The 144,179-nt window shown below is 36.2% G+C and overlaps 7 protein-coding genes, 1 long non-coding RNA gene and 1 pseudogene across 14 annotated transcripts; 3 read left to right on the top strand and 6 right to left on the bottom strand.

Annotated features, from left to right (window-relative positions):
• Window positions 1-28,102: 28,102 nt before the first annotated feature.
• LOC110725426 (putative protein TPRXL) lies at window positions 28,103-29,137 on the top strand. Its single transcript, XM_021904906.1, has one exon. The coding sequence runs from the start codon at window positions 28,103-28,105 to the stop codon at window positions 29,135-29,137; it is 1,035 nt and encodes a 344-aa protein (XP_021760598.1).
• A 31,774-nt stretch (window positions 29,138-60,911) lies between these two features.
• Window positions 60,912-62,706, bottom strand: LOC110725754. The gene is made up of 3 exons (XR_002512219.1): window positions 62,337-62,706; window positions 61,765-61,839; window positions 60,912-61,171 (listed from the first exon to the last, which is right to left on the bottom strand). It is a non-coding gene; the product is annotated as an uncharacterized LOC110725754 (long non-coding RNA).
• A 6,946-nt stretch (window positions 62,707-69,652) lies between these two features.
• Window positions 69,653-72,851, top strand: LOC110725468 (gibberellin 20 oxidase 1-like). The gene is made up of 3 exons (XM_021904941.1): window positions 69,653-70,321; window positions 71,242-71,563; window positions 72,456-72,851. The coding sequence occupies exons 1-3, from the start codon at window positions 69,792-69,794 to the stop codon at window positions 72,753-72,755; spliced, it is 1,152 nt and encodes a 383-aa protein (XP_021760633.1). The 5' UTR covers window positions 69,653-69,791; the 3' UTR covers window positions 72,756-72,851.
• Window positions 72,852-92,713: 19,862 nt separating this feature from the next.
• Window positions 92,714-94,868, bottom strand: LOC110725755 (annotated as a pseudogene).
• Window positions 94,869-99,073: 4,205 nt separating this feature from the next.
• Window positions 99,074-105,892, bottom strand: LOC110725756 (pentatricopeptide repeat-containing protein At4g20770-like). Of its 4 annotated transcripts, none has more exons than XM_021905223.1 (6): window positions 103,079-105,892; window positions 102,835-102,911; window positions 102,582-102,722; window positions 101,653-101,835; window positions 101,267-101,545; window positions 99,074-100,597 (listed from the first exon to the last, which is right to left on the bottom strand). In XM_021905223.1, the coding sequence occupies exon 1, from the start codon at window positions 105,688-105,690 to the stop codon at window positions 103,351-103,353; it is 2,340 nt and encodes a 779-aa protein (XP_021760915.1). In that variant the 5' UTR covers window positions 105,691-105,892; the 3' UTR covers window positions 99,074-100,597; window positions 101,267-101,545; window positions 101,653-101,835; window positions 102,582-102,722; window positions 102,835-102,911; window positions 103,079-103,350. The 4 variants fall into 4 exon arrangements, with proteins under 4 accessions (XP_021760915.1, XP_021760916.1, XP_021760917.1 ...); XM_021905224.1 differs by having other exon boundaries at window positions 101,653-101,711; window positions 101,793-101,835; window positions 102,582-102,911; XM_021905225.1 differs by having other exon boundaries at window positions 101,793-101,835; window positions 102,582-102,911.
• A 1,601-nt stretch (window positions 105,893-107,493) lies between these two features.
• LOC110725757 (probable methyltransferase PMT24) lies at window positions 107,494-113,545 on the bottom strand. Its single transcript, XM_021905226.1, has 9 exons — window positions 113,402-113,545; window positions 111,780-112,905; window positions 111,537-111,686; window positions 110,248-110,518; window positions 110,059-110,169; window positions 109,791-109,965; window positions 108,741-109,013; window positions 108,144-108,338; window positions 107,494-108,044 (listed from the first exon to the last, which is right to left on the bottom strand). Exons 2-9 carry the CDS (start codon window positions 112,857-112,859, stop codon window positions 107,816-107,818), a joined length of 2,484 nt encoding a protein of 827 aa, XP_021760918.1. The 5' UTR covers window positions 112,860-112,905; window positions 113,402-113,545; the 3' UTR covers window positions 107,494-107,815.
• Window positions 113,546-115,262: 1,717 nt separating this feature from the next.
• On the bottom strand, window positions 115,263-121,336 carry LOC110725759 (probable methyltransferase PMT24). Of its 4 annotated transcripts, none has more exons than XM_021905228.1 (10): window positions 121,278-121,336; window positions 121,089-121,144; window positions 119,098-120,150; window positions 118,851-119,000; window positions 118,062-118,332; window positions 117,872-117,982; window positions 117,608-117,782; window positions 116,573-116,833; window positions 115,855-116,049; window positions 115,263-115,764 (listed from the first exon to the last, which is right to left on the bottom strand). In XM_021905228.1, exons 3-10 carry the CDS (start codon window positions 120,121-120,123, stop codon window positions 115,542-115,544), a joined length of 2,412 nt encoding a protein of 803 aa, XP_021760920.1. In that variant the 5' UTR covers window positions 120,124-120,150; window positions 121,089-121,144; window positions 121,278-121,336; the 3' UTR covers window positions 115,263-115,541. The 4 variants fall into 4 exon arrangements, with proteins under 4 accessions (XP_021760920.1, XP_021760922.1, XP_021760921.1 ...); XM_021905230.1 differs by having other exon boundaries at window positions 119,098-120,146; window positions 121,278-121,293; XM_021905229.1 differs by having other exon boundaries at window positions 119,098-120,146; window positions 121,089-121,336.
• Window positions 121,337-123,003: 1,667 nt separating this feature from the next.
• On the top strand, window positions 123,004-126,187 carry LOC110725760 (protein STAY-GREEN LIKE, chloroplastic-like). The gene is made up of 5 exons (XM_021905231.1): window positions 123,004-123,365; window positions 124,451-124,627; window positions 124,977-125,138; window positions 125,233-125,379; window positions 125,724-126,187. The coding sequence occupies exons 1-5, from the start codon at window positions 123,198-123,200 to the stop codon at window positions 125,835-125,837; spliced, it is 768 nt and encodes a 255-aa protein (XP_021760923.1). The 5' UTR covers window positions 123,004-123,197; the 3' UTR covers window positions 125,838-126,187.
• A 2,872-nt stretch (window positions 126,188-129,059) lies between these two features.
• Window positions 129,060-139,339, bottom strand: LOC110725761 (TOM1-like protein 4). The gene is made up of 10 exons (XM_021905232.1): window positions 139,209-139,339; window positions 138,336-138,487; window positions 137,823-137,901; window positions 133,725-133,823; window positions 133,520-133,633; window positions 132,391-132,536; window positions 131,436-131,517; window positions 130,933-131,018; window positions 130,654-130,851; window positions 129,060-130,070 (listed from the first exon to the last, which is right to left on the bottom strand). Exons 2-10 carry the CDS (start codon window positions 138,443-138,445, stop codon window positions 129,380-129,382), a joined length of 1,605 nt encoding a protein of 534 aa, XP_021760924.1. The 5' UTR covers window positions 138,446-138,487; window positions 139,209-139,339; the 3' UTR covers window positions 129,060-129,379.
• Between the last annotated feature and the right edge of the window lie 4,840 nt (window positions 139,340-144,179).

Genomic DNA, 144,179 nt, shown 5'->3' on the forward strand with positions numbered 1-144,179 from the left:
TTTGAATTGGGGGTTCTTATTGTGGCATAATTGGGGTTATTTGTTATTGACATTCTGTCATTGAATTGCTGCTAATATTGGGGAAACTTTGTTTGCAATTTGCCATGCTAGTATTGACTGAAGCATGTTTTAAGCTTTTATGTTTATTTGTTGTTGTAATTATTGTGGCAGAAATGGAAGAGAATAAGAAGGTTCTCAGATTTAAGTATATGAGTATTGTTATTGACCTTGAGTATGAGATTGGCAAAAATAACTTACAAGATACAACAATAGCATTTGGAGATCAACTTCATGATATGGATGATCCTATAGAAGGATCAATTGACCTTCTGTACCCCATATTCCTATAAAGGAAAGTATAGGACTTTAGAAGATGATGGAGATTTGTTCAAGATGTTTAGGAGGTTGCCTAATCAGGAATTTTACACCATACATGTTGGAAGCACAGATGACCCTGGCTTCTTGGTTGACTGTATCATTGAGTACAGTATGAAGCAAAATGGGACTTGGCCACCACCTGGTTATCCTGATTATGGTGGTCAACCACCACAGTGAATAGGTGTGATTAAGTAGTTGTTGTATACTTGGTTGTTTGTTCTTATTGTTGTTTTATCTGACTTGTTTTATACTAATTTCAGGTCTAATCATGTCTTGGAATAACATATCTCCCACAAACCATAAGAAATGCAAGTGTGGCTTACCTTTTGCAAAGTTGACATCTTGGACTACTTCTAACCCAGGAAGGAAATTCAAGGCTTGCAAGTTTTATGACCCTAACATTGAAACTAGGGGATGTAAGTGTATTGAATGGGTTGACAGTGAAGGGACTGAGTGGCAGAAAGATGTGATTAACTAGCTGTTGCTTGACAAAAAATTGATGAAGGGTGAAGTGAACACACTCAAAGTTCAGGTTGATGATTTAACTGCCTAAAGAAGATGTTTGCTTAATGAGGTTGAAATGCAAGGCTCTGAATGGTGACAAGAAGAAGATGATCAACAACAATGGTGGTTCTGACAGCAGGATTTTGGTTGTTGTAGTTGTTATGTGTTTAGTCTTTTTAGTTCTAGGTTGTGTTGTACTTAATAAGCTGGTTTAAGTGGGAGGTGTAGTGAATGCCTAAATGATTTGTACTTTGATTATTGTATATAGTAATGAATGAAACAAGCTATTTTGGTATGCAACTTATTTTGGCTTCAATTTTATAATTGGCATGAGTTGTGCGTGGATCTTGGATAAAACAAGTGTTATTGACTTAAAGGATATAATTAACAAAAAGTGAGACAGAAAATTTACATAAATCATTATCTTGCCAATGCATTCAACAATTAGTCATTCAGTTATGCAAAACATTGACACAAAGGCATTCATCTTTGTTGGAGTTCAAAAAAAAGTACTTAACATTGTTCAACTACCTAAAACAAGACTTGACATTGTTCAACTAAGATTGTGTTCAAAGTAATCTAATCTGTAGTCATCCTAATAACATGCAACTTGCTTCTTGGTGCCTCAAATTCCCTTGCATAGGTTATGGCAACTGTTGTAGTTGAAGCCTAGGTCTACTGAGTCTGCTGCTGACTCTGCTGTTGTCTCTGCTGCTGACTGTACTGCTGACTCTGCTAACTGTGCTGCTGACTATGCTGCAGACTCTGGTGACTCTGCTGCTGCTTCTTCCTTTGCTCTTCCTGGGGAAACTTCTTGCTGCCTATACTATGTGGTCCAGGTGTACCACCAAGAGCAGTCTGCAAGACAAGATTAAATAAATTTAGGGATTGGGTAAAACACTTTGAACTTCACCAAAATTTACATAAAACAGTCTTATTTACCTTTCTTGAGGCCCTTTCTGCTTTCTTCTTTCTTTGGTCATTCACCCACTCAGTGTTCAAATGTGGTCTGCCACCTTCTTTCTTAGGGGATGATACCACTGGTGTCACAGATGGATTTTTGTAAGTCTTAGCATAGTGTCCTAGATGGCCACAGTTCTTACATGTTGCCCTTCTCTTCAATGGTTTTTCTTCTTGCTGGCTCTGCCCCACCACTTCTCCCTGCTCCAGCTTCCTTTTCTTACTCTTAGGCTTCCCATGTTGTACTTTGATGGTTGGTGGTAGTGGCTCCCTTAGCTTCACTTTCTCCCAATGCTTTGGACCAGGCATAGGTGCCACCTCATACTTATATGCTAACATGTATGTGGACACAAAGTAAGCACTGTCCACATACTCTTCAAGGTCTTCCCTTTTGTCCATGATGCATGCATATGCATGGACACAAGGGATGTCAATTAGCTCCCAATGGTAGCAAGTGCATGTTCCTTTGCTTAGGTCCACTTTGACTATGTCAGAATTCAACTCAACTTCATAGGTGTCACCTTTAGAAACTTGCACAATGCAATGCCTAGCTGCAGGTTCTATCCTTTGAATGCCTTTTTCACATATGGAACTACTTTTCCCTCCATTTTTTGATAACTTTCCCATTTATCATTGTTTCTTTTCATCATATACCTCCTAAGCCATTCCATCTGAGTCAAAATGGGCTTATCCCTAGCTTCTTTGATCACAGCATTAAAAGTCTCACAAACATTGTTTAGCAACATGTTTGACTTTGGATATGAACTAAAAGCATGTCTAGACCAATTCTCAACAGGGATATCAGCTAGGTATTCAAATGCATCCTCAGACAAGAACCTTATTGACTCCATTGCCACTTTAAAATCAAACTACATAAATGGACAGGAACACATAAAAAGACATATTCAACAACACATTTCCAACCTTATCCACACACACACTCAGTTGACCGAATGATTACAAACACACCAAATTTGACAGATTCAGCAGCACAGAACAGTGACACTTACTCACACACAGTCACACACATTATAACACACTTACTCACACACAATCACACACATTATAACACACTTACTCACACACAGTCACACACATTATAACACACTCACACACAGTCAAACAGATTCACATACAGTCACATCTAGTTAAACAAATTCAGATTTAGGTACTGTCAGTTTTTTTTTTTTTTTTTTTTTGAATAGAGGCACTGTGAGTTAAGTATGCATAGCATACCTATGTTGTAGCTCTTGCTGCTGCCCAGAACAACTCTTTGAATGTTGCTCCACTGAATTGCAACTTGAAGTTGGCCCAAATGTGTTTGACACAGTATCTTGTGTCAGCATTTGGGACAACCTGCTTGAAAGCTTCTAACAACCCCTGTTACCAAATCAAAAGTAATGCATTAGAGAAAAAAAAAAATTGTCAAGGAAGAAACAAAATGAAAATAAATAATGCATCACCTTTTGCCTGTCTGACATAAAGGTAAATCCAAGCCCTTCATTTTCATCTTTCAATAACTTCATCAAGCTTTCTAGGAACCACACCCATGTCTCAGTGTTCTCTACTTCACAAGTAGCTCATGCAATGGGAAAAATGTTGTTGTTGTCATCTTTCCCTGCTGCAACAAGTATATGCCCTGGCACTACAGGAAAATGGGAAATTAGCAATTGATTTTGCGACTACCATAATAATCGGTCGCAAAAATAATTTTTGCGACTGAAAAAGACGAGTAGTCGCAAATTTTGCAACTGATTTTGCAGTAGTTGCTATGCGGTCGCTAATTTGCAACTAATTTTTGCGACTACCATAATAATCAGTTGCAAAAATAATTTTTGCGACGGAAAAAGACGAAAAGTCGCAAATTTTGCAACCGATCTTGTAAAAGTTGCTTTGCGGTTGCTAATTTGCGACGCTCTTATAATTTTTTGTGACTAAATTGTAGTTGCTAGGGTTAATAATTTTGAAACCATTTTTTTTAAAATAAATTTGCGACAATTAATGCAACTAATATGGTAGTCGCTACCATTGTTTTTAAAATTTATTTAAAAAGAAATAAAAAAAACCCTTAGTATAATAAGCTGTTGCCGCAAAAAAAAAAAAAAAAAAAAAAAAAAAAAAAAAAAAAAAAAATTGCACTAACATGGTAGTCTTTTCTTATTCTCTCAATCTCTCTCCTCTAATTGGTAAACCATACTTTCCTCTCTTTTCTCTCTCTCTCTCATTACCGCCTCTTTCCCCCCTGCTCTCTCATTCTGCACTCAACCGTCGTCCCTTCACCCGCCGTTGACCCATTCTACCTCTCTGTTTCTTCTATCTGGCCTTATTCACTAGTGGTCGTGATGGTGACGGTTTTCGTGACCACCGTGATTAACTTAACCGGAGTTGGATCTTTGCCAAGCGGCGGAAACCGCCACTCCTCCTCAGTTTGCCTCTTTCTCTCTCTTTTGGGATAGGGTTTTGATTTTGGATTCGTGATTTGGCTGTTGAGCCAGATTGACATTAGATAAAGGATTTTGAATGATGTCGTTAAATTTAAAGTCTTTGCATACTCAATTGTATATTCGCATCCCTTCTTTCATTTCTCTAGGGCTTGACAAAATTTAAAGCTTTTACTTCTGCATTTCTCACTTTCTCTTTCCTCTAGCTTGGTATTCAAGGACTTGACAAAATTTGTGGTTAATTTTGGAAAATTCTCCTAATTTGTAAAATTTGGGATTTGATTTTCAGTTAGATCAATGGAAATTTCTCAACGCTTCAATTAAATCGGAGAAAAAGCTGCAAAAGACGAGACGATTTCTAGGTCTGGTTTGTTTTCTGCTTAAATCGTTCAATTTTCGAGCTGTATCTATAATTTCTAGAATTTTTGAATTTTTGGCTTCATTTTTATTTTGATTGCAACCTATTATGTTTGAATGAATTCCATTCTATCAAGCTGTTTGATGTCAACATTATAATTTCTTTATTTGCTGTTTTTGTTAATTAAATTGAATTCTACAATTATGCGTCAGAGTTTCTTAATAGGCCTCATCACTCTCATAATTCAGAGTGTTTATATTGTTCAATCAATTATCTAATTATTGTTTAATTTTGATTTCTCAGTAGTTTCAAATAACTTTGTTAGGTTATGTGGTCTTTTGATCGAACACCAACATTTATCAGTGCTGCAATTCACTAATTTGGTGATTTTAAATGTGTTAATGATTAATTGTGTATGTTGTCAGATTCACTTGTATCTTTTTAAGGAGTAATTTTTTTTTTTTTTTATTACATACAATGTTCAGGCACATATCAAAACTGATATCAAAATGCGTCTAGCTTGTGGTGGTCACATCTCAGGTTGGAGTTCACTCAAGCAAAGGTCAACAGAGTTTTGAGCTAGTTTAGGCATTTAGATTAATTAAGGTAATAATTTAAATTTGCAGATAAAGAATGACTTTCCTAAGTGTATGTGATGTTATGTGATGTTACCTGAGTAGTCACCCTGTATTTCACGCATCTAGAATATTGTTTTTTTATACATTGATACAAAATTTATGATATTTTTGATATATATGAATAAAATTGACATTTTGGTTATTTTAATTTATGCTTGATAACCCTTTTTTCTGTGACTGATATTGGTCGTTGCAAAATTTAGTGACTGCAGAGTTGTTTTAGAGATTGAAGGGTTAGTTGCAAAAAAATTAGTCTCAGTATTCTCTAATCCGTCGCAAAAAAAAAATTGTCTCGTAGTCACTAATCCGTCGCAAAAAAAATTAGTCTCGTAGTCGCTAATCCGTCACAAAATAAATTAGCCTCCGTAGTAGCAAAAGTTTGTTCCGGTAGTTGCAAAATTTTCGTATGGTAGTTGCTAATCCGTCACAAAACATTGGTCTCCATAGTCTTAAAACATTCGTCTCCGTAGTCGCTAATCCGTTGCAAATATTTTACAACGGACAAAAGTTTAGTTGCTAAAATTCTAAAGGTAGTTGCTAAATGGTAGTTGCAAAGTCGTTGCAAGTCCGTCGCTAAATTTGCGACTATCCAAAAATTAGTCGCAAAAATGGATTTGCGGCGAGGTCTTCAAAGACTAACCAAAGTAGTTGCAAATCTGTCGCAAATCCATTTTTGCGACGGATTTGCGACTACTTTGACCGTCGCTAATTCGCCTTTTTATTGTAGTGTGGGTATGGACCCTTAAGATGACAACCATCAACCCCTATTAATGGTCTACAGCAAAACAGGAACCCCTTTGCCATAGGTGCTAGGCAAACAAACATCCTAAGGAACAATGGGGGCTCAGGTTGCCCAATCCCATCAACTACAACATTGCATTGTGTCCCAGGGTATACTTCATGAGAGCATTGCCATAGTCCCAAACTCTGGCATATTGTTGTGCTGCTGAGCCATAAATCAGTAGCTTAGCTCTTGCCCTTGCCATCCAAGCTTTGCTATAAGTGATTTCTATGCCAAGATCAACTAACACCCTCCTAATGAAACCCTTTAGCTTCCAACCTGGGTCAGTTCTCCAATCCTCAAGGTACTTTTCTGCTAGAAACTCAGCATTTAGGTTCAGATTACTTCTTACCCTCACACACCTATGCTTCAGATTCACACTCTTAATTTGCCAAAAATCTTGGTTGACAAATCTCCTTGCAACCATCTTAAAATGGCATCTCCTCCCACCAACACAAGTACACTGTGGCAGCCTACACTTTTTTACATTCCATTTGCACTGACATCTCCTCCTACACTGGATGGTTATCTTGTTGCTGTCATTGTGCAAATACCAATATTCATATCTATTCTCCACTGCATGAATCCTCAATGCTCTCCTAAGCAGTTTACTATTGATAAACTTCTGTCCTTTCAGCAAGTCAATAGGTTTCTTGAAGTCTGTTGAGGCATGAAACCATGGATATTTGTCTTCTTCATCATCAGAACACTTAGGGCTATCCAACTCCTTAGAATCAGAACTAAACTCTCTCTGCAGATTTACTTCTTTGGTCAACAATTCACTTTCAATGAAGTAATCATTGTTCTGCACCTCATCCTCTCTCTTATCTTGTACACACTCCAAATCAGCATTGACTTCATTAATTATGTTCTGAATAGTGTTGTCCAGATCTTCTTCAAGATCAGCATCCTCATCTAACCCCTTCTCTTCCCCTATATCCCAATCAGGGTCAGTGTCATAGCTGTCAGAGCTGGAGGAGCCAGATCCAGCTTCTGGTTCCAACTCAACCTCCCTCCCTGTCTTCTTCTTTCTCCTACCCTTTGCTGCACACTTTCCCTTTCCCTTGAATGTATCTATCCCAGAACTACCTTCCTATACCCCTTTCTTCTTCTTCCCTTTGACACTCTAAGAGAACAATCTCTTCCTTGTTGATTTAATTTCTTCCCTTTCACACTCTCAGATGCACCTCCCTCTTCAGTCTGCCCTCCAACCTTATCTGTATTTTCCACATTGACCTTAAACCTAGGGCTTCTCCTGAGTTCAGTGGGCTTATCAGCTTTGGTTTTTCTGTTTTGGGTGGGTTGAAAAGTGCTGGGTTCTTGAGTAGTACAGTAAATTACAACAAACCCATTCTTGTTTTTGTCTCCAAAAAGCCCTTTACATCATCTTCACTCAGAATTTCTTTTTTGCCATTCGACCAAGTCTTCCCCTTTTGTTTGTACCAAATGTTCCATGAGTTTGGCACATGCAGATCTCGCTTCACAAACCCCCAACTACAAGATTCCCTAAGCAAGTCCACTGACATGTCATTGACTTTGCACTTATACCTCTAATATTCCCAGCCACCCTCATAGCCACACAAAGTCTTCCCCCTTATTTTTTTGTTCACAAACTCTCCCCCTAACCTAACCTTAACATCAACTAATTGAGCAGCAACCTGTGCATGTAATAGCAAAATTAAGACAAGTAACCAAAAATGAATTCTTTACTAAACCCAATACACATAGCAGCAATAAACAAATTCCCTAATTCACATCTATACTTAAACAATTAACCAACATTTAAACAATAATTGACCTCCATTAAAGAATTCAACAAAAAGTACAAAAGAAATTGAACCCTTAATTTCAACAAAATTGCAATTCTACCATCACCAACCAACAACTTACAAAATTAAAGGAAGGGAACTAAATTGCTTACCTTTGATGTCGCCATTGATAGCAAGCAATGTCAGGTGATGAACTCAGCACGTGGTCCCCAGTAAAACGCCCTAAAGATGGCCACTTTCGCAAAGAACCTTCACGCAAAACCCCAATTACAAAGTGCAAGTTTTATATGAACTGAAACTAATTTAGGGTTTAATCTCCAATTTTGGATCCTAATCTGTGGGTGAGAATTTATGGAGATGGGCGAATTTGCAGAGAGAATGGATTGAGAGAATTGACAGAGGAGAAGTCTTCAGTAGCATGTAATAGTGAAGTCGACAAAAAAGAAAAAAAAATAAGGAGGGAAGTAACGACTGTGGGCCCCACACACCTGAAATCAAACGGAAAATTGAAAAAGGTGGTAATCTGCGTAATAAAATATTTTAGTGGGTGGTAATTTAAATAAAATTTTTAAAGGGTGGTTATTTAGAAAATGGACCTATTTTTGGGTGGTAATTTGCAAATTTTCCAATAATTAATGAAGATGAAAATTGAAAAGAATATGGAAAGATCTTACAAATAAAAAAAAGGTTGATCTAATGTAATGTCACTATATTCTTTATTCTATACAGACTTTCGTTAAATCTTAATATTTGTTCCAAATATGTACTCCCACTAACCAATTGGATTGGATGTATTGTACAACTTTAATCAATAATATATGCAATTATCATTTGAGATGATTCCAAAAATTATCCATATAATTATAATTTTTTCTTATGTGCAAATCACTAATATTAGTCAAAATGGATTATGTGAATAGTGTAAAAGTCAATATGAGACACTTAAATAAAAAACGGAAAAAATATTCAGTTTACTTTTAATTAATTGTCTTATTTTAAATCTCCACACTTCTCCAATGCAATTTTGTGATTAAAATATGACAAGCCCCTATTGTAAATATACACGGAGTATATGAAATGTGTCATCTAAAATGGAACATAGAAGTATGTGTTTAAAAATTGAATAATTATGATAAATTGATCAATCTTCGAATAAAAAAATTTGTACATATATTTTTGTTCAAGAAATAAGTAAAACTAAATATATGGATGCATAAATGTAAATTTTTTATTTTTTATTTTTAACTCTCCACATATGTGTACGACATTACAATTTACGTGGATTGAGTCTAAATAAATTTTCAATGCGGATTTGAGTTATAGTTGTCTCCAATTCTCCTAATTGATTATCGAAGTGCTTCAAATCTTGCTCCATCTAATCAATATTCGATTGTTCTTTGAAGGTGTTCCCTTCATAACCCTATCCTATGAAGGTGTTCCTTTCATCGCCCTATCCCTCTTTTTGACAATTTTATATCGTATTTGGTAGTCTACATGAGTGAAGATGGCTAGTTCCCAACACTATCATTCCGTCACTTCTTTGGCCTCCACGCATTGTGTGCACTTCCTTGAACTACCCTTGAATTAGTTTCCACGAAAAACTTAGCATTGGCTCTTAGACAGTTAAACTTCTCGTCTTTCTTTTCATTTCTCTATTTATCTTTAATTTCTTGCAATTTAGTTCAATCTACTCATACTGGTTTATCCACAATAATTAAATTTATCCATTGTCAAACATGATAAAAAAATACGGAGTACATATCAATTAAAAAATAACAAAAGAAATAAACCATTAATTAATTGGAAAATTTAATTTTAATAATCCGATCTTTGACTGATTTATTTTTAATAATCCAAGCTTTATCCCCTATTCTTTTTTATTAGGCCAAAGTGACCAATTACCTAATGAACAGATTTTATTTTATTTTTTTTAAAATTTAACAAAAAATTTTATACTCAATTCACCACCAGGCACCAGGCACCAGCCACCCCCGCCAGCTAGTCGACCATCGCCTCATCCCCTTCTGTTTTCCGATCATTAAACTTCCACCTCATTTCTCTTTCTTCTTCATTCCGCCATTTTCTCTCTCCTCTATTCCCCAATGCCGGTTCTCAGGTCCAACCGTCCAACAAATTCCCCCATTTCCTAACCTTCAATTTTGTTTCCAAAACCCTAGAAATTAACAATTAGTATTATATACTCCCGGAGTATTATGGATCATGGTACTCCTTACACAATATATTTGAGTTATTTTACGTATACTTTATGTTATTTTGTTTAAATGTTGTGTTATTTTGTTACAACAATATGTTATTTATTTATTTATTACTTTTACCCCAACTCATGCTATTTTTAATTTACATTAAATAACATGTACTTATTTAAAAATAACATATACTTCCTCCGTTTTTCTTTTATTACACCATAAGGACTTTTACACTATTCACTTAATCTTCTTTGACCATCTTTTGTGATTTATCCATTAGGAAAAACATAGTCATGTGGGATCTGGTTACATTCGTCTTATAATCTACTTTTCAAATATTAATTTTTTAAATTTTTTACTAAAGTATAATTAAATATATTAATAGCCAAAGTAATGCATTGGCAAGCGTGAAACCCCTTATAGTGCAATAAAAAAAGAACGGAGGAAGTATATAAATTGAAATAATAATAAATTCACATCAAAATAATATTAGTAGTGTTGAGTTTTAAGGCATCTTGAAGAAAAATCAAACACTTTAAAATATACTAAATTTCTGGACATAAACACATTTACACCCTTAAATTACCTTCAAATCAATTGATTTCTAAGAAACACATAAAATTAGAAGAAGAAAAGGGGAGAGAGAAAGTATGTTAGATTTAGAGTTGGAGTAGTGAGAGAAGAGAGTGAGAGTGACGTTGATTCCTAGGAAACCCATAAAATTGGAAGAAGAAAGGAGAGAGAAAGTGTATGATTTTGAGTTGGAGTAACTGAGAGGAAGAGAGAGTGAGTGCGGGAGGAACATGAATGAGAAAAATGGCGAAATAACATACATGTATTTAAAAATTAACATATATATAATTTTGAAGTAACAAAAAGTTAACATCAAAATAACATGAGTTTTATAGAACCTGGAGTACCGTGTGCATGTTAAATTAGGAGTATGCTAGAAATTGCGGAAATTAACGGGTTGAGCCCATCACTCCTTCCAAAACTATTGAATCGTTAGCAAATTCAACCAATTGTAGCCTAATTTTGACGATTTTGAGTTAAATTTAATGTCGATCTCGGCCTCGGTCATCGTCTCGCTTCGAAGCTGAAATCCGAGAAGAATTCACGGTATTTGCCTTTTGGTTACACTAGTAAGCGTCAGAGAAAGGAGAGTGCTCGTAAGACGATGTAATTTCAATTGCAGGATGATAAAGTTGAAGAAGAAAGTGAGAATGACGGTTGTGGGGGTCGTATTGGTGGTGTAGGGGTGCTGGTTTTGAAGATAGTATTGGTGGTGTGTCGTTGAGGGGGAGGATGGTTGCTGTTGGTGGGTTGAGGGGGTCGTATTGGTGGTGGGTTGAGGGGATCGGTGGTAGTGGGTTGAAGGGGTGGCTGCTATGGTGTATTTGGTAGCTAGAAGTTGTGGAGGCAATAGCCTAAGAAGGGAAAGGGAAAATGGTTTTTTTTTTTTTAAGCTTTTATATTCTTATTACTACCTCCGTTCAAAATTACTCACAACTTTGGGATATTATTTGTGAGATATAGAATATTTCAAAGTTGCGAGTAATTTGGACCGGAGGTAGTATAATTTTTTTTTAAAAAATTGAAATCAAAATGCAGCAACTTTTTGGTACAATAGGCCACACGTACAAAAATAAAAGCCTTTTAGCAACTAAGTTTGGCAACAGTTTTTTTAAACGTTGCTAAATAGCAACGAATATAATTTTTTTCATTGCCTAATCAAAGCGAAATTTTATGCTTTAGTTTTTTTAACAATTAATGGCTACATGTTTTTGATTTGTTGCTATTTAAACTAAATTGTCTTAATAGTTGTTACTAGATGGCATCATATTTTTCTCTTATTGCCATGTAGTAACAAACTATGACAACAAATATTTTATTTGTATTGATTTAGAAACAAAAAAAGGCAATGAATTTTTGAATTGTTGCCAATAGAAACAAGTCGTCTAAACTTTTGTTGCTAGATGATAATGTATTTTATTTATTGCCATTGGAAACAAGTTGTGTTACATTTTGTTGTTAATTTATATGTAGGTCAGTTTTTGCTATTATGTATAAAATTATTTAAAAACACTCTTCTTATTATTTGTTGCTATAATGACATCAAATAGAGACGAATTTTAATTTCGTCTCTAATTTAGAGACAGAATTTTTATTTTGTCCCTAATTTAGAGACAAATTTTTCAATTTCGTCTCTAATATTTCGTTCACTTATTATAAATTATATGTATAGAAGTAAACAAATATTACTTTGTATAGTTGGTAAGAGATTCACCATGTGACTTTGAGGTCACAAGTTCGACTCCTACCAACTGCGATTCCTGAGACAGGAAATACAAAGAGCCTTACATGCAAAGTCGAGCCAAGTTGACCTAACCTGAGTGAGATTTCAGATTAGGTTTTTGTCTCGTAGTGTTGATAGCAGCCAATATTTATGATTTGTTGTTATTTTTATGAACCAACTTTAATAATTTGTTGCTATTTTTAGGAACCAACATTAATAATTTGTTGCTATTTTAGGAACTAATATTAATAATTTGTTGCTAATTTTAGCAACGACCAATGGTAATATGTTGGCAACGGATGCACCAAAAATAGCAACCATCATGGAAACAGTATTTAAATGGATGCAATATTGTAACAAAATTGTTTTGCAACTGGTAGCCAAAATCCCATGGCAACAAGCCTTTTAGCAACAACAAATTTTGTTTCCAACCCGTTGCTAAATAGAGTTGGCAACAAATTTTCGATGAATAGCAACAAATTTTAGTTGATGCTATATTGACTTAATTTTGTAGTTGCGATAGGGATTACCCGAGTTTTTTTGTTAGGGTTACCTGTGTTTTTCAATTTGGGGTTACTTGAGTTACTCAGTCAGGAGTTACCGAAAGGGGTTCAGACATGGGTTACTCGAGGGGTTCACTCAGTTAAGAATTACTTGAGTTTTTCAGTCATGGGTTATTTGAGTTTCTTGGTCAGGCCGCATACAAAAAACTGCGACTCAAGTAACCCTTGATCGAGAAACTCGAGTAACCCCGACAACTCAAGTAACCCCTAACCGAAAAACTCGAGTGATCCCTGACCGAGAAACGTAATCCCGGAAACTCGAGTAACCTCTGACCGAGAAACTCAGGTAACTCCGAAAAACTCAAGTAACCCCTGACCGAGAAACTCAAGTAACCTTTGTCGCACGGTACAACAGGCCATACATAAAAACTTGTGATAAAAATGTGACACATGACAAGGCAATCTGCTGATGTAGATTGTTTACCGGTTTGGCCTGATAGAAATAAATAGAGGGTAAAGCTTGGATTATTGTGAAATAATCAAAAAGTTGGATAATTAAAAATAAATAGGTCAAAAATTAGATTATTAAAATCAAAATTTCCTAATTAATTTTTCTATTACTAAAAAAAATAACTTTTTTTTTTTTGGATAAAGCTTGCACTGTCACTTAAACTCATGACTTCTTGATTCACCTCCACCTGTCCCCTCCTTGAGTCCTCGGTTCCTACAGTACCATTTTCTTGCTCTCCAAGCACTTGAATTTCTTCTGTTATTTTCCTTTCTTAATTTTTAGCGCCTTCACACTTTTTCCCTTCATCCTATATAATCCCCTTTATCCTCTCTCAAAATCTCATCACTCAAACAAGAATTCAAGTCACACTTTCAAAAATCTCTTAACATTTCTCAATTTCAAGTTTTCAACCCTCTTTGTCCCCCCCCCCCCCCCCCCCCCCAAAAAAAAAAAAAAAAAAAAAAAATAGTGAAAAAATGGATCAGATGAAAGTGAAAATGCAGAATGAACATGAAATGGAGGAAAATCAATCAACCTCAAAAACTTGCTACTACTTCAAACCCAAAAGTGGAAGTGTTTTTCCTGCTAAAAGGAAACTCATCAAGAATATGATTTTCCAACAATTGCTTCATTTCTTCTCCTCTTCATCTAACCAAAAAAAGAACCATCAAGTTTTTCCTGCAGATTTTTAGGATCAAGTTTCAATTTTTTTGACCCCAATTCACGATTTTTTTTTTTTTAATCTTAACTTAAATCTTGCTGTAGATTTTTGAGAATCTTAATTTTTCTGGGGTTGTGAAAAATTCATTTCATGGAATAATTTTTTGATCAGTAATTTGTTTTTTAGTTGAAAATTAGGATTACCCAATTGGATTTTTGGTTTAATATTCAATTTGAAGGTGAAGATTGATATTGAATTACTTTAGTTGGATTGTATTACTTTATTTTGTATATCATATGCCTAATTAGGCTTACCATTTTTTTAGGCATTTTGATGTATGAAGTTGATTTTTGATGAATGTTTACGACTTTTACTGAAATAAATGAATATGCCGTATATGATTATTTTGACCATGTGTTCTTATCATTAGCTTTACATTTGACTAATCTACTTTAGCTTTTTGAGTTGCCATAACCCTTACTTGACTAAATCCGAAATTATCCAAATCCAAATTTAACTTAATCCAAAATGACCCGAATCCAAACTTAACTCGATGAGTCCAAATAAAGATACTTGATTTTGATATTTAGCCGAATTCGGATAATTTTATTAGTTTGAAGTCAAATTCTTGGAATTGGTCAATAGAAGCTTCGAAAAATTCGAACTAAGAACACACTTGATAAAATAATGTTGAATAATCAAGTTTACAAAATAAGAAAAAGGTTGAATGGATATTAAACCGAATTTGCAAAACAACAATTTTAGGATGGGATTGGAATTCATTCCATAAGTGAATATGGTTGCAATTTTAGATAAAATAAAGTACGAGTAGTTAAAATAGTACAAGTATTGGTCTAACAAGCAGTCAAGTAGCAGGGCATTTGCTTTTGAACAAGATTGAATGTGCAACTTATTGACTTTTTTTTCATTGATTTGGACGAATGAGGTAGCGTATATAAGAACAAGTCTTTCTGGCTTATATCTACCTTTCGTCCTTTTACTCATACTCCGTAATAGATTTGAATTAGTGCTCGATCAATAATTGGCTAATTGTGCTGTGCTCAAACTTAAATTAGTTTAGGCTTTGCTTATCACAAACATTATTTTTCATATTAAAGAGCATAAGTTTTTAAAAAAAATTTTGTAGTATTTTTTGACAAGTTAATTACTTATTTTAAAAACAAAAATTATAAAGGTTAGCTATGTTGTATATCGTTAACCCTCAATCAATCCTTATAAGAACTTATCTTATCTAACTAATAAAATATCAATGTGAAAAAAAACAGGGCCTTAGACCCACTTTACAAGAGTTCCAAGTTACAACCAATTACAAGAATTGTTCCACTAATTAGCCCAAGACAAAAGACTCAGCCCACTGTATCACTAACATTGTGGACTAGTTACATAGTAAGTTTGTTTCGATTTACTGATAACAACTAAACTGATTGGGGCTGGATTGAACTAAACTAAACTGAAATGAATTATTTATGAGAAAAGGGAAATAGAAACTTAAATGAATTGAACTAAACTGAAATTAAACTGAACAGAACATGTCCTAAGTCTATAAAATTTGTAACACAAACTCTTTTCTTTGGGGAATAGCTCTGTTCTCTATATGTTGTATTTTTGCAAATTGAAATTTATCTTTGCTGAAATCTATTTACTTTATATCATATGTTAAGCTTTCTAGAATAACGAGGAAAGTTGTATAAATAATCATCACTGTATTAGCTTTTTGGCAAAGCCATGCTTTAGTAGGGATAAAGGTTACACATATAATTGTTGTATTTGATCTCTACATACAATTTTAATTTGTCAATTTTTACTGAGAAAATACCTATTAATATGCCATATTAACAAAAAAAAAATGTTAATATAAGCGTATTTTTGTATTTTCTTAGCTTTACCCCTTTTCTCTCTCCTCAACCTACACCTTCAGCCCACCTTTGTCACCACCTACAACCATACGAACCACCCACTGCACGACCACCGACATCACTACACAATCACCGCACGACCACCGTAATTATGTTAACACCATCGCGCGACCATTGTACTTCGGTTAACATGTTGCACGACCACCGCAAGACCATTAGAACCACCATTACGACCATTAGCGCCACCGTCACAACCATTAACACCGCCGCACGAGCAAATTCCTTCTCCTAAAGGGTTAGTATGGCCCAATTTACATGGTTTGCAACTATGGTATCTTTGACTGGGCGACCGGATTATACCTTCGAAGGTGGTTGTGCAACTATGGCTGAGCAAATGAGTGAGTCTGAAATGCTTTGGGAGGGAAGGAGAGAGAGGAAATTGCTTTTGGAGGGGAGGAAAGAGAGCCAACAAACAAGTTTGTCAATATGGCACATTAACTGGGCACAACTCGATTTACTGGCTAGAATTATGTGCCCAAGTTTCATTTGAATTCAATTTATAATTGACTCCTAGTTTTCTCTTTTTTTTATTTTTTTTTTATGATGTTCAAATTTCTAATTATGATGCTTTAGGGTAACCCAATTAGCGCAAAATTTTTGGTTTTGTCTATTATGAGTAACGATTTTTTAAAATAATTTACTCCCTCCATTTCAAAATACTTGTTCCACTTTTCTTTTTCGGTCGTTTTTAAATACTTGATCCATTTCCTTATTTATAAAGGTTTTACAATATTTAATTTATTTATCTCACATAGTGAACCTAACATAAATTATATTTTATTAATTTCATATTCACTCTCCTCTAATTATCTCCACTACTTTTGCTTTTTATTATTTTTTATTCTTCCACCAACCCCACTACTTCCATATTTTATTATTTTCTCCAATTCTTCCTAAAACTCCGCCCATAAACAAATAGAACAAGTACTAAAAAAACGGAGGGAGTACTTATTAGTTATACCTTATAATTTACTTATATTTTTGGAACATAAATCCAACAATCAAAACACAAATAAAATAGATTTATGCTTATAGTCAGCCTCGTAGACTTGATGCAGTCAACTAAGAGACCCTTTCTACACAATGGAAACACCTAATGCATTGATTTTTTGTTTTCAAGAATGTAAGGTATCGGCAAATTCATATTTATCACCGTGAGAGACAAAATATGTTTCTCACGGGACAAATTCGTCTTTTTACGTGTTAAATTGAAGGCTATTATTGGAATTTGATGTGTCTGACTCATTTGGAACGGCCAAAACGAAACCCTTGGAGTGAGAAAATTCTCAAACACCAAGGCTTTGCTGAGGGAGTGCACTTCAAATCGTGAAGTTCTTCGAAGTGTGCTAGATGGTAAGTATATATTAGAGCTTTAATTTTCATGACTTGCTTGAATTTCAATTTGTCGGTGATGTTTGATTTTCAATTCGAACTTGTTAGATTAATTCCAATTTTTGTGTTTGAACTTGAATTTCAAATTGTTCGTGACTTTTGATGTATACTTTAATTCCTTGGTGAGTTGCTTATATGTATTTTAAGGCTCCCCTATCATAGTTAATTAAGTATAGATCAATTTAATCTATATCGCTCCATATCCCAAGGTCCGAGGATAGGTTAATTAGATTGAACCAGATACAAGTAAAAGAATATTAAGAAAATGGAAAACTATAATTGCAAGCTTCTTATGGGAGGAAAAAATTAAGCTAAGTTGATACAAGGATTACAGTAAACAAAATCAACACCATATGACCATATCACTACTTATCAATCAAGTGTTGGCTCCCTTGCTAAAACTCTTACCATAAATTTTAAAGGTGTTGGATTCGAATTCTACCAATTGGGGGTAGGGATTCCTTTTCTTCTCTATATATTCTCAAGTGTCTAACCAGCAAATATTAGACTAAAAAACTGTAAGGCTTGAGATCTAATCAGGGTTCTCTTTGTCAAAAGAAAAAAAAAAAGACCGTACCATTACTTGGATTAAGGGTCTGTTCACATTTATCGAACTGAACTGATTAGAGCTAAACAGAACTGATTGAAGCTGAACTGAATTGAGTTGAACTAAACTAAACTAAATAAAGCTGAAATAAATATTTTATGAGAGAAGGAAATTAAGAGATGAACTAAATCGAGTTGAATTGAACTGAGCTGAAATTAAGTTGAAGTGCACAGGCCCTAGATGCCTTGTTAACAAAGAATAAGGTCGTGAGCACCCAAAACACCAACACAAATTTAAGGGTTGGAGAGGCAATAGCCAGCCTATATAAATTGGCATATAAACAAAGTGGGCCCCAAGTATTTCCCATATTTTTAATCCTAACATTGAAAATAAGAAATAATTCTAAATTTTTTACCAAGCTAAGCTTGGTCTATTGGAAAAGATTGCACCTTTTAACTTTGAGGCTAGAGGTTAGGGGTCCAATCTCCACTAAAGACACTTGAAAAGTAGAAATCCCTTATCTACCCCTTCACTCTTAAAGTGTTTGACTAGCAAATGCCAGACTTAAAAATCGTAATGGTTGAGGATTTGAGGTATGATTAGACTTATGGTCTATTCTCATTGACTGAACTGAGCTGAATTGAACTGAACTGAATTTCAACGTAAGAAAACAGACCCTTACTCTATACTCTCCTTATTTAAAAACCTTAAAAACGAGGAAAAAGCTCTATAAAATCACCAACTTTCCACACTTCTTCAGCACACTTCCTCAACATGAAGGGACTATTAAATATTTGCTCCCCTAGTTGATTCATTCCATATATACTCCATAAATGTAGCATTTGTTTTCACTAATTTGACAAAATGACCCTTGAAAATAAGCACATGTCAAATCTTTTACTTGGCTTCCACTCCAAGCTATGGAATTTTCTCCCTTACTATTTTCGTCTTGTCACATGACTCACATGTCACATCAACTTCCACCTATAAATACCCACACCACTTCTAACCCTTTGCACTCAAACTAGAATTCAAGTCATACTTCAAAAGTCACCCACACCTTCCTCAATTAGAAAACCTTCCCAAAAAATTACAAAAATTTTCTTCCACCAAAAACCCAAACAAAAAAACAGAGAAAAAGAAATGGAACAAAAACAAATTAAAGAAGCAAAGTCAACCTCAACAACCAGCTACTACCTCAAACCCCAAATTAAAACTGTAATTCCTGCTAAAAGGAAACTTGTCAAACGTTTGATTTTTGAACAATTTTTTCAATTTCTTACATCTTGCTTTTCTCCTTCCACAAACCAAAAGAACAAAAATCAAATCTTTCCTGATGAATTTTGATATAGCATCAAATTTCATCAAATTTTGACCCCATTTCAACCATTTTTCCTTTTTTTATGGTTGGAATTGTAAATATTTGTTGATAAGACCCCCAAATTTTTTCTGGGTGGTATTCAATTTGTAATTTAATGGTTTAATTTGTAAATTTTGTTGTTGTTATAGAAAGAGTTGAAACCATGAAAGAATTCAATTGGGTTTCGATTGTGTAAATTTTGCTACTCAATTTGAAAGATTTGTCCTGATGATTATGAAGCAGGGGATGTAAATTATATGATGTTTGGTTTAGAAAAGCAGGGTTAAATCACTCATTTTGGAGTGATTCAAGGAGAATATCTCTGGATATTTCGAATTAGTGAAAAATATGTGTTTAGCTATTTGATGTTGAAGATGATGTAAAGATTAAGATTTAGATTTTATGGGAAATAATTTGATTATTTGGACTATTTGTTGGCATCTATCTTATTAATACTAATCAGTTTTTTTTACTTTTATTCATCTAATTTCTGACTAATATAGCTATTTACACTATCCTTGGTCTCCAAGGCATGAAAACCCTTGGGTTATAATACTTGCTCTTCAAGGTCAAGGCTAACATTTGTAGTATAAAATCACCATACTCTTATACAATTCGGGATTGTACTTCTCATAACCTTTTTCATATATTGGATAATTAGTACTCGTTGTCGGTGGGTTGTTTACCTCATTTGAGGAGTTTTCCCACATTAAATTTGTGTGTCTCTTATTACTCTTCTTGTCAAGGCCTTTAAATTTCATTAAAATGATTTATAGTTTAGTTTATTGTAGCTACAATCTACAAATAGAATTGAATGGTATGCTCAAGGTTAGGGGATCTAAGCCACGTCTATATTGGAAAATTGCAACATAACATGAAACCGTGTGTGAAACTCATTAAATTTTGCGATAACATGAAATGGGCCAAGACGACTCAAATGAAAAGGAGGAGAATTTGGTCTACTAACAAGGCCAAAGGAGGTTGCATACTAAAATCAATTGGTATAAACTATAAAGTGAAAATATCTCTTAGATTTCTCAAATGTGGGACACTCATAAGTGGATTTATGGGTAATATACCACAAAATGGCTGAACTAAGATTATATTTTGCTTATCTTATAAATCATACTACGCATTATACAGTTAAACAAAATCTCATATTATATGTTCAAATAAGAGTGATGAATAGTACAAAAATTCCATTATTACAATATTATTAGAAAGAAGTATATCACTTTTTTACATCGTCATATTGGTCACTAAACTATAATCCAGTCCGAGTACAAGTTTCAGCTCACTAATAACTTAATAAGCCCAAACTGATGACTCAGCCCACTAACTACGTTGGTTAGTCAATTGTAAGACTTATAACAAACCAGCTCACTCTTCCAGAAGGAGATACTTCATGCTGTGTACGGAATATTTTCTGCAAGGCTTTACATGAAGTCATGAAGACTTGAAGAGTACCTGTAGGCTGTAGCCAAGCTAATCCCCGCTAAAAGTAATTTGGGATGGAGATTCTCTTACCTTTTCCCCCCACTTTTAAATTGTATACCCCGCTAATCTGGGTTGAAAGGACCTGTTAGAGGTTTTGGTCCGCTAGGATCCTTCTCTTTGTTACCAAAAAAATAAAAAAAAAAGAAGAGTACGTGTAAAAATTCTTGGTTGGAAAAAAAAACCATAAAAATTTTAAGGAAAAAGATATAAGGGTTGTATATAAGGAGCTAAAAGTAGAAAGAAGAAACAACCATTAACATTTATTACATCGATTTACTCGTGAATTTTCAACAAATTTCCAATCTTTTATTAAACCTATACTAAAGGCGAAACCTGGAATGACACTTGTCATTTCCTGGTTAAAAATTTTCCCGCCTTTTTTTCTTTCCTTTTTTTTTGCGATATTTTAATGACATTCATTTTATAACCTACAATAATAGTTATTTCCATTTTAACAACATATTTAATCTCATTATAATCAATTTTTTGTACATATATTTTATATACTAGGAAACTTTTAGTTACATAAATACTAAGATAGATTAAAAATAAGGTACTGTAATATATTATTTTCCAAGATTGTTACTTCCTCTGTTCTTTTTTACTTGACCTGTTTCTTTTATCACGCTTGCCAATGCAAAACTTTAACGGTTAATAACTTTAATTCTCTATAATTAAAAAATATAAAAGTTATATATTATGATAGTACTTATTGAGACGAATTCAAAATGATCCAACATAAATATGTTTTTCCTTATATATTATTCACAAAATACGGTCAAAGGAAGGGTGGTGAATAGTGTAAAAGTCAAAGCGGGTCAAGTAAAAAAGAACGGAGGAAGTATAATATTATCAATATCAATTTTTTTCTCCAACTTTCATCATTTGACAATAAAATTTATTTTAATTAAAAAAATATCATTTGGTAGCATACTTTATATAAATTTTAAAATTATATAACGTTTATAAGAACAAGATCATTCTATTATAGTATACATAACATATATTGAAAAATTTAATCTAATTACTCTAATATTTATATGATTATTAAAAAAATATAAACTCCTACTACTCACTAAAAATATATTAAAAAAATTGATTACGAAATATTGATTATTCTAAAGTAAAATGAAATCAAATACTACCTCCGGTCCAAATTACTCGCAACTTTGGTGTATTATTTGTGAGATAAAATATTCTAAAGTTGCGAGTAATTTGGACCGGGGGTAGTAAATTTTTATATTTATGTGAAAATGTGTTAATAAGTTAAGGATAGATGTATATTAATTCGCATATGGGTACAAATCTAAGCTAATATTTTAATTTTATTATATAAAATCTCATAGCTTCTAAATTTCTATTATTATACTTCGTATTATTTTTTTTATACAATACAATTCAATAACCTTTACGTATTTCAGTATTTGGTATTGGTATAAACTAAAATTCACGTTATTTTTTTACAAATAATTTTTTTTAGATAAATTAATGTTGAATTTACACCATTATTTGTAATTTATTTGTTGTAAAATTTAATTATGACCGTGCATGACACGGGACTTAACTTAGTTTATTGACTAAAACTAAAACAGAAGATGCTAACGTCACCCCTGTCCACGTGTCGTTCTCTTAATAAAAAAAATTCCGTCTAAATGCAATGATGATGTCATCTTTTTTTTTTTTTTTTTTGGGGGGGGGGGGAACTATCATATTTAACATTTTTGAAATTTAAATATTAGAAGATTCTATTTTACAACTAAAACCTATCAATTTATCATTGAAAATTGAACCAATTTTAAATAGCACACTAATAAATGGCTACATTGAATTATGAATTACACGACGTTGAACAAATACCATATCATAATTTTGATGAAAATAAAAGATTTTAAATTACAAAATGTACATAATTCTTATTTATATTCATGCATAATAGCGATTTATTTTTATAATGTACGAATTAAAAATAGGTTCTATATAAACCGTGCATCGTCACTACAGGAAATTAGCAATTTTGCGACAGCCAAATTCTGTCGCAAAAATGATTAAAACCGTCACTAAAAATAGTTACAACAACCAACTGTCGTAATGGGTTTGTCGCAATCTGAGTTGTCGTAAAATTTTATTTTTACGACAGTTTAATTTGAATGTCGTAAAACAAAAATTACGACGGCTTTTTTGATTTCAACGACAGCTTTAAATTTAGTCGCAAAAATTAGCTTACGACATCATATAACTGTTGCAAATTTACGACGGTTTACAAAACTGTCTCAAAATACCTTTTAGCGGCAGTCAAAAGCCGTCGCAAAATAAATAAAAAAATTAAAAAAAAAAAAGGAAAACCCCCACCAACCCAGCCCCGCCCCCTTCACCCACTGTATACATAATTAACCACCCTCCTCTCCCTTACGAACCATCACCCACCGCCCCCACAATCCACCTAACGCCACCCAAAACCACCAAAGAAAACAAAAAAACACATAAATACCCACAAGCAAACTTTAGATCTGGAATTAAACCAAAAAAAACAAAAGCTACGACATTAAAACCAAGAAAAATCAAAAATAAACCAAACCTATCAAGATTCAAAATAAAGATGAAACCTAACAAGATCTAAAAAAATATCTAAAAATAACAACACATAAAAAAAAACAAATAAAAATATATATCAAATAATATAAAAAAAAAACCGCACAAAAAACAAACAAAAAATGAATGAAACTACGGGAATTATCGAAAACACTACAAAATTAAAAAAAAAAAGCAACAAAAAAAATCAAACGAAAAAAAAAACAATACATCTACCAAATTGAATAAAGTACATGAAATTAAACACATAAACAATAATAACCTTTAAATAAAGGAAATTCACCCCCAAAAATCAAAGTTAACTTAAATTATGAATTTAGACCAAAATAATCAGAGAACAAACAAAAACCACAATAATAAAAACGAAAAAATACAAAAAAAAAAAAAAAGTGCATACCTTCGAAAATTTCTTCTTTGGATTTTCATGGTCAAATTCGACCATAAAAACTCCAAATCTGGAATTTTTATGGTCGAAATTGACCAAATGAACTCCAACATTATGGTGAATAGGGGAGGGGTTGTTATGGTCGAATTTTTATGGTGAATAGGGGAGGGGTTGTTTCTAGGAGGGAGGGGACCGATGAATAGGGGAGGGGGGGCGTTCCGTCGAACGGTGGTTGTTTTGGAGGGGCGGTTGCATGTGATGTGAGGTACAAGGATGTGGTGGTTGCTTAGTGTGCACCGGTGTCAGGCTGGGATGGTGGAGGTTTTTAAAAATCTTTTTAAAATAATTTTATAAAGTTAATTAATTGCATAATTAATTAAGTAATATTAATAAGAACCAATTACACACTGCCACGTGGCCCAATTAATGTTAATGACTAATAAGAATCACAAAAATGACATGTTGTGGCATTTTCGAAAAATTAAATGGTATGTTGTGAATTTAAAAATTTTGTGATATGTGGTGGATAAAGTTAAAATTCAGGGGTATTTGATAAAAACACAATACATTATATACTTTAACAATAGCTTCTTGGATCATAAAGTTGATGACTTACAATAAGTGTGCATCAGCGTCACATCATTAATTGATGGTGTGGTGCAACAAAATACCACATACATAACTCATTATACTTGAGTGAAAGTTGTGCTGGATGAAGCCATAATTTCAACTAATAGATTATTTGGTTGACAAAATAAAATGGGGGAAAGTGAAAATTCATAGGAATTTATAATTTGGGTATTGGTTTGGTTTACACAAAGAAATAAAAATGAGGAAAGTTGAAATTCTTGGGAATTCTACTTCCCACCCCTAGATCAATAAAAATTCATGGGAATTTCTGCTTTTCATTGTCACAAGACTCCTAACCAAACAAATTAAACAAATTCCAAGGATTTTCATTGGGAAATAATTTCCTGTGAAATACAACTTTCTACAAGAATTTATTTCTCAAGTCAACCAAATGAGGCCTAAGTTGGAGTATATCGTTTTAGACTTGCTATTTTGTTAGTTGAGACGAACGCTACAAGAGGGGAGGTGAATTGTAGTGAGTTCATGTAGCTACTTTTTGCGAAATATAAAAAAACTGTAAAGGAACTTGCAAAGCACACAGATTTTTACGAGAAAACCTTCCAGGGCCCAACTGGAAGTAAAACCTCGACCCTTCTAAGGGATTTCCAAAACCAAATCACTTCACTATAATAGGGCAATACCAAATTACAACCTATTATAAACAGACATTTAATTTACTCATAAGCTCCACACTGAACTTGCTACACAGTAGGACCCTTTCCTACCCAATCTAAGTCCCACACTTAGATTCACTCGTACTCCCAAAGTACTATCTCTCAGCTTCACACTAGAAGCTTACACATGGTATGCAAAATATAATTCATACACTCACCCAATAACCCAACTAATAATACAAAATATAAGACACTAGTATATGATAGGCAAGCTACGCATGAAACCCGAAACTAATATGACAAAGTTTTAAGCTTGGAAAAACTTACACAATTAAAGCACAAATGAATTCTTCACGCATAAACTCACAAAAAATATGAAATGAGATTTCTACTATTTATACAAGTCTAGCTCGTATAGCAAGTAGGGATTTCAAAAAGATAATTATGTTAATTTGACTAAATCTCAAAACACGGTTTTAAGTAAATCAAGTTTAAAGAAAATCTTTTGGAAAACTAGATAAAGATAGATTATCAAATAGAATAATATCTTTTGATAAGTAGTTTTTAAGAAACAGAGTTTTTTTGGTGCAGCAGGCCACACGGTGTGGCCTGCTGCCAAGTCAGTAAAAATAACAGATTACGGAGTATGACGCGCGCATAACGGGGTTAGTATTCACGCGCATAACGGGTTTACTGGTTTTGTCAGGGTTACTTGTATTTTTCAGGGGTTACTTGTATTTTTTTTTTTCAGGAGTTACTTGTATTTTTTGTTTTCAGGGGTTACTTGTATTTTTTTTTCAGGAGTTACTTGTATTTTTTTCTCCAAAGGTTACTTGTATGGATTACTTATTCAAAGGTCACTTGTATTTTCAGGGGTTACTTTTTTTTTTTTTTTTTTTTCAGGAGTTACTTGTATTTTTTTTTTCCAAGTTTTTTTTTTTTTTTTTTTTTTTTCAGGGGTTACTTGTATGGGTTAATTCAAGGGTTACTTGCATGAGTTACTTATTCAAGGGTTACTTATTCAAGGGTTACTTATATGAGTTACTTCAAAGGTTACTTGTATGAATTATTTATTCAATGGTTACTTGTTACTTATTCAAGGGTTGCTTGTAGGCCCCATACCAAACCAGTAACACCCTACAATTAACCCTTGACCAAAACCGGTAACACCCTACAAGTAACCCATGACCAAACCAGTACCCTACAAGTAACCCCTGACCAAAACCAATAACACCCTACAAGTAACCCCCAACCAAACCAGTAACACCCTACAAGTAACCCCCGACCAAAATCAGTAACACCCTACAAGTAACCCCCGACCAAACCAGTAACACCCTACAAGTAACCCCCGCCCAAAACCAATAACACCCTACAAGTAACCCCTGACAAAAACCTGTAACACCCTACATATAACCCCTGACCAAACCAGTATCACCCTACAAGTAACCCCTGAACAAACTAGTAACACCCTACAATTTTTGACGTAGAATGTTCGATCTAAGATTCCACAAAGAAAACGAGCTAAAATTTCTTTGGTTCTCATCGATTTCGCTACTTCAAATGTTGTTGATGATATTAAGGATAATTAATCACAATTTTTCACAACAATTTACACCCAATTTCTACAATTTCGGGCTTTAATTGTAGCAGTTTAGCAAAGAGGAGGGAGAAAATGGGTAGAGTAGAGATATGGTTGTTGGTGATGTGTGGTTTGGCTTAAAGAAGAAGCTAAGATAAGAAGAGAGAGAAAATGGGTGGAGTAGAGATATGGTTGTTGGTGATGTGTGGTTTGGCTTGGAGAAGAAGCTAAGAAAAAAAAGGAGATAGAAGAGTTGTGGTATTTTTTAAAAATAAATAAATAAATAAAAATTGTGGTTGCCACACCGTGTGGCCAGCCACATACAAAAATTTGTGTTTAAGAAATAAATTGTTTTGAAAATCTTTTCCTAAAAACTTATCTTTTTATCTTTTCGATTTTAATTATATTTGCCAAGCATCATTGTCATGTTTCTAATAAGATTCACGCGTAACCTACTTAACATATTTACAACAAATCTAGAAGATAAAATCTTAGCTAAATTAAGTTGTTGCGTCGTTATTCTGTAATTAAAGATTACTTGGGCTTCACGTAGACCAGAACCAAGTTCCTGCTGTCTTCAAGTTCCTGTTAGAGAACTTAGATTGTTCTTCTTAGAGAACTAAGTTCCTGTTAAGAAACTCTTCTTTTATCTTGTTTAACCTTCTTAAGATATTCTCTTCATGTCTTCTTAGACAAGGTTACTCTTCCACCACCAAGGTCCACTTCACCTGTTCTAATCATACACTTATAGAAATCGTTATTAGTTGAGTTCGCTTAAGTTTAAGTCTATCATAATTAAAACCTTTAAGCTTCAACATATTTATTTATAACTTAGATTTTCATTTGGGAAATAACTTCCTATGAAATACAACTATCTACGAGAATTTATTTCTCATATCAACCAAATGAGGCCTAAGTTGGAGCATATCGTTTTAGACTTGCTATTTGAACCAAATAATGGTCTAGTCTTGCTTGAAGACTTTGTTCGAGCGCTGTAATAAACTCAATCACGAGTCACAAGTAACAATTTAAATCTTACCAACAGAATAAGTTGAGATCCATAGTAGTATTTGTTTTCGATTTGAGACAAGATAAACCCCACTTTTGCAATTTCATTGAGAATAGTTGTTGTACAATCTTGTCACTCCAACATAGACAAACAACTGCTCAAGAAATAGTATTAGGTGAGAACATTGGGGGCTCAGTTAATAAATACCACTAACAAAGGGACATTCCTTTTTATAATTTATTTATTTTGTTAATGGAACAATTAAACCCCACATTTCAACTAATCACACCACTAATGTCTCAAAAGGTAAACGAAAATGATTACAAAATCTTCTATGGTAAACCATGCCTCTAATAACCGTTGCTCAACGGAATTCTACCCGGCAAATTCATTTCAAATAATCTGAAAAAAAAAAGATAAAGAAGATTAAAAAAGCTATCACCTTTCTTTTTACCTTTTTGCCTTTTATATATATATACTTGTAATATCACCCAACATTTTGATAATTCACTCAAATTCAAATCCCAATTTATCATTATTATTTGTTATTTCGAAAATGGGTTCTTGCATTAGCAAATGCAAATCCAAGAAAAATTCTAAGAAAAAACAATCACAACAACATCAAGAAGAATGCAAATGTCAATGCATTGAGAAAAATAACAACAATAACACTTGTACTAATATTACTCCTTTAGTACAAGATAAACTTGTGATCTCACAAGCAACAATTTCCCCTTCTTCTCCTCCTAAAACCTCTTCATCTTCGGCTAAGTCATCTTGTGCCAACTCCTACTATCCTGCCACTACTACTACGAGCTCGTGCTCAAGCACGAGCACGAGCTCGTGTTCTATGCTCTCCTCGGCTTCCTCCATTACCTCAGCCTCCTCGTCGGTCATAAGCTCAAAGCTAGACCAATCTTTTAGTAATGACTTTCTTTGGTCATGTGTTAAGGAAAATCCTCAAATTCTTAATGGTGATTATCATCCAATCAAGGTTGTAAATCCAAGAAGAAACTCTCTACCTAACAAAAAGCCCAATAGGCCCAAGGAGTTTCATGGGGCGACGCCAAGCCCACAAAGGGTAGTAGTAAGACCGGCCCCACAAAAGAGGCCTCGTTGTAACTCACCAAGTAACTTGACCCGGCAAAAGAGTTTTCGCCGCGAGCCCGAGGTTGAGCTCAATCGGCCCGTTTTGAGAAGTGCTAGGGACTTGAGGCCCATATCACCTTCACCAAGTAGAAGGTTCAATGGAGAAGGAAATAGTCAAGGGAAAAATTTGACATCATCTATGAGAAGGGAACATTGTTATGTTAGGCCTCCTAGTCCAATAAGTAAAGGGTATAATGGTAAAACGAGGCGAAACGGCCAGTCCAATATGACCAACAATTTGTTGGTAAAGAAAGAAAATGAAGATATGATTAATGGTGTTAATACAAAAATTAAGGAAAGTGAAGAAATGATTAATAGTGTTAATACAAAAATTAAGGAAATGGCGATGGGAGGATTAGTTTCTAGTCAAGATATGGATTTGACGCCTATTGAAGATGTTGAAAATCCGCATATTGCTTTGGATTGCTTTATATTTCTGTAAAGATTGATAGTTTAATTTGAAATTTTTTCTTTTCTTTTTAAGGATTTAAAAAAAAAAAAAAAATTTTTTTTTATGGTTTTCGGGTTTGTAATTAGGGATGTTTGTATTTTTTTTTTTTTTTTTTTTTTGTACGTGTGTATGTAATATCATTTTTTGTTTAGATGAAAAGGCCAGATAAGATGTTTTGGGGGTAATGTATTCGTCTTGTACTCGTGTGAATTACGTTGATAGATGTAGTGTTTTTAAGAGTGCATATTTATAATTCAAGATTACAAATATATTTTGATAGGTGTATTATTTTGTTATAAATTTTTTTTTAAGTATATTAATAACACAAAATTTAAATTGATGTAAATTAATCTTAAGTAGAGGTAGTAATGTTTAGATAGATGTAGTTTTCTTCAAATTAAAAATGAAGGAAATCTGACTAATTAAATCCCACCTGATAACCACAAAATCGAAGTAGGTTTCCTCCAAAAAAAAAAAAAAAAAAGTAGATTTATAGAGTGCTTAATCAATCCTACCTCTATCTTTATCAATGTAGACACTCTAAAAAACTATATTTAGGAAGGATGTGTTTTAATAGGAGGAAAAAAAACTTATTGTACCTTTAACCACATTCTTGTACAGTTGTACGAGTAATTCATAAGCAATAAATTATATCGGCGTTTTCATTTTTATTCTTTTCATAATATTCTTAACATCATTTATAGATATATCTCTCAAACTATATGCAATGTATACCGAGGCATCAATTCAATAAACTAACATCCATTTTATAATGGTTTAACACATATTTTCTTTTATCTGTTTTATAGTGTTCTTAACATAGTATATATATATACATACATACATATATATACATACATACATATATATATATATATATATATATATATATATATATATATATATATATATATATATATATTTTGACAAACCCCTTTTACTACTGATCTCTTTATCCTTTTATACTCCATAACATTTAAATCTTTTCACTTTCTTTTACTTATACTATGTTTGGATAAGAAATTAGAAGGGAAATGGAAGGGAGGGAAATAGGAGGAAGGGGAAGGAAGGGAAAGTGGAGAAAATGATGAGCTCCATTTTCCCTCCAAATCTCTCCAATTTTGAAGGGATGGTCTTTATTAAAGGAGGAGGGAAAATGAATCTCTTCACCCCCCCTCCCCTTCCCTCCCCCAACCTATTATCCAAACAAGGAAGTTTGTCTCCCTCCCTTTCCCTTCCCTTCCTTTCCTTCCATTTTTTGTTATCCAAACATAGCATTAATTAATCTTTTTCTTATAAGAGCATCTCCAATGGTGTTTTTTAAGGACTTGCTTACAAATATGAAAAATAATAAAAGTGTTGCTTAACCATTGGAGCACTATTGAAATACATGCTCTCTTGAGCAATACTGCTGAGTTCAGCTACATTGCTTGAAAATTTTAAATAGTTGAGCATCTCCGATGGTAACCTACAATACTTTGTAGCTTACCTTGCCACATCAAATATTCAACCTAATATATTTTGTAGCTACAAAGTGCTCAAATGGTTAATTGTAGCATATTGTAGCTTGGAAAAAAATATAGATAATTAAAATAGTTTTTATTATACACATGTCATATGTTTAATTGGTGATATTATCTTTAAAAAATCAAGCAACGTAACTTGTTTGAGCAACGTTGCCTAATCTAGCCACAACAATTTCCACTCCAATGGTAAACTACATGCTTGTAATTTTAATTAATTTGCAAGCAAGTCCCTATTTATATACCATTGGTATAAATTAAATTAAAAATATCATTTTTTTTTATCTTTTTCTAAAAAAATAAATATTAAAATATTATTTTCAGTATTGGTAGCAGGTGATATTGAGTAATCTTAATCCTGTGATAAAGCTAGATAGACTTTATTTTTTTTAAAAATGACTATAATTCAAAGGTTTTTTTTTTTTTTTTTGAATAGTAGTTTACAGATAATAGGTTTACACATAACACATTCATTCATTTGTAAATTTGTAATGTAGTATGTTTCACTTTTCTTTTTCTTTTTTTTTTAAATTTTTTTTTAAAATTTAAAATTTTTGATTAATTTATAATGTAATAAATAAAGAATTACATGTAAGCTACAAAATTTTATAGCCAACCATTGGAGTACTTTATGCTTGAAATATTAATGTGACAAATCAAGTTACAACTTCTTGTAGCTTACCATTGGTTACTTTATAACTTAAAAAGGTTGTAGCTTTAAAAGTTGACATGGCAAAGCAAGTTATAAGTCTTTATAGCTTACCATTGGAGATGCTCTAAGCACTCACCATTTTACACAACCTCTCTTACCTTATTTTCCTTTTAAAATTTTAACATCTACCAACTTTTTTTTTTAGGGAAACATCTACCAACCTTTTTACATTATATTATAAATGTAAAAACATAATACTCTAAATTTTGTGTAAACAATAGATGTTAAATCATGATGAAGGTAAACATTTTTTTGTTGATATTTGATAACTTGTTATTTGGTATGGTTTTAGGGTACTTTTGAACCTTGTTTTTGTGATTATTCGACATCAAAGTTCATTATTTATCCTATTTTTATACAAATTTTGTACCATCCATGCCACTACAAGAATCAGGTCGAATACCGACGGAATGGTTCCGACGGACCTAAAAATCCGTCGGAAAAATCAATATTTCCGACGGATTTTATTTCCGTCGTATATTTCCGACGAATTCGAAAATTCCGTCGGAAATCCGTCGGAAATTTCCGACGAAAAATCATCCGTCGGAAAATATGTCCTTTCCGACAGATTTTTCCGTCGGAAATTTAATTTTCCGACGGAATTTATATCCGTCGGAATTTTCCGACGGAAAATTCCGTCGGAAACTAATTTCAAAAAAAAAATCGGAACCCTAAACAACTAACCCCCCCTCCCCCTCATTTCAACAAGCCGCCACTTCTCTTCCCCTTTCCCCTTCACTTTCTCTCTCCTCTCCTCTCCTCTCCTCTTCTCTTCTTTTCTGTCTTCTCTTTCATCCTCTCCTCTTCTCGTTCTCCCTTTGTTCTCCCTCTTCTCCTTCCCTCTTCTCCTTCTCTTTCCTTTCTTCTTCTCTCTCCTTCAACCAACAACGGCGCAACTCCAACAACCACCAACAAAGACTGCAACAACCAACAGCAACAACAACCTCAGCAACAAGTTCCAATCCGTCAACCACCACCAACAACAACCGCAACAGCGGCGCAACACCAACAACAACCGTGCATCACAAGCTTCCCACCCTCCACCCTCAAGGTTTTTTTTGTAGATCTTATTATAATTGTAATGATAGATTGTAAATTTTAATGGATAATTGTATATTTATATATTTGATTTAATTTTTGTTGGTTAATTATTGTTTTACTTAATGAAATTCTGATTAAATATGTAGATCTACTGGTTTTGAGCGTTTGTGTGGTATTTTTTGATTTTGTTGTGTAAATTTTCGCATTTTTGGGCAAATTTTCGTATTTTTGGGCTAATTTTCGTTTTTTGTGGTTAATTTACAATTTTTTGGGGGGATTTTTGTTTTTTTGGGATTAGTTGTGGTGTCGGTGGTGGTGTAATTTACAATTTTTTTGGGGCCTTTTCGTTTTTCTGGGATTAGTTTTGGTTGTGTTGGTGTCGGTGGTGGTATATGGTGGTGGGATAGGGTCGTTGGTGGTGTCGATGGTGGTGTATGGTTGTGGGATAGGGTTGGTGGTGCTGTGTGGTTCTGGTTGGGTCGGTGTGCAGTGGGCTGGTGGTGTGGGGTGGTGGGAGTTTTTTTTTTGTTTTTTATAAAGGATTTTTCGACGGAATTTCCGTCGGGAATTTTTTACGGACTCATTTTCCGTCGGAAATTTCCGACGGACTTTTTCAGACCCCGAAAACCTTTTCCGATGCATGCAATCCGTCGGAAAAGTAGTTCCGACGGAAATTTCGTCGGAAAAGGTCGATTTTCCTACGAACTATATTACGACGACACTTTCCGACGGAATTCCGTCGGAAACACGATTTCCGACGGAAACCAAGGTGTTTCCGACGAAAAATCCGTCGGAATTAAGCTGTTTTCTTGTAGTATGCTTCACGGGTTGTTTGTGTTTTTGATGTAATGTAGCTATTTTTAGCACTATATATGGACGTTATCAAGCATGAGTGAACAAGGAGAAGGGAAAGCTTAGTTGATAGAGCAATTAAGGAAGAAAGATGAGTGCCTTAAAGAGAAATGAAAAGCTTTTGGAAAGTTTGGAAGGATTTTTGCACTAAGGTCAACTTTAAATGACCATAACTTTTGTTATACTCAACATTTTGAAGTGATTCAAATTGGAAATTAAAGTTAATCTCAAGAGATTTCCAACGACTGGTCACATGCCTTATTCCAAAGAGTAACGAAGAAGTTATGACCTTCCGAAAATAAGCTATTTCGCCAGAAAAGGGCTGCACGTCCGTGCCAATAAGTGGCACGCCCGTGCAAGTCACTGCACGTCCATGCCAAATGAAGCACGTCCGTGCAAGGTCAGGCAGTAGCTACTGGTCGTATTTTAACAGGTCTACACGTCCGTGAAACCTTTGGCACGTCCGTGCCGACCTGTAGACGGGTCATTTCCTCGTGTTCTCCGTCCTTTTACTTCGGGGTTATATAAAACCATTTGGCTTCATTTGTAAAGGGGAGATCTTCTTAGAGTAGTTTTATCTTAGGTTAGGATTTTTAGAGAGAGAAACTCTCATTTTCTAGAGAGAGAAAGTGTGAAAAACTTGTTAAAAGCTTGGAATATGAAGAATTGAAGGAAGGAGACTTGAAGATTTGATTATTTCTTGCATTATCAATGAGAATTTCTTACTCTCTCTCTCTCTTATTTTATTGCTTTAATTACTTATTTTTTGTATCTTTTCTAATTTTATTACTTGTTTATGTTAAATTAGTGTTTGGATTCATGTTCTTAGTAGTTTACTACTTTAGTTTTGCAATTTATAATGATGTGTGAGTAGTTCTTTTACTTGGGATGGTTGAAACCATTGATGAATTCACAAATACTTGTTTGCATGTGTTGATTTAGCTAATGTGGGATGTTAATTAGTTGAGCTTAAGTGGTTTCATTGTTAGTTCTTGTAAGTGGCCATTGCTAGAACTATTTATCTAAGCTTTCTCAACGAAGGATCGAGAGATGAACTTGAGTTAGCTCCCTTGTGCTTAATTGACTTGAAATTCCATGAGAATAGGAATTTCCAGTCAAGGGAATGTTTATGTCATCGTGATAATGCTTTAAAACTTGTTTTATGCTTTGTAACCACGAGAGTAGGTTGTATTCATGACTCAAGTAATCCCACTAGCTTGAGAGAGTAGTTGGGTGCCTTAGATGACTTCCCCTAATTTATCCCCAAATTGCTATGTTTTGTATGTTAAATTGTAGTTTGTGAATGACTTAATTGGTGGATACCTTCCCAAGATTCTTTTTATTATTGTTTGTAGTGTTTCATTATAACTCAAAACCCAAAAAGACTTGACTTAGCTTATCACAAATCGATACTTGTTAGTGCTCCCCTTAGTCCTTGTGGAATCGACCCTTACTTGCCCTTTCTACCCATTAGAGAGACCAAGTTAGGTTTTTATCTTTGGTAGGCTCGACGACGGCCTATAATATTAAGACATTATCAATAAATTAATTAACGAATTACAACGTTCAATTAATTTTGGTTGTTCTTCCCCTTTTGACGTCCTATATATGCATGAAATTATATTTCAACCATTTCTATCATTTTAATGTTTTTTAAATTATCTATATTTAACTATTAAGGCGATAAATAAGAATATCATTCTTTACTGGCGTTTTTATATGTGTCGCATGAATCTTGAATATTTAATAATAATAAAGATTTTATCTTTCAACACTGTAAAAAAAAAATCTACATTCAATTTGAATTTTAATGGAGACAACAAACAAATTAATGAGGGAAATATGAAATGAAAGACAATATTTTACTGTACTAATTAAGAAAAAAAAAATCAAATTAACCTTCAATATATATAATGTATATAATTAATTGTCCACATATGTAAAAAAGTCAATTTGTTTTTTGGAATAGGAAAAATACACTTTAATAATCCCAACTATGGGCGATTTAATTTAGATAATCCCAACTAAGATTTATTATCTAATAATCCTAACTATGCTATGTGTTTGTCTCCAATAGTCCCAATGACCGGTAACCTGTTGAAGAGGTAATTTTTTTTTTTTATAAAACCCATGTGGCAGCATACGGTTGGTTTAAAATCAAAATGAAATATAAGAAAATTAAAAAAAATTAAAAATTAAAAAAAAAAAAAACCAGAAACCCAACCCCTAAAACCACCCGCCACTATCTTCCCCACCAGCCCACCACCCATGCAACTTCTCTCCAACACTTTAGCCAGCCACCGTAACCCCTCTCCACCACCGCAACCCCTCACTTACCTCAACCATAAGCCGCGAACTCACCACACCCAGATGCAACCCCGCACCTACCGCACCACCCAAGCAACCCCTCAATACACCAACCGCAAAAACCTCCAATTCCGCCACCAACAACCCAAATTTCAGTATCAATCAAACAACAGACGATGGTAATTAACCCCTGCTTGCGATCGTCAATTTGAAACGCCAACCCAAATTTCAGCAGGAATCGCGATCATTGGCAGACCCGTCAATCTTCCTTCTCATTGCAGGCAATCGTGATTTGCTCTGTTCTTGCGGGTTGTTGTTCATTGCTGAGGCTGACGTTAAAGAGAATGGTAGGCTGATTTAGTTGGTGGGTTCCTTTGCAATTGTGGCGAGAAGGTAGGTTGTGGAGCGGTTGTATTTAATGGTTAGGGGATTAAGGGGCTTCGGAGTAGAGCGCTGGTGGTTGGAGGAGTGGAGCGTTGGTGGTGTTGGGATTTCGAAAGGTGGTTCAGAGGAAGGGGCGGGGCTGGGTGGTCCGGCTCTAGATCTGGATGGTACCACCGGTGACGGTGGTAATGGGTGGCGGTGGAGTTGCTGCCAGCAAGGGGGGAGGGGCTCTAGGGATGGCAATGGGGCGGGTCGGATGCGGATGATGGTATGTACCTCCATACCCATACCCGCTTAAAAATCTTATACCCATCCCCGCCCCATCACTCGTGGCGGGTACAATCACCACAAGAAAAAGGTTAAATACCGACGGAAATTTTCCCTTGCAAAAGGCCAATTTCCGTCGCAAAAAGCATTTCCGACGGAATTCCGTCGTAACGTTCCATCGCAAAACGTTTCGTAGGAAAAAAAAGAATTTTCGAGTTAAATTCCGTCGGAAATGTCTTTTACGACGGAATACCGACGGAATATCTTCCGTTGCTAGAAAATCTGACTTTCAGGTATCATCCGTCGCAGATTTACGACGGAAAATTCCGTCGCTGAAGAATCACTTATGACGGAAAAATCCCTCGCAAAAGTTCAGAATTTGCGACGGAATTGTATTTCGTCGGAAGTTTGCGACGGAAAGATCCCTTGCTAAAAGATTATTTGCGACGAAAAAATCCCTTGCAAAAAGATTATTTGCGACGGAAAAATCCCTCGCAATATTCCGACGGAATTTAATTCCCTCGCAAACTTTCAACTTTTGCGAGGGAAGTTTCCGTCGTTAAGGGTTCTGTCAACGACGGACTGTTCGTCATTTTTCAGTCGCAAATAAATTCCGACAAACTAAATATTAATTATTTCCGTCGCATAATATAATTCACAAAGCCAAAATTCTAGTTGTCCAGCATTAATAACCTATGTTCCTGCACCTAATACCTGTGAAAATTAAAATCATTAACCAATTTTGGAAATATAAATATATATATTTCCACAAAAGCTATTCTGAAGTTAAACATATCCAAAATCTACATAATATATAGTAATACTACAAAAGCAGGAAAATCATCAAACGCTACATAAATTCTAATTAACTACTTGTCCGTACTACATAAACCTAAGCTAGGCTAAAAAACTGCAGGGGTACCCTGGCTTGCTCCTCCACTACCCGGGTCATCCGTAGGGTCTCGTCGCTGAGGCTGAATGGTGGAACATGTGTCATTGTTGCCAAATCATCTCATGAAGTCATTCCACCTCTCCTCGGTTCTCCTTTCCATTAGGGCCACTTCAGCTTGAAATTGAGCTTGCATCTCAACTTCCATTTCACTCCGAAGTTCACTTCGTATTTCACTCCGGAGTTCATTGCGGATCTCACTACGAAGAGCCTCCACCCTATGGTCCATCTGGTCCTGCATCTGACAAACACTAGTAGAATAAACATAATGAGAAGCGGTTCAAATCCCCCAATGGCAAGCGGATTTGAACCGCTCGCGTTTGGGGGGCTTGCCATTGTCAATTTAAATGGCAAGCGGTTCAAACCGCTTGCCATTTGAAGAAAAAGGGCAGCGGTTTTGGCGCCAAACCGATGCCCATTAGGGCTATAAAAAATAAAAAAAAATTATTTTTTTTTTTGGTTTTTTCCAACTGAAATTGATACAAAAACAAAACAAATATAAAAACAACAATATTTTTATTAATTAATTGATGTAAGTATTACATTTTCATAAAAAAAATATACATAAATATATTTTAAAAAATTAATACAACTAATTAAATTATTACAACAAGTTATCTAAAAAAAAGAAAGCTTGTTCCACCACCAGCACCACCATCGTCCACAAGCAACACCACCACTATCAACGCGTACCACCACCACCACCCACTCGCACCACGCACTAGCACCAGACCACGCACCAGCACGACCACCATCCACCAAATCCCAGCCTACTTCGCCCACCACGACCCCCATCACGACCCCCACCAACACCAAATCGGCGGCCTAAAAAAAACCAATTCAACTACCAAATCACCATAAAATTAAAAAAAAAAACTTTAAAAAAACAAAAAAAATTAAAAAAAAGGGAACATACCATGAATTCCACCAAAACCTTGATAATTGGCTTGAAATTTGGGTTTTAAGGGTCAAATTCGACCATGAAAACTCTAGATCTAGAGTTTTTATGGTCGAATTTGACCTAAAAAACTCGAAAAACCACACGCATACCAACGGACTTCAAGGGTCGTCGTGGTCCGTCGTGCACCACCACCGGACGACTTCAAAGAGAAAGAATAGAGGGATGAGAGGAGAGTGAGCGTGAGAAAAATTGAGGTAAGGGAGATTGAGAGATAAGGGGAGGAGAGAGAGAGTGCCGTGAGAGTAAGGGGAGGAGGGGAGGAGAGAGAGAGTGCCGTGAGAGTAAGTGGAGGAGAGAGAGCGTGAAACTTAAGGGGTAAGGGGAGGAGAGAGAATATATAGCTGGGCTTTTTTTAGGGTTTCTCTAACAAATGGCAAGCGGTTCACGGTTTAAACCGCTTGTCATTTACATTTTGGCAAGCGGTTCACCCCAAACCGCTTGCCATTTATTTATATCAGGTTTTTATTATAAAATCAGGTAAATGGAAAGCGGATTTATCAAACCGCTTGCCATTTGGGGCTTCTAATTACGTTTATTCTACTAGTGAAACAACAGACGGTGTGTACTGTTGTGAAGACCTAGAACCTCGACCCGTCCGGTTGCCAAAGTACAACTCTGCACTTTGGCCAAGTCCCCTCACTTGACCCTTCTTGTTGCGACCACCCACACTCTCCCAATACCACTCATTAGGACTCTTTTTAATCCCTTGAGTGGTGGCTTCTTCAACATTCTTCTGGTAGTTCTCCTACAAGAAAGACATTATACAATAATATATAGTTTAAACAATTAACCAACAACATAAGTTACAAGTAAAGCAAATAAACATATAAGTGAAGACTTGAAATCACATAAAAGAAGCAAATTTATAAGTTTATGGGTCCATATTCTCAAAATAAAGCCATTTCAAGCCAAAATGGATTCTTACATGCCTATTTTCTTCATTTCTTAACTTATGAACTCATTATTTCTCAAACCATCCCATATTTACATATTTATAAAATTTTATGACTTGAAATCACGTAAAAGAAGCAAATTACTAAGTTTATGGGTCCATATCCTCAAAATGAAGACAGTTTAAGCCAAAATGGGTTCTTACATGCCTATTATCTTTATTTCTTAACTTTTCAACTCATTATTTCTCAAACCATCCCATATTTACATATTTATAAGATTTTATGACTTGAAATCACGTAAAAGAAGCAATTTTCTAAGTTTTTGGGTCCATATCCACAAAATAAAGCCATTTCAAGCCAAAATGGGTTCTTACATGCCTATTTTCTTTATTTCTTAACTTTTGAACTCATTATTTCTCAAAACATCCCATATTTAAATATTTATAAGAGTTTATGACTTGAAATCACGTAAAAGAAGCAATTTACTAAGTTAATTTATGAGTCCATATTCTCAAAATGAAGCCATTTCAAGCCAAAATGGGTTCTTACATGCCTATTATCTTTATTTCTTAATTTTTGAACTCATTCTTTCTCAAACTATCCCATATTTACATATTTGTAAGAGTTTATGACTTGAAATCACGTAAAAGAAGCAATTTTCTAAGTTTATGGGTCCATATTCTCAAAATGAAGCCATTTCAAGCCAAAATGGGTTCTTACATGCCTATTTTCTTTATTTCTTAACTTTTGAACTCATTATTTCTCAAACCATCCCATATTTACATATTTATAAGATTTTATGACTTGAAATCACGTAAAAGAAGCAATTTTCTAAGTTTTTGGGTCCATATCCACAAAATAAAGCCATTTCAAGCCAAAATGGGTTCTTACATGCCTATTTTCTTTATTTCTTAACTTTTGAACTCATTCTTTCTCAAAACATCCCATATTTAAATATTTATAAGAGTTTATGACTTGAAATCACGTAAAAGAAGCAATTTACTAAGTTAATTTATGAGTCCATATTCTCAAAATGAAGCCATTTCAAGCCAAAATGGGTTCTTACATGCCTATTATCTTTATTTCTTAATTTTTGAACTCATTCTTTCTCAAACTATCCCATATTTACATATTTGTAAGAGTTTATGACTTGAAATCACGTAAAAGAAGCAATTTTCTAAGTTTATGGGTCCATATTCTCAAAATGAAGCCATTTCAAGCCAAAATGGGTTCTTACATGCCTATTTTCTTTATTTCTTAACTTTTGAACTCATTATTTCTCAAACCATCCCATATTTACATATTTATAAGATTTTATGACTTGAAATCACGTAAAAGAAGCAATTTTCTAAGTTTTTGGGTCCATATCCACAAAATAAAGCCATTTCAAGCCAAAATGGGTTCTTACATGCCTATTTTCTTTATTTCTTAACTTTTGAACTCATTCTTTCTCAAAACATCCCATATTTAAATATTTATAAGAGTTTATGACTTGAAATCACGTAAAAGAAGCAATTTACTAAGTTAATTTATGAGTCCATATTCTCAAAATGAAGCCATTTCAAGCCAAAATGGGTTCTTACATGCCTATTATCTTTATTTCTTAATTTTTGAACTCATTCTTTCTCAAACTATCCCATATTTACATATTTGTAAGAGTTTATGACTTGAAATCACGTAAAAGAAGCAATTTTCTAAGTTTATGGGTCTATATTCTCAAAATGAAGCCATTTCAAGCCAAAATGGGTTCTTACATGCCTATTTTCTTTATTTCTTAACTTTTGAACTCATTATTTCTCAAACCATCCCATATTTACATATTTATAAGAGTTTATGACTTGAAATCACGTAAAAGAAGCAATTTTCTAAGTTTATGGGTCCATATTCTCAAAATGAAGCCATTTCAAGCCAAAATGGGTTCTTACATGCCTATTTTCTTTATTTCTTAACTTTTGAACTCATTATTTCTCAAACCATCCCATATTTACATATTTATAAGAGTTTATGACTTGAAATCACGTAAAAGAAGCAATTTACTAAGTTAATTTATGAGTCCATATTCTCAAAATGAAGCCATTTCAAGCCAAAATGGGTTCTTACATGCCTATTATCTTTATTTCTTAATTTTTGAACTCATTCTTTCTCAAAATATCCCATATTTACATATTTGTAAGATTTTATGACTTGAAATCACGTAAAAGAAGCAATTTTCTAAGTTTATGGGTCCATATTCTCAAAATGAAGCCATTTCAAGCCAAAATGGGTTCTTACATGCCTATTTTCTTTATTTCTTAACTTTTGAACTCATTATTTCTCAAACATCCCATATTTACATATTTATAAGAGTTTATGACTTGAAATCACGTAAAAGAAGCAATTTTCTAAGTTTATGGGTCCATATTCTCAAAATGAAGCCATTTCAAGCCAAAATGGGTTCTTACATGCCTATTTTCTTTATTTCTTAACTTTTGAACTCATTATTTCTCAAACCATCCTATATTTACATATTTATAAGAGTTTATGACTTGAAATCACGTAAAAGAAGCAATTTTCTAAGTTTATGGGTCCATATTCTCAAAATGAAGCCATTTCAAGCCAAAATGGGTTCTTACATGCCTATTATCTTTATTTCTTAACTTTTGAACTCATTATTTCTCAAACTATCCCATATTTACATATTTGTAAGAGTTTATGACTTGAAATCATGTAAAAGAAGCAATTTTCTAAGTTTATGGGTCCATATTCTCAAAATGAAGCCATTTCAAGCCAAAATGGGTTCTTACATGCCTATTTTCTTTATTTCTTAACTTTTGAACTCATTCTTTCTCAAATCATCCCATATTTACATATTTATAAGAGTTTATGACTTGAAATCACGTAAAAGAAGCAATTTCTAAGTTTATGGGTCCATATTCTCAAAATGAAGCCATTTCAAGCCAAAATGGGTTCTTACATGCCTATTTTCTATATTTCTTAACTTTTGAACTCATTCTTTCTCAAACCATCCCATATTTACATATTTATAAGAGTTTATGACTTGAAATCACGTAAAAGAAGCAATTTTCTAAGTTTATGGGTCCATATTCTCAAAATGAAGCCATTTCAAGCCAAAAAGCCTTCTTATATGTCTATTTTCTATATTTTTTTAATTTTTGGACTCATTCTTTCTCAAACTATCCCATATTTACATAGTTATAAGAATATTTGACTTGAAATCATATAAGCAAGAAAATGTACTAAGTTTAATGGTCCATATCCTTAAAGTGAAGCCATTTCAAGCCGAATTAATATGTTTAAAGCCAAAATTATATTAAAGTTGTTACCGCAATGTTCTTGACTTTGGCATTTGCTAGCACCTTTCCTTTCCCAGGGATCTCCTTGAAGTGTGTCTTCATGAAAAGATCATGTGCAGTTGGTAACTGGCCATTGTTTTTCGCCGCCTTTGAACTTACATGCACCAAACCAAATTAAGCTTATCATTTCAATGTAACCATAATTGTTGTCTTTTTCAATTTCCTAAAAAAAAAACTCACCATCCTTTTAGCATGTTGTAAAGATGAAATTAAACCCTGGTAATGGGTTGGCTCAACCACATTGTCCATCGATCCGCCTCTTCTGTTCTTCTTGTTTTGTTCGGACCTCTTCTTGTACGTATCATCATTTTCCAAAACGTCCATCATATCCTTGTGGACTTCATCGATCATCCATTTCGGCTTCTTACCGTTCATCCTGTGTGTGACTGCGTGAAACATGTCCCTCAGTCGATCTGCGAACTTGACTTCGAAGGTTCGCTTCACATGGTCGTTTAACTCAGGTGCCCATGTGCATTGTTTCTGCATATGACAAACATTTAAAATTATCAAACACAACTCCATCAATACATTTATTAATACATAGTTATAAGTATAAAATGTCATACGCAAAACAAGTTCCACCAATGATCCTTCGTCTTCTTATCAACCTCTCCGTAATTCCTCCAAGCAGATCGATAGTAGCATGTTAGGGTGTTAGAGACGTCATTTCTCACAAGCTTATCGTTAAACCTATTTTAATGTGAATCATGAACAAATAATAAATAAATAGTTTATGTTAGAGTAATACATAGGTCAGTGATAAGAAATATGGGTAGAAAGGGAATGAAATTACAACTACATACATACCAGCAAGTGGCACGGTCTAATACCACCAACTTAGAAGACTGTGAGGCTTGTTGCCCCTGAAGCTGTTGCTCATGATGATGTATCTGCATCTGCGTTTCAGGATCCTCATTGTCACCCAAATCTGCCGCGTCCTCCACGTCCACCATTTCCTCGTCGTCGTCATAAATGAGAACTTGCCTTTTCTCCTTTCCCTTATTTTTCTTTGATGATTCTCCTTTTTTCCCTCCCACCATTTCCACCTGAAAAAGATGTTAGTCACATGCCATGATATTATTAACATTATAAAAATTACAAGTATAATGAGATGTAACAAGATTAACAATAAAACGACAAACTCTTTAATTGATTTTACAGTGACAATCAAATTCAGCCGACAATTACACAACTACAAGCAAATTTAACTATTCATTTTACAGTAACAAATAATAAATTCGATCTCCTAGTCATGACTTTCATCGCTACTATCACTACTGGTATCATCACTACTATCATCTAAAACCACATCGATCTCATCATCCTCGTCACTATCACTAGAGTCGACGCTTGATTCATCATCTTCATCGCTTGAGATTATTAAGCCGCCATCATCATCTTCGTCATCATCCTCAACTAGGTCATAGTCAGGAATGTCATTTGGTGGACAAAGCGTTGCATGGACTTGTGGCGACGGTGCCTGCATAAAATCAAGGTCCACTGGAGCATCAACCACTAACCTTGCTTGTGTTTTAAACACAACCCACCATTGAACTCGATCCCTTTTTAGGCTTGGGTAGGATGTGTAGTACACTTGGCTCACTTGATAAGATAATACGAAGGGATCATACTTGGGGTATTTCTTAGTATGATTCACTTCGACTATCTTGTATTGTTCATGTATGTTCATACCCCTACCACAATCCATCCAACTACACTTAAACAAAATAGTCTTGTACTCTTTTTTTGGACCAGTGTAGACAAGTTCAATTATATCATCTAGAATGCCAAAGTACTCTCCACTGTCCTCACTAGACACACACACACCATAATACATCGTGGACTTGTGTTTTCCATGGGAATGTGTATGGAAATTAAATCCACCAATAAAAATCTGCCTTCAAGTTTGAACACGCTTGAAAGGACGCATGCACAATGCTTGCAGGACATCTTAATTTGGTTTCTCTTCAACCACCTATTTACGTCACAATTCAATAATTAATTAAAGTGAATTGCAAGATCTAAAAAGCATATTTAAAGAGCTAGAACATTTCTATCATCTTATGGTGAAACCAATCAGAGAATTCGGTGTCACATTTCTCCATAACTTCTTCTCTACGCAAAAACGGTCGGGAACTAAGAACGTAGTCCTCAAACTTCCTATTAGGTCAATGATACAAGAGAAATTAGTAATTCAACCATTTTAATTCTTCAGAACTATGAATAAAATTCATTCCTTAACACGTATACCTTTCGTATTCACCAAGAATGTCGCAGTTTCGTAAAACGAACAAATGAGCACACTCGAGTTCTTTTTCATCTAAATACCGAGTTTTACCCTCAGTTGAGACACGATCGGTATCCACTAGTAGAAAAATGGTAATTGGCACCGAGCCATGGCCACCGGTTTTAGAAAACCGGTGGGGAAGAAAAGGGGAAAAATGGGTGCGGTTTTGAGGGTAGAGTATTGCCACCGGTTCGGTTCGAACCGGTGGGAAAATATTAATACCACCGGTTTTGAACCGGTGGCTTTGTTACAAAAAAAAAAAAAAACGCGCTCATATGAATAGGCCAAAACCCTAGCCTCTTATGCATCGCCTCCCTCCTCCTCTCTTTTCTCTCTCTCTTCTTTCTCCTTTGCTTCTCTCTTCTCAACTAGCTAGATCTCTCTGCTTCTCTCTCATTATCAACAACCATCATCGCCGCCGCCCTTCTCTCATCTTCTTCTCTCTCGTTCTCTCATTAAAGCTCAGTTGCAAAATCGAAAATCTCCCCTAAAAACATAAAACTCCGGCGAAAGCTCAACAATGGCGGACGGAGGCGACATGGAAATATCTCTTGACAAACTCCCTATCAAACGCCTCGAAATCATCGAAGAATCCGGCGCCGAACGCTTCTCATCGTACATTATCTCTCCTCCATCTTTACAATAGCTTAATTTGACCTAATTTTTCTGTAATTTTTGTTGATTTTGATTTGAAATTGTGGAATATTTTCAGCGACATCGAATATGAAGAGTAAACGGTGAACTTGATTCGGACTTCGCTTGGGCGTTGGAAAGAGATGCGAAGAAGCAGAAGAAGACGAAGGAATCATCAGCGCCCTCCACATTGCAAGGGTTGATTGAGAATTTGAGATTGGCTCATCAAGAGCTCTCTGTTATCATTGATCTAATTAACACTGTAAGCTCCTTTTTCTACGAATTACACTGATTTTATTTAATTATTTACTTTTTTTTTCTGGTTGTTATGTTTTATAATCATGCCTAGAAGTAGTATATATATATATAGCTTTAGTACCATTAATTATTGTTGCATTTTGTGGTGGTTTTCAAGAATTAATTGTACTATAATGTTCACAAATTTGCTGCTCTAATTGCTGTAGTTGTTCAGTGGGTTTACAGCCTCATTTGGTCTTGATTTAGTTTGTTTTTGTGCCTAATATGGTATAGCATCATGTTAGACATATCTCTAAGTTAAAATATCATGTTTTGGGTAAGTTTCGATATGATTATGAGCCTAAACCTAAGCAAAAGTGTTGCTGTCAGGTTAATTAGTGAACTGTGTGAATTGAATGGTTTTAACTGATTTATTTCATAATTTTTATGCCTAATCTTGTGCCTATCATGACCTATTATGTTTTTAGAGTATGTATGTTAATGGGTTAAGGTTGATTATGGATTTAAGGTTGGTTGTAAGCAATTTTGTTATGCAATATGCTGTTGTAATCTTACTAGGGGCTGCTAGTTTTTAGCATGTTAAAGACATGAATTTAAGCCATAATTCTAATCACTAGGTGTTCACAACCCATAATTTGGTTTTATTTTTGAATTATAATCATTCAATTTTTAATTGCAAGTGTTCAAGATGCACGATGAAAGTATTGTAGAATGAGGATCCAATTTGAGCTTGAATATCAGTTTTTTTAAAGCCTAAAAGTAAATTTCCCTGCTTTCCTCAAGCCTTTTCATTGTCATTGCATGTTATTCACAGTTGAGTTCTTGGACATGAAGTTGGCCCTTCTCTTTGGAGAGAATTAATAATTGGATGATCATTTGAGCTTTACTTATTGAACATGGTGTTAATTTACTGGAAAATTTTTTGTAGCTTTATTAATGAAATTTGCTATCTAACATCGTGGCTGTTATCAATGTTGCTCACCCCAAAGATGGGTGACCACCAGCTCATATTAGGTTGAGCAATTTTATACGATTATAATTGGAGCTAGTTTGCTAATATTTTTTGAGGGACTATGCCATCTCTTTTGCATTATTACCCCAAAATTGACATTTTTAGTTCTTGATAAGCTGCTGAGTATTATTTCATTGACTTAAGGGCTCTACATGGTACCAAGGGCTGTAGAATATGCTCTGCCATTTTCCACTTTTGAGGATGCATGTGTAAGTATTTGAGGTATTAAATTGATTGCTTTATTTGTTAGGTGTTTGTACAAATTATCCAGATTATTGCATTTCAGTGCTTATCTGTCTTCTTTCTGATATAAGTTCCCATCTCTTAATAAGGGCTTATAATACTAGTTATGTTATTTTCTTCTAAATGGTTCAGGTTCCTCCGGCATCTGCTAGTGTTGTGGCTTTTTCAATGGGGCTGTTCAGTGAGAGAGGAAGCCTTGGGCCAGGAAAACATCGGGCTTTTGCTGTTAGCACCGAAAGTCGTGCAAGTGACTTATTGCTGAGGTTCTTTGATACCTACCAAAGCTTGAAGCATAATTGATTGGTTGTTATGTATAAATTCTTTCTTTGGAAGATGTTATTTTGTGTTGAACATACATGGATTTTTTTTTAGTAATCTCATATAAGGAATTCCTCAAATTGGTTTGATTTCCTTGTCTTAGCATGTCACTTAAATATTTGTCCATGTCACCTAATGATTTAGCATGATAACCATCTTGAATATACTAAATATGCAATCCTTGTAAATAGAAGCCATATTTTATTTGTTTTATAATCAATCTGCATAAGTTTGTTTGTTTCTTGAGGTTGGGTTGTCTCACAAGGTTCTATATGGAATGCATGTATGTTTTTCCTGTGCTGGTAAATTTTTCACCATGTATATTTTCAATTCTATTATGTTGCTCTTATAAAGTTCCCATAACACTCATATTGATGGTACTTGGCCTGTGGAAATTTTAAAATCATGTAATATGATCACTTCTGGTTTGTGTGCTTAAAGTTGTGCGTTTTCACCTTGCTCCACTTTCTTGCTCTCTACATGTTATAGAACTACAGGAAAAATGAGGAGACTGCTGTTGAGAAGTTAAAGGAGCTTATTTTTGATGAGATCACTCATGCCTTAATCGGACGCTATAGGTTGAATTTCACCAGACAAGATATATCTTCTCTCTGGTTTTAATGCAAGCAGGTGTGTGTTCATGTGAAATCATAATTTATTAGATGTCTAGTAGATATCTCTTCTTCTTCTTCTTCTTCTTCTTCTTCTTCTTCTATTTTTCTTTACTTTTTCTTTTTTTTTTTTTTTTTTTTTTTTTTTTGCCTCTATTTGTGTGACAACTTGCTTTTGCTATGGCTGGAAGCATCATTGCTAGACATAACTAATCAAGCTTGTGGTCTTTTTAACCCGACTGAGGTACATGGACTTGTATTTCTCCCTTTGTTGCATTTATCCTTATATTTTTTCATTTTCTATGGTTGTTTTCTTGTGAATGATGCATTGAATATTAGAACTATAAGTGGCATTAGATGTAGGTGGCCTGGCAAGGCTGCAGCTACTGCTGCCTTGCAGAGGCTGCTGCTGCAGGGTGCCATGGCAAGGCTGCAGTTGCTGCTGCCCTGCCGAGGCTGCTGCTGCAGGTGGCCTAGCAAGGCTGCTGCTGCCCTGCCGAGGTTACTGCTGCAGGTGGCCTAGCAAGGAACTTTGATCCTCTTGTATTAAAAAATTGTCTTATTCTATTTGTTAAGATTCGCGTTTTTAAATTATATAAGCTTCATTAACTAATCTCAATTTCTATTGCTTTCTTGATTTGCAGGTTCCAGAATTTCATCTAAGAAGTTCAGTTTTACTAAGATATGGGACTGCTTCTGTGCTGGTGTTCTGCTTCTGTGCTGCTCCTTATGTGTTGTTGTTCTGCACTTTTGCTACTGTGTAGCTGCATATGTTTGTAACCTTGTAATTTATTTTAATTTTTTAGACAAAAATTGTAATATTACAGCATTTTTTTTTAATGAAAATATGTAAGTTTATATATGTTAGTGTTTATTTATCAATTTAAGTGAAAAAAATACAAAAAAAAAAAAAAAAAAATTATTTTTTTAGCCATTATTGGCACCGGTTTTGAACAGGAACCGGTGCCAATAACCCCTTTAAAAAAACCCCAGAATGGTTATTGCCACCGGTTAACCAGTGGCAATACTTGTTTTTGCCACCGGTTTAGAACCGGTGGCTTTTTAGCGGAGTGTTGCCACCCCCCAAATACCCAACGGTTCAAAACCGGTGGCATAGGGGGGTTTTGAACCGGTGGCCTTTTGGGTTTTTCTACTAGTGATCCACCGAGAACAACTCTGGTAAGTCAACGTTGTCCACTGTTGATTCCAAGTCTACATTTACATTTCGACCGAGATCCCGAGTTTCTATGTCAACTGACGGCTGAAAGTTATCTGAGCAAAAGTTTGCTATCTCTTCGGTGAGATAAGCATTACATATGGAACCTTCAACTCGAGCCTTGTTCCCAATTTTATGTTTCAAGTGATTAAGGAACCTGTAATTAAATTAGTATAAATAATTGTGTAAATAGGTCATGACTATGAAGGTTTTGTATGAAAGAGGAAGTGAAGGGGACTTTGATTTACCTTTCGAAGGGATACATCCATCTATATTAAACATGACCATATAACTTGCCCTCATATGGCAAATGAATAGGTAAATGCTCCATGGAGTTGAAGAATGCCGGAGGGAACACCTTCTCAAGCTTGCAAAGGATTTCAGCTATGTTTTTCTCTAATCGCTCCATGTCACTAACGGTGATTGTGTAACAACACAAATCACGGAAGAATTGACTGATCTCTGTAACCGCATTCCAAATATGGGTAGGGAGCAATTCCCTCAAAGCAGTAGGCAACAACCTCTCCATGAACACATGACAGTCGTGGCTTTTCATACCATGAAGCTTACAACCTTGTAAATCTACGCATCTGCTCAAATTAGAGGCATATCCATCAAGAAAACGCAACTGTTTAACCCAGTCACACAACACTTTTCTTTTAGCCTTATCAAGAGCAAATGGGGCTTTTGGCATGTACTCTTTTCCCCTACCGTCCTCCCGCAGATGAAGTTGTGGCCTTTTATAATATTTAGCTATGTCATTTCGAGCCGATGACGTGTCACATGTCTGTTTTTTCACATCCATAATGGTGTGGATTAATTGATCAAAGAAGTTCTTTTCAATGTGCATGACATCCAAGTTGTGACGATGAGCAAATGCTTCCAATAAGGAAGCTCCCACAACGAGGTTTGCTTGAACCACCCTTTTTTTGCTCTTTTGAGGTGTTTCAATGCCTCCGGCCCATCAGTTGCCTTTGGAAGGTGTCTCACACATTCCCACAATTCCTCACATGACATGATGTGTGGCGGTGAACCTTTTTCGACTTTGTTTTTACAAAATGCAGTTTTACAATTTCAAAAAGGGTGATTTGTTGGAAGGAATTGGCGATGGCAATCAAACCAAGAAACTTTGCCACCGTGTTCAATCCAGAATGCTTTGCTTTTATCCATACAATAAGGACAAGCCTTCTTACCCGCTGTGGTCCAACCAGACAACATACCGTAAGATGGGAAGTCACTAACAGTCCAAAGGATGGCTGCTCGAAGATTGAAATTTTGTTTCCTCGAAATGTCATAAGTATTTGCGCCTACTTCCCATAATTGTTTCAACTCTTGTACCAACGGTTGCATATACACATCCAAATTGCCCTTAGGGTTCTTAGGACCAGGAAAAGCAACGAAAGGAACATGAGTTGTCTTTTCATACACATTGAAGGAGGCAAGTTATAAGGGGTCAAAATGACAGGCCAACAGGAATATTGTCCCCCAAACTTACCATGAGGAGAAAAACCATCTGTACACAAGTCAAGTCGAACATTACGAGGCTCATTGGAAAATTCTGGAAAACATCTATCGAGGTGTTTCCAAGCTTCACTATCACTAGGGTGCGCCATTGTGCCTTGAAGTCGAGGATTTTTCGAATGCCATGTCATTTCCTCCGATATGTTCTTGGTTGCATAGAGCCTTTGCAATCTCGGTGTGATCGGAAAATAAATTAAAACATTCAAAGGCACTAAACTACCTTTAGAAGTCTTTTTGTATCGGTCGCTACCACACACCCTACATGTAGATAGCTGAACATCACCCTTCCAAAACAGCATACATCCTTTCGGGCATGCATGAATTTTTTCATGAGGCAACTCCAAACCCTTCACAATCTTCTTCACCTCATAGAATGTGTCGGCCATATTGTTATTGTTAGGAATCGCCTCATTGACCAAAGAAGCAAACCCATCAACACATCTATCGGGCAAATTGTACTCACACTTAAGACTAGTAATTCGGGCAGCCATCTCTAACACAGACAATGAACTTCCTTCGTATAATGGTCTTTTGGAAGCCTTTAACAAATCTAGTAAATTCTTAGCTTGTGCATTAGGCTCCTCCTCTGCCTCTTCTGAATGCCCTTGATCTTCATTATGACCAAAAGAATCAAAAACCATTTCACGGTATTCATTTGACGGTCCTTCAGGAGCTCCCGGAAAGCCTTCCCCATGACACATCCACTCATAGTAATTAGGTATGAAACCCTTGCGGTACAAATGAATTTTAATAGTTTCCGCATCCCAAAGTCGTTTGTTCTTACATTTAAAACATGGACACCTAACTTCATTCGGGTTGCTACTCTCGGGATGGTCTTCCACGTATTTAAGGAATTCATCTACCCCTTTCACAAATTCCGGATTAATGGAATGCCCAACCTTCCTTTCATACATCCAGCTACGTTCTGTTCGTTTCATGATTACAACTTCTACATAAACTCACGAATATGTATAATCACATTAGTCACAACGTGTGAGGAATAAATTCAAGCGTTAACCCCAAGCTTGAACCCCACTGTGATCATACACTTAAGTACGGTGGCGTCCAAAAGGGAAGAAGATAGAGCAAAAGAGTCGCCAACAAGTTTTAGGAACTTGTAAACCGTTCACAGGGTGAAGGTTACACCCCTTAACAATCCAAGAGATCGTCAACTCCATAAGGTCTAGAACCAAATAAGGGTTCGGGGATGAAGGCACAAATCCAACCTAAAAGAGATTGAACCTGCCCTAATAATAGGCCTCTACTTTATTCTGATCGTATTCATGTGCGCTTTCTGACTAACATGCAATCAATAGGATTAACCCTAAACCTGTTTATCTATGTTGGTTGAATTTAATGCACAAATAAACTATTATTGGCGATCACTTGAAATTATAATCAAATTAACCCTAAACAAGATCATTAATTATCTTATTATGCGTGATTACAAGTACAAATTCCCTTTAAACATGCATAAAAGGTGTGATCAATCAATAACAATAAATATAATATGTATCAAGCAACATAATAAATAAATAAATATCATGACAATAAAATTATAATAACAATCATTATAATAATCATAATAATAATAATATCATCATAAATAAAATAATCATCATCAAAATAATAATAATAATAATATTCATAATCATCATAAATTATAACAATTATAATCATAATCATGTTCATGTTAATATTAAAGCATAATAATAGCAAGATCCTAGGCATGATACTAACAAGATTAATAACAAGCCCTAACATGTCACTAAGCAATAAAAATCAAATCTTTAACCCTAACATGATACTAACAATCATAAATATTAGGAAGAATATAGGAAGCATCATAACAATCATATTTAGTATTAAAATTACCCTAGACATGATACTAGGAATTAATAATTATAATCTAAACATGATTTCTACATCAAAACATCAATAAAAACCATTAAAGTACTTACTTCGATGCCTCGTACCTCTTTCTAATAACAAAATACACACGTTAGTAACTTCAAGGAAAATAATAATCAAACACTTAAATTAAATAATTGAAAGAGAGATTTGGGACCAAACCCTCAGAAATTAAACCTTTCACGTCTAGGGCGAAGGCAACTTCGAATATGGCTAGGTGTTTCTAGATCTAATGAATGCGGAATTTTGTATGAAAAAGCAAGGTTAGAAAAAGAAAGAGAAAGATGAATTAATGAATTAAAGAAGAAAACTTGATGAGAATTGGTGAATGATTAAAGAGAGAATTAGAGAACTAATGATTGTGAATGAAAACTGATTGTAGGTGAATATTAATTAAAACTGATTGTTGATGGATCAAAACGGAGTTTTTAATACGCTATTTATAGAGAAATCAGCCAAAAAGATAAAATTATAAAACAGAGCACTTGGCGCACGCAAAACAGAGCTGGCGCCAGCACCAGCTGATTGGCGCCAGGCGCCAATGGCTAGCACCAGGCGCCAATGGCTGGCGCCAATGCCTGGAGACAGGCGCTAGGCCTATTTTTGACGTGTTTTCGAAAATCAGATAAGTTTGTCGTACTGGAGGATAAAATCGTATATTTTCCTCGAAAATGCTTTTTGATTTTAATTAAAACTCTGAAAAGTCAACAAAAGTCAATTTATCAATGCTAATTGAATTAGGAGTGAAAAGAACATTCTAGAAGAATCTAGAAGACTAAAACCATTCCTAATTGCATTAGGAATGATAAATCATATTAGGCCTTCCCTTAGATCATTGGGCCGCATAAAAGGCTCAAACCGGGCCCAGTTTAGTAAATTGACCATAACTTCCTCAATATTCATTGGAATTGGGCTTATAATATATCGTTGGAAAGATTTTGTCAAGCCCTATCCAACTACACTACTATTGGACCCATATCATGGACCAAACAAACTTGATTGGCTGTTTTCTTAAAATAAGTTTTCAAAAACAGAGAGAAGAGAAAAGAAATTAAAACTATCCGCAACACTAAACTTTCCACACTTTCGCTTTATTCGATTATGATTCGACGTGAAAGGTACTCATCACCGGGTTTGGTTTTGGGGAGACACAAATGGGTGTCTACACAACGCGTATTGAATATTCATTAACCATCTAAATGTTAAAAATATGATAATAAGATTGTACATGATGTCCAAAGGTCCTTATCACTCCAACCTAACCCATCCTTGGACATTTAATCTGACTAGCGAATGTATGCCAGGTTATCAATTATATGGAAAATCCGGCAGCATTTCCCTTATGTTCTCCAAGTACACGATGTAGGCTATTTGATAACCCGTCATATGTACCTAGAGAACATTGTAGAGAAATGATAAGCCAGGATATTCCCTAGAATCAATAACAAGGCATACATTCACCACCTAAGTGAGAATAAACGTCCAAGGACAGTCCCAACCGGGGACTATCCAAGACATACTCCTAATGAGTATGCCTTGAACGGGCATCTAGGCAAATGATGATGCAAATGATTCATTCAAAAATATATCAAGTAAATATAACACGCTCATTTAAAAATATGCCAATCAAATTACATAACACAATCATTATAAGTAAACCAAATATATCATAATCATAATTAAATTGATATAAACAAGGAAAATTTGATTTTTGCTACCTATCAAACACATCGAATTGAATTTTGCTACCTATCAAAACTTTAATTTTATTTCACAACCTAACATATGCCCTCTGTTTAAAAATTGCTACCAGTTAACGTTTTCTGTTACTGTTGACGTTAAGGGGGCCCACTCAACTAACTAACCTTCCTTGCCATCTTCTCTCTCCACGAATCTACCCCCTGCCACCCTAATTACTTCATTTCTCTCTCCATTGAATTCCCTCAACGCTCAAAATTAACTTCATTGAAGTTTTTTTTTACCTTGAATCTTTCTCTCTCATCTGTCACCTTCCCACCTTTCTTTATCAGGTCTTATCTGCAACTTGGGGGTTGAACTAGCTTGCGTGGAAGCTTTTGTGTGATACAGCGAAGCAGGGGAGGACGCCCAGGTGGAAGGAAACATCACCATTGTCGGAAGAATCTGCTGACAAGGCTTGAGGACAAGGTATGAAACCCTAATTACTTAAAGTGGTCCGAAAATGGTGGTAATTTAGCAATTTTATATGTAATTTGGGGTATTTTTGATTAATTTATGCAATTACACTAAACCCTAGGTTAGTGCGAATTTGATTAATTTATACAATTACACTAAATTAAAATTGATGCAATTCTCCTTTTTTAATTAATTGAATTGTTTATGTGTTTCTTTATGAATTAAATAGTTTTTGATTTGTTTATTTCTAACTTACTATAGATTAAACACATGGCTACTGTTGATGATATTGTGTTTGATGTGGTTGATATAAAGCTTAGAATACATGGGGGTTTTGTGTTTAAAAATCGTAGTGGAGTCCCGTACCAAGTGTATGAGGCAGGGTTCACTTATTGGAGAAGGGATGTCCCTAGGAAATGGTTAATAGTAGGGTACTTAAGGTATTTATGCGCTGAAGGGTTTAGGGACATGAGATATGTTGTACCTAACATCTATGTATTGTGGTTCAAAGAGAAAGGTAAGACTTGGATGACTGGTAAAAGAAAGATAGAAACGAATGAGGATGTACAAGGGTTAAAAGAATCTGAGTATAGGGATGGGTATTTAGAGGTCTATTGCACAGTGTCTGATGACCCTCCCCCTAGTCAGGACCCCCAAAGCACTTTTGTTGAAGACAATAACCCAACCTCAAACCCCACTTCTAGCCAGCTGCATTCCACTTCAAACCCCACTTCCCAGTCATCTACATTTGTGTAAGGCCACACTGCATATACATGTAACCCAACCCAAACAAAGCCCACCTCAAAGCAAAGACAAAAGAAGGCAATTGTAGTGAAAAATAGCCCACCTGAAAGCCAAAAAAACTCAAACACACATGCTGAAATGGGACTGAGAAGGAGTCCAAGACTGTCTGTAATACCTGAAACAAAAGAGATAGTGAAAGAGAAGGTTGTGAGGAGAACCCCTAGATTTTCTAGATCTGTTTATAAGGGGAAGGGTAAGGTAACAGAAGAAGATGGCAGTTCTGGTGTGAGTCCTGGTAAAGGGACAAGGAAAGGTAAAGGGAGGGTAAGTAAAGCAAGAAGGGCTCTGAATTCGGATGATGAGGATGAGGATGCTTCAGGGTCTGGTTCATCCAGCTCATATGAGTCTGATCTAGATATAGGCTGGTTGCCTGGAGAAGAAGAGGCATATAGTGATGATGATGAGGTTAACAAACAAGGTTCTCATACTATTTTAGGTGAGGTAAATAGGAGTTTGCAGATTGTGAAATATGGGGATGAAGGGACAAAGGATTTAGCTGTGCAAAGGGAGGAGAAACTGAAGCAACTAGTTAAGGATTTCTGTTGTAAGGAACCAGATTTGGAGGATGAGGGGTCTGAGTCAGATGAGCTTAGAAGCTTGAATGGGTCAGATGAAGATGAGGATCAAAGTCCATGGTTTCATGAAGAAACTGATTTCAAAAAACCAGTTGTGCTTGTGAACAAGCTGCAGTTCACTAACAGTAGGGTACTTAGGAAAGCCTTGAGGACACATGCAATAAAGAACAGATATGAGTATTACTATCTGCATAATGGGGGTGAAAGGGTAACAACATATTGCAAAAAAAGGTGTAATTGTGAGTGGAATGCCAAGAGAAGCAATCTGCCAGGAAATTGCAAGTGTGGTGAGGAGGTGAAAAGGTGCCCCTTTAAGGTGATAGCTAGAAGACTGCATAACAGCAGTGCTTGGAAAATCAAGGAATTGATTCTGAAGCATAGGTGTATGAGGAGTAAGATGAACTCCAAGGTAAATGCTGAGTACATTGCTGAAAGGTATGTTGAGGAATGGAGGCACAATCCTAGCTGGAAAATCAAATCTTTACAGGCTAGGGTGCTTAGTGACTTAGGTATTAACATCACTTATTCAAAGGGGTGGCTTGCTAGGGCTAGAGCTAAGCTGAAGATTTATGGGTCAGCTGCAGAGCAATATGCCAGAGTGTATGATTATGGAAAGGCTGTAATCAAGTACAACCCTGCTTCTGGGGTGAACATAGTTGTTGATGGTGATCACAGCAGCCCTGAGAGACCATTGTTTTTGAGGATGTACATTTGTCTCCAGCCACTAAGAAGTGGGTTTATTAAAGGCTGCAGACCTCTGATAGGAGTTGATGGCTACCATCTGAAGGGAGCATACCCAGGTCAAATTCTAGTGGTAGTGGGCAAAGATGGAAATAACAACATCTACCCATTGGCATGGGCTACAGTTGAAGTGGAGAATAAAAAGACTTGGTGTTGGTTCTTAGAGTGTCTGAAAAAGGACCTTGGTGATGTATGTGAAGGTGGTGGTTGGACATTCATGTCTGACAGACAAAAGGTGATTGCTAACTACAATATTTCCTTTTTTTTATTTGAATTCTAACTATGTTTAATCTAATAAGTGTAAGTGGTTTATTGGAAAACAGGGCCTACTTGAAGCATTTGAGTTGGCAGTACCTTTAGCTGAGAAGAGGTACTGTGTGAGGCATATCTGGGCCAACTTTAAGCTTCAATTCACAGGCTCAACCTTCAAAGAGTTGTTCTGGAGTGAGCAAGGGCTACCACAGCTGTGAGTTTGGTTCCTTTTTGTTTTCTTTCTTTTTTGATGTTACTGTTTTAAATAGATGACTATGATTGAGCTTTGCATTGTTTGTCTTTGTGGTTTTCTTTGTTATGTGACTGTTTTCAGTTAGTTTGATGTGAGAGTAGTTAGTTCAGTCAGTCATTCATTCCTGCTAGTTTTGTGTGTTTGTTTTGCTAGATTGACTTTGAAATAGCAATGGAATCAATTAGGTTCCTATCTGAAGATGCCTTTGTGTACTTAGATAACATTGAACCTAACACTAGACGAAAATATGAATTGGCCACCGGTTCAAAACCCCCCTATGCCACCAGTTTTGAATCGGTGGCCATTTGGGGGGTGGCAATAATCTTATTAAAAAGCCACCGGTTCAAAACCGGTGGCAAAAACAAATATTGCCACCGGTTAACCGGTGGCAATAATGCTTCCCGCAATTTTTTTTTAATGGTATTAACAAGTATTGCCACCGGTTAACCGGTGGCAATAATGCCAATAAAAAAACAAAAAAAAAAATTTGCATTTATTTCACATAAATTGTAGTAGAAACTATATATATATATATATATATATATATATATATATATATATATATATATATATATATATATATATATATATATATATATATATATTCATCAGTATCTAGTAATTGTACACTTTTTAAGAGTGAAAAAACTAAATTAATAACTACAACTAAATTACTCATACAACAAGTCCAATTTAAAAGAACTAAATTAATCAAATTACACAAGACTAAAATTCCAACATTAAAATAAAAAAAAAATTACAATAAAAAACCAAAAAAAAATTACAACATTAAAATTAAAAAATAACCCATATAACACCTAAATCAATAATGCAGCATCTTTATTCTTCGATTTAACATCTACATCTAAATAATATACCTGCATCAAACAAAAATCGATTAAATAAAATAAATAAGCTGCGAAATAAAAATAAAAACCAGAACAGTATGCATGGTACCCATAAATCGATTTAAATCGGTTAAATAAACCCAGAAAAAACACACAAAAATATAAACAAAACCCAAAAATTAAAAAAAAACCCAGAAAAATAACCCAGAAAACTAAAACCCAGAAAAAAAAAGAAAAAAAAAAACCCAGAAAAAAATGTTCCTCATGTTCCTCATTATTCTTGGAATACACCAAAATGTCATCAATAAAAACAACAACAAACTTATCGAGGTATGGTTTAAAAATATGGTTCATCAAATCCATAAACACCGCTGGTGCATTAGTTAACCCAAATGGCATTATAACAAACTCATAATGACCATATCGCGTTCTAAAGGCAGTTTTTGGAACATCTTCAGATTTAATGCGGAGTTGGTGATATCCAGACCTCAAATCAATCTTTGAGAATACTTTTGCACCTCGAAGTTGGTTAAATAAATCATCAATACGAGGTAAAGGGTATTTGTTCTTGATTGTGATCTTGTTTAGCTCCCTATAATCGACACATAACCTCAAACTTCCATCCTTTTTCTTCACAAACAAGACTGGGGCTCCCCAAGGTGACACACTCGGTCGAATGTATCCTTTCTCAAGCAACTCATCTAATTGTTTCTTTAATTCTTGTAATTCAGTTGGTGCCATCCTATATGGTGCTTTAGAAATAGGAGTCGATCCTGGAATTAACTTGATGGTAAAGTCTAATTCTCTTGGTGGTGGCATGCCAGGTATCTCTTCTAGAAAGACTTCTGGGTACTCACAAACTATAGGAATGTTAGTTACTAATGATTCAGATGGGTTTAAGTCAACCACACTACAAAGATAACCACATATCCTCTTATCAATCCGGTGAGCTTTCAAAGCAGAGACTATTTGGATCTTTGGTTTTCTTTCAAACTTTTGATAGGATATCCTTTCTCCATTTGGAGCCTTAAGGGTTAAACTTTGCTCAACACAATCAATTTTGGCCTCATGCTTAGTTAACCAATCCATACCCAAAATTATGTCAAACTCAGATAAGTCAAAAGCTATCAAATTAGCTGGGAATTCGACTCCCTCTAAAATAATTGGACAGTCTCTATACATGGTTCCACATTTTACGGTTTCTCCAGTAGGGAGGGAAACACTTATGCCAAGAAAGTCATAATATGGTTTCAATTGCAAACTATTGGCGAATATTGGGGAAATAAAAGAATGTGATGCTCCAGAGTCAAAGAGAACATGAGCATGTGAAGAATGGATAGAGAAAGTACCAGTGATCACCGTGTCATAATTATCTGCCTCATCCTGTCTCATCACATAAACTCTTCCATTTGTGGGTGGTCGAGGTAGATTTCGGTTTGTGCCTCCTGTGTTGTTCCTTCCTCGATCTGCACCAGATGGAGCAGGTCCCTTTGAAATTGGTGTAAATGTTATGAACTTAGGACAATCCTTAATATAATGACTAGGACTCTCACATCGGTAGCAAGTATTGGTACCGACACGACATTCATTCTCAGTATGGCTTCTCCTTCCACATTTAGCACACACTACTTGAGATCTATTATTCTGATTTTTGTTCCCTCCTTGCTGACCTTGTCCTCTATTACCAGAGTAACCCCCTTGTTGACTTTGGTTTTGCCTCTTTGTTCCTCCTTGGTTTTGGTTATCATTCCTCCTTTTATAGCCAACATTTTGTGCCTCTCGAAGTAATACAACCCTTTCCACATTAACTGCTACATCAACCATATCTTGATAAGAAGTAAATTGTTGAGATGATAGTCTGTCCTGATATTTCAAATGGAGACCTCGTTCGAAACGATTCATCCTAGATTGTTCCGTTGATACTAATTCTGGTGCAAACCTTGATAACTCCATGAATTTGTTTGCGTAATCCAACACACTCATGGTTCCTTGTTGCAAGTGGAGGAATTTATCTTCTTTTTGTCTCCTCAAAGACAATGGATAAAACCTATCTCGCATCAACTCTTGGTGTTTGGTCCAACTAAATCCAGACTCATTCTTACTTTCCTTGTTGACCTTCCACCATAAACTTGCTTGACTGGTGAGATAAAATGTAGCAAAATCAACTTTCATTCTTTCAGGACATCGCAAGGTCTCGAACAACTGATCCATCCGGTTAATCCAATCTTCAAACTCGACTGGATCAGGCTTACCATCATATGATGGTGGGTTAAGGGATGAAAACTTTTTAAACATTGACGCACTATCTTCCTCATTTGTATATTTCTTTTTCCTAGAATCTTGAACTAGTTCAGCTAACAACGTACTCACATTCTCGAGTCGTCCCATTCTTTCTTCGTACTCCTCCAAGGGTTGCTCCTTGTTGTTTTCCTCATGGACGTTTTCTTCGTGGACCATTTCATTTCTTATAAAAACATCGTTATGGGTTTCTTTGGAGGCATCGGTAGTTCCCTTGTAACTTGCCATTCTGCACATCAAATGTGATAAAGAAAACTAAGAATGGAAAAATAAACCCCTTTATCCCGTTCCTACACTCACACTCAATTCTCTCTCTCTCTCTCTCTCTCTCTCTCTATATATATATATATATATATATATATATATATATATATATATATATATATATATATATATATATATATATTTAAAACATATTTTATTAGCTAGTGATCTTATTCTAAAAATCTAATCAACTTTATATATAAATGTAAAACCAGTAGGGTTTCACAGGAACCGTTGCTCTGATACCACATTGTAACACCCCAACCTCTAATTCAATTATTAAGATAATCTTAGCAGCGGAATTAACCTAACACGGTCGGGACGTCACTGCCGTAAATCCCTCACGAGATTTACAAGGCAACAAACATACTTAATTAACAAACTTGATTTATAAAACATAGTAATCTATTTATAACAAACATTATTCTTAATTTTTATAATAGAAAATCCTATCTTATCTCAAACTTTACTAAGTAGCTTAGTCTTACTATTCAAATTAAACAAATTAAAACTATAACTACTATTAAGTGATAACTGAAAGTAAAATCCTCGCTACTACTCGTCTCCATCATCCCCAGCAGTACCTAAAACATAAAAACATAAAAAACGGGTGAGCCGAAGACTCAGTAACGAACTACTCTAGTAGTGTAACATCATTTCAATTCATTTTAGTTAACAAAACAGGGAGAATAGAGTATCTTAAAACATTTAATAAAATTCATATAATGATATATATATAACGTTCATATTAACATGCTAGTCGCTGGCAAGTATGACATGGCGGAACGTCTTCCGCGATGGGCCGGTGCCCATAACATAGAGCAGATGCTCGACATAGCTGGGCTAATGCCCCATGGGTACATGCATGACCGAAAAGTAACCTGTAAACATATACTGCCAGACGGACTAGGTTTTTCACTGTTATTTATCATGTTGTGTAACTTTTACATAAGTCATTCATAGATTCATGACATACTTTCGTAAGATCCAAAGATCAATAAAACAACGTTTATCAATAAAATCATTCATATAAATCATTAGACTGGAGTACATTAATAAACACATTCATCATCCCGCAAGTCAATAAATCCAGAGATATAATTAACTTTCAAAATTGACATCATGCTTTTATAAACACATTTTGAAGGGAATTGCGGTTACTAGCAATAGCCGTTACCTCGATTTACAGTCTGATAACCTTCCTGTTAGCCTTTATTCTATCGTTCTCACTGAGCTCTGAGGTTCGATTCTTCTTTTATATAACAAAAGTTAAAATTATAGTATTAGTAGGGAAATTGATAGATATATAATAATTCACTCATTTTAAAGCTCTTTTTTTTTAAAAAAGGTTTACTATCTTGTTTGAAAATACATAGCATTGTAGGATTTATAAACAAATGATCAACAAAAATTCATTTTAAGAAATGACAAGGTATAACCTTTTTACGTAATATGCTTATACAACTACTTAGAAAACTATAGGTACTACGTTACTACTCTTATTCTTTTTAATAACAAGAAATGAATACTTATCTATATCTCATGAATATACCAGTACATAGCAGTAGTAAAAACAAAGCTATTATATCTATGTTAAGCAAAATAAGTTTTCCATCATAATACTATATACACTATCAATATCTAATCACCAAAATGTATACATAATCATTTTCAAAGAAAGTGAGAATAAATCTAAATAAAAGTTAAACTTATACTCAAAATTATATTGGGGAAGAGTAAAATACTCACTTTGACTTGCACAAATGGAGTAGTGGGTTTTTCTATGGAACAAGCTATAAATGGAGGAGGAAGAAGAAGGGCGTGAACCAGGTGGTTGCGCGAGCTGGGTCGGTGCATGAGAGTAGCAACTTAGAGCAGGGGAAGGGTACGGTGGAGATGATTGAATTGTGGTAGTGGTGGTGGCGTTGCCTTGCCCAAATAGGAGATCATGGAGTATAACTTGTTTGTTGTTATACACTTAAAAGAGAACAAGTGAACTGATAGGATAAGATTTAAGTAGTATGTGATTAACACAATATTGAGAAGCAAAATTTTGACTTCACCTCTTCAATACTTAACCGTGAAGGAAGAAGGGAGTTAAGAGGTGCCTTTTTGTCTTTTGTTCCATGGGGATAAGCTCTTAATTGGGCTCAAATTAATAAATTAACTTTGATTGATTTGGGCATATAAAATTAACAGCAAGTATAAGGCCTTCAATACTTAATTGTGAAGAAAAAGGGGCGGAAAGAGGTGGGTTTTGTCCTTTTGTATGAATAAGGGTATTTTGGTCATTTTATTTTCTCGGATAAAAATACATATTTTGATACAAATCTTTAAACATTTTACTGATCGGAAATAAGCTGTAAAATAATAATTTACTTTCCTTAAAATTAGCATCTGAAATAATATAATATTAAAATAAAATTCAAGATTAAAACATTCGTTCTTGTTAAAACAGAGACAAAACTTTAATTAAGCTAATAAAATAAATATTAGCGTATAATAAATCAGGTTTTAAAATCTCGGGTATTACATTCAATGCTGTCATTAGAGATGCTAGGGACAAGCCAATACTCACTCAAATGGAGTGGTTAAGAAGGTATATGATGAAGAGACATAATGAGAAATGGGAGGCTGTACAAAAAATGGATGGGAAATTGGTTCCTTATGTGAATAAATTTTTTGAAAGGATTGAGAGGATTGCAAGGCACTGTATAGTGCAAGTCTCAAGAGGAGACTCATATGAGGTTGAGCTAACTGACTGCAAACAAGGTCTCAAGATCATGCAGCCTGCACCCAAGCATCACAGGCATCAACAACAACAACAGTACCACAGCAACAGACACTGAAGAAAGGAAAGGGGAAGAAACAGAAGACTTAGGCTCCAATTTTTATTTATTTTTTTTTTTTTTTTTGGTGGGGTTAATCATAGTGCCAAAACAATTATTAACTCTTAACTCTTTCAACTGTACTGTAATATTTAGCAACTAAGGAACAATTAGTTTGTTAGACTTTTGTGCAATGTGGAAACTTGGTATTTTGGATGCACTGTTGTGTGCTTATTTTGCTAGCTATGAAATATAGTATTTGGCTAACTCTTTTCTGTGCTTATTATGCAATGGGCAAAGAAAGCCTATTTTATTAGTTCATATTTTGCTAGCCATGAAATATAATAGCATTTCAGCTTTATTTCATTCAAATTCATTACATTACATTCACAAGTTCATACATTCCTTCATACATACTAATGCATACCCACTCTAACACTTCACTACCCTAGTCTCATTTCAATACAACTAAAACAACAACAATCAGTAACAAAAGACACATCAAACTTGCTACTACATTTCTACAACCACCAAGACAAATATGCTGCCCTTCCTTGTTGTAATTCCTTCTTTCAGAACTTAGAGCTTTGCACTTCAATGACAGGTTGTCATTCTCATTTAGCAAACACCTCCTTTGGCATTTTAAATTTTCAAGTTCTGATTGCAGTGTGTTGATCTCTCCCTTCATTAGTTTTTTATCCAAAAGGAGTTGATTGATTACGTCGCGTTGCCACTCAGTTCCATCTTCCTCATCAACCCACTCAAAGCACTTGCATCCCCTTGTTTCAGTCTTAGGATCATAAAATTTGCAAGCTTTAAACTTCCTACCAGGATTATCTCTTGTCCATGATGTCAGCTTGCCCATAGGGATTCCACAGTCACATTTCCTCTGTTTTGATGGAGAGAACCTAACCATTGCCATTATAGCCTGCAATTACGTCAGGTATATCAATAATTACAGTCATACATAGGTTTTGAATGAAAATAAAACATCAATTTAAACATTCAACTCACAATTAAAAACCCCCAATTTCAAAATACATGAACCCTAATTAATTCCCAGAAACATAAATGCAATTAACAACCAATTAAACCATTTCCAAATCAAATTAAGCTTTAATATCATTCCCAAACACTAACAAAAACAATTCACAGGTACAAATTTTAAAATAAATCGCAATTCAAACTTCCCCTAAGTGTCGCATAAACTAATTAATTGCAAAAATTTAAGCTACTAACCTTAAATTTCAGAGCACAGCAACCACTACTGATCAACATCCCTCACCAATTTAATCTTTTAAAAAAAAATTGCTTCAGATTTTAATTATTAATCCCTCAACAAATCGCTATGAAGATAATGAAGTTTGGAGCAATTACGTTGGTACAATTCAACTAAATAGAAGGGGAAGGGGAAATAGACGTTGGAGTGGGCCCCCTTAACGTCAACAGTAACAGAATTTAGCTAGTGGTAGCAATTTTTAAACAGAGGGCATATGTTAGGTAGTAAAATAAAATTAAAGTTTTGATAGGTAGAAAAATTCAATTCGATGTGTTTGATAGGTAGAAAAAATCAAATTTTCCTATAAACAATCATATATAAACAACTAGTATTCGTAATTAAATTGATATAAACAATTATATAGTAATCATTACATTTAAAATTATATAAAATAAATATTTTTTACTAAATTAACTAACATACATTAAATTAAACTAACATACATTATATTAAACTAAACAAAACTAACATACATTATTAAATAATAATAAATTAAACTAAACTAACATACATTATTATAATAAACTAAATCAATGTAAACTAACATGTCATGCGGTACATTATTATAATAAAATATCAACCTATACTAACATATCATGTCATACATTATTATTATAATAAACCAAACAAAATTAACATGTCATGTCTTACATTATTATAAAAAAACAAACCAAATTAAACTTAACTAACATATCAACCATTATTATTTATTATAATAAAACCAAAGCAAACTAAACTAACATTTATCTAAGTCACTAACATGCCAGGTATAAACTAAAATAAAAATTTTAGAAATTAGAATGTCACGAACCTATAGATCTGCACTTTTTATTGAGATTCAAAGCAAGGAAAAGATACAAATCCTACAAATAATAACAATTAAACATTATTTAAGGTGTAAAATGTCAATTTTTATTTTAAAAAAATGAAAAAAGGTAAAATTATGTTTGATAATTTATCGGCGGGAGGATGAAGGTGGTGGTGGTTCTGGTAGGAGGCGGAACGGTGGAGGAACCTGAAAAAAGGGGTGTTGGTGGTAGTAAGGGTTAAATCAAAAAAATAAAAATTAAAACATAAAAATAAAAAAAATTATACAAAAATTATCCTCTTCCTCTTTCTCTCTTTCTCCCTTTCTTTCTTTCTTTCCCTCTCTTCCCCCGTTTTTTTCCTTGTTCTTTCTGGTTTACAAACCTAATTTCTAGTTAAAATTTTTGCGACGGAATTTATTTCTGTTGGTAAATTTTTTCCTACGGAAAATTCCGTCGCAATTAATTTTGCTACGGAATTTTTTGTCGGAAATATAATTTTCCGACAGAAATAAATTTCGTCGCAAATTTAACGAGGGAATTTCCGTTGCAAATCATATTTTCCGACGCATTTTAGCAACAAACTTAATTCCGTCGCTGAAATTAAAGTTTGCGACGGAAAAATAGGTCCGTCGTGAAAATTCCGTCGGTATTAAGCCGTTTTCTAGTAGTGAATATCCACATCCATACTCGCCCCACCGGGTACAAGATAGACCCGTCCCCGCCTCATCACCCACTTGGATATTCATACCCACCTCATACCCGCCCCAAAACCGTCCCAAACCCATTGCCATGATGCTCTATTGTATCACATTAATGACAATTATATAAAATTAGGTTAAGAAAATTGGGATTTTCATTATTCAAGCTTATTGGGTTTTAGAGGGTATCAAGTTTCATAAATTCTAAACTCTTTTAAAATAAATATGGTGCGGGTATAAGATGGGTATGGGGCGGGGCGGATATGTGGCGAGTCTACTCTAAAATCCATACCCACCCCATCACCCATGGCGGGTACACATTTTATACCCATCCTCGCCCCATCACCCGCCAAACCTCCCTCCATCGTGGGGAGGGCCTCCCATTTAACCCGACCCACTGCCATCCCTAAGGAGCTCCTTTTTATTTTTTATTTTTTTTAAATTAAATTACAGTTTTTTTTTAGGTTTTTAAAAAAAATTTGGACCATTCACGTGTTGACACATGTCATGGTCATCTGTTATAATAGGTCATTGACCTGTTGTTGACTGGTTGGGACTATTGAAGGCAAACTACCCCCAAAGTTGGGATTATTAAATAATAATCTTTAGTTTGGATTATTTAAAGTAAATCGCCCATAGTTGGAATTATTAAACTGTATTTTTCCTTTGGAATATTAAATTCATTGAATTATATAAATGAAGAATATGAAACCAAACATTATTTGAAAATTTTAAGATGGATTAATTTGAAAAATATTGATTGTCAAAAAAAAAATTGAAAGATATTAAATTTGTTTTGGGTTTATATAGGAATAAATCTAAAACAAGGCGACATATTTGAATTCGACATTGAGAAGGAGACAAGTATTTGCTGAAAAAAAATAAAAAATAAAGCTTCAATGGAGAATGATGGATGAATAGCAACATGAATGATGAACATCAATGGAGAAGATGAACAACCCAAATGAAAAGATGAGCAAAAAAAAAAAAAAGTTTTTTTTTAAAGAATATTTGATGAATTAAATTTAGGATTTTTAAAAATATAACACCACAAAATTTCCACAAATTTGATTATAACACCACAAAATTTAAAATTTTGATTATAACACCATAAAAAAACTAAAAAATTGGATTTCTCCACCGCTTACTAACGCCATCTAAAAAACCGTTAGCGGACCCCCACATTGTACACGTGTCAGTATCTATAGGTTAAAAAAAATTAAATTTTTTTTTTTTTTTTTTTATAATTAGCACTTACTAATGTTTTCATTTTAGCAATTACCACCTACTATTATTATTTTTTTTTTAAATTACCTCCTACTTTTTTCTGAAACACCAAAATTTCTTAGCTTCTCAACCACCTTATGACATCATGTGGGCCCCTCATAATACTTTTCCTCTCTTTTTTCCTCCCAAATTCAAGCTGAAGTAGCCCAAATGGAAAGGAGAGTCGAGGAGAGGTGGAATGACTTCATGAGACGATTTGGCAACGACACATGTTCCACCATTCAGCCTCAGCGACGAGACCCTAGGGATGACCCGGGTAGTGGAGGAGCAAGCCAGGGTACCCCTGCAGTTTTTTAGCCTAGCTTAGGTTTATGTAGTACGGACAAGTAGTTAATTAGAATTTATGTAGCGTTTGATGATTTTCCTACTTTTGTAGAATTACTATATATTATGTAGCTTTTGGATATGTTTAACTTCAGAATAGCTTTTGTGGAATATATATATTTATATTTCCGAAATTGGTTTATGATTTTAATTTTCACAGATATTAGGTGCAGGAACATAGTTTATTAATGCTGGACAACTAGAATTTTGGCTTTGTGAATTATATTATGCGATGGTTATAATTAATATTTAGTTTGGCGAATTGATTTGCGACGGAAAAATGAAGAACATTCCACATAATCCTTAACGACGGAAACTTCCCTCGCAAAAGTTGAAAGTTTGCGAGGGATTTAAATTCCGTCGGAATATTGCGAGGGATTTTTCCGTCGCAAATAATCTTTTTGCAAGGGATTTTTCCGTCGCAAATAATATTTTAGCAAGGGAATTTTCCGACGAAATACAATTCCGTCGCAAATTCTGAATTTTGGCGAGGGAATTTTCCGTCGTAAATCTGCGACGGATGATACTTGAAAGTCAGATTTTCTTGCGACGGAAGATATTCCGTCGGTATTTCCGTCGTAAAAGACATTTCCGACGAAATTTCCCTCGGAAATTCTTTTTTTTCCTACGAAAGGTTTTGCGACGGAACGTTACGACGGAATTCCGTCGGAAATGCTGTTTGCGACGGAAATTGGCCTTTTTGCAAGGGAAAACTTCCATCGGTATTTAACCTTTTTCTTGTAGTGCACATACAACAGTTATATGTGTAGCTTTTGCCTACCGCTCAATACAAATTTTATTTAGTCATTGATGACTCAACTAAATGAATTAGGGGTTAAGAATCTCTCATAGGTGTCCAAGTGTCCATTTAATTCTAGATAGAATCACAGTTATAATGCAATTAGTTTGTTTACCTAATATAGATGATTTATTTCCTAAATTAAGATTGACAAATAATCATTTTTTTATTATTATTATGTATGGAAAATCACAATGTTTAACAATTAAGCAAATGACATCATAATATGATTAGGCCTGGTTCACTTCACCATATTCAAATGATATGTAATTAAAATTAAGTTCATAAAACATTACTAAGGTATGTTTAATTAGGCTTTATTATATTCTTTACACTTAATTTTTTGTTGAACTGAATTTTTTTTTTCTATTATATTTGTTCTTTAAAGTTACTACTTTGTAATGATTAAAACTTATTTTTACTAAAATAAAATTATTATACTGAACTTCAATTATTTTTACTGAATATTATTTGAATAAATTAAAGAAAATCTTAGTAAAATAAGTTTTAATTTAATCAGTAAAAATCAGTAAATTTAAAGAAAATATATAAATATTAATCAATATAAATCATTTTGTTTCAGTAAAAAAATTTAAGCTCAACCAGAGTTAGCTGAAGAGAACAAGACCTTATTGATTTGTTTTAAATTATATATAAAAAATGAAAATAAAATCACCTTATTGTTGAACTAAGGCCCTATTTTCAATGCCTTATTCAAATAATATTTCGTAAAAATAATTTTAATTTAATTTAATTAGCAAAAGTAGGATTAGTTCAATAAAAATAAATTTTAATCTGCAAAAATCATAATTTTGAAAAACAAATATAATAGAAAATTTGTTAAAATAAGTTTTAATCAACAAAAAAAATTTAAGTACAACAAAAAATGAATTTAGATAAGTAAAAATAATTTCAATTTAGTAAAAATAAAGTAAAGAGAGATCAAGTAAGATAATGTCTAGGCAATATCTTGTCTGATATAGCTAGACTTACGTGTAAATCCCATTCAAAATCCTAACAATAATCCTATTATTAGGATTTTTTTTTTATTTTTATTTTTTTTACCAGCCCAAATCACCTTAAGTTACAACTTTGTATCTCCCTATAAATACCTCCAATTGTCCAACACTTTCATTCATTCAATTTTGTTGTTATACAACTCATTATTAAACATTAAACAATGGATTCAAGTGTCTCCATTCTTACTAGCTTTGTCACACCATGGAATCAACCATCCCAAAAGAAAAATTCCATGATGCAAAAACAAACTACCAATGTCCCAAAAAATTTCATTTGGTCTCTTAGTGATGATATCAATCAACCTAAAAAGAAACTCGACGCCCCAATTATTGACCTTGAAGGTTTTATTAGGGGAGACGAAACGGCCACCAAAAAAGCTTCTGAAGCTCTCAAAGAAGCCTGTGCGAATCACGGTTTTTTTCAAGTGATTAACCATGGGGTTTACCCAAAACTCTTGAATGAGGCTTACAACAACATTGGTCAGTTTTTTAGTCTACCACCCTCAGAAAAGGCAAAGGTCGTGAAAATGCGTGGTTCGTTATGGGGCTTGTCCGTGGCTCATGCTGATCGTTTGACGACGAATTTACCATGGAAAGAGACGCTATCTTTCCCTCACCGTACCAAGTCCGACGGCGATTCTGTCGTGGATTACTTCACCTCGGCGTTAGGCAACGAGTTTGAGCCTATGGGGTAAGCGCATAATAAGTAAATACTCCCTCCGTCCCTTAATTACATGCTTGTTTTCCTCTATTATGTGAGGAATAATGCTAGAAACAGGAATGTAATTTAGGGAAGGAGGGAGTAATAAATATTATTGTTGCTAATACATGATCTAGTCTTGGGAATGATTTATGTCTAGTTCACTTTACCTTATTTTTATTGTCTGGAAATTAATTTTACTGAATTTAAATTATTTTGCTGAATTAAAATTATTTTTACTGATCCTCTATTATTATTTTTTTCTAAGATTTATTGATTTTTACTAAATTAAAATTATTTTTATAGTAAAGTGAAATTATTTTTAAATAATACAGAGTATTAGTTTTTAAATGAATTGAACATGGACTAATGAAACAATAGTGTACCGACTAACAAAAATTTTGAAGTTCATGTGATTTATGTGGTAGGAGTTCAATTATCTAATGTCTAAATGAGATTTATCATCAATTGCTGATGTAAGAAAGATAAGTGTCATGTTAAATGTAATTGCATTATTTGTTCATGTATTTTATGTTTTAATTTTTGATTAATGTACATATTATGGAAATGAGTTAGGGTATGATATTTTACCAATGAGAGAAGATCATCAAAGATTTCTTTTTTTTTTGGAGATTTTTTGGAGAGCAAATCTGTTTTGATATTTATTTAATTTAAATTAGTTGTTATTTGAATAATCAATTTTGTATTCTTTATTTTTAAGTCAGTCCACACATATGATAATAAATTTGAATGGACTTTCAAAAAAAACATTTTAAGCGTGTTAATTTATTTTATCATATTTTAATTATTCTATTAATATTTTCACGTAAATGAAATTAGTATGGGACATATATCATATATATATATTTATATAACCTGATTTAAGTTGACCTTTATTTATACTTTTGTAGGACGGTTTACAAAAACTATTGCAACGAAATGCAAAAACTATCCCTAGTGATATTGGAACTAATGGCTATCAGTTTGGGAGTAGAACGATCCTACTACCGCGATTTCTACAAGGATGCAAACTCGATCATGCGATTGAACCATTACCCGCCTTGCGAGGAGCCAAGTTTAGTCCTAGGAACAGGGCCGCATTGCGATCCGACATCCTTAACATTATTGTACCAAAATGAAATTGAAGGTCTAGAAGTGTTTGTCAACAACGAGTGGCATTTAGTCGAACCTCGCAATGATGCACTAGTCATAAACATTGGAGATACCTTGATGGTACGGTTTCTTATCACCATTCTCGTAGACTCCTAGGTAACAGGATGATTATGTTGTTTTGTTCTTAATAAGACATACCATAGACAAATATTGGCCTTTTGGACTACAATTATTGCCTCTAAAATAGGGGTATTGAACATATTGTCCTCATTATATATAGATAGGGAAATCCAAGCATGAGTTTGTCCCCAACAATAGTATGCGTAGATTTGAGAAATCTATTTCATCCGTTCTTTTTTGTCGTTTTACTCTTGATATTCGCCTTAAAGTAAAAAAGTTCTGGACATATTTGATGATTGTGTAAAAAAAAATTATAATGTGATTGAAAATTTATTAGATTCATTAATTTTTTATATTTTTTTTACTTTTAGTTTTATAGATAAATTGAAAACTGTAAGAAATCGAGTATATATTGCCAAACGGATTAAGAAGAAACGACTGGGTAAATTAGTCAATAAATTGCATTGTACACCCAAATTAAAAGGCTTTTGTGTGTTGTTAATCTTGCTATAATCTATAACATGCATCTTACATGTGTAGACTTCAAAGAAGAATGTACAATTGTGCAAATACACGAGGTGCTTCACACTTGATGACTTGAGTGCACATTACAAGCAATGCATTCTAGTCTTACAATTCACACACATTTATTGCATAATGTAACTTATACATAATTCAAATTGACTACTTTTACATTGATTTATAATCAACGTAAAAAATCAATCACAGGATAAAGTTTAGCACTTGTCTAAGAATATCAACGTCTCATATATATTATATTATACATGTTTGTATCATTTGTCAATTTAAAATACCAATGCAAAAACTAATCTGTAATTTTTTTTTTTTTTTTTTTTATTAACTACGTGTGTAACCTTAAAATGAAATGCAGGCTATGACGAACGGGGAATACAAGAGTTGTTTGCACCGGGCAATAGTGAACGAGAAGGTGGCGAGGAATACAATGGCGTTCTTCCTATGCCCGGCGGACCACAAAGTCGTTACACCACCATCGGAAATACTAGAGAATAAGCAAAGGAAGTATCCAGATTTTACATGGGCTGATGTTGTTGAGTTCACTCAGAAACACTACAGAGCCGATGCCAATACTCTTGACGCCTTCACCAATTGGTTTTGGTCAAATGCATCTTCGAAAGAAAATGATGCTAAGCTTGAGAACGTAGAAAATTAACCATTATTTGGCACAACATTATGTCTTTATGATTAATGTTAATATTAATAATATTTATCCTTTGTCAAAAAAAAATATTTATTAATAATATATGTAATCTAGGTATCCTTATGAATTAAGCAATTTGTGTTATGTATTTAATAAATAATTTGTCCAATACTTAAAGTTATTCCTAAATGCATTCTAGGCCTTTTTTTTTACTACCATGACAAACGGGCCTAGACTACACCCGCCACGAGCGTCCACTTTATACGACTCCACCTCAAAATCATATAGCAATAAAGGGGGTAGTTCCTTCTCATAGGCTCAACACTCTCCCTCAAATGTGAATTGTCCATAATAATGACCCAGATCACAAAACAACTCATAATAAGATTTGATACCATGATAAATTAGTAAAAGAGAGAATGAATGACTTGTCATTCTCATTAATTTCAACGTGAATATATATTGTTTACAATGATCTCCTCTAAAATCCAAAGATATCCTAGAATAATAGGATATTAACTAAATAACTGTAGATAATATTTGCTAAATATATCCTCACATAAATAGAAAATACGATAATATCAAACATAATATATGATATCTCATTAGTTCATTATATTATGTACTTATCTATGGATATGCTCATGTTTATCATCAATTCATCACATTCAATTGGAGGTGAATTTACCTTGTGTTTTGGTGTCGAAGTGGCACTTTTTATTTTGTTGGAGCATAATAAGATGGATTGATGATGTGGCAATTGAATCCAAGAAATCTGTGACAATTTCTAGTCGAAAATGTTCAAATTAAAAGTCAGCCAGCAGAAACAACCAATTGACATGCCTAAGAAGGTGAAATCAAGCGGAAAAGAATAATTGACATGCGTAAGGACTTTTATGTTTCCGATTAGTTTTATAAAAACCATTGACAATATACATATATATATAAGGTGAAATCAATTAGAACAAGTTGAACGAATAAATCAGAATGAAGATAAGACGATTTCAACAAGTATTTATAAACACAAACATTGATAAAAGTCGGCCAAATTAGGAGAATAGTGTAAAAAAAATTTAATGGAGCATTTAAAAAAAACCGAGGGAGTATTGTTATATACAAACTCTACCCGTTATTTAATGGAGCATTAAAAAAAACCGAGGGAGTATTATTTGACCAAGTTGTTAAATAGTCAATTAGTCGGAAATGGTCAACAAGTCAGCAAGCAAAACAAGTGAGTTAGCAGAAACAACCAATTGACATGCCTTAGCTAAGAATGAGCAGAAATGGCCAATTGACATGCCTAAGAAGTCGGAAATGACTGTTGACTTAGTTTGTTCAATTAATTAGGCATCTGTTATAACAAACCATTGACTGTAGATGCATGTTGAACGAAGCAGAATAAGTCTAGACATGGGTTCCGGAGGTAGGTGAGGAGGGTGGCGGAGGAGTTGGGTTGTTGAGATTATCTACCATGGGATCGTCGAATGAGTCATTAGTTGTGGTGGTCTTAACGGTGGCCGTGGGGGTTGATTTTGGACGCGTGATGGTCCGGTATAAGACATGGAGTCATTTTTTTTAAATTAAGAGTGAGTGAAGTTAGCAAAAATGAAGATGGAGGTGTTTGTAGTAAAGTGCATGTCCCCATCAAAAAAATAAATAAAAATAAAATAAAAAAAAAACTAAAGGAGATGGGACATGAGTCATGCTCTATCCATCCCTTATAGACTCTGTAGTTCGGTTGCACAGAAACGGGAAAAACAAAAACGGAAAATCGGGGAAATGGATATTTTAAAATATTAAGAAACGGGGATACGAAAAAATAAATAAATAAAATACATTTTAATTAGAACAAAATACCAAATTGTCAGAAATAATAAAATAAAATAATAAATAATAAAAAAACAAAAATGCTTCCAAAATTTCCTTAATTCTCACGTGTCCCCACTTCCCACGACCCCACCTTCAATATCTTCATCTTCCTCTCAAGTAATAATTTATGCAGACTAGAGGTGGGACTTCGGTCTGGCAGTTCGGTTTGACCTCAGTTTGAAACGGTTTTGGTTTGAAACGGTTCGGGTTAAAACGGTGTCATTTAGACAGCGGGTTGGTTCAGTTCGGTTTTGATTAGTCACAGGTCGGTTCGGTTTCGGTTTATTTTTGTACGATTTAAATTCGGTTCGGGTCATAAACGGTTCGGTTTATAAACAGTTCGGGTCATAATCAGATCGGTTAGAAACGGGTCACTTCAGGGGCGGATTTACTCGGGTCAATGCCGGTTCGGTTTTTAAACGGTTCGGTTAATAATCGGGTCGGTTTGAAACAGGTCGGTTCAGGGGCGGGTTTACCCGGGTCAATGCCCGTTCCGTTTATAAACGGTTCGGGTCATGATCTGACCTGTTTGAAACGGATCGGTTCAGGGGCGGTTTTACCGGGTCAACGTCGGTCCGGGTTCATATCGGTTCGGGTCATGAACGGATTATTTTGAAATGGGTCGGTTCAGGGGCGGGTTTACTCGGGTTAATGCTAGTTCGATTCATATCGGTTCGGTTTATACTCGGTTTGGTGCTAAAATCGTTCGGGTTAGTTTGGTAATCGGTTAAATTGGATCGGGTTGAAATCGAGTTCTAAAAAGTGGTTTTGACCAGTTAGCGCGTTTTGTTTTATATCAAGTTGGGACTAGTATTTCCATTTCATTAGCGGGTCGGCATAGGTTGGTGAAAAAAATAATGGATCGAGTAGAAATTGGGTTTTAAGAGATTTTTGACCGGTTAGCTATTTTCGTTTTATATAAAGTTGGGACTTTGTCACTTTATTTTCAGACATCGGATTATATACAATTACACAAATCTTCATTTATTCAATTATTCTATATCATGTTAATATGTTATGTTTCAAGTTTGGTTATACTCTTGTTGTTGTTTATTCGATATTATCATATTAGTCTATTACAAATTTATAATGTATTAATGTATTATTGTTTCATTATTAAATATATATTATTAGGTTATCAGCTTCTTGTTGGATTGTTTTAGATATCGTGTCATGACCATGTTTTGATGAGTTGCTACTTTGAATACGATAAATCGATTCAGATATCAGATTATATAGAATTACAGAAATTCTCATTCATTCTATATCATGTTAATGTGTTATGTTTCAAATTTGGTTATAGTCTTGTTTTTGTTTATTAAATATTAGTCTATTACAAATTTATAAGGTATTAATGTATTATTGTTTCATTATCAAATATTATCAGGCTATCAGCTTCTTGTTTTAATTGTTTTAAAGATCGCGTCATAACCATGATTTGATGAATTGGTACTTTGAATACGATAAATCGATAATTGATATTGTAATAAACTAATAATTTAATGTTACGGAACTATATTTGGATGTTTAATTAAAATCACGATTATTCAATTTCCCATTAGTCTAATAAAGTAATAATTGACAATTGTTTGTAACTATTCCATAATTTTGGTGTTAAAGTTATATTGCTGAATTACTTTGTTGTCTTACCCTCTCTAATCACCTTTTAAGATTACATGCCTACAAGGCTGCAACATATATATGTTGCAACTTGCAAGTTAAAGAAAACGGGTGGGGAAGTAGAAGTATTCAATTAGATCGATCATCAACTGTTTTAAGTTTTAATAATCAGATACATTTATCGATTATCTATACATACCAATGATAGTATGATACCAATCGTACCATACATTATTATTTATTACATATACTGATATACATATAACTAATATACATTAAATATGTCATATTGAATCAATTCCAATTTCCAAACATTTGTGTTTCTTACAATTTATAAGTTACATAAAGTTAAGAGTACAGTAGTGTTTTTATTAGTACGTAGCTATGAATAAAAAGAAACATACTATCCAAATCCATTATTCCATGATCCGTGTCACCGTCTTATATTAAATATCAGCCATTGATTTGCATGTCATCTAACGGCCTATCATCGCACACATTCCAATTCACGATCCGTGTGTTTTCTTTTCCACCAATCAGATCACTCTTACCATCGTCTCTTTAGTACTCCTTTTGATTTCTTTCTCGTTTTCTTAATCCTCTTCTATAATATTATCAATTTTTTGAAGCCATGGCTGCTAATATGCTCACTGCTCTCTCATTTTCTCTCTCATCTCCTCTTCCTTCTTCCTTTCTTCTTCTTCCTTCTTCTCCCTTCTTCCGTCTATGTTCTCCTTTCTTCCATCTCGTTTCTCCGTCTCCGTCCACCGGCACCACGCACGACGGTTTTTATGGTCAAATTCGACCACGAAACTCTAGATCTAGTTGTTTCATGATCGAATTTGGCCTTTTAAAACCAAATTCGAGGCCAAATTCAGGATTAATATATAAGGTGTTTTCGTTCTTCCTTTTTTTATTTTCTGTTTTTCTTTTTAATTTTTTTTCAAGTTGTGGGCAACGGAGGGGGCCGAGTTAGGGTGGGTGCGGCGGCGGTTAGACTGGGTTCGGGTGGGTGGGGAGGGAGGATTTTTCGAGGGAGGGAGGGAGTTTTATGGTGGGTGAGCAATTAGAGTGAGTTGGGGGGTTTCGAGGATGTTGGGTTTCGTGGGGGTGGGTGGGGTGGGGTTACGGTGGGTTTGGGTTTTTTTTTCGATTTCTTTGTATGGGGTGGGGTGTGTTACGGTGACGGTGGTGGGTGTGGTTGGGGTTGGGTCTGTTTTTTTTTTTTTTTACAGTGACGGTGGTGGGTGGGGTGGGGTGATGGTGGTAGGTGGGGTGGGGTATGGGTCTGGGTTTTTATTATTTACAGTGACGGTGGTGGATGGGGTGGGGTAAGGTTTGGGTCTGGGTTTTTTTATTTACGGTGGGTGGTGGGGTGGGGTGGGGTGGGTTACGGTAATTATGGTGGGTGCGGGGGTGGTGTTAGGGTGGGTCTGGGTTGACGTTGGTGGGGTGGGGGTGGGTTACGGTAATGGTGGTGGGGTGGGGGTGGGTTACGGTAACGGTGGTGGGTGGGGGGTAGTGTTAGGGTGGGTCTGGAGTGACGGCGGGGGTGGTGTTAGGGTGGGTTACGGTGGTGGGTGGGTGGAGGGTGGTTGGATTGGGTGGGTGGCCAAATTTTTTTCATTTTTTTATTTAATTTATAACTCCTAATTTAGTTATACAAGAATATAAATTTAATTTTATAATAGCAAAAAAATTTGCAAATTTAAATCAATAATTATATGTAAAAAAAATTGTACTGTTAAATTACATTAAACATCAAATATATTTCGTGGAATTCTAACAAATTGTTAAAGGCTGTAAATAGTTCAATTTGAATGGAACGGGTTGTAAACGGTTCGGTTTAAATAGTTTGTAATCGGATCAGTTTAAACGGGTTGCGGTTTGAAAATAGTTTGGTTTAAACGGTTTAATGGGTTATAACAGTTCGGTTTAAACGGTTAGCGGGTTGTAAATGGTTCGATTTAAACGGTTTTTTCCTACGGTTTAAACGGTTTCGGTTTATAAACGGTTCGGTTTAAACAGTTAGCGGGTAACATTAATCGGTTCAAACGGTTTCGGTTTATAAACGGTTTGGTTTGTTATTGGTTTACGGTTCGTAACGGGTTAACATTAATTGGTTCGGTTCGGTTTCGGTTTGACATTATACGGTTCGGTTCGGTTTTCGGTTTAAAATTAGCGGGTTATAAACGGTTCGGTCCGTGATGGTTCGGTTCAGTAACGGACGGTTTCACGGTTCGGTTTGAAAAGTCCCACCCCTAATGCAGACACTTCAACTGTAAACAAAAACCAAAATTAATCTTCTACTATGCAGTCAAGCAAAGGCCAATGACGATAAGATCGAGGAATTCTTTTATTTCTTCAAATTAAAACCAAAATTAACCTCAAATCAGAGAAATTGGTTGATGGTACTTGCGTTGACATTGTTTTGGCGAGGCGGCTACAGCGGCAAAGCAAGGGGAAACGCTTATCTATTCCTTAAATTAAGTTTTCCAAAGGTTTCCATAGTTCCAAATTGTAAGAGACGTATCGTGAAGGAAGGAACTCTCACAGGTGTTTCGAAACGCGTTTCGAAACGTAGTACGTTTCGGAAACATTTCGAAAATGATACGTTAGTGAATGTTAACGTTTCCGTGCAATAGAGGGCCTGTAGTGTTTAAGTCCCAAAATGATAGTCCCATTTTCTTTTTTCGAGTATCATTAACATCTTTCTTAAAAAAATATAATAAAAAAAAAAAGTATCATTAACATCAATTTTTTTACCAAAATTCCTACTAATTTGCAACAATATTTATGCAAATTTAACTTTTCTAGATTTGTCTTTTCCATGTACTTTTATTATTTTACCTCTCTACTTTTTAGCATATCCAATGAAAATTTACTTTTTTAAAGTACTTTTGCTACTTTTATTTATGTTTATTAATTCCCGTGAAAATTGCTTATAATGGACTATTAATAAGAGACAGAGGGAGCAATAGTTATTAATTGAAAATTATCAATAATATTTTTTTAAAAAATTATTAAATATTATTGCATATTAATTATTATCATAAATATCATTTGTTATGACTAATTATTATTAATCAAAAGTTAATTATGTCAACAAGCCAAAAGCCATAAACCAAAAGCTGCTCTAATTAGCTTTTGGCTTAAAAGCCATATTTTCAGTCGGTTAAAAAAGTCAACAACTAAACATGTTTTTTTGGTTGTTTGACCAACTTGAAGAAGCCAAAAGCCATTTGAAAAGCTGGTTTCCAAACACCCCCAAAGTTTAATTTTTTTTCTAAACCGTCTCTAAAATATGGAAGACTTTTCAATTGCTATAATAATAAATATTAATCTTGACTAGGGGTGAGCATGGGACGGGTACCCGTATCGTTAGTACTAACGGGTAACGGTTCGGGTACCCGATAACCAAAATCACTAAAAGTGATACCCATAACCGGAACCGATAAGTTCGGGTACCCGGAATTTCGAATCGGTATCGGTTACCCAATAAGATATCCAATAATGATAATTAAACTTAATTATGTAGTTATTATGATATAATTTACAACTAATTAAAAACAATACCATATGATCTTGACCAAATTATTAATAATATTACTAATAATTGATATTATAAAGTGATTATGAAGTAAAGTAGTAAAAGTTTAGATTTATATTAATAGATTTAAGTAGGGAAAAAAAAAAGCAAAAAAAAAAAAATGCTTATCGGATCGGATCGGATCGGATCGGGTAACCGTTAATTTTAAAATGATACTTGTTTCGGGGTTTTCTGATGTCCTGCGAGAGAGTTACAATTCCGAGACTGGAACCGGACGCCTGTACCTGCAAAATAACGGAGACTCCTGAGAGCTCCGCCTCCAACGGTCAAGTTAGTACCTGATTAAGGAGTAATTAATGCGGAAATTAAAGTAATAAGGTCTCTCTAGGTGAGAGAGTTTAACGTTGGTAATCTGCTTTGTTAGCGAGATCAACCGGTTATTAGTGTGTTTTGACTTCTCTAGTTGAGATTAATTGCTTGATCCCCTTTAATGAGGATTAATTAAGTATTTATAGTCTTGAGAAGCGTGCCACTCTCTAGGTTTAGGGTAAACCTAGGGCTGACCGGGCCTCTAAACAGGATTGGGCCTTGTTGGCCGGTTTTCCCATTTGGCATGGGTGGACACGTGGCGTGTCTCAATTGGTCCGTAGAGGACGTATCTGTGATTGACACGTGGCAGGCTCCTATTGGCCTACGTGAAGGACACGTGGCGGAACCTGGTTGGTCCACTTGTCAGACGGTGATTGGTGGATAAAAATCCCCTAATCATTTGCCCCTCACAGGTGGCACGTGACTGGTCACGTGTCACCTGTGACAGGTGCCGCACGGTGACAGGCGACGGCCTGCTACAGGTGTCACCTTATAAATGGCCGAGAGATTTTCCCGCCCAAATTTTGAATTTGGAAGCGACCCTTCGCCTTCTCACTTTGCCTATATAAGGAAGTGCTGACTTCGGTCATTTTCACATTTGAGAACTTTGCGAGAACATTCGGACCCCTGAACTTGCTCTGACATTTCGGACCTTTTCTGCCTACCGCCTGTTCTGACAAGCCGACTGCACCGGATTTCCAGAACTTCATCAACTGTCACTCGTCCAGGTAACTCAGTTCTCTTACTCTTAATTTTCTTTTTGTTTTTTGAAATGGCACCACGGAAGCACACGACACGACCTAAGTTAGTGATCAGCCGGTCACCGGGGACGGCTGAATCTAGGACTAGGAGTGCCGCCTGCCCTTTTCTGGACCCATCTTTGCCCTTTATACAAAGTCCGACTGTATCTGTGTCTATGCAGAACGTGATGGCCAGAACAAAAAAGACTGCTATGATCTCAAACTCGGACGGCTCCTCCCAAAGGGTGCTCATTAGTGAAACATCTGACCAGGCGCCAGATGTAGAAGTGAAACGAGGCGGCTGCCAAGCCGACAGTTCTGAGGGAGGAGTCAAGGTGGTCCCTTCCCATTTCACCGTTGATATGTCTAATTTTCCTCCTGCTCCTTCTAAGGGAGAGGAGGCGGGCCCCTCTGGGAGAGGGGAGGAGTCGTCCTCTTCGGACTCGTCAGAGGACGAGTCCGAGTCCAGCTCTTCTGGCCACGCTTCTCCAGGCTCAGAAGAAAGAAACAGCCGCCTACAAGAGGCGAGGCTTTCTCATGCAGTTGAGAAGGGGGACAATTGGGCGGAGCCGTCCGCCTCTTACAGAGAGGAAAACACCCCCTACTACTGCACGGTACCCCGGGGCCGGATCGCAGCCATGCAAGACAAAGTGGAGAGCTTTATAGCTAACCATAGAATGGGCCCCGAATTTTTACTGTTCGTGCCGGATCCAGAAGACACTGTCGTCTGGCCGGCTGGTACCAGCTATGATGACGGCTGCTTTGGCTGCTATGTGGCGGCCATCAAAGCTGGACTGCGCTTCCCATTACATCCGGCTGTTCAGCGGATTTTAGATGGGTATGATTTGGGGTTATGGCAGTTAGCCCCCAACTCTTGGGTAAACGTACTCGGCTATGTGGCCGGGTGCGAAATGTACGGGGTGGAGCCAAGCTTTGAGGCTTTCGCCCACATGAACTATCTCAGCCGGACCCCTAAGTCGGGAGGTACCGGCTGGTATCAATTGACAAGCCATAGGGGCTACCTCATGACGAGAGGTAAGGCGAACAAATGGAAGGATTGGCGGAACACCTTCCTTATCATCGAGGGTTCAGACACGGAGCTGAACAAACGCTTTAACAAGTGGAATAGGGATCCGCCTCTTCTCGCAGGCAGCCGCAGCATGCCGCCTGTTCCCCCAAAGGCTAAAAAAGAGATCCTAGACAAAGGACTCTTCAAAGTAGAGACTAGGGTGAACTCTACTTCAGGGGTACGAGAGCAAGTACCCCTAAACTGCGTCCCGAGCTTCAAGTGGCTCTACGACGAGTACTTTTTGGCCGCCTGTGGCCTCAGCAGTTGGTGCTCTAGAGGTAGCCGGCCTGACAAATACTCTGTTTTTTCACGCCTTGTTTACTTGGGATCTTTACTAACTTTGCTGTTTATTTTTTGCAGCTGACGCCATGAGTAAAATAACAGCATCCAAGACTGCGGCGGCCATGTTGCGGGCCTCTCTCATGCAACAGTCTTGTACCGACTCCCCCAACAAGGGGGCACCTTTGGTAGGCTTCGAAACTCTTCCTCTTTTAGGAGTTGTCTTATGTATATACTAACTCCAAGAGCTTTTTCAGTCGGGCACTCCAAGAGCTTCTTCCTCGCAACAGCCGGACCCCAAGGCCCGGAGGACGACTGTTGCAAGCTCTCCTGGGTCTTCCAGGAAAACATTGGCGGCTGAGAAGCAGCCGGCCACTTCTTCTAAAACCCCGGCGGGGCCGCCTAGAAGTATGGACAATTACTTGTAAAAACTTTTACACTTGCTTCCTTCTTGACTAGGTCTAACTTGCTTTTTTACACTTGATGCAGCCGGCCCTCAGGGGCTTGACTTGGTAGAGGTAGCCAAGTCCATGATCAAAGTAGTTCCTCCATCTGAAAGGGAGGCGGTCAGGGGTGCCGGCACCCTTGACCTTGATGGGATTGCAGGGGTCCTTGCTGAGGTATACTCTTTTGAGTATTTGAATTCCAGGACGCCTGTTATCTTTTTTGTTTGGAAACTGACGCCTGTTGTTTTTTTTTGTACTTAGGCCCTGCTCCGAGTTAACGGCCTTCGCAAGCCGCTTGATCGGAAGAACAAAGAGGTAAAGGCTGCAAAAGCTATGGCCGCCTCTGACTGTGACAAGGCAATGTTTCAAATTGCCCAAAATGAAGTACTGACCATTGATATTCTTTATTATCAGGCGCAGGCTACCGCCGCTGTTCGGGCTCAGTTAGAGGCGGCCCAGAAGAAGAATGACGAGCTGGAGGCGACCATCACAAATCTTAAGGCCGAGCTGAAACCTCTTCGCCAAAAAATGTACTCTTACGAAGCCATGGAGAAATCCTTGGCCAGCGTAAAAGAACGCTTGGTGAGCCAAGAGAAGAGTCTTACCCAAGAGCTCTCGGAAAAGGCCGAGCAAGAGAAGAAAGAGCTCGTCCGGGAGATGATGGAAGACTCCGCTCAAATCCAGCGCATGACCTGGGGCCGCCTCTTCCCCAATGCCGACTTTGCCTCTTGGGAAAAAACGTACCGCCAGTGTTCGGAAACATATAATCAAGAGATCCTGGCGGCTGCTGAAGAAGAGGCGTTGGGAGAAGCGGAGGAGGAGGAGGAGCCGGTTGTGGCGCTTGTGCCACTTGGGGGTAAGGCATCAAAAGAGGATGCAGCTGAAGCCGAGTCCAGCAAGAAGAGTGCTGACCAGGCGGCAGCTGCTAATACTGAACTGCCCCCTTCTTAAGCTTAATGTATTTTATCCACGGCCTGCGTGCCGTTTGCTTTGTATTTACCCGGCCAGGGGGCCGGGGCTTTGAATATTTTGCTGGTCTTTAATGACCGGCTTATTTTTAATGAATTTTTGTATTTGTCCAAGTATTCCATATCTAATATCCCATTATTTACTAGACCGACCGGTGTACACGGCCGAACGTTGCAGACAGGTACGGATAGTTAGTACGCCGCCTATGCCCCTGGACGACTGGTTGTCTGTTTCCAGGATAGACGATCAGCCGGCCATTTATTCAATCGGTATTCGAACTATTTTGTCTGGATCCTTTTTAGGCAGGCGTGCCTGTCTTTTTGTAATTTTAACCAAGTAGGAAAGTGGTCTGACCAAGTAAATAGAGTATTACCTAGTCGCCAAGGAATTTAGTAAAGATAACAAGCGGCGGGTACCGGTTGTTTCCCTTTATTGTCAATGTTGGCTTTTAACTCATAATTTGTTAACTTAGCAAGAGTAGTGGTTGAGAGCCCCTGTTTGTTAAAAAACAGGCAGACGACTCATACCCTTTAGGCTCCATACTAAGTCTGAGTGACTATTAAGTTAACATAGGAGTTACTTAGTCCGTCACAATCTAGATTGAGTAGTAGAGGTACCAGGCGGCGGAGGCCGGCTAGACCCCTTGATTCGCCAATGTTTGTTGGCTATTAACTCAATAGGTACCCCCTGCATTTATCCCAAGTAATACAGGCGGTCATCTGACTCAGATGTCAACTGCTACCACTGGTTTGGTTAGTGATAGAGTTATCCTTGTCTCAAAAACGGCTACGTGGTTGCCCTTGGGGACAGTTGTATAGGTGCCGTGTAATTAGTTTATAGAACAATGTTCCACCCAAAAGGGAGCTGCTCTCTGCGACGAATTTCATCCGGAGGGATGCCGTCGGACGCCTGCTATGATGTTGGGACAGGTCGTATTAGTTTTGTAGATTTGATCAGTTGGCTTGGCGCCTGGTCTGATCATTCGACCTGTGGCCTTGGTAAGTTCTTGGTGAACGTAGGTGCTAAGTAAAAGAAGGGTAGCCGCCTGTTAGGCACAGGGTCGGCCAGGCCCTAATCTTTTTAGCTAAGTATTGTGAGTAAAATACCCAATGGAGAGTAGCCGACTGTAAAGGTACAGACGGCATGCCCCTCTGAAGATAGAGTGAAAAACTCAATGGAGAGTAGCCGACTGTAAAGGTACAGAAGGCATGCCCCTCGTAGTACAAAATTGAATAGTAAGTGCAAACTTTTATTAAGTAGCTCTTTACTTTACATCATTCAAAAGAAATATTTTTTAAGATTATCTACATTCCAAGTTCGAGGCAACGGTTGTCCGTCTGGTGTTTCCAGACGGTAGGTACCGTCCCTGACTTCCTCATAGATTCGGTAGGGTCCTTCCCGGTTGGGAGTTAGTTTGCCAGACTCATTAGCCCTACCAACTGCTTCCATTTTTCTAAGTACAAAGTCCCCTACTTTGAGTGGACGCCTGTGTACTTTTTTGTTGTATGATCTAGTCATTCTCAGGCGATAGATCTCATGGCGCAAGACAGCATTGCCCCTCTTTTCAGGAAGTGAGTCTAATGCCAGGCGCATGGCTTCCCAGTTTGCCTCTTCGTCATATAGCATTACTCTAAGAGTCGACTCGTAGTGTTCTATTGGAAGAACAGCTTCCGCACCATAAGTTAGGAGGAATGGAGTTTCTCCAGTCGCCCCTTTTTTAGTCGTCCTAATGGCCTAGAGAACATGTGGTAGTTCATCCGCCCATAGGCCGCCTGCTCGTTCAATCTTTTTCTTGAGACCGTCTGAGATGATTTTATTAAAGGCTTCTACCTGGCCGTTTGCTTGTGGACGGCCGACAGATGCAAAGTAGTTTGCAATTCCTTGGTCTCCCAACCAGCTTTTGAGAACAGGCGTCTCAAATTGGGGACCATTATCAAAAACCATAGACATGGGAACCCCGAACCGAGTGATGACATTTTCCAAATGAATGAAATTACATCTTTCGTCTTGATTCCCTTTACAGCCTCCGCTTCTACCCATTTAGTGAAGTAGTCAACGGCAACAAGTATGTACCTTCTGCCGCCTGTAGCAGGCGTATATGGACCCAGAATGTCCATGCCCCACTTAGCAAACGGTAGTGGGCTGTGAATGGTAGTGAGGTCAGTAGCCGGACGGTGAATTAGTTTGCCAAACCTTTGGCACTTGTCACATTTTTTCACCATCTCCATTGCATCTGCTTCCAAAGTAGGCCAAAAGTAGCCCTGCCGCCTTGCCCTTTGAGCAAGCATCCTACCACCTATATGAGAAGCACAGTAACCAGAGTGAAGATCATCTAGTATCTCTTGTCCCTTTTCTGGAGTAACACACTTTAAGAAGGGTTGAAGGTACCCCCTCTTGTGAAGTTCTCCCTTAATCATTTCAAAACAGGTGGCTCGTTTTTTCAGTGCTGCCGCCTGTTGAGGATCATCCGGCAGTGTACCGTTTGTCAGATATGCCCTGATTGAATCCATCCAGGTTGAGCTTCTGTCTAGGATTCCAATAGGGTTTTCCTCGATGCTTCTCTTCTCCATTACTTCCCAAAAAACAGTTCGAGGAGTATCAGAGGAGGCGGATGATGCTAATTTTGACAGTGCATCCGCCTGGTTGTTTTCTGATCTCGGCACTTGGATCAGATGGAAATCCTCAAGGGAGCCGACTGCTTGTCGGACCGCCTGTAAATACTTGATCATGGCCGGATGGGTTGCTTCGTATTCGCCATTGTACTGACTCACTATCAATTGTGAATCGGAACAGGCGTCTATTTTTCTTGCCCCTGCCGCCTTGCACATGCGGATCCCGGCTAGTAAAGCTTCATATTCTGCCTCATTGTTTGAAGCCTGAAAACTGAAGCGTAGAGCATACTCGAACCTGTCGCCCTCTGGAGACTGACATACGACGCCTGCTCCACAACCATTTGAAGTAGAGCTTCCGTCCACATATACCTTCCATACTTGGTCTGGAACTTGAGAGTCAGGAGGACGAGTCATCTCTACAATAAAGTCAGCAAAGGCTTGCCCCTTCACTGCTTTTCTAGGCTCGAAAGTAACTTCGAGGCTCTGAATTTCTATGGCCCATTTGATCATTCGGCCTGACGACTCCATGATGGTCAGCGGCCGCTTGATAGGTTGGTCTGTATACACGACGACTGTATGTGCCAAAAAGTAGGGCTTCAATTTTTTAACAGCCATGAAGAGTGCAAGACCAAATTTCTCCACTAGGGGATACCTCAACTCGGCATTTTTCAGTACGTGACTAACAAAGTAGACCGGGAGCTGACAGCCGTCCCTTTCAGCAAGGAGAACAGCGCTTAACGCGTGATCAGAGACGGCCAGGTACATGTAGAGAACCTCTTTGGGCAAAGGGCTGACCAGCCTCGGCAAGGAATGCAAGTGAACTTTTAATTTCTGGAAGGCGGCCTCAGCATCCGGCCCCCATTCAAACCTTGCCTTCTTAATTGCCTGGAAAAAGTATAGGCATTTGTCGCTTGATCGGCTTAGAAATCTTCCCAAGGCCGCCAGACAACCTGTTAACTTCTGAACCTCTCGGATGGTACGAGGCGACTGCATGTCAATGACCGCCTGCACCTTCTCAGGGTTCGCTTCTATTCCTTTCTGATTGATAAGGAATCCGAGAAATTTCCCAGACTCAACTCCAAATACACATTTCTTGGGATTGAGCATGACATGGTGCCGCCTGAGTGTGGCGAAAGTTTCTCGGAGGTCCGACAGATGATCTTTCTGAAGTTTAGTCTTAACAATCATATCATCAATATATGCCTCGACGTTTCTCCCAATCTGATCAAAGAACACAGTGTTTATCATTCGTTGGAAGGTATCCGGGGCATTCTTAAGACCAAACGGCATGACCGTGTAGCAGTATAACCCCTGATCAGTGACGAAGGCCGTCTTCTCCTGATCTTTCTTCCATAAGGGAATTTGATGGAAACCAGAATAGGCGTCCATGAAACTCATCAAGGCATGGCCGGCTGTTGAGTCGACCAGGTTATCAATTTTAGGCAGAGGGTAACTGTCTTTGGGGCACGCCTTGTTTAAGTCTGTGTAGTCTACACACATTTGCCAGGTGCCATTCGGCTTTTTAACAAGCACCACATTTGCAACCCAGTCTGGGAAGTAACATTGCCGAATGAACCCTGCATCAAGTAATTTTTTAACTTCGGCGGCTGCCGCCTGACTTCTTTCTTCGCCATGGTTCCGCTTCTTTTGCCGTACCGGCTTCTTTTTCGGATCCACGGCGAGTTTATGTACCGCCAGATCAGGACTAATGCCTGGCATTTCATGGACTTCAAATGCAAAGATGTCCTTGTATTCTTTCAATAGGTTGTGAAAGTCGTCACCAAGGTTTCTCAGAGCAGTCGTCCCAACTTTGACTGTTCGGTCAGGACGTGAGTCGTCTAAGATCAGGTCCGCATGCTCACCAGCCGGCTGAGGGCGGAACTCATCCGGCCGCTCCTCTGCCAATGATTGCTATTTTCTTGCTTTTCTTGCGGACTCTGTCTGGGACGCCTTTCTCTTTTTGCCGCCTGCTTCTTGAACAGGCGCACTCTCCTTGACATTGTCAAGGTCTGTTTTTTCTCCACTTGACCCAGTGGCCATAACAGTGGGCTTGACATCCGAGAGATAGCACTCTCGGGCCATCCTCTGATCTCCCCTTAGGGAGCCGACTGTTCCATTATCCCTCTCAAACTTGAGCAACATAAGAGACGGGATTATAACAGCCTTGGAATTATTCAGGGTTGGTCGACCCAGAATCATGTTGTAGGCCGAGAGTTCCTCTACTACTAGGAACCGGACTACCATGTGTCGTCCTTCCCCTTTTTCGCTCAGGCGAATGGGTAAATCTACTCGTCCCAGTGGATGGACGACTCCTCCTCCAAACCCTATTAAAGGGTGGGAGGCCGGATGTATGCAGTCAGTCTGATATTTCAGTTTCGATAGACATTTGCTGCTGATGAGATCTGAGGAGCTCCCGGTATCTATGAGGATTCGGCCAACTCTCTGGTTGGCCACTTTACATTCAATAACGAGAGGGTCGTCATGCGGCCCCCTTACCCCTCCTAGATCCTCTTCAGTGATGACAATCTCAGGAAATGTATATTTGGACGGCCGTTCTTGGTGAACGGAATTTACATCTAACCGCCTTATATTATCTTTGTTGCCCCTAATAGTGGGGCCGCCTCCTGAGAAGCCGCCTGCAATGGTGTAGACGACTGCATCATCTGTATCGGAGCTGTCGGCCTGTTGATTCTTTTTGGCCGACAGCTTTTTTGAGGAAGTGTTCCCCGTAGATTTCTTGACATAAGTGTCAAGATCACCTTGCTCAGCCAGGCGGTCTAGGTACCGCATGAGACTGATGCAGTCATTGGTGTGATGACCAACGTCATCATGATAAGCACAGATTTTATCTAGGTTCCGGTTGTTTGCAGAACCCTTCATGGGGACCGGCTTCTCAATTGAGATCCGTCCCTTTATTTCTTTTAGGATAAATTGGTTATCCTTGTTAAACACATACTTTGGGGAGTATGGTTTGAATTCTTTTTTCTTTTTCTGGGCCGGCTGTTTAGAGGAATCAGCCGCCCAGACCTCTTTTCTTTTCTCATCTTTGTTTGACGACTGTTTCTGTCGTCCTTCTCTTTTGTCGAACCTTTTCCCGTCCGACTGTTTTATCGTACACAGATCAGTCGCCTGTATATAGGCTTCTGCTTCAATCAAGGCCTCTTGAAGAGTCGCCACCCTTTTTCGAACCAAATCAAATTTGAAGGTAGACCCGTCTTTGAGACCTCTAAAAAAGTCGGTATAAGCTACCTCATCCGGTAACCCTTGAATCTGTATTCTCATCAGGTTGAACCGCCTGATGTAAGAGCGAAGCCCCTCCTTCTCGCCCTGCTGAATTGTTCCCAAATCAAGGGTCGTTTTCTTCGCAGGGATGTTCATGGCGAAGTTGGAGGCAAACAAGTAAGCAAGCGTCCTGAAGCTATTTACACAACCAGTCGGCAGGTTGCCGAACCATTGCTGTGCGATTCCTTTAAGAGTCGCTGGGAAACACTTGCACCAAGTGGGATCATCCAACCCTTGAAGGTACATCAGGTTGGTGAATGCCATCAGATGGTCTTCTGGGTTAGTAGTGCCGTCATAGGCGCCTACTAGTACATTTTTCACTTTGGCCGGCTTCAGTAATTTCCTTGGAGAAGGCCGACGGCTGTTCACCAAGTCTAAGCAACCGTAGCTGCCAGTCCATAGGTTGGACGTTTTTTGCTGCAGGTCCACCAAATGGAGGTGGCTGCATAAAATACTGTTGTTGCGGCACAAATGGTAAGTTTGGTACCGCCTGGGCACTATGAAAGCCGGACTGACGGGAGGTGCCGCCTGACTGACTCTCATGGTACGACTGAGTATGCCTCATCGAGGCATTTCGCAAACTGTCTTGAAAGTCTGAAGAAGAAGCCGACTCTGACAATCGGTCACTCTTCTTCTGCTCTAGCAGTAGCCGAGCATCTGTGAATGTTTGCTTTGACCCGTCCGCCTGAATATGACGAACCGGTTTCCTATTTCCTGTAGGATAACGGAATTTTGTGAAATCAAGGGCAGGTGGCTCCCGCTTCCTAGACTTAGGATGAGGAGTCGCCTCTCGCCCTTGAACTGGCTTCCTCTTCTGTGAAGTGGAGGGTTTCTTGGCCGACTGCTCCTTGACTGAAGCAGGCGGCTTCTTGTTGATCAACTCTTGAATCTCTCCCTTGAAGTCCCTCATGAAGGTCATGAGTTCGTTCCTTGTGATGGGAGCAGACCCATCAGTCGGCTGTTGCCGAGCAGGCGGTGCGCCTGCTGGCTCGCTTCCTGTTTGAAGATGCTCCCGTTCCCTCCTTTCGGTATGACGGGTACGTCGGGCCCTTAGGGTCCCGTCTGGAGCTGTATGAGTTTCAACTTCAAATTCACTTTCGGTGTCATGGTCCGACTGAACTTGACGGTCGTCTACGGGACGCCTCTCTTCAGGAGTCGGTACAGACTTGGATGCCATCTCTGAAGTACTCTCCCCACAGACGGCGCCAAATGTTTCGGGGTTTTCTGATGTCCTGCGGGAGAGTTACAATTCTGAGACTGGAACCGGACGCCTGTACCTGCAAAATAACGGAGACTCCTGAGAGCTCCGCCTCCAACGGTCAAGTTAGTACCTGATTAAGGAGTAATTAATGCGGAAATTAAAGTAATAAGGTCTCTCTAGGTGAGAGAGTTTAACGTTGGTAATCTGCTTTGTTAGCGAGATCAGCCGGTTATTAGTGTGTTTTGACTTCTCTAGTTGAGATTAATTGCTTGATCCCCTTTAATGAGGAATAATTAAGTATTTATAGTCTTGAGAAGCGTGCCACTCTCTAGGTTTAGGGTAAACCTAGGGCTGACCGGGCCTCTAAACAGGATTGGGCCTTGTTGGCCGGTTTTCCCATTTGGCATGGGTGGACACGTGGCGTGTCTCAATTGGTCCGTAGAGGACGTATCTGTGATTGACACGTGGCAGGCTCCTATTGGCCTACGTGAAGGACACGTGGCGGAACCTGGTTGGTCCACTTGTCAGACGGTGATTGGTGGATAAAAAATCCCCTAATCAATACTCATAACCATACCCGATAACAAATTATCGGAACGGGTACCCGAACCGTTATGATTATTGGATCGGATACCTTAATTTTCGAAACGGTTACGGATTGATTTTTCGGGTAGTTTTACTCGGCCCTAATCTTGACCCTTTATTTTTACGGTTAAACTTGCCCATTTATTTCATTTTTTTTATAATACTACAAAAAAAAAAAAAAAAAAAAAAAAAAAAAAAAAAAAAAAACCCTTGCCCATTTAGATCATTTTGCCCATTTATTTTTGTGTGATTAGAGTATTAAATATTTAGATCATCTTGGCAAAAACAAAACCAGAGAATGAATGGAACAAACTAAAAGCAATATATGATACATAGGTTTTTAATTAATTTTCAAAAAACCAATCATATTTAAATATAGATAAAGAAATTAAAAACTCCTTTCGAAATAAAGTGAAGAATTTACTGGTTTTATTTATTTATAATTTTTATATCTTTAAAGTCAACAAAATAAAAGAATAAGTTGAGACGAAGGGTTAGGAAGTATGCCACAATGCAGGTAATATCAAACACAAGGCATTACCGCATTAGAAGATGTATATTAGTACTAGTGCTTTCACTGCTTTGCTATTGTAACTTTGAAAAATAGATTATGGCACTTAGGGTATTAATTATTGATGCTCCAAATATTTGAGCCCATTATTCATCAGATTAGCACCTAATAAGCAGCAAAATTTAAACATAATTACTGACAGTAACAATAACAATACAAATATTTAGACCCTGTCGTAAGCAATTAAACCAATGCATGCCATACATTCATACAGATTACAAAGCATTAAGAAATCAATGATTCCATATATTGTAACAAAAAATGCTAATACATATCATTAGATGATCAGCTAATGATAAATTCTGCCAGTAGTCCTCAGACTTCTCACACAGGCACATTGAACATAATCGTTGATGATTTTATATGAAACTACAACGGAGTCAGTTAACTGTCAACCATCACATTTCATAAACACTAACAAGTAACGACTAATTGATCAAGAATGCTGTGAAGGTGGCCTCAGTGGCTCGGTATCTACATCTCCGGTTGGGGCCCTGCTGACGGTCTTGAAATACAACACCAACACAGTTTTCTTCTTCAATAGATTACAAGAGTACTGAAATGAGGTGCTAATAAACAACTACTCAATGTACTTCGTATATGATATGCATAGAGATGCAGCAATATACGAGCAAATGAACCACATAATTGCAATACAAGCAGCACAACACAGCTTCTCTTTTCTCTATCAGCATCACAGAAAGCGTTATTGCAGCATTCATCAGACCACCACATAAAAGGGGAAAACTATATTCAACCTTCTATATTGATCAGAAGATAGAAGGCTGAATTAAAGAGGCAAAGCAAGTAAATAACTATTCTGTATTAACCATATTTCATTGAAAATTGTAAACATTTACAGGTTAATACTGCTATTACTTATACTAAAACAAAATTACTCATAAAACTTGATCATCAGTCCAATACAACAAGCTTATTATACTCTTCCCTAGAGATAGCAGCCTCCATAACAGCCTCAGGACTAAGCTGATCCTCCTTCCCATCCAAAAACAACTTCATCATATTCTTCGAAAACCCACTCACCAACGCCACCCCTGCCTGGTTTTTTGCCACTGGTGTCGCCCTCGAGTCTCGAAGATTCCAGAACACAATCTCCGGGACAGCATTACCATACCCATTCTGCTCATACTTCCTCTTAATCACCATATAGTCAGTCTCCCACGGATGACTCGAAGCTTGATCAAACTCCATATCACTAAACACAAAAACCCTTTTGATCATCTTATCCTCAGGAAGTTTACCCTGCACTGCAACACTCAGAATCAAATCAAACACCTTCTGAAAATTAGTATTCATCCCCCAATCCATATTTTGAATAAACTCAATCTTCGATTTCAGGCAATTCCCTTCAATCACATGAAGTTGTGGGTTCGCACTAAACGTGATCACCTTCCCTTTCCAGGGCTCCTCAGACAATTCAGATAACAGCAGTCCAAGAGCAACACAGACCTCCATCGGAGTCCCACCCATCGAACCCGAAACGTCGCAAACAGCAAGACAATTACTCAGTTTCCCTTCCTTAGACAAGTCCTCCACCATTCTCTTCCATTGAAGCTCAGCCACCTCGCCACCATCGCCGTCTTCCAAAGCCGAAACAATCTCATGAGGGAGCAATGCACCAGCAGCAATCTTGGCCTTACCAGACTTAACCTTCTCCAAATACTCCTTAAACCTCTCTTCATCATGCTTTAGAAAGTGCTCTTTATAAGTCTTCATTGCAACAGAAGCAACCCTATTGTAAGGCAACTCATTCCACTTCCTCGCCGCCATGAACACCTCCGGAAGCTCCAATGCACGGCGCAGTGGCACCAACACGTCCTTCCGAAGCCGGTCTCGAACCCGGTAAGCGTAATGCACCTCCTCCACAGCCTCATACTCCTTATACTTCTCCCTTGGGAACACCTTCTTACAATGGCTTCAACGATCAAGGTTGCGCGGTCGAAAGACGAGTCTAACGACGGACACCACTTAGCCGCGAGGCTAATCTTATCAAGTTTTCCGCCATTAAACATCTCCAAATCATTAATCAAATAACTCGAAAAAAGATCCGAAACTTGATCATGAAGAAACCGGTAATCCGGGTCACGGGTATACCGTTCAATCGCAGTTTTCGCCATTTCAGACTTCTTCTTGAGTCGAAGTTCACCGGCAACCTGCTTTTCTCTCTCCTGCTTCTCCTTCGAAATCATCGAATTCGAAATCCCAGATTTCACCATCTTCTTCTTCTTGCCACCCTTTTTCCCCGGATTCTTAAACATCCGACGACTCTCAAACGGGTCATTTTTAACCCGTTTCTTCATCTTGCGCACATGGGTCAAACCCAGAACCCGAAACAAAATCTCAGGAAAATCCTTGAAATACCCAAAATCAGCAAAACTGGGAAGATTACACGCAAGAGTTTTGGGATGATTTTTATGGAGCCAAAACGCAGCAGTGTAAAACCCATTTTTGTCAGATTTTCCAGTACCTCGAACACCACGAAGATTACAGATGAGTTTCAGGGTGGACAACGGATTGTGGGCCCAAGCGAGATCGAGCCGTTGAGTCAACGAATCGGCGGGTGTGCCGGGGACCACGTGGAAGAAGAGGTCAAGACATGGGTTGCCGGAGGAAAGGAAGGTGGCGGAGCAGTTCTCGGTGAACCCCATTAATGGCTGATGTTGTGGTGGTTGATTTAGGTTGTTGAAATTCGCCACCATTGCATCGACGAATGGGTCGCCGGAGCCGCCGTCTGCGGCGGCGGAAGAGGGTGGGGGGGTTTGGGGGAGTGGTGGGCCGGTGAGAAATGATGGGGACATTTTTGATGAGGTGATGAGAGGGTTTGGAGTGAATGGGAATTTTTATAGGGATTTGTGACTTTGTGACTGTGTTTAGGCTTGGAGGCCACGTTTTTTTTGAGTCGGTTTAATTTTAATTTTAATATTTATCTTATTGATTAAGGAAAATTAAAATGGAAATATGGGTTTAAGGAAGCTTCCTGTCATTTTCTGAAAAAAAAAACATACGAAATAAAATTAAAGTTTGTGACGTGTGTTGAATTGTTTTTGGGTGTTTAGAGAGCCACAAGGGCGGGGAATGAGAATCGATTCCAAGATCTCTTGAAATTGGAAGGGGAGCTCTAACCACTTGAGCTATCCCTCATTGTTGAATTGTTGATGCTTGGGCACCCAGAATTATTCAAGGGGAGTTTGAAGAAATGGAAGGAATTGGACTTTTATATGGGTTTTTGGTTTGATTGGAAAAGTATTGGGCTTATGTGTGGTCCATTAAAGTTTGTATACCGTTTTTGAATTTATGTTTAGTAAATCTGAACTTTCAAAGAATTTTTTTTCCAAGGATGAGAAGAAGATGATGAAAAAAAAGGCATACCATGAGATCAATTTATCTCGAGCTGGTGAAACTTGTGAAACAGACAATAGTGAAGCTGCATGACACATGGATTTCAAGATTTCGGTACTTTCGGGCACGTTCAACATTAGATCTGACAATCCTGATCTGACCAACGACCCGTAATCATTGATAAAAAAAAATTGACTTGAACCCGAACTAATCTGGCCCGATTTAACCCAAATTGATTCACCCGAATGACTCAAAACTCAAAATTGACCCGACACGAACTCAATCCGAAATGTTGACCCAAATTTGACATGAACTGACTCAACCTGGAGTTGACCTGACCCAAACTCAACCCGAAGTATTGACCAAAAATCCGACCAGAACCCGACCTTTATATTTGTTGACCCGAATGACCCATTTGTCAGGTCTATTCAACATCATTACCAAATTTCCAATTACTTCCTTCGTTTCTATTTTGTTGACGCGATTAATTTAGGCACACATATTAAGTAGAGGAGAGAAAATAATAAAGCGAGTGGGGTACACTAGTAAATGCAAGGTATAAAACTTACCCAAAAAAGAAAAGTGACAACTAAAAATAAACTTCCTAAAAACAAATACTTGTCAACTAAAAAATACGGAGGTAAGTATTAAGTTTTAAGATTTTTATTGTGTGATGTAGGTTGTATGATGACCTTAAAAATAACCATATTAATACAAATCAGGTTCATTTTGAAAACTTACAATAAAAAAAAAGTGAAAAATGAACAAGTTCAAGAAATATAAATGAGTAAACTTTGATCATGGAACTTGTAACTCTAAGGTTCTGTTCTCATTAACTGAACTCAGCTGAACTGAACTGAACTGAGCTGAGCTGAACTGAACTGAAATGAATATTATATAAGAGAAGGAAATTAGGAGTTGAACTGAACTGAACTGAACTGAATTTCAACGTAAAGAGAACAGGCCTTAACTCCCTCCTTGTTAAAATTAGATGAATTTGCCTAGGTTATCCTAATGAAGGAAACTGACTCTATAAGGTTGCAATATTCTTCAGCAAATTTTCCTAGGTTATGCAATAAAATATACAGTAGAAAAATGAAAGGTTATTTATTGAATTTACATAATACTATCTCTAATTTTTTTTGGTTGCAACTTTAGAATATTTTATATCTCTCAAATAATACCCCAAAGTCGCAACTAAAAAAAATCAGAGGTAGTATATCTTTTATGATCAAATTCAGTCCATTGTGTGCATCCCACACCCATCAGATGATATTGTATTAATGGTTAAGAGTGGTTTGATTATAAAATTGCCTTCAACTTTTAGGAAATTGCCTCTAGTCTGCAAAAGAGCATTACAAACAGGAGCAATGATGATTTACGCCTCAGAAAACTGGAAAGAAGTGAAAAGATGAGGGATTAATCATTTTAAAACAAATATTCTAAGGGAAAAGGAATTTCAAAAGAGAGATTAAAAAGATTAATGACATCCCAAGCATTGTAAAACTCAGAATAGAATGAGCAAACTTTTTATTAAATTTGCCATGTATATGAAAAATTACAACAATATACACATTTATGGGATTAAATGGAAGATGTTAATGACCCTCCTGGCAAAAAAATCTAACCTTGTATATGACTTCTGCTAAATTAGATCATTTATCCAGAAAAGCAAAGAGCCTATAATGTAATCAATGACTAACAACTACTCTATCCAGTAAATAAAATCTTTACAATTGAGAGACTTTCTGTTATCAAGTTGATAAAAAATCTACAAGAACCTACATTCCTGTGTTAAACCCAGCTTAGAAGCGCGTTACTTTCTTGCTGGGGTGCATAGAAGGCGAAAACATCTTCTCTTTTCCCCTTGACTAGACCTTTCCATCAGAAGAAGGCATAATTTTCCGAGTTTGTGCCATTGAGGATGACAAAGTATTTACAGAATTTTTCCCTTTTGAAGGAGCCGAAGAATGGAAAGGAAATCTTTTAGGAAGCATCTGATCAAAGATTGCCTTTGGCAATCTCGATGACTCAGAGATGACAGAGAAAGAAAGAAGTAAGCTGATGATGAAGCAACTCTGCAACAAAGAGCCTGACATATTTGTTGAAATTCCTTGAAAATTCTCAGTTACTTTCAAAAGCTTCGAGTGGACTGCAGTTTTATTGTGGCTTCAGAAAGTTTGTGATAGCAGACAGAGGTGAGCATTGTATGGAAGTTGCCAACTAGTTTGTTCAAGGAAAGATATGACAGTGGCAGACAATGCACCATTAGATTAATGGTTTGTGCATGAAAAAGTTAAGGTCCCCTGAAGGATATAGCGCGAATTTAATAATCAAACTGGACCCTTGAAAGAATTTTTCACAATTAATCTAAGAAAATCTTTGCTGTCAGATTATTAAAAGCAATTTAGTCACCACTTGCTACAAATGAGGATACTTATAGCCACAACATTAAAAAGTTCATTACTTATAACTGTCATCAGAACTTAATTAGTAATATCAGTTGCTGAAAATGTTATCCAATAAAAATAATTGGGGCATATGCATTTTTCTCTAAGCTCTAGTTATGATGTTCCTAATAATACAGGGAAAAAAATAATTTAGAAAAGAATATAATGATTTGGAAAACTTGCATACAACTAAAATCAGCAAATGGATAATTGGAATCGGTATTGGTAAAGGTCATATTCGGGTTATGAGTTAATTAGTACAGTTTCGAATGGGTCATTTGTCATTTACCCTAGGCCAGTAAAAAAAAAACATTTTACAATTTTGTCGGGTCAGATTTACATACAAGTATACAACGATTATATTTGTATATGTCACACAAATTTCACAAAATATTATCTTAAATCACATAAAAGTCACCCATTTTTGGGTAAAAAAAAAAAAAAAAAGTCACCCATTTACTTTAAAGGTCACTAAAAAAATTCGCATTATAGTTCATAAAAAGTCACCAGTCTTGCACAAGACCTGCAGGCTGCTTATAATGATTAATGTCATACCATCAAAATTAATTTTTGCTTTTCAAATTCAAGTATGACAATGAGAATGATAACATGAAGCAATATGAATGGCAGAAATTGGGGAATCTTGTTTAAAGCAAAGGCTATTGATATAATCCTAATTAGCCTCGCGGTTAGAAGAGCCCTACCTACACTCGTGCGTCATTAATATTATAATCAACAATTAATCATGATTACATGAGAAGTGTTGTTATTGTTTCATTATTTACAAATTCATGGATTGAAAAAGGACAGACAAACTTCACTTTAAGCTTCTCTTTTGTTTTCCGTTTCTCCAGCATCATAACTATGTTTATTTAAACGTACAACTAAAGATAATGAATTTGGCTATTAGTAGCTTATAGAGACAGTATAACATGAGTATTATTATACTTGACAGGTTTTGTTACAAGAAACCCCTAGTCTATATTTGGTAGAAATAGCTAGGAAGCCTAAAAATTAGTAGTGAAACATGCACTCCCACTTTCCATTTGGCAGTTTCGCAAACGTTGATTCACACCGAAGATCAAATCATAGTAAAAGTAATAGCTTTTGTGCGACTGGGAACACCTATGTTATTTTGTGCGACCAACTTGTTTTGGGGTGACTTGTTATATTGGTGACGGATAACCAGCGTTACAAGAATTAGGTGAGATCAGCCGGTCTGAAATCTAGCCGATATATCAAAGACCACAAGTTCTATACTATTGTGCTATTAACATTGGTCCCCCCCCCCCCTCCCTAAATACAAGTATATTACTGGAAATTAAAACTATTGGTTAAGCTTAAAGAATGTCGGGCAAAAGCCTTTCGACGTATTGGAAAGATACACATTACAACCCTTATCTTGGTGGGAGTTTTTTTTTCTTCCCAAAAGTGGTCACACCAGCAGAAAGTGAACAAATCAGGCAAAGAGGAACGCTCTCAGCAACCTGAACAAACCTGATTGATGCGAAAAAAGGTTTAATCTATCAAACTATGTGACCTTTTATTCGTGTAATGAGGTACTACCTACCTATTTCAGATGCTAAATGAAGTACTGTAACACAACTTTTCAGTTTGCATAAACATAAGATGTTCTTATGTGAAGAGGCCAACAGAAGCTCCCAAAAAACCGGCATATATAAGTAATATGTATATGTTTTTTAGGTGGGGTTTTTGATGTCCCATTCAATTTTGACTATTATCTAAATTCTAAAGCTAACATATTTTGCACAAACAGAATAATCCAGCACGAACCTTATTGCTCATAGAGTGTCGCCTTATTTTGGATGCAGGAAAAATAAGGAACTATAACAGTTAAAGAATGACACGGGGACTTACATGGTTCACTAACAACGTGTTAGCTACATTTGATATCAGGGGAGAATGATTTGATCAGGTTTTAAGGAGTTCTATGCACAAAATATATAACAACTAGTTACACCACTCACAGAATATAGACCAGCAAGACCCCTGTGCTGCGCCGTAAGGTTGTTCACTTGTTCATAGTTCCAGATTCAAGGCATCCCATCATTACCTATTCATGTATACTGTAATCATTTAGCATAAATAAGTTATCAGATCACTTAAATCATGACTATCTCACTATCTCAGAAACAAGAATAGAATCTTATCAATATAATCCATATTATTAAGAAAGGAAAAGGGGAGAAAAAAATGGCCAATGCATTGTTAAATTAAACTTGAGAGGGTCCAAAGAAAAATAGGAACAGCATTACTTAGGTTCATCTTTTGAGACATTCCTGTGAAAATCCTGACACTGCCATCTATCCATGTATCTATATGTTCTAGAAAGAGAGAGCAGCGCAACTATATGTTACTTTATTAATCATACATTATCAAAGGTTCATGATGCCTAAATGAGTCCCAAAATGCTCTTTCAAACCCTTTTAAAGTCATCTTCCCTGCATTCAAGACTCAAAGTTTATTTTATCTTATGGTAGCCAAAACAACTTTACTTTGAGAGTTTCCAGGAAACACAACCACTGATTCAGGTAACCAAAGTCAAACTCAGCGACAATAGTCATACAAAATGTTCCAAGGTGTTGCACTCGGCCATCCTTATGAATTCTATGGATGTTTTTTGGTCAGAGTATCAAGTATCTGAATAATCTGATGTGCTATTTAAGGTAAGGGTATGAATAACACAGTATGGTTTTAACTTCTGATTTTGTATTTAGATATATCTGCTAAAACTAAAAAAAAGTATACAAGTGTTGGATACACTCTTGTGGTTCTTTTGTTTTGTGATTTCCAGATGCAGCTTAGCTGTTCCTGCAGTTTCTGATACGTCTACCATCAACGATCACTTGCAATCACAGTTTCTGATTCAAAGAGCTAATAAAAAAAAGTTGAAGTGTAGCAGAGATTGAGAACAGACTAAATCAGTATGAAAGATTCAGTTGCTCTAGTAATCTAATCAGTTATCAGTATTGCAGTTCAAGCAAGACAGAGCAACTCATCTTGAAGGAAATTCACAAGACTGTTCTATTGTTCTTATTACATTTCCTTCTAAATACCATAATCTTGGTTTCTCTAAAGCAATTCGTGAATTTTACTGTCAAATTTACAAGAAAACCACAGGTATTCTGTCACCTAGCTACTTGCCATGACCTTTTTTTTTTCCAAGGAAAACCTTTTAGTTAAACATTCTCAACTCAAATCTTAAATGCCCTAAATAACATAGATGGAATCCCTAAATAACTAAACAAGTAGTGAGAGAAAGTCCCTCAAAGTGGATGCCAATTAGCTTAATTAGTTAAATATTTTAAGAGATCAAATTATGTTTACATCACTTGCCCAAAGTGGTTCTCCTAACACCAAAAATAAATAAATAATGAAACTTTATAAACAATAATTGGACTCTTTGAAATAGCTTGCAACTCAATCCCCCCCCCCAAAAAAAAAAAAAAAAGAAAGAAAACATTAAACGCTGATGTTGATGTATTATCAACAAAACAATGCTTCTAAACTAATATAAGGATAAGGAATACCTATTCAGAACAACATATAGTCTCGAACTATGAGAACCAGTGCATCAAAGCTAAGCTATGGCTGGTGTAATAGTTTCTACATCGAGGGATGCCATGTTGTCTTCTGAACACAGAGCAATACTTCAAGATATTTTGAAAAGGTGAACCTGATCTTCCACTGTAAGGATTTGGTCCTGATGTCCACCTCAGCTATGGTTTCAGCAATGTCTCTCACTACTGGACTTCCTTCTGGCCTTTAGGATTTTGTCAACTTCTGCCATTACTGCCACAAACTTACACCTGAACAGAATAGTTCACTTACAAATCTTACCAGATGAAGGCATCTTTTTTTTATTTTTTTTATTTTTTTTTAAGAGCTGTGATGAATATAGGATAACTTTACAAACCTTTTCTTGAGAGCAGAGAAAAGATGGTCAGTATGAAGTCATAAGTTCTTGGACAAGTACTGAATCACTTTGTACCAATCATGATATATTCCAAATAAACCTCATTGACATATAATCAGCATGACATAGCAGGAACTTACATTCATCACCCACAATTTCATGTCCTTAAAGGCTGCAGCAAATCTGTAATGAAAAGTGCAATGCTGATGACATCCTTGCAAAAAAACTTCATTTTCTGCTTACCAACAGTAAAATATTACAAGACAGGCATGAAACTCAAAAACCAAATCACTAGTAGCATTTAGAAATGATCTTTCTTCAGAGTGCAAAGCTTGTTATGGAGTGTTCTTTGACCTTGAAAGACTTAAGTTTCGGTACACTTCAAATCAGCACAATTATTGCAAAATTAAAAGCAATAAGTTCAATTCAGTTCAGAAAGCCTATATTTTAATATCAGTATATAATTAAACTACTAATTACTACTATAAATTTTAAGCAATCTGGAGTATATGTCACAAAGGGTTCCATATATATACTCCCTCCAATCCTGAATAATTGACATGATCAAACTTGGCACACATGCCAACATACTACTTTGAATTTAGATATATATGATTAAATATCAATGAAAAATATAAAAAAATATTAAAAAAATTTGATGTAATGAAACTTTATATTAATAACTATTTAACAATATATTTCATGAGTCATGACAATTTATATTTTATACGTTTCTAAAAAAAACGTTATTATATGTCTATGCTTTATTTGATACCAGTAAGGCAGTAAATCTGCGAATTTCCACCGTAAATTTATTTTATCCATATTACAGCTCCAATGTACACTCACTAGTCCATGTTTCACCCTTCACTCAAATTATCATTAAGAGTTTCTGCCTTAAGAGACATTTCATTGACCAAAAAGCTTACCCTCCGTCGTCTCATCTGGTATGGCTGTCACATATATCACAGGAGACCAGTCAATGTCGATACCATCCATATATGATTTGATATCGGCGTTGTAAAAGGATCTGTTGTGTATGCAGCTATGCATGATTGCAATTGTATTTTCTGAAAAGGAGATGTTTAGTAAATGTATTCAATAATATCAACTTTTTAAGGGCAATGAAAAAAGGGAGTTGGTAAAACAAACAAACAAATAAATTTAAGATCAAGAATGTACCCTTAATCCACCCCCTCCCCCCGGGCCCTCCTCTGCAGGCTGCAGCCTGAGTAAATAACAAAGATAACATGCCCTACCTAAAGGGCAGAGAAAATGGAAGAATTGTCAAGTCTTTGGTTCATCATTCTACAATATTACTCCAATTAAAAAAGTGGGACAGCATAATATCCACAATTAAACAAATGCTACATTCCCAGTGGAGAAAAATATACTTTCAATAAGTCATATTAAATCAATAACTTACTATTGTTTGTTTGTTTTGTGTCTGTGTTATCAACTCCCTGTCTCTTTCATGTCTCCAGTGAACTGTTGCGACTCTGTGAGACGATGATCTAGATGTGTTTATAGAAGAGTTTTGGAAGAGCGCTTCTGCACTTGAAAATGAAGATGCCAGAAAATAAAAGTGCATTCAATAATATATACATTTAGCCTACAACTACACAAGTTCCAACAAAAAGACTCCGGAGCAGCACCTAAACAATTTGAGACCTCTCAATCATGGCAGCATGACTGCCTTCAACCCCATTGTGATTGAGGGGGAATAATATAAGAGTCATCAGCTTCCAAAGTTCCTTTCATATTCTTATTTTCTGTCCAGCTATAGCCTGCATCCTTACCCACATTATTATCACTCATGAGCTCTCTGACTGCCCTTACTTCTTCCCATCTTCCCATTGAAGAATAGACATTTGCTAGAAGTACATAAGGAGTAGAACTTCTAGGATTCAGGGACAAGAGTTCATCAGCAGCTCTTTTTGCTACAAGAATGTCAGAATAAAATCTACACGAGCTGAGCAGAACCTCCCATATAACAGGATCATCTTTGCATGGCATCCTTCTTATAAGCTTTTCTGCTTCATGCAACCTCCCAGCTCTACCTAAAGTATCAATAACGCAGGTGTAATGACTTACAAGTGGTTCCACTTTATGCTCTATTTGCATTGATTCAAATATTCTGATACCTTCATTAACCAATCCAGAATGGCTGCAAGCTGATAGAACGGCCACAAAGGTTATATCATCAGGTTTTCTCCCTTCTCTTATCATGCAATCATACAGACGCACAGCTTCATCTCCAAAACCACTTTGTGCATACCCATGTATCATTTCATTCCAAATAACAGCATTTTTCATAGGCATTGCATCAAAAATTTCCCGGCCCCTCTCTACGCTACCACATTTACAATACATATCTATAAGAGCACTTCCAACAATTATATCATTTATGCATCCATACTTCAGTATCAGAGCATGAACTTGTCTACCTTGAGATGAAAAGGATTGTTTGGCACAGCAACTCAAAATTGTAGCATAGGTGAACTGGGTAGGGCACATATTCCTTCTTTTCATGATATTAAAGAAACTAAAAGCCTCCTTTTCTAGAGAATTAAGCGAAAATCCAGCTATAATAGAATTCCAGCAAACAATATCCACAGCAGGCAGTCCATGAAAAATAGACTTGGCAATGTCCACTTTACCACTTCTAGAATACAAGGTAATAAGCCCGCTGCCAACATAAACATCATCGTTTAAAGTTGCCTTTAGTGTGACAGCATGGACTTGTTTTCCACATTCCAGAAATGCCATCTCTGCACAAGAGGCAAGAACAGTAGCTAGAGTAGTGCAATCAGGCTTCACATTCCTAAACTGCATCTCCCTAAAAAGCATTATTGCCTCATCATGCTTCTCAACCTGCGAATACCCAGAAAGCATAGCATTCCATGAGCTCAAGCTTGGGCGAACCAGTTTGTCAAATACTTGACGCCCAACTTCGACATTTCCTGATTTTACGCTTGCTGCTATCATATTGATACAAGTAACCTCGTCTGGTTGGCAACCAGAAAACACCATTCTCTCCATTAGCTCCACAGCTTTTTCACACTTGTAAATTTCACCATATCCAGCAATCATGATATTCCAAGAAACAACATTTGGGTTGGACATATTTTGAAAAATGATTTCAGCATTATCCATGTCTCCATTTTTGGCATACATGTCAAGCAGTGAATTAACCAAATGAAAATCATCTTGTAATCCAAGCTTGATAGAAAGACTATGTACTAGTTTCCCATGCATCTTACGCTGTTGACCATCACCTTCTCGTCTAGTACAAACACCAAGAATGCTTGACAATGACACAGCATCTATGCAAGCTTTGGTCTTGTGCATCAACTTAAACACTCCTAATGCCTCTTCAACTCTCCTAGTCTCTTTCAAGCCACCCATTAACGCCGTGAAAGACACTTCATTAGGTGCTGGCAACTCTTCAAAAGCGCGAATTGCATCACCAATACATCTACACTTAGCATACATCGACAGCAAAGCATTACCCACATACAAATTTTGGTCAGCACCAACTTTAATTGCAAGATTATGACACAACCTGCCGAAATTCAGCTGCACCAAAACACCACAAGCACTAAAAACACTTGCCAACGTAAAATGGGTAGGCACTAAACCTTCCAAAACCATCAACTTATACATTTCTAATGCTTTACCATGATCCCCATTTCTTACAAATGCGCTAATCATATTATTCCAAGAAACAACATTTCTCTCAGGCATTTCATCAAACACCTGGCATGCATCCTGCATTCTATTAACTGCACACAATGTACTCAACACAGAATTCCAAGAAAAAATATCTCTTTCAGGCATTACGTCGAACACATTGAGGCCATATCTGGGATTATCACATTTTGAGTAAAAATCGATCAAACGATTCGAGAAGAAGTTCTGAGAAATGAATCCAGTACGAATGATATGAGCATGTAAAAGCTTCCCAGATTTGTGGGATTTATTTTTTATGAAAGATTCTAATAAATTTGCTATGAACTCCCTTCTTTGCCTCCACATTGTTTCAGCCCTTATATGTTAGAACCCTAAAATTCTAAAAATACTCCATTTTTTTTTTCGTTCTTTTCTCCTTCTTGCCAAATTTCTACCTGTTCTATTCAATATCTGGGCAAAACTCTAATCAGAAATTTGAAATTCTGCATTAATACTAGAGTAAGGATTTCCTCCATTGCCTGCACTAACTTGAACGGACCTTGGTAGTACTTTGTTCTATTTTTATTTTTTACCTTATTTATTTGTCCTACTTTAACTAATGTTTGTAATTTATACATTAAAAAAATAATAATCTGCGGATACTTCTTGAAATCGTGTTAATGAATAGATTTTTAATTTTCAATATTAAGAATTTATAGTTATTTATAATTAAAGATATTATTATTGATCAAATACGCATACGTGTCTGAGAGAAATGGAACAAGTATTAATAAAGGGAGTAGTATTAAGAAATGGAGCAAGTATTAATAAAGGGAGTAGTTAAGTAACAGAATTATGTTAACATTTGATGCATTATAATGATGTGGGTATTAACCTTAAAAAAAAAGGTACTTTGGCAACTTAGCCGGTTGTGTTGGGAATCTTGGGATAAATCTCCCCAAATCACAATTACTTTTAGTAGCTTAGTACTAATTTTCCTATAAAAAAAAAGTAGCTTAGTACTAACTAGTTTATTCCAGATTTCCAGGGCGTTGCACGGATTAAAAATATATTATTTGTTTAAAATAATTGTCAATATTTTTAATTCAAAAAGTGTTATAATAATCTCATTAAATAATTTTGAAAGAAATATTGTATTTCTATAGTCTTTAAAAAAAATGTTGATGTCAAAAATAGTTTTGATGGGAAAATTTTTCATAAAAAGTTGACATATGTCTCTTAATGATGTCAGTAATGTTTTGTTTTAGTGATAGTTAATAGATTAAAGATTTGACATGTGTCAAAAATGATGTAAACATGTTCTGTTTAGTACTTCGTATTAGTTAATAGATACTGCAAGTATTTTTTAATTAAGTCTAGATAATAAAAAATAAAAAATAAAAAAAATAATTAAAACTCCATAATAATTATTGACTTATTTGTAATGAAAAGAGAAAAAAGGGGAAAAAATGATATAGAAGAAGATGTTGGTTGAGTCGAAATGTCAATTCGGATGTTCAAATCAGATTCGATCGGGTTGAGTAGTTTAAAACTTGAGTTATGCTAAATCATTGTGTCCATGCAATTTGAAATCTGAATCGATATTTTGTGGGTTGATTTCAGATCGAATTGGTCAGGTGTGATTTAGACACCTCTATTTGAGAGGTTTAGCATAAAATCATAATCGTTTAGAGAGCCTTAAACAATACAAATACAGCTAATACTTTAATAAGCTAAAGCAATTCGTATCCACGCGATGACACAGAGTTTTGTGTATGCTTTTTTGGTTTTGGATTAATCTTCCATGTAGCTTGAATATGAAATAACTAAAGCACTACTCAATTTGAAAATACAATAATGTTAGTTTGAAAGTAACTAAAGCACTAAATTTGAAAGCACTTGGAGTTGGATCTTGCTAACAATAATGTTAATTTGAAAATGCATATCAAAATCACATATATTTTTTAATGTATTTTTCTAATTATAGTCATTTTATCCAACGCTTCTAAGACATTGTTAGCTTTTGCCTTTTTAAGTTATGAGAATTTTTCATAAATTGGTGGTCTAAGTTAACAGCTATTTAATCAAACATTATTTTTCAACTTTACAAGTCAACTTTTAAACTTAATAGTTGTTGCCAAACAGTAACAAAACTCAAGCATACCAAAATAAGGAACAGAAGAGAATGAACTTTTACTATTTTAAGCATTATTTGTCTTAGGGTCAAAAACATAAAAATTACTAAGTCCACTTCCCTCAATTTTATAGGGTTAAGTGGATTAGTGGAATACAAAACTATCGTGTAAATCAAACATGAAAATACTTACTAGGATAATTGTGCTATCTTTTTAGCCAACTACTGTATAAGATTGCTACACATATATAACCTCTGCATTCTTGAGAACCAGTGCTGCTAAATCAATAAAAGAATATAGATACCTATTCCGAAACAGCGTATTTTCCCAAGCTATGATAACCCGTCCATTGGAAGCTAAGCTATGGCTGACCTAATAGTTTCTACTTCAGAGGGACGCCATCTTGTCTTCCGAACACTAAGTAATCCTTCATTGTCTTTTGAGAACGTGAATTTGATCTTCCACTGTAGGGATTTCGCCATGCTCTCCACCTCAGCTATGGTTTCAGCATTGTCTCTTACTATCAAACTTCCTTCTGGCCTTAGAATTCTGTCTACTTCTGCTATAACTCCCTTGAGGTTACACCTGAGCAAAAAAGTTGATCATTATAAATTAAAGCAGATGAAAGTCATGAAACTCACTTTAATATAATGGATCTTAAGCAATATCAGAAGATTGCCAAACCTTTTCTTGAGATCTGAGAAGAGATGATCAGCATGAAGTAGATCATATGTTCTTGGGTAGGTATTGAATGACTCACACCAATTATGATATATACCAAATAAACCTCGTTCATAGATAACCGGCAGGGTGTCTGGTGAGGTGACAGGAACTACATTCATAACCCAAAGTTTCAGGTCCTTCAAAGCTGCAGCAAATCTGGAAGAAAATTGCAAATCAGAGGAAAAAAAAAGGGGGAAAAAAAAAAAAACAGAGTAACTTGCTAACTGCATCCTCATATAGCAGAATAATGCTAACATTCTTAAGTCATAAAACCCAGATGTATATGAACTTAAGGAGAAAACAAAATGCTGAGAGAGAGCAACACTCTCATGTGAATAACAAATTACAATCAAACAATAAGCTTTGTTATACTATTTGATCTAAACATTTTAACCTTTCAATGCATGGTTTTGTAGTCAAATTAATGTTTTTCAAACTTCAACTATTTTCTGATCTCCTGATTATCAACTAATAATTCTTACTCCATATTGCATGCTTCAGGTAAATTATCAGATGCAGAGAACATATGGAGTTTAAAGTAAAGTAACAAAAGCTTACCCTCCATATATAGCTCTCATATCCATCACATTTCTCATCGAAGACCAATCAATGCCAATACCATCCATGTAAGAATCAGCAACAACACGTTTCCAGTGCTTACTGTCAGCAGTGAAATCCTTTGGAGCTGCTTTACCATAAACCCCAGTCTCAGAGTCTTTTAACCAGTAAGGAGTTTTATCCAGCCTTGATGGCCACTTAGCAGGCAACTGAGATCCACGTTCCAATGGATCTGTTGGTACTTTGTGTAAGCATGCCTCCATTGGTATATCCCTGAAAAAAGAAATTTTCGATAATCAGTATCAAATACATCAACTACAAAGGGCCACAGACAAAAAGGATGAAAAAAATACACACACAATCACGCACAGATGTAAAATACCAATTCATTTACCACCATATCCTCCCCACTTCCCACCACCAGGTCCACCACCCTCCTGCAGCAGGGATGTAGCACTAACATGCCCTAACTGGAGGTGAGTGATCATAGAGAATTTGTACCAAGTCTTTATTCATAGCTCAGCAAAAAGTGCTCTCAGTAATAAGAGACACAACAACTGCTAGACACAATTAAACCATCACAGTCTTTGCAGTGAAAATAATGCAATATCTGGTGGTCATAGTAAATCAAGAACGACACCCATCTGTGATTTGGAGACAGTTTACTCCTGTTTTTGAGCACTCACAAGCCGAAAACTGTTTGATATTTTAAGCCCTAGGTTTATGGTTTGAATGTTATTTTGAGACAAATTTTATGTATTAATGTGATTACTTCACTGTGACTAATAAAAATAGAAGTAAAAAATACTTATATTTATCTCTCACACCTTTCCCTGCTCGGTCAAAACAATGCTCTCCATGGGTGGAAGGGCTTACCATAAAATGTTGTCTGTGGGTTCCTCTACCAGTCACAACTCTCAAATGGGGTACAGGAAGCCAATGACTGGAGTCGTTCAGGTTTATTTTACACAAGATACTTTGACATAAGTGGCGTATTTATCATGTGCTCTAACATCTATTTCACATAATCAAAGACAAAGCAAAGATTACCAAGCCGCGTTTGGGTTATCAGATTCTTGACAAAGTGGAGGCTCACTCCTCATTCTACTCTCATAGCAATCATTGGACATAGGTTTGCGATATATTGCTGCAGATACTCCATTTACAGTATCTTTCCCGATTTTCAGAAGCTCCCAGCACATTGACTTAGTTAGCTTGGACATAGCTGAGAATACAGTACACAGAGTTCAAATCAGTTCCATGCCAGTAATTGCAAGACTAATAAAATGACGAAGTAAAAAACTGTTATATAATGCACCTTTCCAAATGGCCACGTTCTCCTCATCTTTACGGTAAACTGGAGTGGCAGACCATACAAAGTAGCTTCCCGGGCGCAAGACACGATTAAGTTCCAAAAGCAGTTTACCACCTATCATGTATATTAACGTTAGATACAAATTTAAATTAAACTTTTAAAAGTTGTAGTTCAGGATGACTTGTAAAACACCTTCTGCATGCCAAGGGACCCTGCAACGTGCACAATGGACGATATCAAAGGCGTTGCTGGGGAAGGGTAATCTCTTTGTACCCATGACAGCAGATATAGCTGGTATTCCTCTTTCAAGTGCAAACTGCACTTGAGCTTCATGTTCGTCTTTGGGAGCCAGTGACAAAGTGAGTACATCTTTGTCAAAAAGAAATCCTCCAAAACTAGCTACACCACATCCTACATCCAAAACAACACGACTTCGCTTCCCCCAGGCAATATCAGGAAGAGTCTGAAAATAAAAGAAAGGTTCAATGAGTTACAATGAAATTCAAAGTGCTAGCAACATCAAGTATGGGTTTTTAAGAAATGGGGTTGATTATTTTTCAACATCGAGAAACGACAACCAAATACATCCCACTAAAAAGTAATATAATGGTAAAGTTTAGAACACATATTGCCATCAATGATTATATAGTAAGTCAGTGACACACAGTATCACAGAAGCATGGGAAACCTACATTGCCAAAATTAAGCAGACCGAGAATAAGATATAGGAGAACAGACGAAGACTTGATCAGATGTGACAAAGAGAAACAATTCAAGTGTTTCCAGCACAAAGCATAAGCAAGGAACAAAGTCAATCTCAAATGTTCTACCACTGGAGAATGCGCAACAATAGTAATAACTCACGTATAAACTGGTAATGAAGCAACAGCATAATCAATTTTTTTTTTCCTTGATTGAGACAAGCAGGACAGAAATATAATAACAGATTGGGGGGGGGGGGTCGGGGAGAGATAACCCAACGAGATTTGATCCCTAAACCAACAAGATTTGATCCCCAGACCACAGGAATCTAAGGTGGAGAGGGATACCACTATTACACCACCTCAAAGCTCAACTCGATACCGGAAGGAAATTACCTAGTAACAAAAGAAGGGCTACAGACATAAGAAACATACTTCAAACTCAATGAGGTGCCAACTGCCAAGCATGCAGGCAATGCAGCACAACCAGACATAAAATACATAACCCTTCAGGTTAAAGAACCACTCATGACCTCTGATTGAGGGACTAGACTCCAGCTATATAAATAATTAATTCTTCTATTTATTCCCTTTTTTTTTTTTTGAACAAAAATTATCAGTTGGTTTTATATACTTGTGAATGCATGCATCAGCAAAATAGCTATTCACCATTACAGCCATAAAAAATGAGGAAAATGCATCAGCATTCAGCAATGATGCTACTTCATCAATAAAGATGAAGGATAATCAGCGGGGGGAAAAAATGCAGTAAAGGATAACCTTTTCAATGAAATCAATGTAACGTGTAGCACCATGCACGAATTGTGTCCCACCACCAGGAAATGTGATATACTCCCCAGAAGCCTGTACCCAATTCTGATGTCCCTTCACTTCTGCAAGTTTGAGATGGGGAACATTGGCAAACCATATCTGCATAAACAAACACAGCAATGTATTATAATAAGCACAAAAATAAGAATGATCCAATGCAGTCATTTCTTTACTTCAAAGCACTTTGTGTACCTTCTCCCTGCTTTTAGGCCATCTCACGGAAGTTTTATACCCCTCAGGCAGAGGAACGAGGCATGTGGGAGCTTCCTCAGGGCAGTGCCTCTCTCGGTGTTCATAATGACCTGTACTGGGAAGCCTTTTGATAGCCTGAATGTTGTCAAGGCAAGGAATATAATCTGGCCCAGCAGTGACATTACAGAGTTTCCATTTGTAGGCCTTTTGGTCCTCAGAAGATGAGTCTGAGGATTTCTCAGAAACTTTCTGTTTTTCTGACTCAGCTTTTTGAGTCGACCAAGCCCCAGTCTGAGTGGAAGTTTCATCAAGTAACTCTGCTTTGTCCTTGGACTCACTTTCTGTACTAACTTGCTCCTGGCTTTGACTATCAGTTTCATCCTTCACTTCATCTATCTTTTCCTTAGCACCTTCAGAACTCTCCTCAGATCCAGATTTATCTTCAGATTCATCAGTTTTAAGTTTACTGTCATCCATCTTTTCCTTTGCACCTTCAGAACTCTCCTCTGATCCAGATTTCTCTTCAGCTTCATCAGTTTTGATTTTACTGTCATCATTATTTTCCTCAGATTCTTGTTGAATTTTTTCAGTTGTCTCATCTCCTCCGGTATTTGAGTCTTCTTCTGCGCTTTTGACATCTTCATCCTTCACAGACTCAACTTCTTTTTCCTTATTGGCATCAACCCTCTCATCCTCATCAGAACCCGATTTCTCTGGCTTCTCCTCCTGACCAGACTCACCCGAATTCTCAGACTCTTGGCCTACACTTCCATTTTCTTGCAACTTCGAGCCACTCTCATCTCTCTCACTGGCCTGTTCGATATTCCCCTTAAGACCGTCCTCAGGCAAGTCACCTGAATTATCCTCAAACTCCCTAGAACTTTTCTCACTCACTTTATTTTGCTTGGCATCCTTTCCTACAGACATACCTACATAACCAGCAGGGTCTACCGACGAGGACATTGTGATCCAGGCCCCGACTAAGCATGCTGCCACAATCACAACAACAACAATGGTCGAACAGTAGTTCGACGACGATTTCCCCCTCGCATCAATGCGAGTATACCTTCCGGACGCCATCCCTTTACCAAAACCACAACCACCCTCTCAAATTTATCTAGTAATACTGACAATAGAAATCACAAAGAACTCAATCAACAACCCAGAAAAGAAAAATTGCAAATCAAAATCAAATTCTATGTCTTTAAGAAAAACCAATCAGAACCCTACCAAGAAAAGGCAATATCTACGTTCACATTCAAAATAATTACAAAAACCCATAAAAGCAATGAACAGAAACTCAATCATAACTAGTTAAAACTTACAAAAATTACAACCCACAAAATTTTCAATCATATTAAACAATCCAGCATCGATCCACATAAAAAAAAAATTACACTTAAATCACAATTAAAATCACAAAATTCAAACAACAAACTATAATACTAGCATTGATCTTTCTTCATAAAACAAGATTAATTCCTAAATAAAATAAAGCAAACAATCAAATTTAGAACTACAAACAATTAGAATAAAGAACCCAAAAGCCTCAAAAAACAGGAAGAAATACCAAGATCCAAAAAAATGAAAATGGGTTAAAGAAAGAGAGAGAAGAAATGTACCAAGTTGAGAAATCTGAAGATTTGGAGCTGAAACAATGAAGAATTTAAAGGGGTTTTAATGGTGGAGATGAGAGAGAGAGAGAGAGAGAGAGAGAGAGAGAGTGAGTGATGGGCTTCACTCAACACTGTCGACTGCCGACTACTACCGACTGCCTTTACAGCGGGTGTTGGAATGATTTATTCCTAATTACTTTATTAATCAAATTTGATTGTATATTATTATAATAATCAACCTTAAATCAAGGTTTTATTTATTTATACTCCCACCGTTTCAATTTGTTGGTTCCATATACTATTTTGGGCGTTTCAAAAAGATCTATGTGAAGAAATTATACCCTTGAAGAAATTATACCCATATTGAATGTATTCCACTTTTAACTTAGTTTTTATTTCCTATTTTATACATAATAAATTATGAGTGGTTAGATTAATTGATTGTGAATTAATAACATGACTCTATGTGAAGAAATTATACCCTTGATTTATGCAATTATGATTGATGTTTTCCTTAAAAAAAATCTAAAAAATTAAATAAGGCAAACTATTTATGAATTGTTTTTAACTTTAATGCTAGATTCCAAATATTCACCTTTTCTTATTTTATGTGATTGATTCCATATGGGACTATCATATTGAAACGGAGGGAGTAGTATAGTACACTTGCAAAAATTTAATACACATGTTGTATCTTGTTTCCTAAGCCAATTTATGTAACTATCTAAGGAAGTGAGATCTAGTGAGATTTTTTATATTTCTAATGATTTGATGGTGTTTGTATGTGCAACGTATCGGGCTATCAATTATAGACCAGATCAAAATAAAATTAATTTAGAATCGATTTAGGTTGTGTTTTATCAAAGTGATTGAATTAATTTTGTTATTGTGTAGCACAAAATTGTGATTAACTATTTTTCCTAAATTAATTACTCCGTATTAATTGTTAAGAAATAATGTAATGTCATACCAATTTCAATGGGACATTTTATTTATTTGCATCTACAAATAAATTATCATGTACTTATCTAAATTGTATGTCGATATTATGTATTTAAAGTATGTAATCGGGTTAGTTGTGTGCTATGCACTTATGTGACATATTTGATTTTGACACCACATGTCCACAAATAAAAATTGGGAACATAATATCCAAGTTAGGTTATTAAGTAGCATTACGAAAAGGAAATCCTTGAATTTTAAAAAGTTATTTGCATTATGTTTTAGGGAGCATTGTATTCACTTCGTTTTTTCTTATTTGAATTTATACGAGTATTTATTTATTTTAACTTGTTTTATTTCATTTAATAAAAACATACCGAATTTATTTGAAGGATCATTTTATTAAAATCAGCAAAATCAATTGAAGTTGAGATTTTTAAGCTTCAACCCCCTTGGAAAAAATCTTAATACCAATGTTTCTTTTTTAGTTGATATTGATATATTTTTACTTTGTGCCAAAAAAAATCATAATCATGTAGGTCCTTGTTATTTTTTTCTTGCTTATATTAATATTTAAAATTATTGGAATGAAAAATCTACTCCGTAAAATTCAATTTTACAGAGTATAAATCTAATTATAATTTTAAATTAATTGAAAATACTACTTCTATGATAAAATACCTGACAAAGCTCTGGGAAGACGAGTGGAAATTACAAAGTCAACAATTAACAGATGTCTGGCAATCTGGCATAATTAAAGAAAATTGTCTGGCAATTAACAATCAATGGAAAGGGTAATATTGGAATTATAAAATAAAAATAAATAAAAAATAAATAAATAAAAAATAAATAAATAAAAAATAAAATAAAATAAAATAAAACTTGCACAATATTATGCCTTTTTAAAGGGCAATTGCTTTTCTAGTACTCCGTATAAACTTTTAATACTGTATAATTTTATTTTTTTTAGGATTAATACTATAAATTTGTTAGCCTACATTTGCTTTTTTAGTACTCCGTATAAATATATAAGGAAATGTACGTATCATACAATAAACAACTAAAAGAAAATTGAGCTATAAAAAAAAAGCAGCTGCATCATTAAAAGTTGATGAAGCTAGATATATAAGTAAAAGAATAGACCTATCTCACTATCTCAGCAATGCAAAATTCATTCTAGTTTGAGGACTGGTGATTCAACTAGTCAAGCTGTGGCACCAGCAATTAGTTCTACTTCCGAGGGCCGCCACAATGTCTTCATAATACAGACTAGTTCATCGTTATCATTGTAATGAGTGATCTTCCAGTGAAGCGATTTAGCCATGCTCCTTACCTCGGACATGGTCTCAGTATTGTCCCTAACTATTAATCTACCCCCTGGCCTCAAAATTCTATCTACTTCTGCCATCACCGAAACAATGTTGCACCTGTTACAGGGACAAAAGTACTATCGTAAAATCATCAAAGAACTATATAATAATATACATAAATGAACCATTAGCATTTGATTTCCGAACCTTTTTGCAAGATCAGAGAAGAGGTGATCTGCATGAAGGAGATCATAAGATCTTGGGTAGGTGCTAAATGATTCACACCAGTCATGGTATATTCCAAATAGGCCACGCTCGTATATAATAGGAAGAGTGTCTGATGAATTGACGGTAACTACATTCATCACCCACAGTTTCAAATCCTTCAAAGCTGCAGCAAATCTGTTTAAGAGAGCAATTTAAGGCTGAAATCAAGAAGTAGGCTAGTTTCTTTTACTTGCATCAACACAATAATAGAATGGCAGGGCTAATTATGGCTACTAATAGGGTATTTTAAGGGGAAAAAAAACATATATGACTTTCATATATCAATTATGTACTGATTGAGCATCAGCCTAGTCAAGGAAAACAGAAGGAATTAAGCATGTACTAGGAAGGTTGCTTGCGCCGTAAAGGGACCTACTCACCATTATAGTGAATCTGCACATGTTTGTGTTACAATATCCAAAGAGAAGGATAGCAGCATAACTATAGCTTCTAAGATCAGTAATTCAGTAATAATTCATTGAATTTATTTAGTCTAGACTTTACCTATTCAAGTAATCCACACGTTTCCATGCTTGTTCCGTTTTTATTTTCTTTCTTTTTATTTTTTAAAACCTCTTTTCCGTGAGACAAGGGTGTTGACAAGGACTGAAATATCATTGACAAATTATTTAATTGGAAATATAATTTGAAATCATACCCTCCATATGATGCATTCATGTCCATGACATTTCTAACCAATGACCAGTCAATTCCAATCCCATTCATATATGTATTGGTAATTTCATGTTTCCAGTGGTTATGGTCATCAGTGAAGTCCTTGGGAGAATTTCCAGCAGTAGAACCTTCCAACCAGTAAGGAGGTTTCTCCAACCGTGACGGCCAAGGTGCTGGCCATTGAGCCCCACATTCAGATGAATCTTTGGCCACTTTGTGTATGCACTGCTGAAGTGGTGTATACCTGAGAAACGCACGGTCAATAGATCAAGCAACAAAGACTAATCCTCCAAAACATCATAAAAAGAAAAGGCAATGCCTTTATGGCGTGCCTCAATGAGAGGAGGTAGTAACAAAGTAAGCACTTCTTCCATAAAAGTATGTCCGTTGTACATTCTTCCCTTCAGCATCCTGAATAGGTAGGTCAGGGAAACGGAACAAATTGCAACTAAGCCAGGACTCTCAAAACGCAAAAAAGGGGAAGAAAAGGGAGCACTACGTTATGTTACTCCTTTAATTAACAAATTCAAATGCTCTCTCCTTATATCTAATAAATGCTCCAAGTTAGCATCTAGATGGTCCCAATTTAATAAAAGTGCACACCTATGGACCTACCATTTAATCCGCACCACAAAAACGAGCTAGGCCTTGTTTGGTTCAAGTAATGCTCCTTTCTTTCGGATATTATTCAATTTTTTGGAAGTAACTTCTAAAGTTAAATTGCTATGTTATCACTTAAGTTTGCAACATGTACTATATAACTAGGAAGCATAAAAAGAGTAGAATCTGTAGAGCAGAACCAACTACTTCTTAATTTAAGTGTCCATGCAAACATAGAAGCAATAAGCACATGCAAAGTTCACTTCCCAATATCCATTGACATTTTAATTGCAATAGAATACTATACATAGATACTTGGAATTTGCTTGTCAGGTTGATAACCATGAGATGACTAAAGAGGAAAAATAACATAGTTTCTTCAAGGTTAAATCATAATCAAATGTTAGGCAGAAATTACCAGGCATCATTAGGGTCATCCGAATCATCGCAAAGTGGAGGATCATTTGTTGGCCTTTCTTCATAGCAATCATTTGAACTAGTTTTTCTGAATATAGCTGCAGATTTTCTGTTAACTCCATCTTTCCCCACTTTTACTAGTTCCCAGCACATTGCCTTAGTTAGCTTGGACATCTCTGCATGCATGATACACAAACTCCATAAGTTTCTCCAAAAAGAAGCATAGCTAAGCACTGATGATACTCAAGATTAAAATGAAATTCACCTTTCCAGATGCTTGTATCTTCAGCACCTTTTCGATAAACTGGAGTAGCAGACCATACAAAGTAGCCTCCAGGTCGCAAAAGACGATTCAGTTCCAAAAGGAGTTTACCACCTAAAGTCAATCCAAACAAATTCATGGTGCATTTGTTTGCATAAAAGGTATAATCCTGGTTCACTGAGATAAACATTACCTTCAATATGCCAAGGGACCCGGCAACGAGCACAATGGATAACATCAAATACCATGGACGGATAGGGTAACCTTTTTGTTCCCATTACAGCTGAAATAGCAGGTATTCCTCTTTCAAGTGCGAACTGAACTTGAGCTTCATGTTCATCCTTAGGAGCTAATGACATAGTGAGTACATCCCTGTCAAAAAGATACCCTCCAAAACTGGCCACACCGCATCCAACATCCAATACAACACGGCTTTGTTTACCCCAAGCAATTTCAGGAAGAGTCTGAATTTCAAAAATGAATTTATAATGCAAGAAAATTTTAATGTGAAAAATAGACAGATGCAGTACAAAATGCATAATTCCCGAGATTAATGCTCAAAAATAAAAAAAGAGCAACAATACCATTGCACACCATAAGATAAGAAAATTGCCAAGTAAAGTGATAAAATAAATTGCAATCTCTGCCTTCTTTCTTTCCCTATGCATAATTTCTAACTTTATTTGTTCAAAGAAATGATTTGATAATCTAAATATCATAACAATGGTTGCTATGCACAGACATGCCTAAAGCAAACTTAAGTGATAACATATATTGCAATATATTCTGTCTTTCTGTAACTACTTGTTTACTTTCCATCTTTCTTTCATTACTCCTTGACTTTTGCTATGTCCATTAATGCTGCAACATATTTGATTCAAAGTAAATTTTTAATCATATAATATCACATAACAAGGGTTGTTATTTGCACAGACATGACTATATTAACAAGGAAAAAAAAAACATTTATTTGTGGAATCACCTGCTGAATATAATCAATATAATGAAGAGCGCCATACTTAAATTGAGTCCCACCACCAGGGAAGGTAAGGTACCGATCATAAATCTTCACCCAGTTCTGTTTTCCCTTGTAATCAACAAGCCTTGTATGGGGAACGTTAGTGAACCATATCTGGATAATCCAATATAAAACTTATCATAACAAGAACAAGAATAATATCTTATTTCAAAACTCTCTTTTCATTTCTTAATCAAAGCATTAAGTGTACCATGTCTCTGCTTTTAGGCCATTTGACTGGGGTTCTATACCCTTTAGGTAGAGGAACAAGACAAGTAGGAGCTTCATCAGGACAATGTCGTTCCCTGTGCTCGTAATGTCCTGTGGTGTGTAGCATTTTGAGAGCTTGAACATTGTCAAGGCAAGGAATATAATCTGGTCCTGCAGTGACATTACATACTTTCCATCTATATTCTTTTTGCTGTTTTGGCACTGAGAATCCCTGAGAGAGTTTTTCTTTCTCTGACTCTGCTGATTGTGTTGGCCAAGGCATAGCTTGAGGTTGAGGTGAAGTTTCATTTGACAACTCCGTCCCAGATGTTGACTCATTTTTTGATGGTAAAACACTGGAATTCTCTTTTAAATCCTTATTTATTTCTTGATCAGACTGATTGATTGCTCCATCCTGCATCTTCTTCATAGCATCTATCTCTTCCTGAGCTCCTGGTATCCTGTCTTGGTATCCTCCACTTTCCTCAACTTTGGTTTCTGTTTCTCCTACTTTGTTTGATTCATCAGAACTCTCCTTAGGTCCAGCATTGTCATTATGTGTTTGGACTACACCATCAAACTTGTCACTAGTTACTTCCTGCTTACTCGCATCTGTCCCATCTTCTCCACGCTTTTGCTTTTCAGCTCCCTTGTTTTCTGCTCCATCTCCAGAAACCAACCCTTCTTTTACCTTTTGGGAGTTTTGCTCCTCCGTACTGTGAGACTCTTTTGGAAATGCATTTCCTATATCTTGAACACTAGGATTGCTGCCTTCCTGCACACTGCTTCTGCCATCATTCACTTTCAAGGCATCCACAGGCAACGTAGCATCACTCCCATCTACGACCTTCGGTATGCCACCCATGAATTCCTCTACTGATATTTCTGTGCGAACAGGACTAATCGATGATGATTGTGTCATCCAAGCAGCTAGCAAACATGTAGAAACAAACCCCATGATACAAAATATCAAACAATAGTTTGGAGAATTCTGCCCATCAACTCGGGCATACCTTCCCTGAGCCATGACCTCTCGCTAGCTAAAAATGCCTTCCTTTAGAATGATATTATCAAAATGGTTAGAACAAACTCACTAATCACAGGGACCTCAATCAAAGGCGATTCTAACTTTTCAATCAATAAATCTTGAAAATCAGCTCTAGGACAAATGGATTGATTCAAAATATACATTTCCAATGAAAAATTGAAAAATAAAGAAACCACATTGGTGTATTTTCATAAGGACACTCTAATTAGTCAGGAAGAGCATATGCATCATCAAAAACAATTCAATCCAACAATCACATTAGTCACAACTATCGACGAGTGGATGCCACCTAGCTGAGTTGGTGAAGTGAGGTTATACCCGACTCGGGACTCCTATCTACATCACTACCCTTTGTGGCTCCCTATATACCAAAAATTCAAAAACAACAAAACTACCTCTAACGAAAAAAATTATGTCATTAGACAATCAAGGCATATAAACTGAAATTCCTTCACAATCAACCACAAACTATAATTGTGCATCACATAAATAAAACTTAAGCAGCTACCTTATTAAATTAAAGGCTTCGTGTTGGTAGAAGGTGTTATATACACCCGAATATACCGTACAAACCCGAGGTTAGTTTTTGCTCTTCATTTGATGATTGAGTGAAAAACAATCATCAAAATAAACTAACCTTAGGTTAGTTGGTTGTACGGTACATCCGGGTTTATATAACAATCTCTCACGGGTTGGTACCCAAGAACTCGGATCAAATCTTGTCTAGTCGCACTACACACCGACACACAATTTCAATCCTACCAAATACCAATGGAACAAACAAACATAACAATTTTATGTATGGACAAATACAGAGCATTTTGAGCAAATCATGAAAAAATTCTGAGCAAGAAAGAAATTACCCACTTTACATAAGAACCCATCAAATATGATAAACGATCAAAGCAAAAGAAAAAGGAAAAGGGGGGCATGATATGAAATACCTGCAGTTGATGGTGAAAAATCAAGGCATTGGATCTTAGGAGTGAGAAGATGTTAACTGTTAAGGAAGACGAATATCATAAAAAGGAAAAGAATTTAGGATTGGATTGTGAGTTATTTAAGAAATGAATAAGGAAATGTACTATTTCCATAATCAACGCAAAGCAGTGAAATTATCAAGAAAAAGCTACCTAGTGTTTCCCCGATTTGAAGACATTCATTCCTCTATTATTAATGCCTTGAAAGTTGAAACACTGTAAACTACTCCGTAAAATAACATAACAAAACAAAACCTAATTAATTACGAGTTATTAGATCGTCCGGCTATCGGGTTGGAGGCCTTGGGGCGTAAAATATTCACGATCACAGAAGTACTCCCTCCGTTCCTTAATTAGATTCCTGTTTTTAGTATTTATTACTCAAATAATAGATAGAAATAGAAATCTAATTAAGGGACTAAGGGAGTAATAATATGAAAATATGATACACGTGAGGGTAGGTTTGTACATTCAAGTTATAATAAAGGCATTATTAGGTAAAATGCAAACGTGATTTAGTTATGGTTGATGAAATATCATCTTTTCTATGCATTTTTATGGTAATACTCCCTCCGTCCCTAAATTACATTCCTATTTCTAGCATTTATTCCTCACATAATAGAGGAAAACAAGAATGTAATTTAGGGACGGAGGGAGTAGCAAAATGCCTAAATAATTTCTTTTTCCCCTCTCATTTGTTTCCTTTTCACTCTGTTTTCATTTTCCGAACCAAACGCCCTCTTATGGCCTGTTCTCTTACGTTGAAATTCAGTTCAGTTCAGTTCAGTTCAGTTAAGCTCAGCTCCTAATTTCCTTCTCTTATAAAATATTCAGTTCAGCTCAGTTCAGTTCAGTTCAGCTCAATTCAGTTCAGTTCAGTTCAGCTCAATTCAATTCAGTTCAACTGAGTTCAGTCAATGAGAACAAACCCTTAATGTGATCGAAATTGCTAAATGAAAGGGCAAGGGATCCCCACCCTCAAAGTGTCTGTAGTGGAAGGTTGGAAGGTACAATCCTTACCACTAGACCAATCTTAGCATGATACTAATGCTCGCTCATTGAATCAAACAAGTACGTGTATAAGATGCATGATACACTTGAGAGTGTCTTAATCGACTATCTAAAAGTATAATAGACCTGCACTCAAACTCGGTCATAAAATGCATGATACACCCAAAAGTGTCGTACTTTACTGAAGGTATAATAATAAACATGTACTCAAACTTGTTCATAAGACGCATGATACACCCGAGAGTGCTATACTCGACTAGTCAAATGTATAATAGACCTGTACTCAAACTCGTTCGAGTGTCATACCCAACTACCCGAATGTATGTATTACTCCGTAATAGACATGTAGGCAAACTCATTCTAATCTAATTACTTGTATAGATGTATTACCCTGAGGAAGTATTAAGGGAGGTTAGTTATGCATTTGCAAATGCATAACAAATACTAAAATATTAAAAAGCACATGGGGGTGAAAGAAAGGAGGAGAGAGATGGGTAAGTGGGACCACTTTTTAAATGTACCGTTAAAAGCTTAGATAGCACCATTGACTATGTAGTGATACTATTTCTACCGTAGTAATACTATTTCTATACGTAGTGAGTACCATTGAATGAATATATAGTACCACTACATACATAAATAGTATACCATTTAATCATCTAATGATACAGTTGATCACCCAATGGTACTACTCTAAATTTAAAAATGCATTTACGTGAAATGACTTTCAAGCCTCTCGTTATGCATTTACTCATACATAACTAACCTCCCTTTGGAAGGCCTCCTATTACCCTATTGAATAAGCTCTAAATTGAGAAATGAGTGGTAGATTAAAATTCCATGGATAGTTCAAAGAATATGGTAGGGACAAAGCATCCACATCCACATCTCTCAATTTTCTAACTCTCTCCAATTTCAATTCTACTCATCCACACACAAAATCCCTTCTTTTCTCTCTCTCTTTCACCCCTTTTCTCTGCAACCTCTCTCTTTAATGACAATGGTGGTGGTGGGTATATAACATGAAGAAGAGTAGAGGAGAGAGAATTTTGATGTGCTTCCATGGCAAGTAGCTGGACTTGTGCATTCTCACTTTCACCCCACCATTTTTTTAGCTCTAAAACTCGAAGCATTTTCTTTAGTTCTGGTACAAGAAAACCCATTTTTACTCCTATTATTTCTTCCGTTACTAAAGGTGGAGCTCCCTACAAAAATGCTCTTATATCTGAGGTATAAATTATGTTCTTGGTTTCAATTTTTAATTTTTCTTTATTAATTGATGGTAGTTTGTGACCCATTTCAATTTTGAGCAATTTGGGTAAGTTTTTGTTATATGGGTTTATTTGGGAATGAAATTTGGATGTGGGGTTATTGTTTTCATCATTGTTGTCTGAATTAGAAGGTAAAATTGTAAGGGTAGTTCAAGAATTCTGGGAAGAATGTGAGTAAATTGATTTACACTAGGTATTTGAATGTTATGATTTTGAACTGCATGACGTAATTGAATTAGAAGTATATGATTTTGAAGCTAGATTGCAAGCATTTTGATGGAATAATGTTGAATTTGTGTTATTTGAACTAAAACAGATGAACACAGAAAATGAGTGAAATTTTTGGTGTAGGTAGTGTGTAGGATAGTTGTGGTGGTATATTGACTTTGGAGGTTGCACTTTATGGTGTAAGTGATGGTGGTATTGGTAGATGGGAAGTTCTTGCCTTCTTGGTCTTGGTGGTGGTAGAAGTGGTAGAAATAGGTTAGTGGTCGCGACATTATAATGGTTTATGCCCCGAATAGGACTTCCCTTGGCCCTTACAGTCCCTCAGGAGATTATAGTCACGCTTTATGTGGCAAGAGTCCAAAGAATGATGGCGAATGATGTTTGCAAGTCGATTTAGATTGTAATATTGCTTCCTGCTTCAAAAGGGATTAATGGGTACATTTTTAGCTCATGTAGTTGTCACTTATGATGGAATCTATTGAGCAATGGTAGGAAAACTATGACCCTGAAAACTCTGTACAACTATCATGATGATAATTGAATTATGAAGTTTTAGAAAAATGTTTAGGGTGTGTAACTGGGATGTCTAGAGGATGTTGGGATTTAGAAGCCCAAAAGTATTAGTTTATATTTATATATATTTTTTTGTTAAAAATCAAAAGTTTGTTGGGGTTTGAGAAGCCATGAATAAGACTATGCCATGAATAAGATCCCATGAAAATGTTGATTAATTGATACAATCTTAGCCTATTCAACAAAGTTGTCATTCTTAAACTTTCAGTGATGAGATTCTTTTGTCATCCGTGATGTTGGTAGGCTGTTAGAATTTTGGGTCCTCAAGCGACGTTCGAAGCATCAAAGCTGACAGTGGATTTCATGGGACAAGAAGTTGACGAGTACGCCAAAGTTGTGCCTAGAGTCTACATTCTCTCACATTGCGATTTTACTGCAAATTTAACCCTAACCATCTCCAACATCATCAATGTTGACCAGGTATGCACCTTAAGGTATGCATAATGGCCATTCATCATATCCTTAGCATAGTCTGAAACAATTGTGTTCCGTTCCTTATTATTTTTGGTGTGCTCGGTTACTTTGTAATATGGATGTAATTTCCTTCTGTCTCACAATCTGATCGGTCCTGGAAGTATTTCACAACATATGGTAATTTCTTGAGCAAATCCAACATTTATGATTTCCTCATATTACAGTAAATATTGTTGAGATTTTTTTTGTTTATTGTCGTGCAATGTTGGGTAGCTCCTGAATTTGACATCCCTACTGTATGCATGCTCGTTCAATATGGTTTTAGTACTGTGACACATGCTAATTTGTGTTGCAGTTGCAAGGATGGTACAGCAAGGATGATGTAGTTGCTGAGTGGAAAGATATTAAAGGGAAAATGCACTTGGTCGTTCATTGCTATGTTAGTGGCCCCAACAACCTCTTACGTGATCTGGTTGCTGAGCTACGATATCACATTTTCTCTAAAGATCTTCCATTGGTGAGTTCATCTTCTATCTTAACAACATGAATATCCACTATATATGATAATATTGATGATCGAATTTTTAACTTTGTTTGTTGGCCTTGACTAGGTTCTTCAAGCTATTCTGTATGGAGATTCAGCCCTCTTTAACGCACATCCAGAACTTATGGAAGCTGTTGTATGGGTTTATTTCCATTCAAGTTCAGCGAAGTACAATTGCATTGAGTGTTGGGGCCCTCTCAAGGATGCTGCACAAGTAAATTAACTTTCGTTTAATTCTCTGACTTTTTAATAGTGTTACTCCCTTGGTTCCTGAATAATAGGCCATAGTTCTATCATGATTTACTCTTAATGATACTCTTAAGGCCTTCACAAATAATTCCAATTTCTAAATAACGTCCAACATTAATGAGGTAGAGAAGTAAAAGTTCATACGGTGAGGTAACTTAAGGTAGTTAATCCCAAAATCTTGAGAAAACGACCCTCAAATCAAGTGTGGCCTATTATTGAGGGATTTATTGACTGTTTGTTTCAACTTGTTTCAAAGATCTGTTAACATAGTCAACGTACTTACGGATAGTTCATGTTTTCGCTTTCCAGAAGGGGGACAAAGTTCGTGGCGTGTTAACTACAAATGACACAAGTACTCTGCAACAACAGAAACTACAGAGTCCCAAATCCTTTTTACAAGCTCTATTTACTTTTCTTCTATGAATTGCTTTTGTACAGCAAATTACACAATCTTCAGCCGGAAACAAGATTCTTCTTACCCGTAATATAAATTCTTCCAGCTCTTTGACTCTCAGTTGATGTAGGGAAGGCCCGGGTTTAATCCTCAGTTGATGGGATTGTAAGGGGTTTGATGTTTTAGTTTTAAGTATACTTTGTCCAACACATGATTCTTGGTGCAACTTGGACTGTTTTGTTCATTGATTCATTTAATTGATCAATGATTATTTTTTTCTGCTGTATATTATGTATAATATGATACACATTTTGGTATTTCATCATCTCAAAATCTGATGATTAAGATAAATCCAGATTGAAGTGATGAGATTTAAGCATCAGGATCTTTACATGTCATTCTGTAAACACACATATTCTTGTCAGTGTACTGTTTGTGCGAGTCACTATGATTCCTATCAGCGTTAGGGCATGGTAATTGGGTGATTATTTATAGATGAATCAGTGTTTGTTTGTGTAAGCAATTTTCAACCTGATTGGTTGTGTCTCGTGCAGGGGCGGACTTGGCCTTGTGCCTGGTGGGTCAAATGACTCACCAGGGCCCAAAAAAATTTCTAAGTCTTTTTTTTTTTTTTAAAAAAAAAAAAAAAAATAATTAGTTTGTTAATTTTAGTCTTATCAATTTTAAGCTTGTTAAATGTTAGTTAGTATTGTAATCTTGTCAATTTTCTATTTGGATGATCTTGTAAATAATCTTTTTTGGGAATTTTGGTAAAAAAATTTTTTTTTACATATTTGGTTATCGATTGTGAGTTTGTGACTCACCGGTCAGAAATTCCTGGGTCCGCCACTGGTCTCGTGTGTTACTGTCAAGGGCTCTTCGAGCCCTACACAAGTATGACAAAAATGGAAATGACCCAAGTGTTCTTTATTGACACCCTTGTAATATAAAGAACAAAAATAGTAAGAGTAATCACTGTATTCATTTATGGATTGATTACAGAATAACTGAATTTGACAGAAGCTTAACTGATACACCATGTTGAACATGTTTTAACTCTACTGGAAACATACATAGTTAGGAAAGTTCCTGTCCGACTAGCTAGCTGATATATAGGAAATTTCCTAGGTTCGTAATCGCCTCGTACATAAACCAGACCACTGCACCTCAGTCACTGTCCTGTCTGATACTGGTAACTTAACTATATATTTCTTCGTCACCACCAAATAAAACCTCTAACTCTTGCACTCATCACTCCTCTAAGGGCTCTTAACACTGCATGTGTGTGCATGGATTCGATCGTGAACGGTAAGAGGCTTGGAAGCATTATTCTCTTTCATTTTCAGCTTGTACAGGCCGTAGATATTGTACTTGATCAGCTTATTTGTATGGAGACCATAGAAAGCAGTCGTGCTAAGAGGGTGGCATTTCAGCAAGGTCTAGTTGCAAATAGCAAGAAATTACGTCGAATTCCACCAGTAAGAGGGAGGATTAAACGAAGGATTTTTGCGAAATTTTACAGAGTTTTAAAGCATAGAACTCGAAGATCAGTGACATATACTTCATCACTCTGTACGTAGGTTTAATAACATAATACATGTTCCTAGTTTATTAAAAAAGCTTGCTCAATGAGTTTATCATGAGTTATGATTGTGGTTTTCACTTGACAAAAAATATATTGTGAGTTATATCTTCATTGTTAGATTCAATTTGTTACTGTTGTCCCTAGTTCATTTCTGATACTATGTCCTCTTTAATCTTTTCCAAATAGTTATATGTTGAAATGGAGTTTATACCATCACAACATTCGCAAGGTGCTTCATATAACTTAATGAAATCTCTTGAAATAAAAAAAAAAAAATTGACGGGAATGAAATCTCTTAAAATTAATTAAATAAATTGAATGAAATTACATATATATTTTTTTGAAAAAACGATAGAGCATTTTATTAAGCATAATCAATACCCGCCAAAGTTATAATACTTTGGAGGAACGAGTCAAGTCGTACATACTCTGAATGATCACCAGTTTCCCATCTTGCAACAAGGTGGGCAACGGTGTTACATGATCGTTTAACATGAGTAACTATACAACTTTCAAACCAAGCTCTATCAATCTTAATCTCATCATAAATCACGAATAAAGGAGAGAGACCACCCGAACCTACATTCACCTGCTTAACCAAATTCAAAGCATCACTTTCCACCCAAATCTTACTGTACCCAAGCCTTCTTGCAAGCCTCATAGCATATAGGACAGCCATAGCTTCAATATACTCGGGTTGTGAACCGTGTACCTTCTTTGTTGCTGCACAAACAATTATTATTATGATAACTACATTCAATAACAATTTCATCCCTTACATGTTTTTTTTTTTTCTTTTTTTTTTAATAAACATGTTTAATTTAATACTCTCTTCGATCAATTTTGTTTTTTTTTTTTAGGAAATCATTTTTGTTCTTTCATTTGAATCTTTTTAGTGAAAAAAAAGGGAGAGAGAGAATCATAGTAGGAAAAAAAGGGGAAATTGTTCCATGTATCCCTAATAAGGTTTTGAAAAATGCTCCGTGTACCTTGAAAACTTTCAAATGCACCACATACCTTGATCGTCTTACAAATGCACATATCATTGACTTATCAAACTAAAATTATGCCCACACACTGACTCATTTTTAATACTTAATATTAATGGAGTAAAAACGCCTAAAACATAAATTACATCAAAATTTGAACTCCATCAATCATTTTAAATCCTAAACTTTAAGGCGTTAGAATTTGATTAATCAATTAAGTTTGCTTGATAATTAAATTCTTTAGCATTATACTAGCATTACACTGTAACAATTTAATAGAATTTGATGCTTGGTCTCAATTTAACAAAATTATCATTTGTTATATGAGTCTAGGGGTATTTGGTGCAAGTTCTTACAAACCTCAGGGGCTCATGGAGCATTTGAAAGTTTTCAGGGGTACACGTTGCATTTTTTAAAACCTTAAGGGTACACAGAGCAATTTCCCAAAAAAAAGAATAGGAAGGAGTACTATATATGTATTACACACAAGTCTATCTCATGGAGTTCATTTTATCAAAAATTACGTAATAAAGACTTGATAATGCACAAATTTAAAGTTTCTTACTTTAAATTTAGCCAAGAGGGGTTAATTGAACCTACAAACTCCCCATTAGAAGGCTAACTTGAGATAAGTTGTCGAGCTTGTTACTGAATCCAAGTTCTTTTTTACAAACAGATTTAATCTCGGCACACAAAAGAACAATCTCAGTATTCAATTACCAATTTTAAAATCACCAAATTGTACTATACACCGCAATCAGTTCAAGCATACAAAGCACTAACAAGTCATGACTACAGATGCTCCAAATGAGAAGCTCAGCAAAAATGATGAGCTGAAAACCAAAAAAAAAAAGAAAAGGGTACAGTCATACAGTGATATGATCCAAGAACCAATGACACCATACATGCAAAGGTATGCATAAACAAATGTGACAATAACCTAGGAATCTAATACTTCAAATCTGTACTGCAGTAACTTATGCCTCTACATAAACCATTAAAGTGACCTATTGTTGGATTTTGAAGCCGAAGATTTAGATTTTGCAAAATCAACCAGGTCCTTGAATAAGGCATCCTCTGGCTTTTCTTGCTTAGGAGGGCTCGGTGAATTAAGAGAAAGATTTTGTGTCTGTCCCACCATACCATCATAAGAGGAGCTGGATCCACTACTGGAATGTGACGCCCCACCGGGAAAAGGCTGTTTCTCAAAGAACTGTTGCCTCTGATTATATTTGATAGGGGGTGGAGGCAAGGGTCCAGGAGGAGGAGGAGGAGAGTCCCAAGGAGCAAGAGGGAGATTGTCAGATTTGTTCAAACCAGTATGTTCATTGTATAAAGGGGTCTTATCGAACAAGGGTGAAGAATTGCTGGCAATTGACTGATGAGGGGGTGATGCTGATAATGGACCAAGCGATGCAGTGGGATTTACATATTCGGTAGGACTGCTAACAGAAAAAGGCACCGGTTTCTCTGCTCCAGATGATCTTTCAACATTGTATGAATCACTGCTAGGATAGCTGGAGGATCTTTCAGAGCTGTATAAATCACCACTCAGGTAATCAACTGACCCAGCATCACTACTAACTGGCCTCTTTGATGAAGGAGGAGGAGGAAGACGAGGATTCACTTGTGTTGGTTCAGCCTTTGAAGTAGCCAGATTTCGTCCTTGTCGCTGCATATCCCTTGACCTACAATATCATGGTTTTATTCAAGCAATCAGACTAATCCATAGGTCTAGTTCACTACTTAGATTCAAGTACAATTCAGTAAATCACATGCTCCAAAAGCTTAAATGACATATTTTTATGACATAACCAAAAACAAGAAAAGAAAGAAAAAAGGAAAAAGAAAGAATAGAGAGGTCTAGGTTAGTTGTAGAGCAAAGTCAACCCAAAATAGTTCAATAGTTAATAGATACCATTCTATGCAGGAAAGTGATTCATAATTAGTTCATGCATCAATCTCTGAATACAAAAACATTGAAGACTAGTGGCCAACCTATCAACTAGATAAAGAGATTCAGGATATTTAGTGTTGGAGGTAAGGCCATTTCAGGGAATCACACACACTTTCACCATCTTATCACTATTTCTGGCAAGTTCTTCCAGTTAGTGATAGCAAACTGTAAACCAGCTCATTGACTTCTTTTTTATGGTAGAAAATCAGTGTTAGATCATAAGAAGAAAGATCATGTTGTCTAGAAAACATATATCAGGCTGGTAAAAACAAGAATGAGAGGAATTAGTCGTTATGCAAGCTCTTAATGATTACCTGTGTGCAAGCTGTGCAAATTCATCTTCTGATTCCTCTTCATCGTGGTCATGGTTTGCATTCACATATGGTACTGCTGGAGCTCTAGTCGGTTCTGAACTAGCATGTGCGACTCCTTTAGCAATGTCATCATGACGGCCAAGCACACGCTGCAAGTCATCATTCAATGCCAAACCCTGACAGAGAAGTTCCTCATCCCTTTAAAAGAGAAACCAGAATCTCAGCACCACCATAACGAAATTCTAGTAGCTCGATATAGCACATATTTAGAATACTTACGTGGTGTTATTCACAAGAGTCATAACACGCTTTTTGTAATTACTGCACTGTTCAACAAGCTCCACAATTACTTCTTCTTTTACTCCCTAAAATGTAAATGAGAATAAATTTGTGTTAGGGTGTCAACTGCAGGTGTTACTGCTGCTTACAAGAATCAATATATTTGAAGAAAGCTAAACTTCATAATAAATCCCCCTATATCCAATTTTCAACGCTGTTTTATCAAGTATATAAGAAAAGCACCTTGCCAGAAATGGCTTAGAGGTTAGAACAATGAATTCATTATTGAGCTATACTTATGTTCTAATACTCTATCTAAGCAGCAATGCAGCATAATATTAACAGAGAATGAAATCTAGTATGTCCCTATGCTTGCCAGTTGCCATATGTAATATTCTTTGGACATCAAATTTAGAAAGAACCATTACTTACCATGGTTAAGCATATAGAATGTTTTCATCAAAATGTCAGTTGTGTCACTTGTGTCAGAACTAAAAACATACCTCACTGTTATGGGGATCCAAAGCTCCAAGCATTTCCATCAAAACATCAGCTAGCCCTTTTGCAGTTTGAATTTCTTCCAAGCTGCTCAAAACAAATATTCAAAGTTTACTATAGCTAGCTCAACATCAGATACCACTTAAATTAGATGAAACCTTTTGAATAGAAGCAGTTGTATTCATTAATGTTGACAATATGTTTCAAATTTTATAGATTCAAACAGAAGCTTTACAAAGTTTTTTTTTTAAAAAAAAAAAAAAAAAAAAAAAAAAAAAAAAAAAAAAAAAAAGGCAGGAAGTAAAAAAAAAAAAAAATCATTCTTTGATTTCTCACATGCAAGTTAAGGATTGATCCTACTATAACAAATTTGATAAAACTTTAGCCATAAAGTAGTGAAAAGGTTTAGCAAATAAATTGAATGCAAGTGGGAAATGAAATCAAGTTCCTAACTGGTCCAGATAAACAGTCCACTCATGGCACTAAAGAACTTTGAGCCTCTAACCAAAATATTTTTACTGTATAGTCCAGTTTGAAGCAGATTTGAACTTAAACATGTATTTTTAAAATCACAGTTTTAAAGGGGAAGAAATAAACTTCCCAGCTTAATAGTACTAAAAGGCCTCTAAATACAAAATCTCCATCGTCAGTCATTTCCAATTCTAGTTGTCTAAATGTCTAATAAGAATAGAGAGAAAAACTTTTCTTTTTATGGTAAAAGCAATAAAAAAGAATATTACGGAATAACAGACAGGTTAGACCCAAAGTTGTCCTTTCAACATACATAAAAGCAGATCAAAAGAAAAAATCATTAGACACACACATAACATGAGGTATTGTGAATGGAGAACTGGAACTTAACATAGAAATAAAACTTCAAGAACATCTGGACAAAGAAACATGCTGAATGATATGCATTACTAAGAGCAGTCAACAGTATAGGCTAAATCAAAAAAGTACCTCAAACCAGAAGGGTCAGACTCTAGAGAAGCAGGAATTGTTTCATCATCATAAACTAGAGCCGGACTGGAAACAGGCTGAGTTTGTGGAGGAGTAAACAATGGTACACTATTGTCCTCTCGAGGTGGAAATGTTACCCCGGCCGACTGTCATTAATGATTAAGAGCAATCAATCAGAGTTAATGTATTAGACAAGTTGATTATGGAAGTTGATACACACCAATCTTCCTAAAGTAAATATATAAGGAGAAACAATATCAAGGAAGTTTGAAACTTAGAGCAAGAGGACCTAGTGAGAGGTGAGACCAGAGAATATAGGCCCCAGGATGACCATCCAGTAAATCAATGAGGCACATAATGATCTCACTCAGTCACTTCCCTCCCCAATATAACCCTTTGTTCCCCACTGTGGAACAAACTGCTTTCAATTACCAGACTTCCCACTGATATACTCCATATATGTATATATAATAATGACAATGAATTTGTAGATGGAAGGTAGCCATTAAGAATGTTTCCAAATTCATACATAAGGAAACACATACCAATGTGAGATCTTATTAGCTTCGTCTTGCTATATACTTCCAAAGTATTAACTTTTTAAAAATTTTACTTATGAATAATTAGAAATAATAAAGGTGAAAGTTGTGTGTTAGCAAGGGTGAAAGTCAAAATGAGTTAACTTAAGTAATGAAAGGAGTACACCAAGTTCTTAAACAACATACCATAATACACTCATCCAACCTTTTGCATCACATAGTTATGTAAAAAATCCATTTAAGTTATAGAGGTAAGAACATTCTTGTCCTCATCTGCAAAGAAATTTGTGAGACATGATTTTTCTAGGAGATAAAGAAGACTTCACATTATTCTCGTACAAATTATGGATTGTAGACTAAATTTTTTGGTTCAACTTAAGCATTTTTTTTCTCATGCTCAGTGCTATTGCATTAACCATTTGTTTGAGAAAGACCTATGCAATTCCAAGGGAGATCAAAAGGGAGCAATTCTATGGACTCTCGACAATATGATGCTGTAATTACCACCTTTAGAGGCATCATTCAGACAGGGTAACAAGAAATTCTACACGTATCTAAGGAGGATTAGCGGAAAGTTCAAACAGTGTTACCTTCAATTCATTATATGCTGCATGGAACTGGGGATACCGCCCCCTTGGTCCTCCCAAGGCCTCTTGCCAGGTGTCTATCAATATTAATATCCTTTCCCTTACACTTAAATCTGGCTGTGCAAGAAAATGTTACAGAGAAGATTAATCAGCACTTACCAATAATGCAGCAAAAATGAAAACGTCTAATAGAAGGAAGAATAGACACCTTTTTCTTAACAATCTTGACCATATCATGCAAAATATCGCGCTCAACAATCTGCTGAAATATCCTTTCCCCACAGTTTTTTCCAAGAGTGTCCAATACCTAATAAGAAAATAAAAAATGCACAGAAGAAACACATCTGAATTTTAATTTAGTATTTGAGGATGGGGTCTCTCATTGAGACAGGCCTGACGTAACAAACCCACATAGATAAGCAGCTTGAAACCATACTAACCAACAATATTAAGCAAGCTAAGAACTTACATGCCCCATAAATTTAAACGCATACTTCACATCAAAGGAAAGACAAACATTTCAAAAACACATTGAAATACAGACTGACCACAAATCAAGCTAGAGTTTCCTTTCTCCTAATAATTTCTCTCTATAATTATCTTTGATAGAGCTTAATTAATTCATGGAGCTTGTCAAGAAAAAAGCCAAGTAAGAAAAGCAGTTCGGCATTAGGAAGGGTACACAATCTTTACAATGCGACATTTTTCCAGTGATCTTTTAAGAACCTTGACTTGTCACAAGTCTGAACTTCATCAATCTATACATGAAAAGAAGCATTTACAATGCGACATTTTCCAGTGACCTTTTTAGAATCTTGACTTGTCACAAGTCTGAAGTTCATATTTCTATACAAGAAGCAATATAAACACTCACTATTGACTATTGAGTGCTGCACCTTCAAAATTGTAACTTTAACTTGACATATAAACAATTCGCAAAACCCAGGCTTCCTTTTCAGTTGCAATCGTTCAGAATTAGAAGAGTTTGAACATGGGCATCCTCCACAATTGCCTAAAATGAACCATTAAGCCTAATAAACAGGATTAGAAAGGGCCAGGAGGTGCCTCATTCTATCTTACCATCTTAAAATAGCATTATCCAAAGCTGGGGCATGCCTGCAAAATGATAGGAGGGAATTGCTGGTTCTAAGCTATCCTCCTGAAAATATGATATTTCTATTCACATCCTCCAACATGGACATTGTTGTTTAGTGTATCTGTGTGTGTGTGGGAGATTTTTCCAAAGAATGCTTTACAAAAAAAGATCTACATCAATTTAAACTTAATCACCACAATACCATCCTCGTGGGCTCGGGAGCATAGAGTGAATTATTTTTTTCGAGGCTGAGGCGTGAAGCTACTACTTTTGAAATGAGATTAAGTGGAGGGGAATTTTGTTTTACTATAAATTGCCAACTCTGCGAGCAACTGCTTACTAAGCCAGTTCAGAGTAAGCCAAATATAAACACACCGCTGCCGAGCCTACGTGGACGGTATTGTGGTAATATGTTAAAATTAATGCAAAATGGGGAAATGTTGTTACTTGGTAACAGTGGCCTTTGAATCAACTATAAAGGAAGAAACAACCAGCCCCAAGTGAGTGACAATTATGAGATTTGTCCAACCTCCATCCATGACTGATTATCCATTGTTAAAATGATGTCAAAGTGCATCACTACATGCACCAAGACAGGTGTGTTAGTGTGTAATTCTTGGCAGACATGCAGTTACATGCCTCGAAAGATGTGTAATACCACCTACCCTTGCAGAAGCTATAAACTATTGTCAATTGATAAGTTGACAGCTCCCTTGACAAATCACACTCAGCAAACTCAAATGTGCTCAAGCAATCTCAACTCCTAAGCTATCCATACAGCACTACGCTGGACAACATGGTACTGGAATTGTCGGCTCCCATGGACCCATTCTAATCTTTGATATCCAATCACCAATCGATAGCCTCCCCAAAATTACTCAACAATCAAAAGTGCAACATTAGCACAAGCAATTTGACCAGTGATATCAGATCCTGACCAACCCAAAACCTAAGCAACCCTCTTCTTTTATATTTCTCCAAACAAGAAACTGCAAGCAAATCATATCTGCATATACATTATACAGTAAGTACAATCACTAAGTAATTTAATGAAGTATTGTCTGTCCAGAGCCCTGAATAAAATATTTTTAAAGATAATAAAACTAAATAGGAGTTTGGTTTAAAAAGATATTCAAATATGCAGTTATTCTCCCCTAGCCCCAAAATTTACATATATGAGAAACTATACTAATTACTAATCATGAAAGCATATAATTTTAGCGAAAGTAAAGGGCTCCAAATTTAACTAACTGAATTTTTGGAAACCTTTTAACAATTCAAATAAGCTTTTCATTTGGTCTTCCCCACACCAGCTCATCCAAGCAATATTCTATCCCCAAGACCCAATATGTAAGTCTATTACTAGCCCTTAGAAATTCCTGTAACATGAAGAAGACTCTAACAGACTTTAAAAGTCAAACAACACACACAGAGAGCACCTAAAAAGCCTATCTATACAAATGAATGAATGATTAAGACCTATCCTCAGAGTTTCCCCAAAAATTGAGCAGAAATAAAACTGAATAGAATTAATAAAGGCAGAGTATCCTAATTCCTGAAGAAAATCAAACAATACACACAAAGAACACCTAAAAAGTCTGTCTGTACAAATTATCAAGACCTATCCTCAGAGTTACCCAGAATTGAGCACATATAAAACAGAATAAGATAATTTAAGGCATAGTTTCCTGATGCCTGAAATGAGTCCTCCCAACAACAGCCCATCAGAATTAAATAACTTTCGGAGAAAGAGCTTCATCTAAGTTGGATTTAAATAGGAAAGTAAAAAATGTGAAATGCAAAGGACAATATTTTTTATTTTTTCAAAGTATCAATAATTTTGCAAAGCAATATGAAATTCCTTTGCTTGTCATTAAAAATGAATACTTGTAATAAAGTATTGGAGTTCTGTGAGTTTATTTAAAGATATTATTAAAAATAAATGAAAAAATCATTTGGGGATAGAAAAGATCCTAAAAGGGAAGAACTTACACGTCATTTTACAAAAACATTACCATGATTTTGCCCAAGTTTCTTAAACGTGAAGCATTACCTTCCCAAGAATTTTAAGCATCATAAACTTGCATACAAAAGCTAACTGCAAAAATCATAAAGGAATCAAACTAAACGGAACCTTATGTCCATCACTGAGCCTTGACCTTCATAAACAGAGACTGTTCAACCTTATGTCCATCCCTGAGCTTCGGCCTTCCATAAAGAGGAAGACTCTTTTGGAAGACTTTCAAAGATGACAAGCAATCTTGCCTGCATCTAACTTTACTTTAGAATAATGCTGAATATAGACATAAGTTTTAGCCTTCTCACTCCTCAAAATGACAGTATCATTAAGGTTGCAAAGACAAGACTAGTAACAAAACCAGGTAAACAAACATAGCTTTCTTAGAATAGAAGATCAATACCCAGTGCAGTATTCATTACAGAAAAATCAGAACCCAAAGTCAACTGAAATCACACAAACATGCCATAGGTTACACCTTTGTGTCATATTTAGTTATTCGCATTATAGGACAAATTCAAATTTGGTTCATGTAGCCAGCCCCACTTATGGGATTAAGGCTTTGATTGATTGATTGCATTATAGGACATAACATCTTCTAAACTGAGCAATGTATCAGATAAACTATGAGTTTTAAGGTCCAATGGGAAAAATTAACTAACAAAAAGGTTCCCAAGCCCATACAAATTAAAAGCACAAAATTATAATCCAACCTCATCATAAACAGTTTCACTTCCTGCTTATATGCAGAACAAAGAAATGTTGAAACCATAATATGCAATTGCTTTGTTTGGCAATGTTTACTTGACAGCTTAACAGTTACCAATACAGACAAGAATAATTCAAGATGCACGGATGACCTTGCTGCATCGAAGACAAAACTCCAATACAGATTCGAACAAATTTATTTTGCCACGAAAATCAAATTGGAATTGAACCAGTACAAGTGAATCAAAATAAGTGATTCAATATGTATGAAACACTGATCCCTGAGATAACAAATAATTATCAAGTCTATTGGCTTTACACATTAGAAAGGAAATAAGCCACAAAATTACTGTAGCCAATGAAAATTGAAAATAGACCTTAAGTCACCATTAATGGATCAGTCAGTCAAAATAAAAATATGCCAAAACTTCAAATTAAGTGCCAAAACAAGCTTTGAGAGTGACAGAGATAAGAAAAATACTTACAGATAGAGCAAGAAGTTGAACTTTGGAACTTTTATTTCCGAGACGCTTCTTAATAATCTTCAGTGCATCTTTTGCTTGACTGCAACAAAATAAAAGGTATAGAAGGGGAGATTGTAAAAGTTTGCATTTAATAATGATTACATTTATTATCAATAGATGGCATGGAAAAAGTAGGGGCATAGTACCAAAGACAAAACATGAGCACATTTAAGTTGAATTCTGAATAATTTGGCAAACAAATAAGAGGTAAATGGTAATGGCTGGATGAAATCGCTTATGTAGTTACATTATTGTATATTCTCTTCCCCGATTATGACCAGTTAACCAATCATAGGAGTATGCAACAAGCATTTGTGTTACTAATTTTGCTCAATCTTAACTATGTATATCAAGAGCCAATACTCTTTTCAAATTATTGATAGTGAGTCACCACATATTATATAAGTATAGCAAATCAACAACGATTATATGAAAAATATCGCATAACAAAGTTCCAAGCAAACAAAAATTTACCTTGGATCCATGTTTATAATGTCACAGAGCTCCATGTTTACTGCCCAATCTGGACCAATTAACATGTCACTGGTCGCCCTCTCGGCAATGGCTGCCGCAGTGTTAGCCATCCTCCTCTTCAAAATCCCTTCAAACGTTGTTTTATTATTAACCTAAATGACCATCATTCAGTTAACGCTACCAATAATATACAAGTATTTCATTCAATTTAGAAAATATTATACTGCATTGATCTGCCAAAACATAAAAACTCTCCAATTCACTTCACACATCATTCATGAATATCTAGAATAACGGGAACATTTAAACAATTATTCCCGCTTTACTAGCTTAGTTGATTAAAATCTTGCGAGAAGGTACCCAACTACCCAAAACCCGGAATCATATCTCGTCTACATCACTACCCTTTATTAATGGCTCTCTCTATAAATCCCCAATTTCTAAAATGGCATTCAACAGCTTCAATTATACATACCAACCATAATCCTATAATTTCTCCTTAATCATTAATTATTACAGAATTCAATACACATTGAACTTCCTACCCCATCTCTAAAAAAAATCAATCACTCTCAAATAAAAACAATAGAAATCATAATCAAGCTCAACTTCCAAATACATTAACCATTAATAAAAATTCAAACCTAACTCGAAAAACATCGAAATTCACATAAAATAAAGTAATTAATTAAGTGATCACTCACAAAACAATAGAAGAAACAAACAATCAAAAATTAAGATCAAAGTAAAACCAAAAATGATATAGATCGACTAATTAATCAAGAACACAAAAGGATAACATCAAATCGATGTAAATCGATGAAACTAAGAAAGAAAAATGAGAAAATTAGAGTGAAAAAATGAAGAGGTTACCTCGTCAAAAAATGGAGAGAGAAAATGAAATGTAGAGAGAGAAAGATGATGGGTTTGATTAAGTTTGGTTGAGAAGTAATAAAATAAAATAAAATAAAAAGAAAAGTAAAATAGAAAGGTTGGAGAGATAATTAAGGTTATTATATGATTTGATTAATTAATTAATTTGATTAATTATAATTAGTGGTGTTGGAAGTTTATTGTAGGACGGTGTGAAAGAGAGAGAAATGGGTTTGGCGTCACCGTTTGCACTCCGAATCTCCGATTTGGACTTTTGATTTTTCTCTTGCGTGTTTCAAGTTTTCAACGCCTCTTCAATGTTGTTGTTGTTTTTTTTTTTTTTTATAATTTTATTTCTTTATTTCTTTTTTTTTATAATTTTATTTCTTTTTTTTTTGGGTACAATGACAATGAAATTGTTGGAATTGGATATGTTGGTTGTTTGCAAAATTGTGGTTATAAAAAATATAATAAAAAATTAAAAATAAATAAAAAATTTGTGGTGTAATTAGGGTTGTAATCTCAAAAACAATAACTAAGCATATAAATACTTTCTCCTTTTTAGGGTCTGTTCCGATTGACTGAACTCAGCTGAAATGAACTGAACTGAACTGAACTGAGCTGAAATGAACTGAACTTATTGATTAGTGATTTTTAACTACGGATTAATGATCTTTGATTATTTATTGATTATTTATTACTATACATATGTGTATATACAAATGTACATATTATTATTAATATTAATATTATTATTATTATTATTATTATTTATTGATTATTATTATTATTATTGTTATTATTATTATTATTTATTGATGATTTTTTTTTTTTTGAAATAAAATTGATTCATAAATAAAGTCATACGACATCTACAAAGAGATTTAGATCTAATGAATACATTATAATTGAATCAAATAAAAACATTCCATAAGCAAAGCTACGATCGTTGTTGCAAATCGTACATTCTTCATACCCTCTTTCATATCGATGTGATTTACAGCCTTCATTGGCGAGGGGGTCTATCGATCTGTTGTAGCCCTGCAGAAAATTTTCGTCTGATTCGCTAGATTGTAATCGACATATTAACCTCTTTTTCGATCTCGCACAAAATTTTACCCATGAAACAACTCTATAGCAATCAATAAAATAAAAAAGCAAATCCTCTCTCAAAAGAGAGAAGAAAAACCCGGTCTTTCAAAGGAGCCAAATCTTCCTAAAGAAGAAGAAAAACCCTGTCTTTCGAGGGAGAAATATTCCTCCTAGAAGAGGAAGAATTATTATTATTATAAACCTAAAACAATAGAAAAAGCACACAAAAACAAACAATTGGGGCTTTTCACCGATAAAAATCGATGGAAGCTGATTAGGGGATTTTGCTCCCACCAATCGGAATGCGCCACGTGGGCCGATCAGGTCCTGCCAAGTGTCCCCCAGTTGGAACTGTCAGGGCTTGCCACGTGGCACACGCTTATTCGTCCACCTTGGACCTATTATGTCATGACACGTGGCATACTCCATGCCTAATGGAGAAACCGGCCACCCAGGCCCAACTTCCGAGGGAAGCCCAATCAGCCCTAGGTTAACCTAAACCTAGGGTTGGCACGTTTCCCAAGGTTATAAATACCTCCCTTAATCCTCATTAAGGGGGATTACATGAATTACATGCTGATCACGCTAAAAAAGCAGATTACATACATTAAACACTCTCACCTAGAGAGACTCAATCACTTTAATTTCCGCATTAATTACTCCTTAATCAAGTACTAACTTGACCGTTGGAGGCGAAGCTCCCACCACCAGGAGTCTCCGTTGTTTTGCATGTACAGGCGTCCGGTTCCAGTCTCGGAATTGTAACTCTCCCGCAGGACATCAGAAAACCCCGAAACATTTGGCGCCGTCTGTGGGAAGAGTACTTCTGAGATGGCATCCAAGTCTGTACCGACTCCTGAAGAGAGGCGTCCCCTAGACGACCCTCAAGTTCAGTCGGACCACGATACTGAGAATGAATTTGAAGTTGAAGCTCACACAGCTTCAGACGGGACCCTAAGGGCCCGACGTACCCGTCATACCGAAAGGAGGGAACGGGAACATCTTCATACAGGAAGCGAGCCAGCAGGCGCACCGCCTGTTTGGCAACAACCGACTGATGGGTCTGCTCCCATCACAAGGAGTGAACTCATGACCTTCATGAGGGACTTCAAGGGAGAAATTCAAGAGTTGATCAACAAGAAGTCGCCTGCTCTGGACAAGGAGCAGTCGACTAAGAAACCCTCCACTTCACTAAAGAGGAAGCCAGTTCAAGGGCGAGAGGCGACTCCTCATCCTAAATCTAGGAAGCGGGAGCCGACTGCCCTTGATTTCACAAAATACCGTTTTCCTACTCCAGGAAATAGGAAACCTGTTCGTCATATTCAGGCGGACGGGTCGAGGAAATCATACACAGACGCTCGGCTACTGCTAGAGCAGAAGAAGAGTGACCGATTGTCAGAGTCGACCTCTACTTCAAACTTCCAAAGTCTGCGAAATACCTCAATGAGGCATACTCAGTCGTATCATGAGAGTCAGTCAGGCGGCACCTCCCGTCAGTCCGGCTTTCATAGCGACCAGGCAGTACCAAACTTACCGTTTGTGCCGCAAAAACAGTATTTTTTACAGCCACCTCCGTTTGGTGGACATGCAGCAAAAAATGTCCAACCTATGGACTGACAGCTACGGTTGCTTAGACTTGGTGAACAGCCGTCGGCCTTCTCCAAGGAAATTACTGAAGCCGCTCAGCCGGCCAAAGTGAAAAATGTATTAGTAGGCGCCTATGACGGCACTACTAACCCAGAAGACCATCTTATGGACTTCACCAACCTGATGTACCTTCAAGGGTTGGATGATCCCACTTGGTGCAAGTGTTTCCCAACGACTCTCAAAGGAATCGCACAACAATGGTTCGGCAACCTGCCGACTGGTTGTGTAAATAGCTTCAAGACGCTTGCTTATTTATTCACCTCCAACTTCGCCATGAACATCCCTGCGAAGAAGACGACCCTTGATTTAGGAACAATTCAGCAGGGCGAGAAGGAGGGGCTTCGTTCTTACATCAGGCGGTTTAACCTGATGAGAATACAGATTCAAGGGTTACCGGATGAAGTAGCTTATACTGACTTTTTCAAAGGTCTCAAAGACGGGTCGACCTTCAAATTTGATTTGGTCCGAAAGAGGGTGGCGACTCTTCAAGAGGCCTTGATTGAAGCGGAAGCCTATATACAGGCGACTGATCTTTGTAGTACGGTAAAACAGTCAGACGGCAGAAGGTCCGACAAAAGAGAAGGACGACAGAAACAGTCGTCAAACAAAGACGAGAAGAGAAAAGAGGTCTGGGCGGCTGATTCCTCTAAACAGCCGGCCCAGAAAAAGAAAAAAGAATTCAAACCATACTCCCCAAAGTATGCGTTTAACAAGGATAGCCAATTTATCCTAAAGGAAATCAAGGGACGGATCTGAATTGAGAAGCCGGTCCCCATGAAGGGTTCTGCAAACAACCGGAACCAAGAAAAATTATGTGCTTATCATGAAGATGTTGGTCATCACACCAATGATTGCATCAGTCTCATGCGGTCTCTGGACCGCCTGGCTGAGCAAGGTGATCTTGACATTTATGTCAAGAAATCTACGGGGAACACTTCCTCAAAAAAGCAGTCGGCCAAAAAGAATCAACAGGCCGACAGCTCCGATATAGATGATGCAGTCGTCTACACCATTGCAGGCGGCTTCTCAGGAGGCGGCCCCACTATTAGGGGCAACAAAGACAACATCAGACGGTTAGATGTAAATTCCGTTCACCAAGAACGGCCCTCCAAATATTCATTTCTTGAGATTGTCATCACTGAAGAAGATCTAGGAGGGGTAAGAGGGCCGCATGACGACCCTATCGTTATTGAATGTAAAGTGGCCAACCAGAGAGTTGGCCGAATCCTCATAGATACCGGAAGCTCCTCAGATCTCATCAGTAGCAAATGTCTGTCGAAACTAAAATATCAGACTAATTGCATACATCCGGCATCCCACCCTTTAGTAGGGTTTGGAGGAGGAGGAGTCCACCCGCTAGGACGAGTGGATTTACCCATCCGCCTGGGCGAAAAAGGGGAAGGACGACACATGGTAGTCTGGTTCCTGGTAGTAGAAGAACTCTCGGCCTACAACATGATTCTGGGACGACCAACCCTGAATAATTCCAAGGCTGTTATAATCCCATCTCTTATGTTGCTCAAGTTTGAGAGGGATAATGGAACAGTCGGGTCCCTAAGGGGAGATCAGAAGATGGCCCGAGAGTGCTATCTCTCGGATGTCAAGCCCACTGTTATGGCCACTGGGTCAAGTGGTGGAAAAACAGACCTTGACAATGTCAAGGAGAGTGCGCCTGTTCAAGAAGCAGGCGGCAAGAAGAGAAAGGCATCCCAGACAGGGGCCGCAAGAAAAGACAAAAAATAGCAATCATTGGCAGAGGAGCGGTCGGATGAATTCCGCCCTTAGCCGGCTGGTGAGCATACGGACTTGATCTTAGACGACTCACGTCCTGAGCGAACAGTCAAAGTTGGGATGACTGCTCTGAGAGACCTTGGTGACGACTTTCACAAACTATTGAAAGAATACAAGGACATCTTTGCATTCGAAGTCCATGAAATGCCAGGCATTAGTCCTGATCTGGCGGTACATAAACTGGCCGTGGATCCGAAAAAGAAGTCGGTACGGCAGAAGAAGCGGAACCATGGCGAAGAAAGAAGTCAGGCGGCAGCCGCCGAAGTTAAAAAATTACTTGATGCAGGGTTCATTCGGCAATGTTACTTCCCAGACTGGGTTGCAAATGTGGTGCTTGTTAAAAAGCCGAATGACACCTGGCGAATGTGTGTAGACTACACAGACTTAAACAAGGCGTGCCCCAAAGACAGTTACCCTCTGCCTAAAATTGATAACCTGGTC

The sequence above is a fragment of the Chenopodium quinoa genome, unplaced genomic scaffold (assembly GCF_001683475.1).
Source record: "Chenopodium quinoa cultivar QQ74 unplaced genomic scaffold, ASM168347v1, whole genome shotgun sequence".
Taxonomy (NCBI): domain Eukaryota; kingdom Viridiplantae; phylum Streptophyta; class Magnoliopsida; order Caryophyllales; family Amaranthaceae; genus Chenopodium; species Chenopodium quinoa.

Excerpts from the sequence above, each read along its gene's own strand:
- LOC110725468 (XM_021904941.1), top strand. The coding sequence starts at position 69,792 with ATGGATTCAAGTGTCTCCATTCTTACTAGCTTTGTCACACCATGGAAT. Across the intron at positions 70,322-71,241 it reads AACGAGTTTGAGCCTATGGG|GACGGTTTACAAAAACTATT; the intron begins GTAAGCGCATAA and ends ATACTTTTGTAG. Across the intron at positions 71,564-72,455 it reads ACATTGGAGATACCTTGATG|GCTATGACGAACGGGGAATA; the intron begins GTACGGTTTCTT and ends AATGAAATGCAG.
- LOC110725759 (XM_021905228.1), bottom strand. The coding sequence starts at position 120,123 with ATGGCTCAGGGAAGGTATGCCCGAGTTGATGGGCAGAATTCTCCAAAC. Across the intron at positions 117,783-117,871 it reads AGATACAAGCATCTGGAAAG|AGATGTCCAAGCTAACTAAG; the intron begins GTGAATTTCATT and ends TCATGCATGCAG. Across the intron at positions 116,834-117,607 it reads GATGACCCTAATGATGCCTG|GTATACACCACTTCAGCAGT; the intron begins GTAATTTCTGCC and ends TGCGTTTCTCAG.
- LOC110725756 (XM_021905223.1), bottom strand. The coding sequence starts at position 105,690 with ATGTGGAGGCAAAGAAGGGAGTTCATAGCAAATTTATTAGAATCTTTC.
- LOC110725761 (XM_021905232.1), bottom strand. The coding sequence starts at position 138,445 with ATGGCTAACACTGCGGCAGCCATTGCCGAGAGGGCGACCAGTGACATG. Across the intron at positions 133,824-137,822 it reads TTCAACTTCTTGCTCTATCT|GTATTGGACACTCTTGGAAA; the intron begins GTAAGTATTTTT and ends TTTTCTTATTAG. Across the intron at positions 132,537-133,519 it reads CAGCATATAATGAATTGAAG|TCGGCCGGGGTAACATTTCC; the intron begins GTAACACTGTTT and ends CATTAATGACAG.
- LOC110725760 (XM_021905231.1), top strand. The coding sequence starts at position 123,198 with ATGGCAAGTAGCTGGACTTGTGCATTCTCACTTTCACCCCACCATTTT. Across the intron at positions 124,628-124,976 it reads ACATCATCAATGTTGACCAG|TTGCAAGGATGGTACAGCAA; the intron begins GTATGCACCTTA and ends TTTGTGTTGCAG. Across the intron at positions 125,380-125,723 it reads CTCTCAAGGATGCTGCACAA|AAGGGGGACAAAGTTCGTGG; the intron begins GTAAATTAACTT and ends TTCGCTTTCCAG.
- LOC110725757 (XM_021905226.1), bottom strand. The coding sequence starts at position 112,859 with ATGGCGTCCGGAAGGTATACTCGCATTGATGCGAGGGGGAAATCGTCG. Across the intron at positions 109,966-110,058 it reads GAACGTGGCCATTTGGAAAG|CTATGTCCAAGCTAACTAAG; the intron begins GTGCATTATATA and ends CTGTATTCTCAG. Across the intron at positions 109,014-109,790 it reads GATAACCCAAACGCGGCTTG|GGATATACCAATGGAGGCAT; the intron begins GTAATCTTTGCT and ends TTCTTTTTTCAG.
- LOC110725426 (XM_021904906.1), top strand. The coding sequence starts at position 28,103 with ATGGGTTCTTGCATTAGCAAATGCAAATCCAAGAAAAATTCTAAGAAA.